Source organism: Rhopalosiphum maidis, chromosome 1 (genome assembly GCF_003676215.2).
Source record: "Rhopalosiphum maidis isolate BTI-1 chromosome 1, ASM367621v3, whole genome shotgun sequence".
Taxonomy (NCBI): domain Eukaryota; kingdom Metazoa; phylum Arthropoda; class Insecta; order Hemiptera; family Aphididae; genus Rhopalosiphum; species Rhopalosiphum maidis.
This window is the reverse complement of record NC_040877.1, coordinates 58,198,785-58,317,707: the sequence shown is the minus strand read 5'-3', so window position 1 is coordinate 58,317,707 and position 118,923 is coordinate 58,198,785. Positions and strand designations below refer to the sequence as shown.

Sequence of the window (118,923 nt, the reverse complement as noted above, 5' to 3'; positions counted from 1 at the left end):
ATAAAATATCCTTAGAAACATTGGTAAATACCTATTAGATAGACCATTTCTGCTCAGTATCGTTTATTGAATGCAATCCTTTATTATTAAATTAAAATTTAATATTTATTACATTGACCTACTTAATGTCTCAATGACGAGGTAGGTACATTCAACACATATACACTGTACAGAGCAACATTTGCTGTTTTTATTTTAAAATTTACAAGGCATATTTTCTGACCCTTTCTAAAAGAATTAAAAAATAATAATAATATTATCCAAATAACATTATTAGATAGCCAATAGTTGAATAGTCAATACATTCAATGCTCAGCTCAGATTCTAAAATTCTAAATGTATTATAAACAAACAACTTCATTATATCCATGTGTAAAAAATGCATTACCTGGATCCAATTACTCTCATTCTCATTTAGCCTAGTTTGGTCTTTATTACTAGTTCCCGATAAATAAAAATATGTTTATTAAATTACCATTGGACGTCTCCCTATATAAACAACATAATATAGGATTATTTTGATTATTAGCTTCTACTTTCTTGGCTACGTGTATTGTAAATAGTTTATGCGTAGTATACCTACATAGAGGTTGAATTGAAAAAAAACAAGTTATGGGAGACTGATGTAATAATTTATTTACAAAAAGTTAGTGAATTAGAATAAATGTGGCCAATGACCGCGTATTCATAATTCGCGTCTCTGTGGTCACTCCGCAATTCAAATACTGATTTGTTGGCTTCCAAAATACATGTAGGTACCTATTTTAACGCGTTGCAACGTTTAGATTGTGTGACATTTATGATTTATATCATAAGATTTTTGTAATCGAATCACTCTGTGTGTATATTACAGCAATTATATTATAATAATATGATATTGCATGGTCTGTTGGAGCGGGAACTAAACGTATAATTCACTGGACCGTTAATGCTTGTTGGTGTATACTGTATACCTATACATATTAGGTACCTGTATTATGTTATAAAGTGTGAGGACGTTATAATAAAAAATAAGAATCAACAAATAAAAACTGTTTGTGAAATCGTTCGGTGGTTAAAACAATCTTAATCAAAAAATATTGTATCAAATCGCTGCATATACTAAAACGAGTTTTAAGTAGCTGTAACGTGCATACTACAAGATTCAGAGTGGTCGTTTTTTTTTTAGCTTATAGTAACTCATTAAATTAACGACAATGCACGATTATACATTCGCATACTATATCTAATGGAATTTTCATTGCGTATTTGCGTAAACAAATATTCTATAGAGTATAAACTAGGTATGATTATTTGTAATTTTTAAGTCTCAGATAGTAGGTACCTTTATAGTATCTGACCATCAAATAATATTCTAAGTACATTATAAGTTATAAGCTTTTTAATATCGTTTCATACTTATATGTACGTATACCCATAATTTTTTTGCAAGACAACAGGTAGGAGCATTATGGAGTTGTTGAGACTCGGAGAGGATGTGTAGCCGAGTAGGCATATATTTAATTATAATATACTTATATATGTTATACATGATACATTTTCGTAGCGTTTAATATAGGACATAGGTATGTTAGGTATATATATATTAAACAGGTGGGTCTATTGTGAATGTTATTTTGTCAATTGTCAGTTTATATATTATAAACAATACATATAATATAATGTAGGGCGTAGGTATGATTGTATAGGATTCGATGTGTATTAAATTATGACTTTGCTGAAATAAACATATTTTTAAAGATAATTTAAAAACAGAAAAATGCATGTGACTAACCGTCCACGACCTCTTAAGCTATGTAGGTACCTATCTAAATAAAATATTATGTTATTGTATAGGCAAATTGGCTTGACTCAATTTATACGCCCAACAGGTTTTTTTATTTTAAGATGTGCGCTATTAAATTTACTTCGTGCATATAATTTTATACCACGATTGTATAGAATATAGATAATATATATATAGATATTTCCATCATAAAACACAACGTTTCAGTGAAACTTGGGAAATGCGTGAACTCGCTTTCTCCGTAATAATACCTATAACTATTATAAAATACGATATGTTAAGAGTACCATTTCACGGGTGTATCTTTTATATGTTGCTCGAAATATTCTACTCGTTTGTGAACTGTGAAAATAAATTAAACTATGAAAAGCATTGAAATACATATCTGTCATATCTATAAAAAATTAAACTATAGTACTCTAACAAAATCCGACTATATTTAACTGTATGCGCTAACCTCAAAACTTAGTTTTCTAATTCAAAATTGAATAAGTCATCCGCTTAACGTTTCAGTGGCTTTCCCAGATATCTACCTAAGGTTTGATGGAAAAACTATAATAGCAAATAACATAAGAATTATTATAATTTAGATATATTAAAAAATACATGTTTTGTAGTAAGTAGGTATTCTATTTATGATTATTAATTTTATTTTATTTGTGATTTTTACAAAAGTTATAACTTACGCTCAACTAATTGCAATTCTTAAACTTATCTTAGGTAGATACTTATACTAATTATACTAACCGTAAGGGTGGGCTAGTGGGTATTATTTATTAACAGTTAATATCGTTAGCGGTGTTGATGCTATAATACGCATTACGCAACAGTTTTTTTGTATGAAATGGTTTACAAAAGTAAGTTCTGCTAATCATATACGATATACTATACATTTATATTTATATTTATGTTTATACAAGAATACAATAATTTTTGGATGAACATTCTCTCTCATACATAGTTTATAGGTACATAATAAGGTACATTAATACTTAGGTATACTTATTTCTAATAAAAGAAAAAATGTCGTTTGATACTGAACGGATTTTTTCTATGTTTTATCTTAAAAAAGTGTCGTTTTTTGAAAAATATTGGGTAGGTAGACAATATATAGGTAATATTTAAAAATATCAGATATCTCGATTTTCATAATATTTCAACATACGGCACTTTTTTTGGGCAAAACAGCGTATTCACATGACGATGAACAGAGTATGATATGAAATAATATATAAGCATTTTCCTTACCTATAAAATCTTAACATGCCTATAGATTACTGGGTATCTCACAGGGTCACGAGGATGTTTTTTGTTTATATAGTAACTCAGTGGCCCAGTTGCGTGCTCAGCTTTTTTGAAAGGGGGAATACATTTTAGACTATTCCCAGACCACATTATAACAAAAAATAATATATACTCTTGCGTTTTAGTTAATTATAATAATAGGTCATTAATCGTGTGAAAACTGTAAGAATAATTTGTATATTATTACTTAATATTTATTAGTAATATCATGGCGTAAATCACTCAGTGATGGCAGTAAATATATGCTTTCATATATTTTCCTGTTATAGATCAACTTAACTAAAATAAACAATTAAAAATTACATAGAAAAAAGTATAAAAACATGAATTTTTATTTTAATAATAAATTATGAGAAGTAAATATACAAAAATAACTCAAAGCGGGGATATGATACCCCTCCCACCATGAACACACTTCTGAAGCAAATTTAGGATAATGTAAAGTTTAAATACGTCCATTCAACATTTTTTACAAGTGAATCTTCACGGAACATTGTAGGACGTAGGTATACCATTTTGGCACTTTATACTTGGTCATGTATTTGCGTACGTAAATATTATACCTATACAATAGACGAATTGTATAAAAAACTTTAATCATTTTATGGTTTATTTAAATTTAATGAGTCATTAAATCATGTTTAAAAGGGACCATATAATATAACTGGCTAGTCCATATCTTTTTTTAAATTTTGCTACTAGACAGTAGACAAACATCTTTTAAGGGTTGTAACTAGTAAACATAAACTTTCTTTTGTCTATTTGTCATTTGCTAATGCACACAAAAATAGGGACTGGCTATTGATTAATTATATGTTTAGCGATTTTCATTGGAATCTGGTACTTATTGTGACTTTTAGTACATAGTACTTACATGTTATATGACACCTAGGTTGACTTGGGGGCTTTGATTCGACCGTACGAATAAAAATGCAAATTAAATAACTTAATTGATTAAGTGGACTAGTCGGTGTTTACAGAATAATATAAATTAAAAGGCGCGTAAAAAAAATGTTATTGTTTTTTTTTTTAAACCCTGTGCCTCAGTAGTGGTGGTGGTGGCGCCGGTCGTCGCAACGAAGCAGCGATGGCTGTATCCGTCCTCTTGCGGCGTTGGTCTGTACCCTTTTGTGTCCCTTCCGACGGCGTGTGGCGTTTCAGTGACGGTGGCTGCTGCTCACTCTGTCTCTCATTGTGGTAGTGCTGACGATCGCCGTCTTCTTGGCGATGATTATGATGATGTTGGTGTTCGTGATAACCGTGGTTGACGTACTTGACCTTGGGCCGCGGGCCGAATACCATGTTGCGGATGGTCATGAAAATGGCTGCGTTCAGGGCCATGTTGTTGATCATTAGCGCTGACATGACCATCATTTTGAGGTTGGCCAGAACTATCGGCGTGAAGCCCAGTGCGATCAGCTGCGGTATCAGCATGTACGGGTTCAACATCATCTTCTTGAAGTGTCCACGACCTTCGGCCGGCACGGCGGTCTTTGTTGTCTGCAGTGCGGCTACGTTGTCGTGCGCGACTGGAACGGACTCAGCCACGGCCACGGCGATGAGCATAAGCGCGAACCCAAGAACGGACGCCAACGAACCCGCGACCGACCGCGAAGCGTTCATCGTATGCGTTGCGGCTACCTAAAAGACACTGACCAGCGGCGACGGAGGCGGCAGTGGCGATTGTGGCAGCGACGTCGACGGCGTTTTTGACCGCGATACTATAGCGTTATAATAGCGTGTCGATTCGTCCGGACGCCGCGAGCTGTGGCCGGTTTTCGCGAGCATCGGTTACCGGGTTGTAGAGAGGAGGCGCGGTGCATTCCATGCGCACAGCCCGTCGCCGATTGACCCACAAAACCGTTGACCGGCATACCGCCGCCGCCTTCGTCGTCGTCATGATAATGAGGGCACACCGCAACATATGACGACGGCTAGCGTATGATTATATTAACATTATTTTCGACCCGTGTTGATGACTGGACCGGTTTAAAAAATAATCTTTTCGACTATTTGTTGACGCTTCCTCGGATACGCATGAAAATGTTGTCGCATATCGTAGTGCCTACCAACTGATACTAAATAATAAATAATATAATAAAGTCTAAAAGTCTTATGTTTACTATATTTTTAGCATCTATAACTAACCACTGTATTGTTTATGACAATTTATTTGCATCTTCTTTTTTTCCAGATAAGGTAATATTGGCACAATTTGGATTAAATGTATTAAATTTAAGTTCATAGTTATATATAGATCATAATTCATAAGTTGTAAAAATCGATGATTCTATTATAAATTTGGGGGTGCTAATATGAAATATAAGGATGCTCCAAGCACCTCCCCCCAAATGTACGCTTTAATATCTTTAACTAAGATAAAATATCATTCTTTTGAATGAGCAAAACACTACAGAATAAAATAGTGTTGATAATCTTCAATATTTTCAAAATATTATTGTGCTAACTGTACATACATCGATTACGCCGTAACATTTTTTTAGTAAAGAAAAAGGTGCATCAATTCCGCTAATTTGAAGTTTTAAAAGCTTATGTAACTAAAAGTGGAGCTAAGTATTATTTTTATACCAAACTAATGTACTAAATACTAATTAATCGAACCAGTATGTATTAAAAGATTATGAAGCAAAAAATAAATAATCGTTTACACTAAATTAGTTTGGTATCATTATGAAAATTAATATTTTATAAGTAATAATTCAAATAACAATTCAACATTAGAACAATAATAATAATAATAATAATAAAAATAAGTAGGCAAGTTGGTACCGATCTACTATATAGGTAGTAGGTACATTAGCTATATTTAGGTGTCGAGTAGAATTCGTTATTGAATAAATTACTATAATGGATTTTGTTAAATTTGAGTACATTGATATATATCCTATTGAATACAATGAAAAACGATTCTGAACGAATACCGTCTAAATGTTCGTAATCATGGTTACAAAACAATTTTAATAATAATATTGAATTTACGTGAAAATTCTTGCTTTTATTTTATTGTTTGTTTTTTCAATTATAAGTATAGTACTGTAAATTTTTAATTTTGACATTTTTAAAGTATGAATTAGATCTACTTTGTTATCTAAAACCATCCTTAAAGTGAAAATTGAAATATTTTATCGACTACTTATCGACCTTATCAAGTACACAGACACACAAAAAAATACAAATTATTATAAAATCAATCAATTTATCGATTAGCTCAGAATCTGGAAAAAAAATTATAAAAAGTTGAAAAAAATGGACTTGTTTTATTATTTATATTTCATAATATTATAATGATTATTACATTTTAATTTTAATATTTAGATAATTCTTACATGCGATGTCCTGACTCATGATATACATTATTTTGTAGATAGATAATTAGGATTGGCCAATAGGTATATGGCTCCACTCGGAGCTCCACTCGTCAACCTCTATTCGCAACTCTTAAACTCTTTACAGAAATTTGTTTAATTTTATTTTTAATTGCTATAACATTTAATAACAATTATATTCACTGAAATAAAAATGGCAAACCCAATTAGGTTAAAAATAAAAAGTCATCGTTTTTTTGTAGTTTTTCCTAACACGGCTACATTTATAGATAAAAGTTAATAAACTGATGAGAAAATCGAAAATTACCTTTTAAACACGATAAAAAAATAAATAAAAAACAACATTGAGTTGGTTAATATGCAAACTTGTTTCGTCCATAATCTAAATCAGCAAAATTAATCATAATTGATGAGTAATGGTAATTTTTTCCGCTGATTGAACATTATTTGGAATAGTAAATAAGAATTTTGTCGTGTTTTAAAAATTATATATTGTTATATACTTTTATAACCATTTACCTATTAATTATTTTATTGAATCTAAAATTTTCATTATGAAGTATTTAAATACTAAATACCTATAATGTAGATAAATAATTTTAATTAATATCTATATTAATTAACAATATTGTTGTAATCATGATTAATATTATCTGTAAAATTGTCTTTATTTTTCAAATCATTTAATTAGTGTTAATATATATATATCTCAGTTCATACCAGGATAGGTAATAGGAACTTTATGAAATCAATACAGCTATACATTTATTAATTAGTTGCAGTGCCCATAATTATTAATTATTATAATTACTATTACTATTTTTTCCTTAATTGTAATTTTTAAATTTATCTAAATTGTATTCTTAGAAATAGATCATTAGATCATATACATACTTGAGTTGATTGGTTTGGTTTAGATAAATGTTCAAATCTACTTAAAGTAATAATTAAAATACAAAATTATACATCATAATTAGCTTATTAACTCTACTGTAGTACAAGTAAAAATATTACTAAGGAATTGTTTAAATAATTAATGTTCCTTGGTCCTCTTAAAGTGTGGGTTATGTGATTTTTAGTTTTTAGTATGTAGTATGATGACAATTTATTATAAAAATGAGTCATTAAGTGTATGAAAATAAGTATTAATTAATACATTATACAAAATATTTATCAAGCACAAGATGTGGGGAGGGGCGATATTTTCTCCCCAAACTATATAATGGAGAAATTTCTTTTTAACCTCCTGGCTTCTAGATTACGATTATGCACTTAACTTCTAAGTATAATTTATTATATATTACCCTAAACTTTTTAATATTTTTTTAGCATGCAATATTATTCATATTATGTTATGACTAATGAATATTTTATTTTATTTTTATTTTTAATAATACTAATGAATTCTTTGTATTATATAGAGATAAAATAAATAGCACTATATTGGTGCACAATAATAATAATTATAGTATGAGCTCAGTGGTGGTCAAACAATGGGAGGGATAATGAAGGAGAATAGAAAAGACCCCCATGAACTTTTTTTAAATATTTATTTATAAATGTATATTATGATATATGCATGTATGCATAGTGTTTCCCAGCCTGGGGTAGAGGCGTGGAAACATTGCTGGGGAGGCGCAAGCAATCATTACGAAATATAATTTTATTTATTAAATTATTTTTATTTTACCATGTAGGGAAAAAATCAAAAATGAATAAAAAAGGTGATCATTTTTTGTAATTTATAAGAGGGGGCACGAGACTTTTTAAAATCTAGAAATGAGGTGTAGGATAGAAGAGGTTGGGAACCACTGGTATATAATATTTATCATTTTTTTTACTATATTATATTCTAATACACTGTGTAATGTGTATGGTTTATTATTATCTATTTTTTATCGACTCATGTAGTCATGTCTCATATCTATAAGAACTAGACTATTATTATTATTTATTATTGGTATTTAGTTGTGTATTAAATATACGGGAATTACCCCGTTCGATGATCGAGAATGTTCAATACTACAATATCATCAATGACCTGTGACAACTCATGTGGATCCTCTTAATACGTTTATAATTTCGTAAATAAAGTTTGTATTTACCATAATTTAAAAAATGGATATTAGGTATAACTATAAGTTATATTTTTAATGATAAATAGAGCATTTTAAAAAAATCAGCCATATCTATGACAAAATCATTTTACCACCGCTCACTGACTTGGCTTAGGATAGCTGCAGGGAAATTAACAGGATGGCTGATTAACATGGAATCACTTATTTATTGGTGATAGATTTTATGTGAACACTATTATGTATTCTATAATTTTAATACATAAGTTAGAAATTATAATGTATTGCCAGTTGCTACATATATACATAACCACATTTAATAAATGGAAATACCACAGAAAACAAAAAAAAAACCAAAAGATAAAAAAACCATGAAAATAAAAACCAAAATTTTATATTTTGTTATATTATGTTATATTTCATAAGAAATAAGTTTTAATTTTTTAATCAAAAATTTAGATCATCAATTTAACTACCCAGGTGTTAGATTTGTTGAATACTTTCGTAACCAAATTTGTAAATTTTGAATAATTAAAAAATGTATACATTTTTTTTGTATTTAAAAATGTATAAAAAGTAGCTTAACTTTGTTGTACTATGTTTTGGAAGTAGTATTTCTGTTTTGAGAAAATTTAGGTAACATCCTAACATCATTCAATTAACCTCTTATATTTTATATTTTAGTACCTATATATGACCTAGTATGTGTATAAGTATATAACCATAAAAGTACTATAGAGGCATAGAGCTACCATAAAGATAAAAAAACGTATTACGACATCTACGTTATATTCATTACAAATTTTGAGTTATTTAGACTGTTAAGATAATACAGGCACACGTGCATAATTTTATTGTAATTATTATACCTAGTGGGGCTAGTATCAGTCACGTATACAGGGGTGGTGGGAGGGGGTTAACCTCCCCTCCGAAATTGTTTTCTTGTATATGTGCCTGGCTAGTTATTACATAGTTTATTTAGTTGTTAACAGTGTAGTATAACATTTGAAATCGAACAAGTGTTATTGAAAGGTCATATTTAAAGTGGTTTAAACTTTTAATTTGTCATTTACAAGTTTTTCAAATTTATTTTGTGTTTAATTATGGAAATAATTATCTCTAATAAAGGAAAAGACAAAGTAATGTAGGCCTTTAAAGCCATATGTTCGTTATGAAACACGCGGGAAAAAATATTCGACTGATCAAATTTATATTATTATTACTTTTACTTTATTCGACTGATAAAATTATGAATTTTACATTTTTTTAAAACTTATAACTTATTCTGATTTTTTGTCAACTTTTAAAATATAGCAAAATATAAAAATTTGGTTTTTATTTTCGTGGTTTTTTTCTTTGGATTTTTTTTTTGTTTTATTTTTCCGTCTACCCTAAAATTATGCAGTAGTTTGATAGTAGGTAACTCGTTACTTAGGTATATCTATTTTAATCATAATATTCAATATTCATAATCAATTTAAGAATTTTTGAATAATTTCTACAATTATTTAAAACATTGAGAATTTTACATTATGACAATATGTAAATATCCCTCCCTACCTGGTTGCAAACGAGTTGTGTCCCAAAAATTGAATGTCCCGCAGTTTTTTTTTTGGGTTACACGAATTGTTGAATTTGACTATTAAAAAATTAAAAGTATGTTATATATTATAATATTTTACACGAAAAATGAAAAAGTTCGTATAAAAAGTCGTATTATTATAGTTAAAACAGATTTCTCGATTTAAATTTATAAAAACTTTTTATTTTGATTAACGAAATGACATATTTTATTCTTGTGAAAAATATCGATTTGAATTTATTAACATACAACTTGTGTATAACTTTATAAAACATTTGGGAATCAATTCGTGTATCTCTCTTTTATCAGCGGGACACAACTCGTGTATGAGAAATTTCGTTAAGACACAACTAGTTAACTGCGCCCTACCTATATATACAGACTTAAAGGCGATAATTAATTTTATTGATCTAATATGTTGATCAATAATTACATATATTTCATGTAATTTATGAATTTATTTTTATGATAACATAATATGACTGATGACTGTAACATTTGTTAAAGACTTATGAAAACTAAAAATTGCACTATATATTTTTTAAGAATATTGTCCGATGGCGTGAAAAATTGATTAGGTACCTAGTTATTTAATGGTTCAATAAAATTTAATTGACCAATTATGAATCATTAGAATAAGTTTAAGGACCATTAGCTATTGGTTCATTATTTATATTAAATGCTTAGTGGTTGTACATGCGACTCGGTAGGTATCTGGCTATACTATAGATTTATGGCAGGGAAATTAATCGATGGTTTGTACGTGCCACGATATAATACTAACTTAAAATGACAGAGTAATGTAATCTGCGTTACTGCCGTTACTCAACTATTTTAAGGTATCTATATTTTTCTGGGACGCTCGCTGTATTATATATGCAGGTATACTGTATCCGTATACGAAAACAACGTATGATACAAGTTTATTCGATCAATTGTAATTAAACGCCGGCGGGCTAAAATGAAGGTCGATTTGTTTAATGCGAGAAATCAGTTCATTTTTTAATGGAGTTTAAATATGTCATGACTCATGAGGATCTGGTATAGATAAATACAGCCTAAATACACCTATATGTATATTAACCGTATATTGCAGGTGTCTCAATTTCTTAAAATCCATTACAACATTTACTGCACAACGATCATAGGATATAAAGTATCTTATAGTAAATATATATTAGAGGTATAATTATTTTTTTTTCGTAGTTAAAAATCACAGTTCTTTTATTATAAATAGGACTAGACTTGATACGCATATCAACATATATTTTGATAGGTATTTCTTTCTGGAATTCTAGTAAAGTTTTGGTTAGTAATCATAGTAATTAATAGTTTCTATATTTTATTTTATTCTGTAACGTATTGTGTCATTGGCATAATAGTATATATAAATCAAATATATCTAAACAATTTGAAATAATAAAAATAACATTAATTTGTGATTTTAGAATAAGAATAAAAGTAATTCCCAAATGCCAAGTTAAATTACATAGTAAATAATAGACACTCACATCTAATATCACGTTGTCATGATTAAAATGTCTGTAAATGTTGAAACCAGGCATGTACACAAGGGGGTGTTTTGGGTGTTCAAACTTAGGTTAAAATACTACTATAAAATACTAGGTGAATATTTAGGTTTTTGTATGGTTATTTACTTATTCAATTTCAATGTTAATTTTGTTGTATCAATGTTTGTATTTAAAAAAAGCATTTTAAGTATACCTAATTTTCATAAATTTTTTTTATATATTTATTAAAAAAAGTTCTTCTTTCCAATAATTGATTTTCAAAAACACTCCCCAAAACTTTTCTGCGTACGTCCCTGGTTGAAACATACTACTGTATATAACCGTAGATTATTTAAATAAGAAAATTTGATGGTAAATATTGTTGTTTCATGTAATTGATTTTATTAATAAATAAAAAATAATAATACCTTATATGTACGTTAAGTATTTATGTATTAAAATTTTTCTTTCAAATGCATTTAAATTGTATATTTTTTCATATTTTAAACAAATTTAATACATACTAATATTGTGTATAAAATATAAGTTTTTATAATTTTATTTTCTTCTTTTATATTTTTTCGTTTTTAACCATTTACTATAGTTGTATGATGTAATGACTATTATGACGTATACACGTCATATTAACTTACTATGCACATACTTATCTATTCTAATAGTTTATATATTTCCTGTCTCTAATGATAATGAATGTTAATAATTAATTAGATCATTTTTTAAACTTCTTTTTACATTCTAATTTGTATGGATATATAAATGTAATGTTTATACTGTTCAGTGCCGTTACTAGGAATAGTTATAAAGAATATGAAAGTTGTTACAAAATATAGATCATATAAATATTCAATATTGTATTAGTTTTATTTTCTTAATATGTAATTCCAATAACCAGCATATACAAATCTATATTTTGCTGTTTTTATCGTGACATTAAAATATATAATTTTTTTAACGAAGTATAAAAATAAAAATATGCTTATATACATTCACATGACATGGTTTTCAAGGAAAAATATAATATATCTTTTTTCATTAAAATGTAGCATTTACAATCTGTACATGAAAATACACAATAAAGAAATGTTAGCAAGAAAAACTAATTATAAAAAATATGACTGAAAATTAAGAGCAGGAAAGCTATTTACCAAAAGTACTTTTATTAGAAGTTTTCAACTAGATAGAAGATTAGATATTAATCTTATCAAAATATAAGATTGCTACACAAACATATTTTGAGACGTCGTGGTAATAATAGCAATAATTGTAATTATAGAGCAAATGAACGATTGGGCTTATTATTATAACGATGAAAGGATTTCGATGAGCGTATCACACGTTATTGAAAGTTAAATGTAACGCGTGTGGGTGTTTTATGAAACACACAATATATAATAGTTATGTTTATATAGTAAGGAGTTATGTATTACTTATGTAGTTATGTTTATTTAAATTGCCAATAACGTATTAATGTGTCATTCATTAATTTGGCATTTATATATTATGATATTATGATTATACATTTATAACTATAATATACAATTCTATAAAATCATTATAGAAATTATGGCTTTATGGCTATATGTGACAATAGTTATCGATATTAAGATTTTTCTCGTTTTAACCTAAAATTGTACCGCGTAGTTCTTTTACTCAATGCGTTATTTCAGAATTTAGAATGGAATAATAACAAATTGTCTAATACCCATCTGTAATCTAAGTTTATCACATGGTATAGGTAATCTTAAATTTAAAAGGGAGAAAGTAGTTTACCTAACCCTGCTGTTGTAGTAGCTGATTTCAACTCAAAGTCTCACAAATGGGGTAACTCAGAGGAAGACGGAAATTTTAAAGCGCTAGGCAATCTCTCAGTTTATTTTGGAGTGATAGTGTGGAACTTTGGCAACAAGTTAACGTTTGTATGGAGGACGTTAGCTTCACGTTAACCTTACGTTTGTGTCACAATCCGCACCAAGTCAGGTAGATGGCTGGTCATTTATAAAGGAGAAATCTATGAACTTCCATAAACATATAGTGTACAGTCGCGGTATGTCGGTATGCCTCGAATCCGGCCTCATCAGGGGCGGATTCAAAACTAATAGGCGTACAAGAAACTTGACCAATCGAAGCTTATCGAGGCACTCAAGCACAGATCGTACCTAATAGTGACATCAGCGAAAGAAGAATACCTATAAACTGTAAGCTGGTTGATAGTGGTGTGCGACGTCAGCATGTCTAAGGATACATGCAGCGAAAATGTTTGTCACACGCCATAGTGAAGTGAGAAAATTGAAAATGTGCAAGAGGAAAAAAATTGGAGAAATAAACTCCATGTAGAAAGAAGGCTTTTATAGTAGAGAACGGAAGACTCTGTTTAGAGGCATCCTCGCAGTCAAGGAGGAAACGTGTAAGAAAATTTGTGATCTGATGGACAGCGATTTATGGGGACTCCCGTATAAAATCGTAGTAAAAAACTCAAACAAAAAAAGACAATCCCGGTAATCGATCTGCCGGAACCACTAGATGGCATTGTTAACGCGCTATTCTCGTCTAGTCCTAAAGCGGCAAGACCATCCACTGTAAGGACTTGGAGCGTGCTTGGTTCTTACCTAATGAAGTGGCAGCTACAACGAGATGATAGCCAAGCGACAAGGTATCAGGGCCAGACAGCATCCCCAACGAAGTATTGAAGGCGGTGGTCAAGCTACACCCGAATCGCTTCGTCTCGATGTACAATGACTACATCCGTAGCTCATTCTATTTACAAGAATGGAAACTGCACGTTTCATACTTTTGTACAAGCTGGAAAGGGTGCGGGACAAACCATCAGCCTATAGTTACTTTATGCATGCTAAACTTAATCGGAAAACTATTTGAAAAGCAGCTTATTACAGACAAGCTCTGAGATCACCTCTTATCCTCCGGGAATGTCGCAGAAAACCAATACGGCGTCAAGGCTGGGAAATCGATGTTGGAAGCGATATTAAGAGCAAGGCCACTAATACGGGCGTATTTAATTTACGCCAAAAACAACCCAAAGAAAATAAATATTTATGTAATTTGCACCACATTTGAACATTTATTTGGTAATTTGCGTCATTTTTAAATAACTAAACAATTTTTTTTACAAAATAACATATTATTGTATTTTTAATTATTGATCAATCAAGTTAATTTTAATAGTTATACATTTCTTGAAAATTATTTAAAATAGTATTAAATATAAGTACCTATAATTCCTGTAGTTAAAAAAACATATAAAAATCAGTCATATTACTCATATTATAACTATAAATAAATGTATATAAAAATAATATAACTAAAAAAATATTTTTATTGATTAATATATTGATTAATCCAATTCATTTTAATAGTTATATATTTCTAGGAAAATTATTAAAAGTAATTAAAAAATGTATAATTCCAATATATAAAATTCAGTCATATTATAGTTATAATTGTATAAATAAATGTATATAAGCAGTATACATAAATTCTAACAATTGAAGTAAAAGCGCAGATTACATATTCTATTTCATTTTCTGTCGTGGTGCAAATTAGTGAAATTAATTTTTAGATACATGTTATATTTTTTTATTTTGACGCAAATTACAAACGTACTTAAATTTGCCTATTGATGGCGCAAATTACAGGTAATAAAATTGGCGCAAAATACCATTTCCCAATAATACATAAGGTAAATGGTCGTAGCCAAGCGTAGTATGGTTGTTACTTGTCGAGGGCATGCTGACCCTCGATGTCAAGAATAAATTACCCGAAAGGCTAAGGAGTGTTCGCTTATTTGCAGAAATTATTTTACATGCTTTTTAATATTATAATAGGTGTGTCTATGGTGGCAGCCTAGGGTGTGTGAGCAGCCAGTCAACCGAATTTTAACTTTTTAAGTTATATCGCCTACAACTTTTATTTAAAAAAAGATGTCCTATGTGATAATTTAAAATGTTGGTAACTAGATTGATCTAAAGTTAGGTGGTGTAGTCCAAGACTGTAGATGAACAATTTTTTAGAGTTCAATTTAAAGATGCTGAAAATACCGCACATACTGTATAGATAATAGTATGTTTTAAACTTCAAATTATTAAAATACATTTCATACAGTATATTATTAAAAGAAAAAATACTTTGGGCCCTCTAGCGTCTGAACCAGGGTGACATCGGATCCTCTGATCACTATTGGTTATGCCACTGTTGATATGTACGAGTATACGAGTATCTACTTCATTATTTACAAATAAATTATACAATGTATGACAGTCGTTTATGAACTAGCCAACTATTAAAGATTATACATATTTACATATACTTAATTCGGTTATTTTTATCAAATATACAGGAAAATGTAGGTATAAGTTTATAAAAAATAACTTTAATTTTGTTGTTTCTATTTGTTTCTTATTTATACTAGAATCAAATTTTTTGTTTCTGTGTAGTCCATTTATAATCTGAGAGTTACCGAAATGTGGTGCCAAAAGTAAAAAACATATCTCCTTGATTATAGCCAAAGTGAAACTTTTTTGTATGTAACATCAGTTATCGTTTAAGAAAAATTTGAAAAAAGCTAATAATTTTCGAAATAATAAACGTTTATAAAGAAATAATCTTTCTACGCAATTAGTTATTATTTTTAATAAAATCCACAATAATAATTTATACAATGATCAAATAAAAATGATATACGTTTATAATACAATTATTTTAACTAATTATAATAAATCAATTCCTCGAAATGTATGAACACTATGCAAATGTTTTTCTTTAAATTCATTCCACATCTTATAATTCAATTGTATTCGTTTTTTTCGTCTCTATGTCTTGGTTTTATTCACTTGTATTAATTTAAAATTTTTAATAAAACTCGTTATTGGGCTTATTAGAAGGTGAGATAAATAAAATTGAGAATTAAAGTGTTATTAAATGATTTAATACAATTTATAGTACGATATAATTCAGATGGAAATTTAGCTTAAATCGATGCTAGAAATATACATCTTTCCATGACATATTATAATTATTAAATAAGTAATTAGAAAATTCGGAAAAATATGCCTAGTATTTACATGCTTTTCTTTTATAACACCCTTGAACGTTCATAAACTAAACTATCTACTGTTTTCGACTCATGGTTATGAATGTTTTTAATTTCGGTTATCTTTGTTTTTAAATCGTCAGTTTTGATATATTATGCAATATGCGTTACATATTACAATTTTTTTTCAAGTGATTTAAAAATAAAAATAAAATAACTTTTTTTTTTTACTAAAATTACATAGTTATATTAAGTTATATTATTACTTAGGAGTACTCACTAGAATACACGCTTACGAAACTGACACAAAAATTACATAGAATTTTCTTTATTGATTGGTATTTTACAATATTGACTAACACAAGTAATGTCAGTAATAATAAGTTATTATTTTGGATTTTATAGCTACAATAAACAGTAATATTTCAGTTTTCCGTTTATTTTCAGTTGGGCGCATATTATGGGCTACGATAAATGATTTCCGGCGCAAATGAGTTGAACCATTTATATATAGTTTTAAATACCTGTATAAGTATAAGTTTTTTGAAAATGACACAATTGTGAAAGTGCTTTCTTAAATAGGTACCTTGTTTTATCTACAAAACAAGAATATTTAAGGTATATGTATATCAAATATACATGTTAATGAATTTATAATAAAATGTATTTTGATAAATTTTAATTATCATAATACGAATAAATATTTTTATTTATTTTTATTAAATAGTTAATAAAACCTATAAGTAAATATATTATGCGTAATTATCATGGTATAATATTTGTGATGCATTTTGTTGTATACGTTCTTATTATTTTCAAAACAATATGATGAAAATTAACATTTAAAGTTTTAATTCAGTATTAATTCAATAATAATTCATAATACAAAGTTGGTACATAATTTTTTTAGATCCTATTGCATGAATATCTATGAAAAAAAAACTGAACAGTGAGTAATTTAAAAATATATTTTACTCATTAATTTATTATAATATAACCTTTTCTATTTAAAATACTATGTATTTAAATTGTACATAAAATCTATCAGTCTGCCAATAATAGTGTTTGATATACGGTTGGTAATCCTTTTATTTAAATTTAAAGCATGACTTCAAAATATACAAAGGTCATTAACGATTAGCCCTATTATTTCAATAACATGGTGATTATAGTTTTATAGGTATGCACGTAACTACAATTCTTTATATCTAATTTATTAATTTAAATCTGTTATTTAGTATTGATATGAACAATATAAGGTATATATTATAAGTAGTATAATATATTTCATAATTATATTTATTTAATATTTTGTTTTTTTTTATTTCATTGTTACAAATTACAGCTAGGTTGCTTAATGTTGATGGTGTATTTAATAAAAAAGAAGATAAAATGTTCTCTGCTATTATAGGTATACGGCAATAATAAGTTTACTACGAATATTAACTTACGCATACGTAGTAATGGCTGCCGCTTTTCTGAAATGAAAATGAAAAAATTAAAAATTCTCCAAAATTAATTCCCGAAAATAGCACTATGGTTTATGCAAATTGTATAACTGCGTAATGGCACGATATTGCCTTACCTATCAACATGGATAATTAATCAATACCAAATTTTTCTCAATAACTTAATTAAAATCAAAGGAGCTTTTCATCATAAAATCGACGAAAAAATCTAAACCACATTAACCTAAAGACATCTTTTGAATAACAAAGTACCCTCCCGCGTTAGTTTTATAAATTCACGCTTGCGAATGAATCTTTATAGCGTATACAGTTATAGTCTTATAGATATACGTATATAGCAGGGTTGGCGAACTTAAGGCACACGAAACAAAATGATACGTTTGTTAAATTTCAATGATAAGCAAAAATATTGAAATAATTAAAAATTATGCTATTTATAACATTTTGGTTATAAGAAATTCAAAGAAACAAATTGTAATACACATTTAAAAAATTACAATTACAAAAAATGTGTACATACATAATAAAATTATATAGTAAATCTGTAACTTTATTTTTATTTTTAGAAAATATAATTTCCTTTGGACACGTGAAAAAATTCAAACCTTGATTGGAAAAATTTGACACGACCCAAAAAAGCTTGATCACCTCTCACATATACACGACAGTCGGTATTACAGTCATAGTGACATAGTATTTAGGCTTTTTCCATCCTTGGTTCACATTTTCTAGCACCAATTCTCATGTTTTTTTTTCTAGATGTCGATAAAAAATAATTTGTAGAGAAAACATTTTTTGAAATGTTATACAAGATTCCAAATAAGTGGTTCCTATATCTGTATAAAATTATTAAAATTCACAGGCATACTTTTATTTTAAATGCATTCGAAGTTTAAATTTCTACAAAATTCATCAAAATCACAAAAGTTACAAACAAGAATTTTGTAGTAAATATACATTAAATCTTAAATTTTAAATTTTAATAGCTTATGTTTTATAATTTAATACAATGTTCCTAATAAATATTTCATATTGAAATTAAAAATTTTAAAAATATAGAAACACAACTATTTTTTTCTTTTTAGATATTTGTATTTTAGACTTTTTAAATTGGAAAACAGAAATTTTTATGCTAATTGGCAAAATTGATTAATTTCTTTATTTATTATTCAAAAATAAACTGCATAAAAAATTAGAAATTTTTACTAAATATTTATTTTTATTTTATATAGTGTAATTTTCAATATTTTTTCTCTTTTTGAACTATTTATTGACAATTAAAATTTGTTTTTAGTTTTTATTTTTTAATTACTAATAAAGCTGGATTGAATACAAGATTCGTTATAAATTATAATTTTGTTATAGAAACAAAAAAAAATTGAGCGTAAATCTATAAAAAAGAAAGTTAAAGGTAGTAGTATTTTAACGAATTAGTTAAACATTCACAAGGTTTTTAATATTCATACCTTAAAAATTTAATACAAGGCTCTGTAACCAATTTATATTTAAAAAAAAATTCTATTGAAAAGTCAAATTAAAGTTTTATGAACGTTTGAATTTTAAATTTTTACGACAACGCATATTCGTCTGTAAAATAACGACTTTTGTTATTTTATTGTAATTCACGAAGGAATAACCGTAAATGCTTGAAATTTTCATTAAATGTTATATTATAATTTTATATACATGTTAAAATGTTCAAAATATTTTAATTAATTTTTTGATATTTTTTTAGTTTTTTTTCTATAAATATCAATATAAATATTTTCGATTTGAACATTTATACGCAATTCCATATAACTATGTATAATATAAGTCTATGTATTATATTTCCACTACAACGATTATTATCAGATAATATAGTTATATATTTTATATATATATATATATTATAGCCAAGGAAATAATAAGGAAATCATCGGCTGAGAAAATCGTAAAAATTAAGTAAACACTAAAGTAAAACTTTATAAAAGGTAATATTATATCAAAATGCTTATGATTTTATGACAGCCGATGAATAATAAAAAATAGATTTGATATTGAAAATTTTAAAGGATTTTGCATTATGATTTACAAACGGTTTCAAAATATATTTTAACATACATTTTATTTTTTTATAGTTAATTTTTCTAAGTTTAATAACGATAATTACAGGCGTGTAGCGTAAAGGTACAAACTACAAAGCACAGATTTTTAGTGTTGGAAATGTTGGAATATATATAATAGATATAGAGTTTACAATATTATTTTTAACACTTTATACTCTCTGTATAATATGTTATAATATAATAATATATTGTTATTTAATAATATTATGTTTGATTCTTATATATTTTTTCATTATCCATTTATTTTTTTTTTTAAAAATGTAGCAGTTTATCTTTAACCAAATGATTCATAGTGTTTAGTAATTATATATATTGTATAGTAAGTATATAGCTTAATTTATTGACCTTCAACCGGATTCTTTCTCCAATCACTTATTAAAAATTGATAGTTTTTGCGATATAATTTAAATATAGTAATCAAATTAACAATGAACCGCATAATTATTTGAACTTAATGCATGTAGAGAAAAATAGAAATGATTCTACTCGTTATAAAATGTGTTTCCATGACTATTATAAAAGTACTTTATTAAACAAATAACTAATTAGGTAATAAAAAAATAATAATATATGAATTGTCAATGGAAAGCGAAACTAGTTTTTCCTTGTTAAAGTAGTATTCTATGTAGGTATATATGGTGAACAGACGTACTTTTTTCATAGTACTTATCTTGACACATTGTCCTAGTACCTTTAACGATAGTGTTAAGTGTGCAATTAAAATTGCAATTAGTATAAAAACTCTAGATGTGCAATAAAAAAGGATTTCAAAAAATTTGCATTTTAAAGATAGGCTCTCGTAGAGATTTGGTTTTCAGCAAATGGAAATCGAATATTTTTTGTTTTTATACGGATTACCATTGGTTAAATAAAATAAAATTATTATTACACGATAATTGGAAATCATTTTTGACCCATATTTGATATATAGTCAAAATAATCCAAAGAACTGTGTTAAAAATCTGTGCAGATATTATGCTAACAATTTTATTTTATTTTTTAATTTAAAAATGACTGACTATGTATGGATAAAACTGTGGTAGGTATTATAGAGTAACAGAAAAAGTATTTATAGATACATATATGATATAATATATATATAATACTTGGAAAGCTAAATAATGTATTATAACTCATAAGTTTGTGACAAATTATTTACTCGTCTCTCGTCTACAACAACAAATACGCAATTATGTTATCTCATATACATTGAGTAAAATATTTACGATGATTAAACTTTCACATTATTAATTGTAAATTAGTGCAGGTAAGCATTTAGGTTCCTACACGCTACACACCTTGTACAGCGTGCAATTACGTATATTATATGGATAATAACTTAATAATTAGAATATTTGTTATATTTTAAATTTTAATACATTACACCGATATAATAGAGTCTTGTTGTATCTCAAAATGACGTCCTAAAGCGGAAATGCACCGCAATTCAATAATAAAACGAAGGACGTTTGGACGTCGTGGCAATTCAATGCCGGTTCATTCCTACGATCGAAATTATATAATATATAATGTTTAAAGTAGACTTAACAGAAAATTTGAATAAAACACGAACACTATTGTAATAATATGACGTATAGGTAGTCAAATTTTAATTTTGTCGATGTCATCTTTACGTAGACTTCACACAATCAAGAAACTCACGGTAAGTATAATAAACATACCTATTATCATCGTGATGGCAGGTTATAATAATAATATAATGGTGATTTATAAAGTCATATTTGGTCATGGGCATACGGCAAATTGGGTTCCGGAGCAGTTGTCGTCGTATCGGTGTGTCGCACGCGCATAATATGATGTAATGCCAATGCACATAATATGATCGGCAGGTGGCGCGGAGGATTGCTGCTGCCCTGCGTATGCTCTTACACGCGCGCGCGATCCCACGTATAAGGGTTGGGTAGCAGTCGTGGGAGGGGGAGGGGTGCGTCGCGGCGCCCGTAACGAGAGTGCTCGGCATTATCGACCTGTACGCCATCTGATTTGCCGCCGAGTCGTTTCCGACTAAACGCAGTCCGCCGCGCTCATTCACGTTTGCCACGATCCCGTGCTTGAAAAACACATACAAATACTAACTTACACATACACACACACACACACGCATACACTCACACACTCACACACTCACACACACTTACGCTCTCACTCACACACACACACACACACACGCGTGCACGCACGTCGGAAGTAATATTATATTATCATAAATATATACTTTGACCGAACGCCGTTATTATCACGTCGCCGTCGTTGTCGTTGAGAACGCCACCGCGGATCGATAGGAGTGTCGATATTTCGGGTGAATTTATTGTCGTCGCATCTTTCGCCCTTCGGTCCACCGTTGCGCATTGTATGTGCGGACGATCCAATGTCGCATTCACCGTGACCATCGCCGACAAGGCGTTCGGATTCTGGCAGGACGGTAGCGAAATCGAGAACAACGACGGCGTCGTTGACGGCGACAGCAGCTTCGGGGGTGGCGGAGGTGGTGGCGGTGGCGACAACAAAAACGACGACGACGACGGCGACGGTGACAGTGACAGAAGCTACGGCGACTGTTGATCGATTTGACGAATACGAAATCATGAATAACGCAAAGTCGAAGGCCGATTGACGACCACCGCCGGTAAGTCATGAAACAGAAGAAGAAGAAAGATGAACCGCCGCGGCCATCGTCTGTCACAGACGAACAACAACAGCAATGTAATGGTACAGGTGAGCCGAGACCTAAGAAATCGGCACTTAAACGCACAGCGACTAGCGGTGGCTCTAAGGCAGCCAAGTCCAGCAAGCATAAGCGGCACGTGCAGTTCAACGAAAGCTTGAACGTATTCTTTGAGTCGGACTACGTGATCGTCATCCGGGACGATGACTGCGAGTTCGACGAGGAGGACTTTGACTTTTGGTCACAGCAGCCATGCAGCTGTGGTGACGAATCGTGTTTTCAGCCGTGGCTTGACGATGACGATGGTCGGGGCATACCACCACTCGACCCGTACGAAGAACAGCCAGCCACGCTCAGTCCACCTGATGGATACAAGGACGGCTGTCCCAGACACGTACCACCGCCGTCTCTGGACCACTTGAAATATGGTAACTACAATAATCAATAGTCATTGACCGCGGGGCTAAAGTTGTTTTCATTATAACTAACAGCTATAGAACACTTAATAATATATATTTTATGCATACAATATTGTCCTTTATAAATTAAAAAAAGCTTAAAATGCATTTATTTATTTGCACCATACAATGAGATTTGCTACAGATTAATTAAATACGAATTTGAACTTGAGTATTATTTTTTATGATTACATAGTCAATAGTAAGTATGGAAGGTGTGGAATTTGATAAGTTTAAGCATTTAGTATTATTATAGATATTTATAATATACTTGTACTTACATAAAATATATACAGATAATATTTTTGTGATTATAATGATCATTTAAAATGGTACTGAAGTTATACATATAATGTATTAAAAAATATCTTAAAAATATCACTGTCAGTTTAGGTTTAACATATAATCATGATTTTTGAATCCTTGTTAGAATAAATCAAGACCGTTTATCATATATCCAATACTATCAAACATTTAAACTTCACACGCTATGCCAAAATATCGTTTTTTATATATGTATCTACTAAAGTAATAAATTACTTATACATCCAACAAAATACGAATCATTATGATTATTAATATTCAAATGTACTATAGTTATTATGACCCTATTTAAAACAAAGGTTATAATATATTAGTATCAAATGATTATTTTTTAGATATTTTCTCTTCGATTATTGGAAAATAAACTAAATTCTGAAGACCATTGCTTCAATTTTGTTTTCATTACGAAATAGGTATATTTGAAATCGAAATATTGTTTATGAAATCAAATTTACAATGACATGCATTTTATTAAAATATTTAGTGCCTCAATTTGGTTATTTTAATTTCACCAATATTATTACTACAAATAATACCAAAATAATTAATTAATTATTAATAATAATAATAATAATAATTTATTGTTGCGAAAAATTAATTTTTTAATTTCATTATTCATTTTGATCGACTGTTTTATTTAATTCATTCTCAATTTACATTTTATATTAAATTATTTTAAACAAAAACTTTTTATGTCATAAATTTTAACTATTGAATAGATTTAGATGTTTTTTTTATATGTTTTATTTTCTAAAACCAGTGAATTTAATAACGTCTAAAATTTGTGTTTGATATGTGAAATAGAATTTATCTATGAAAACATGTTTTTTAAATAGTATTAAAATAAGAAAATGTATTAAAAGTTATTAATTCAAATGAATTTGCATTTAAAAACATATATAATATTATTATGTAAATATATATCAAAGATATATTAAGTTTTCCAATTTCAGTCAGGAGATTCAACGTAATTATTTGAATTTTACTCAGATTATAATTTTTAAACATATTTGAATGGTTTGTCAGAATTATACAAAAAAAAAATTAATGCATTTTTTTACCGAAGTTTCTAAAAATACAAGATTTTTTCTGAATTTTTAACTAAAATATTTTTTTTTAAATAATTAATTTAAAATATTACTTGAAAGATCCAAAGTTAACTTAACAAAAAATAAAAACTGTTTTAAAAATTATTATTTGTGTAAAATTCAATCCATATATGTTGAAACTCGTTTAGGTCTATGCGATTAATTACATTTCACCAAGAAATATTTTCGATATTTTGTGATAGTTTATGTGAGTACGTAACGCTTACATAACTCGTTATCAGAATACTAAATAAATTTCATAATAAATTCAAATATGTTTTAAAATTATTATCGGAGAACAACTCAAGTTAATTGTTAATACATTATTAAAACTCGCGTGTAGTTCCATTATTTCCCTAACAACGGTATGGTGACAGTAGTATAGAAAAATGTAGTGTAATGCGTAAAACATCATGTTAATATTATGTAGATATTAGTTATTAATTTATAGATACTCACGGTAAAAACTTCAAGAAATACGTATAATTTATGTTTATATTTTGGATCATAAAGATTCAACATTAAACATTATCTCTAACACACTTATCTCACCAAGCAACATTAAATTTAAATGGTCCCATTATTAAATTAATTAACCACAGCGATAGCGATAATTGAATAAAGCGTTTGATAAAAAAATCCAATATACACACTTTGAATTTACTATTACAACTGTATGAAAAAGAAAAACTATAGAATATTAATAAACCTATTTGATTTAAAAATACCTACAAATATAGACATTGCATAACCCTATAATTAATACGTTTGCAACCTTGAACAAGAATTGAAGTGATAAAATGATTATAATATATTAATATAATATAATATAGGTTTACAAATACTTACCATACATTTTTATATTAAAATAAATCTTTAGACTGCTTAAGTAAAATATTGAAAACGATACGTAAAAATGTAAAATGCATAAATTGGTAGTAATCTTTACAATTGTTTGTATCTAATAAAATTTTTTTTATTTTGATAGATTATAATATACAAAAAATATATATTTTTTTAATAATTTTAAAACTATGGGATATATTATTATATACGAATACCTATATACTGTGATTATTATAGCCTATAGATTATAACATTATAAATTATTATTTTCTTTATTTCAAAACAGAATAGATAACATTATGATACATTACTGAAAACACTAAAAATTAAATCGTACAAAACAAATAATTAATATCAAAATAATATTGTAGCAGATGATGATTTAGCTACAAGATATGGTTCGGATGTGATGGACAGTTCTAGCGATACGCATATCGCTACACCATATAATTCTAATGTCAACGCCACGTCTTATTTCGAGGATAATCAAAAAAATCGTCATGAACTTTCTTCCTTACCTCGGTCATGTAGTAAGTATAATTTATATTATTCTGTGTATCGTAAACCCTAAACATAAATCCGACTTTATGTGAAATATCATATTACCTATATTATTCAAAATTACTCATACCAATATAATATTACTCACATAAAACATATTATACAAAATCCAATATAAAAACTAGGTACCATAATAAATCCATAATACTAGTTAAAATACAACTAAGAAGAAAAAAATATAACTTTTAATAACTTAATAATAAGAGTGAGTAAATCCAGTTCAAATTAATTCTTAATACACAGATAAGTGATTAAGTATTTTAATAATATAATTTATAATTTTATTCACTATTAACTCTGTACAATAAAAATAATATATGTATTATGTATAATGTACCTACTTTATATTTTATATATTGAAGTTATATTACCCTACCATTTAGAAATCGGTGTAGGGTTTCACTAGTGATTGGGTCCAAAATTAGAGAAAAAGAACCTTTGGTTTATGGATATCGAATATTAGTGGACCTCAGGTCCCCAGGTAAATAGAAGCTTACATTTTTTGAGTATAAATTCAATTTTTTCTCGAAAATTTTTTTAAAATTTCTTTTATAATAATATAATTATAGTAGTCAATAGTAGCTCATACTATTATATTCGGTATAAATAAATATAAACGATTCTACGAATTATAATATTTAACTATGAATAATCAACCAACGTTACAGGTATCTACAGAATAGCATTATAATTTAATTTGGTTTTCTAGGCAATGGTTTTGTTTTTATTCGTAGTTTTATTTATTGATATTTGTTCTATTAAATAGATAAGATAATATAATATATTATGATATATATAATACACTAGGTATCCAAATATGTTTTTATATATTTATTATTTATAATTGTAAGGAAGTCGATGATGACGTTGATTGTAACATTATTATTATTATTATTATAAGCTTTAAGTAATATAATATAAGTAAGGAATATAATTTAGGTACCCAATAAATGTTGTTTTTAATGATAACACATGTCATGTATTATGGTCACTAGCCAATATCAAACATATTTTATTTTATTTACGTGAATTATACATAAAACAATTCACACTTCTTGTACCTAAACTTCGAATATACACGTTTATACGTGGGATAAGGTATACAATGGTAGGTATATATATGGTAGGTATGGTAGGTAGGTACTCAATATTTTAAGATATGGATTTTATTTTGTTATAAATATAATATTTATATTTTTGTTACCTACTTTTTTACTTAAATGTTTCAAGTTTATTTAAGTAGTAGGTATAATAATTTTTACTAAAATTTATTCATTTAAAGATTACCAATATTTTGATTACAGTTGTAATTAAGATTATCTTTATTCGTGATTCACTATAGTAATATAATGCTGTACTTTTTTAAATCTGATTTACCGTTGTTAATAATTAAATTAAGGAAATATTTAATTTAAAAAATTTAATTTCTTTATACTATCGATACTGGACACTGGTAATTGTTTTTATTTATACAATTATGCCCTTCAAAAGGATCAAAAAGTAAATAATTATGTAATACGCCTTATTATTATACCTCTCCAAATAAAATTATTATTTTTTGAGATTTGAAATGGTTATACATTACATTTTACTGAGGAAATAAAATTCAAAGGTCTATGATATTTAAGTCTAGATTTATCTGATATTGAACATAGCATATTATGATAATGATAGTGTATAGATATATGTTTATTATATTATGTTTTAAAATCTTAAATCGATTTTTTATGTTATTTGCAGAAGACGAACAAAAGCAGCAGCAACAACAGCCACCGACAAACGCATCTGCCCTTCAGCTGTCGAAAACTAACACAGTCTGTGATACAAATTCAAGTACAGGTCAGCAACCACGGTGCATCGTTGAAACAATAACCATGACGACAGTTACCGAGAGGCAGATCGTGCAAGAAACCGGGCCCATGGATGTTACCGGCGTTGATGGCGCCTGCAAAACCGAAGATGCAAAAGTCGTTACCGGTGCCACTGCTGTTACCCCGGATGAGGGGTATGTAATGATTAAATGTGGTAACAATACTGTGCTGTACAACAACCGAAACCCAAATTCCGCAGTACGGCAGTTGTTTCCGTCCACAAAGTTCGTGTGCCCACCAACTCGAATAAAGGAGACAGACGACGCGAGATTGTTGAACAAATATCTAATCACGGAAGAGTCACTCAGAGCGTTTGATAGTCGGTCAATGAACGGTGGCTTAAGTGGCGGAGGATTCAAAAGCGAACCGCACAGCGACGACGATGACGATGATACGTCGAACAGTCTCATTAGGCGAACCATAGAACGGAGTACTTTAAGGCGGAATACCACGAAAAAAAAGAACGTCGGTGACTCCAAAGAAATATCTTTGATCGAGAAGATCAGGCGGCTGACGTGTGATAGCGATGATGATGCCGATGACTCGGCCAAGAAAGTACCGGGTCCCATGCAAGAACAGGGGACCGCTTACACTGTATTAGTGCAGTGTGATTCGGTGACGCCGTCAGCAGCAGCCGTCGCTACTCCGGCGTACAAGAAACTCACAGAATTATTGAGCAGTGGTAGTGGTGGTGGCGGCCGGTATGATCAACCCCTGCTACCATCAGCCATTCAATCGACGACTGATAGTGATCCGACTGGAAAAGCTGACGGAGTAGACCTGTGCGATGGTCACTCGGCTGTCAGTAGCAGAGCGGCTGTCCGGTCAGCAACTGGTGGCAAACCTTTCCTGTCTACGTTAGCGACTGCTTGCGTCACAGGCAACGTGCATCCGGTCCCCGGTGGATCGGTAGCAGGAGGCGCATCGCAACCATCGCATTGTCCGCAACCGGATGTGGTGGCCGGCACTCAAGCTCCCAGCTCGCACAGACAAGAAGAGCTTGTGGCGTTCGTGCAACAGGACTCAGGCCGTCTGGAGAAGATCCGCAAGCGGTATATGCCACTCACTACCACCGCGACCGCAACAGAGGACGAGGATGATGAGAACGACGATTACGGATTCAACCGGCGTCCGGAAGTGCATGGCATCCGGTCCGGGTTCTCTGCGCAGATCACCATCAAGAACAACCCGCAACCACCGCAACGTCCACGGTCTTATTATGGTGACCCAGCTCTTCAGACGCCGCCACTCGATGTTCAACCTGACTTTGTGCCCAGGTATCCAGCAACTGCAGTAGCGGCTGTCCGTTCTCGGATCCAGGGTGATACACGGGCCCCTCCACCATACCCGGCCGCGTCGCAACGATCTATCATTAGAGTGACTCATGGCCAACAACAGCAGACCATCCGAGTGCCATACCAGACGGTCGGACCGGTTCAGGTGCACCTGTTGACTACAGCAGCCGCGGCTGCGTCCACCACTACCGCCAATGTTATCGGTCACCCACCGCAGCCACAGGTTCAAATCCGACACCCCCCTAATGAGTATATCGTTCAACACGGCCATGCCAGAATACATCATGGCCAACAATTTGTTATCGCCCGTGGCACTCAGACGGCTGCGATATCGACCACTCGGTACTACCAGTTACCACCGCCTCCACCGCCCAACATTCAGCAGCAGCAGCAACAGTTACCACAACCGCAGTTACCACCACATGCTTTCCAACCATCTGACGAACATCCGGCGACACAATTCAAACAAACATCTCCCACCAGAGGAGTTGCAACTAGCGGTAGACTACACATGCAACAGCAGCAACAACAACAAGAGTATGTCGAACATAATTTACCTTCATCGGTGGTCTCGCAGACTTCTAAAAACCCAATGCTTTTTTATGGTATGAATGTCTGATTGGTGTCTTGAGTGGTTGTGTATAACGCTTGCATGTAGTACATAATATATTATATTATATAAATATGTATGTATGTATGTATGTATATATATATATATATATTATGTAGTATATATTATATACCTAACATTTTTAACGATTCTTAAATAAGTTTTGTTATAAGTTTATAACATAGGTATATTTAAAAATTCGTTTTCGATGCATTAATATTGCAGATGTCGCTGAGAGTCGACAAATTTTACCATAAAACAAAAAATTGAATGTTGATATAATTCATGAATCATGAGTATTATGTGATTATAAATTATATAAGTACCAACCTATTGTACAAGTCTTCCTACAATATGCAGACGATAACGCAATGATAACATCAAATTATCAAAATATAGATTCAAATCCATTGTCAAAATATTATTGTTTCAGTGAAATCACACGTAGGTATCCAATTGTTATATTGTTATGAATAAAAACTTTATGATTAAGTTCCAATAATAAAATATATATTATATACGTACGCTTATTGTCAGCATTTATCGAATTAAGTATAATGGTTTCAAAAAAAAAACTCAATACATATTTTATTTTTATTGTATAAAATACTGAAAAATGCACTTTCGAATAAATTACATGAAATAAAGTTTACTCCTTAAAACAAGAAAATATAGTATAAATAATAAAATATTAAAGCAAAGGGTGATTTTCGTGACTACAATTTAAATAAATAAAAAAGGAAATTTTATCTGTTTTAATTTGTGTTGAAAACATCACCATTAACAAAAATATAAATATTATAATATCAAAGCACTTAATTTAACAATAAGTATATTAATATAACTCTATACAATCATAGGCCACAGGTCTTTTACAATATTTATTTACCTACTCTTTTTTTTTTATATAGTTAATAAGTTTCAAATTGTAATAATGTATAAAATATAATTAATATAAAGTAATTCAATAACAGACTGTGACGAAAATTAAGGGTTGTGAAATTGTATTTAAAATACGACTATACCAATAGAAAACATGATAATATTAATCATATCGAAGACATAACACTAATAAACAAATCCGCATCAAAAATAAAAAAATAATTTTTAAATGATTTAAAATAAAAATACTAAACATTAGAGAATCATTAAAAACCATTTATTATGCTATTTGGTTTGATATGATTTAATATTGTAAATAGTAATCAAAACATTTAACAAAATAATAAAGAGTATAAAATATATTTATTGTTTAAGCTATTAATTTTACATTTCAATTTTCTTCAGACAGAAAAATATTCACAAATTATAAAAAAAATATATTTATAGAGGTATTGATGTATATGTGGTACCTATTAAATATTTAATTATGCTTGACAAAGTTGTATGCAATATTATACTGTTATGTTATTTTTAAGATTATAACATAAAATATTTATAATTTTGTTTTAAGAAATAAAAATTGCTTGACTCCAAAAATAAAACAATAAAAAATCTAAAAAAATTTGTTTGCTTTTAGTACTTTTATTACTTAAAACAATATGTATATTAACAAAACATAAAATGTGTATCAAAACTACATCGTAATTTAAAGCCAATTATAAAGCCATAATCATTTGAATAATAATCGTGATCGAATACTTTCATGTTTTAATTAATAATTTTTTATATACATAGGTATATATTTAAGTATGCATATATTATCTATCAAATTTAATAGGTATCATGATGAGTTTCATAAGTATTATGGTCTATGGAAATCATTATTTTTTTTTTTAATTTAATACAATAGTAAAACTACATATTGTAACATTTGATTATAATAAAATAAAAAATTTACTTATACGCCAATAATTAGAAAAAATGTTTACAATTTTTAGATTTTTAATAAATTCGATCACCCCACTAATTTACCGAATTTTCATCTCAATATCTCATAATCTATAGAACATTGAAATTTCATTAAAACTATACACAAATTTAAACTTATATAATGCAAATTTATTTATTTTTATTTAAATGTAATATATATAATATTTACATATATATACCTATATTATGTATGTACTATTATGATTGGTGCCAAAGCGATGTTAAACTTAAAAATTATTAAATTATGTATTAAAAACGTATATAAAATAAAATATTTTGTTGTTTAAAATCAATTTAAATGGTAGGCTGTTTATTATAATTATGTTAAACTATAGTACGAAATACTAGACCGTCGTTAATAATGAAAACTTAGGCCTAAAGTGGAATTAATTTAAAATTATATTGTTTGTGAATTTTTATTATAATTATTTTTATTTTAAGAAAATATAATGTTGTTGTTGAAATAAATGTGTATAAATGATTAGTTTGTGTTAACTTATTTTAAATAGTATATATTAAAATATGGAAATATTTGAATTCATCGACCTTACAACTTAATCCATTTTAGTTTTCAACGACAAGTAAACAAATATTGTTTGAAATTATGAGTTGCACTGAGGTTAAATTTTCACTTATATAACCTATAGGTTACACTTGTGACTGTTTAGTGGTTACATAGTACTGAACTACAGACATATATACGTGACTATAGTTATTTACAATATTTGCATATTAGAGTATCAACATCGCCTTTTTGTATAGACGAATAATATAATATAATAATATTATATTATAATTGTCCTTGTTATTATATTATATATTTAATATTTATGTATTATTTATTATGTATGTGTAGATAAATTAACTAAAAACCATGTACTACATGAAAAATATTAAATTAAAATTCTGTGAGGATCTTCTCAATTCCCTTTACTACACTCATTAACTACAAAACAGTAAAATTAAATTAACCAAAGACTATTTTTATACAGTCACTACAATCTACACTCTACAGTGTATTAAAAGTTGGTACGTATAGTATAGCTATATACAATAAATAATAATTATGATTACTATACAATATCATATGATTATTCTTATGGAGACCGTTCATTTATTATAATATCAGTGGAATGTCTGATCATCAGTGCCCACTTGCAACAGCAGTGATCAATTCGGATTTTGTAAACAACATTAAGTGTTTGGTCTTTAAAATAATATTGCAATATGTCTAATATATAACAATAAAAACAACCAATCAAATGTTCGCTATTTTAATTTTTACAGAGTAGGTATGTGTTCTTAGTATTTTTTAGTATTCTATTAAACGGATCGTGGACATTTGACCTTTCAATTTTTTTAATAATCAAACATTTGACCCCTCAAAATAAATTCATTAGATTGTCTTATATTTGAATAATAATTATGATTACTAATATTACATTAAGAACTATAATATTTGAAGATGAGGATATCTTAACTTTCCAAATACACAACAACGAGTGGGTTATTTCAATTAAAAAATAAAATTAAAATAAATTAAGATTTTTACTTTTTAGTTACGTTTTTGGGAAATTATACTAATAAATAATAATATTTTTAATACAAATTTAGAAAACAAAATATATTTTATAACAAATTTCTGTGCAAAATATGTCAACAAGTATTTTAATACACATTTCATTTATCTTACTATGCGTATCTTGTTACTATAATACCTACCTAATAATTAATAAATAAATATTTATCGTTTAGTTTACGTATTTTTTCAATTATATTATTAACTTTTACTTTGTAAATAGTAACTTTTATATCCAAGATGTCAACTTTATGTTAAGTTGTGCACAATATTTGAAAAAAAGGCATATCAAGTTATCGTAAATTTAGAAAAACTAACAAAGCACAAATCTGATTTTTTAGATTAATTGAAAATAATAATATGGAAAAATTGTGATTTATAACATTTAATTAAATAATTGCGGCAAACGTAAAATTATTGGATACATTATACATTTTATATATTTTTCCATCATGTAGTTTATGTTTAATCCATTATTGCTTTCTATATGTTAGATAAGAAATAAACTAAGAAAGGATTGTTTGGTTGAATTTACTTGTACATAGAATCTCCACAAATAGCATGGTAAACTCAATTACCTACAAGTAGTTTAATGTTTATGTATATAACATGAATTTTCGAGAGAACACAGAAAAGCTCTATTATAAACGTATAAAAAATTAGTGACTGTAGAACTTTGATCAAATACTACGTTGCTCATCAGATAAAATGTATTAGGTAGTAAAAGGCTTCAATCGGATAATTATAGAGATTCGAATAATTCAACTATATACAATAAATTGACAATCGGCCGACACTTATATTTTTATGTTTAATCGAATTTTTAAACAAAGAAAAGTAGACAGATTCAAAGTGGTCGGAAAATAGATTTGCATTTACCAAAATCCCAGAACTTGGTGGGTGCTCCATAAGACTTACAATGAATGTAAGATTTGCTAATGGCTTGTTTCGACGGATAAATTTACAAAATAAACAAAAGTTGTCTGAAAAAGTTTTCTTGGATTGAATGATGTAATTCCGATGGCAATGCTTATATAATTTATTGCCATTTTTGTAGTTTCACTAGGGTTTTGTTAGAAACTGTACTTTGGTATGAAAATGACGTTACTCACGAGAAGACCACGAAAATGTACAGCATCCCCCTTATAAATTTCTAAAAATTATGTGTATGAATATTGAATAACATAGTGACTGATCATTGATATACCAACGTCTGATGAGTAATCTTTAATTTGACGATATTTTTGAGGGACTTGATCTAAGAGGTGATCTGGAAAAACGTTCTTAACTCGTTTCGCAAATATGCCTGCATGATGATGATGAACGTCTAGTATATTAGTATATCACTAAATAGTTTATAATATATGCGCACTTACGAACGGCTACACAACAATGATTTTACCAAAAATCATCGTAAATTAAACAATGTACACAATGATGAACGGCGGTAGGTTATCAAAAAGCATATAATGAATGAATGACTCAACTATATATTTTATGAATTAAAATCAACATAGTGTTAACTTTTACAATTGCTTGCGCCTTACATAAAGAAACTCAGGGATAATAATAAAACAACCCAATAAGGATTATTTCCTATCTATTCTTATAGTCTTATGCTTTATTGTTTGAAACTTCACATGTAAGAACACATGCTTGGAACCTCACATTCTGCGAAGGCCTCTGTTCACTATAGTTAAATAACTATAAAAAGAGAAACACCGCTTTGATAGAAACGATAATTCTCCTCCCAAATGATCAGTTGTTACCTAACAAAAACAATTTATAAGTTTTTGTCATTTCGACAGATTTCTTAAAATATTTATAAAAAAAAACTGTGACTGTTGTATTTTTGATACTTTTTAAATTATATTTGCTGTAAGAATAACTTTTAAAGATTCTTACATTAAATTATCAAACTTTAAACAAAATGTTATCAATCTGTTTCGAAAAAAAGCTAAAAATTGTCTAATATTTCAATCGTCTATAATTAATATAATAGATAAAGATATTAATGAGTAAAATAAATATATTTAAAAGTTAAATATTTTCTAAATTATATTATTGACGTATGGAAAAAGTTAATATGAAAATTTCATCTTTACAAATAAAGTAACTTCAGTTATTTCTTTTTTAACTAGAGATAATTTTACCACACACTCCCCAAAATAGGTGCCAACTAGATTAAGACTGCTAGAAACGTGTTACAAAGTATTAAACATTAAAGCATTTTTATTATTCCAAAATGTGATGACAGAAAAAAAATTTAAAAAAAAACATATAAAAAAAATTATTATTCTAAATCTAAAACTAACTCATTCATTGTTCTATTCAGGATCTAGAATTGGGCCAAGTTTACATATCACTTGTCGACTACCTCTACCTGAAAAAATGTCTGTATAATAATTATTATATTATTTAAAACCACCTCCTAAAAGTCATCTACCTATGGTAGCTACTATTAATATTATATAATATTGTTGCGGTTGATAAAATTACATATGATGTTGATTGCAACTATAGTACCTACCTATAATATATATATTCTACTATAATAATGTATAATTACAGCTTAAATGGTAATAAATAAATAATAAAGCAAAAATACATATTTATAATATTATATATTTATGTGTATGTGTGTTTGTTCTAAACTTATAAGATATATTATTGGTACCTACCTAGGTACATGGTATTTTATTATTTATTAATTATATTATTACTTAACGCTTATACGTGGATTGTGGATAAATACAGTAGCCAGCATCAGTTTGCCGCGGGCCTATTATATTATAGGTACGTAAAATATTTAAATATAATATCGAGGAGGTTATTCGATGAGATTATTACTATTATATACAATCGAGGAGAGGCGGTCGTTGGTGCGTTGGTGCGCGTGAATGTCGCCGCGGACCGGCCGCAGAGCTGCTGCAGCTAAGCGCGTGCCGCGCGCGCGGCTGGTGGGAGAAATTTAGCTCTCTTCCCTTCGGCCCGACTGTATATATTACATATTTTTTCAACTTGGCGGCAGTTTTCAAGAAATTTAGTAGTGTACCATCGCCACCTACAATAATTATCTTTTTCTTTCGGTTTTGTCGATCCTGACGAGCAGTCGTGCAAATACTTACGCCGTCTCGAAGGTCTAATGCAACCGTGCTGCACAGTATTCCGAACCAGTCCGTCAGCAACGTACTCGCATCACAACAACTTCAACAGCACCACCACCATCACCACCAACAACAACAATAACAACAAACATTGACGGTTACAACAATAATACAACACATATTACGTCTGTGCTTTTTTATGATATAATATTCACATTGACGGAGGTGACTTGTTCGAACGTAAAATAGACAGATTGCGGTCGTCGAAGTTTAATTTGACTTGACGTGACTTCACAATAATATTATTATAAGACCGGGCCGCGAAGACTTACGCAGACGGACGAGACCGCAAAATGTTGTACGATCCGCCAAAGACGACCTTGTACGTTTGCACCGTACTCCTGCACACTGCCGGTACGTAATAACAATAATAATATGATATTATAATATAATCTTATGCTATTATATATTATAATTACGACAATAACAATATTTCGTACGTCGCATTCCGTAATATTATATTATGTTTATACACTACATGTATTATGTGAATGATAATAATATTATACATAGACCATACAAATCTTACACACAATAAAAATATTTGAAAATATGATCTATAGATAATTTATATTATTGATACATGCATAAAATTCTGAGCCCTAAATTTTCAATACTATATTTTAATGCAATGCGGGTGTTCGACGTGATGCGTGTGATTCGACGGTGGCTTACCTATTTACAATATTCTTTTAGATTGCGATGAGTAAAACAAAATCTCAATAAATGTTCTGTATTATAGATTGATGACCTAAAATCTATTTTTTCGATTATGTCATCTACAATATAATCAATGTAGTAAATCATGAGTAGAAAAATTTTATTAAAACCTTATTACTTTAATCTTGTTACTAAAAATAATAAATACAACTGTACTTATCTATTTGTGTTTACTTTAAACCATTAATAACCATGGAGTATAAGGTACCGTAGACATTACAAAATTTGTATTCATTAAATAAATTACTAAAATATAAAAACAATTAACGTCTAGGGGTAATACATATTTTTGATCAACTCTCTTAAATAAGTCACAGTTGGACGTTTGACATTATTTTATTCTGTGCTATTACTATACTGTCTATACTATTATTGATACAGACTTGCAATTTAATTTATCATTATTATAAAATTGTAATTGAGTGTTAATATTAATTTTTTTAGTATAATTATTTCTTTCGAGAACCGGTTTTCACACAGTTTCGTTTTTTCTATTCGCCTGTAATCATTTAGTTTATAATATCAAATATATAATAGATTCTGTATTACCACCTGCATAATACCTTTATGATATTGAAATATATATACAGGTATGATGTGTGAATTATTAATGCGTAGGTATCAATAAATGTTCTGTTATAGGTGTCGTTTCGGTATTTTTATTTCTAATTAATAATGTATTTTTAATAAATAAATATATTATAATATGATGTAACGTGCCTAGAAGTTTGCGTCATAAATCATAATACAATAAATAATATATAATATACGTTGGCGACAACGATAGTGCATATAGACCTACAAAATATAACGCGTGTTGTCGCTCCGTGTATCCGTCCGCTGATGCATTAATGCAGTACTTATTTCAGTAATATCTCAAGAGAGTTTAAATAATACAAGTTAAGGATGATAGATGCTATTGATGTACCAATATACTAGTCACTAGAGTTAAACTCTTTGACAACGTGTGTCTGCTAAAATTCCTTATAACTGATTTAAATTGTTAAAATTAATATTTTGTAGTACAAACCTAAAATAATACGCAAGTGTTTTTATATTTACTTGCTTTATTTATTATTAACGTATTTGATATGCTATCCCTATAAAATTTGCTGTATGGGAGGGGATGCATACGACAGCATTATTATGTACTCTTCTTATTGGATACACCAGTAATAGTATAATATATTATAAGTACTAGTATTATAATATAATAATAATCGATAGTAAAACGTACATTTAAACGATTAACAACAGTATAATATACATACAGGGTGATTATTTTATCGGAGAACATTTATAATTTTAAGAACTGTTATAAAATGTTTTTTGAAAATATTTTGAATTCGTTACAAAATATCATTTTTTTTCCTAATAATTTTTCATTTTAACTTTTAAAGTTGTTACTTTTTTTAATGGAATTAAACAATTTTTAATTTCATATTCTTAAGCAGAATATTTTATTAAGAATTCTGATATGTAAAAATTTAATTTAAAATACATTTTTCAGTGAGCTGTAAGATAATAGTCATTACAAAATGTTAATTTAAATATAATAAATATTATTTTATTTTTTTTTGTTAATTACCTACTATATTATTAAATCGGTTTTCAATATCATAATTACTAATTACTAATTTATTAATATATAAAGAGTAATTCTTTTAATAATAAACACTTACTATTTCGAATAGTGTTTTTATTTTTGAAAATATTGTGTATAACTATTTTAATTTATAAGTACTTATTTAAAATTTAAATTGATGAACTGACTTTCTGCATCCCATATACTGTACTTTGCAAAATGTTTTATTATTTTGTTAATAAAAAATGTAAATAATTACTGTACTTCAAAATTCTTAGAAATATATCCTGCTTCTGTGTATGAAATAAAAATGTAAGTTTACATAAAAAAAGTAAAATATATAAAAATGATAACAATAAAAAATATTAAAAATATAAATTTTTCAAAAATTTTATTGCAGTTTTATAATTACTCAAAATTATGTAAAATTAAATTTTAAAAAACCATTAATACTTTTCGATATGATGAGTTTTTGTTGTTTTAAAAAATCACCCAGTATATTAATATAATGTAGAAGTATATCTTTGTTGATCGGTCAAAAATTGACTGACCTTTTTTTGACCGTTTGGTTTTTACCCGGTCATTGAGATTATCAATATTTTCTTATTTATATACAATATATAAATTATTTATGTATAATAGGATTTGATCTTATTTTTACTACACAATTGTGTTTTAAATTATAGTCAAAAAATTATTTTTCAAGTTTCAACAGCTCATTTGTATATTAGGTTTAAAATTTAAAAAAATACATTATCAAGTTTAGTGAACACGTAATCTAAATTAATTGTTTACATTTAATAAGAATATATAACCTAATCAGTTATCTACATACGTTTACCTTCATATAATATTATATGCATTTACACCATTTATTTTACCTGTACCTAAAAATAAATAATTTTTATAATTGTAAAACTATTTTGCCGCAGTTTCATTTCGACGAATTTATTTTTCAAGTAACTTAATATAACTTATAAGTTATAAATTAACAAATTACTTCCTAATTAATTATATTATTATGTATAGTTGTATACGCCATTGTAAGCTACCTCGTATAGTTATAAACTCATAAATAAAAACTCGATAATTGCATACTAAAAAAAATATTAAAAATAATCATATAAAATAAATAATACAAAAAAGTTTTTTAAACTAGTTAAAATTATTTGTTATATTTAATTAAATAACTACCATTATCCAAATAATCAATCCATTTCATCTGTAGAGGATCACTGTCACTCTATACTTAAGACAATAAATTCTTTGTTTGAGCTTAATTTATTTATTATAAATTATTTTAGCTTGTTTTTCATACTGGAAAATTTTTGTGTCATCCTCAGTTTTTAGAATTCAGAAAGTATAGAACTAAGATCGTTTCAAATAATAAATATTTCACTGTATCAATTTTTACTTTATAAATCACAAATACATAACCATGTTTTAAAACAAAAGTAATTTTAGAATTATGCGGCGAAAAAGTACGACCTTTTAAGCCATACCTAAGTGTCCTAAATAGTTAAACGAATACGTTTATAGATTTATATAAGAACTTTCAATACAATTTAGTATATTCTAAGTGAAGATAAAAACTATAAATGCATTAGATAACAATAAAAAATATTTTGTTTTTAATTTGTTTGTCTTATAACTTTATAAGTATACTCGTTTACATAATAAAAGTTTAAACCATATTTGATTAAACCATATACATTTTTAAATTCTGAACACTCCGATGAATGTATTGATTTTACAATGATGCGTTTTTTTTTATTTTTGTGTCTATCGTCACGTTTTAGAGTAGTAATAGTGCTTTGATTTTTGACTTCAGCCACTCTTTAAAAAGAAAAATGAATCTAATTGGTACTTGGGGGGGGGGGCAACAAATTCCAGTAGTTTTCAAAAGCGTCAGGAAAAACCCTGAAAAAATAACGGGAAAATGGGAATTTTTACGCATAACCAATTTTCGACAAAATCGATTTTTTTAATTTCTCTGTACTTAACTCAAAAACGAATTATTTTAAATATTTGAAATTTTCACAAAATGTTTATAATGGTGTTATATATTTACGATTAAATTTTCAAAATATTTAGAATTTTTTTAAACTATTCATAGATCATTAAAATTTTTGATTTTTCTAAATTTTTTTCCTGGAAATGCCGATAAAAAAAATGGCACATCAAAAAATCTTTGAAATTTAATATAAGGTTTATTATAAGTTGTTTTTATTGTAGTAAAAAAAAATCAAAAATCGTTGTCACAATTTTTGTTTATAAGCATTAAAAGTTCAAATGTTTACGAAATATGTCAAAACCACGAAAATTTGTAAGGAATTTTGAAGTTGAAAATTCATAAAATTGATGTAATTTATATCTAAGGTTTAAAGCCCAACACAAGATTCTCCGTAACTTTTTCTTCAAATAACTAAAAAAAAAAACTCCGGCGTTAATATAAAAATAATGTTATGAGCGTATGAAATTAATTTTTTTACGAAATATAGTAAAATAATGATATATTATAATTTAAATATAGGTTATCACTAATCATATAATATATCTTACTAATTATCCTAGACTAACAAATCATCTCCGTTCAGAATCGTTTTTCGTATACAATGATACCTGTCGGTTGTCATTACATTCAAATTTAACACGTCCATTATAGTGACCTACTATTAATCTCTACTATACAGCAGAACGATACCCACTTGCCCACCTTTTTTTAAATAAATATTTTTGAAACAAGGTGCACTCTAACATAGTAATTTATTGATAAATTATAAAATATTTTTTTTTTTTAACTAGATACTTAATATTATAGTTAATATTTAGTTTTTATATACTATAACACGCCATGAGTTACCTTAAAGTAATATGAACTAACATTATTGGTTTATAATATATATCACATATGGTCAAAAATCGACAAATTTAGAAATTATATTTATTTGAAAGAAAATGAGTATAATTATTTTCATACTAAAAATTATAAAAAAAATTCAACTTAATATACTTTTATACAATATACTTACTAAAGTCTCTATTAGTCTAATTTGTTTATAAACAAATACAGATATTATAAAATATTGTTTATCTGTCTCTTTAATTTTCATTTTGAACTGGGTAAAGTTTGATGTACTTATACGGAGTAATCTAATAGCAGTAGTTAATGATTTAGAATTCGTAGTTTTAGGGTTAAAGAGTAGAAGATTTATTAAATTAATTATCTATACATTAAATAATAATAATAATAATTGATATTATGTTCTTACTCAGTATTATTTTTTTCAATACTATGCTGGTGTATTTTTTATCATTAGTAATTTTATACTAAATTGTTTTCTCCCTCTTTAATAAATCAAAACATATTATTTATTTTTTTTTGTGTTTCAGTTTTAATTGATTATACATGCAATAATCAGCATAATTAAACTTATCTTACGCAAATAAACTAATTTATATCAAATTAAATACAATATACGTATAATCACGATTTGATAAGTTGTTTAAGTTCAATTACCTTATTATGTACCTAATTTCAAAATTATATATCTAAAGATCGTTGTCCCAAGAATGATTTAATCGTTTATATTTTAGATACCAATTTTGTTTTACTAAATATGTTTTAGATTCTGAACGGAGTGATGAATGTATTGATTTTACAATGATGTGTTTTTAATTATTTTTTTTTTTTTTTGTGTCTGTCATCATATTTTAGAGTAGTAATAATGCTTTGATTTTTTACTTAAGTACTCTTTGAAAAATAAAATGAATCTAGTTGGTACTTTGAAAGGTCAAAAACTTTCCAGTAGATTTCAAAAGCGTCAGGAAAACCCATAAAAAGTAACAGAAAAACGGGAATTTTTACGCATAACCATTTTTGTCAAAATCGATTTTTTTATTTTTCTGTACTTAACTCAAAAACAAATCATTATAAATACTTGAAATTTTCATCAATTGTTTATCTCATTGTTACCTATTTACGATTAAATTTTCAAATTATTTTTACTTTTTTTAAGCTATTTATAGGTAATTGAAATTTAGGATTTTTCTAAGTTTCTTTTTTTAAATGCTTGATAAAAAAAAAAATTGGCATTTCAAAAAATCTTTAAAATTTAATACAAGGTTAATATAAGTTTTATTTATCATAGTAAAAAAAAAAAATCAAAAATTGCCACAATTTTTGTTGATAAGCATTAAAAGTTCAAATAATTACGAAATAATATGTCAAAATCGCGAAAATTTGCAAAGAATTTTAAAGTTGAAAATTCATAACATTTTTGTGATTAGTACCTAAGGTACTAAAAAAACCCAATACAAGGTTCTCCATAACTTTTTTTTCAAATAGCTGGAAAAAAAATTCTAGTGTTAATATAGAAAAAATTGTATGAGACTATGAAATTTAATTTTTTTCGAAATTGCATATAATAACGATATATTACAATTTAAACATTACGTAGGTAATAATTTAATATATCCTACTAATTATCTTAGACTGACACATCATCTCCGTTTAGAATCGTTTTTCGTATATAATGATAACTGCAGTCATTGTATTCAAATTTAACACGTTCATTATAATGACCTACTATTAATCTCTACTATATACAGCAGAGAGATACTCACTTGCTCACTTTTTTATTCATTAAGTCATAAGTTACATAAATTATTTACACTAATACATTTTTGTGTTTATTATTATTATTATTATTATCTATTTTTCAATTCTAGCACTGGTTTTCTGGCTATATTTCTATGACTATATCTATAAAAATTAAACAGTAATTAATATATTTTAAACGTATAATATTGTATATTGCGAGAAATGTTGTTACTTTTAAATATAATAAATAAATAAATAATATATTTTTTTAACACTGTACTTTTTTATTATTATTATATATTATATATTAGCTATTACTATTTGCAGCAGTTAAGTGTAAAATGGTTCAATCTCCAACTTTGAAGGTGATTTCTGGTAGCTGGATCTAAAATAAAAAAAATATCATTACTTTTCAAAAATCAATTGTTTATAAAACAATAGTAGTTTTAAACTTTTAATAAACAGTAAACAATTAAATATTAGATCAATCAAATATTGTTTACGTTATCACAAGTTCACCTACATACTTATAATAAAGTGTTTTTATACGATAAAGATAATTAATAATAATTGATCAATTGATAAAAACAATTATATTATTTTTAGGATGATTTTAATACATTTTTAAAGGTCATGTTCTAATCATTTTAGCAATACATAGTATATATTAGTATCAATAAATTTTATGTATATTTGCATACCTACAAAAATTATTGTAGGTACCTATATAGTTCACTATAGATGTTGTAGATTCAAGGTTACTTGTTAATTATTATAGCTATTAATAATTCAAAATATATTTATATAATAGTGTGTTATATATACTTATGTTAGTGTAGTATAAACATATCAGTTTACCGACTAACTGGAAATTCCTTTCCTCTTTCAGCTGTATAGATTCTTGCATAAAATGTCCAAATTTCAGACTTTTACCGATTGATTTAACAAAATTCTAGCTTAATATACAAAATAATGTGAATTATGACAAATCTCTGACCATTCTACCTGAATCTTTTACAAACAAAATGATGTTAATTAATAATAAATTGTATAATCGAACTCTTTACGTTAATTTATAGCAGTGTATCCCAACTTGGGAGGAGCATCCCTTCCCATGGGGACGTGTATACATTGCTGGGAAAGCGCAAGCTTTCATCACAAAGTAACATTTGTATTTATTTAATTATATATTATATATATTCAATATAGTCATTTATAGAAAAGGGCGCAAGACATTTATTATATAGCTTATTGCTTATATAATTTATATGTTATCATAATGATCATTAACATGTATAATATGTAAATCCAACTTACTATTTTATTTTCTTAGTGGCACCGATGTATGAGTCGTACGTGTATTATAGTTTTACAATAACGTGTATTAAAAAAAAAATTGATTTGAGTCCATTTTGATATTTTGATAAAATATTGATTTAAGTTCAATATCGAGGTCGTTTCTGATCAAATATTCTAACTAATTGATATCTTAAATGGTCAAAAGTAAAAACTGATTAGACAAAATCAATATTATTTTTTATGTAATTCAAAAAGTATATAGGTATGAACTTGAATTTGTATTTTAACTATATACATTGTTATTTTAAAGACTAGCTAGGCATGTCATTTTCAAAATATGTTTGCTCATTTCCTAATATTTATAAAAATTTAACATTTTCTACTTTATTTAATTTTTTTAAGATTTATATTTATATTTTTGTGTTAAAGCGTAAAAATTAAAAAAAGGTTTTTTTACAAATTGTTTTTATAACTATTTAAAATTTTTCCATATAGCCACGGCCCACTAAAATAAATAGCAACAATATTTTTGTTATTATTGTTGAAATTTAGTATTTTGGTATTTTGATTAAATTCGTAAAATTACCAAAAATTTGCAAATCATTTTGCACTTAACAATTTATAAAAGGTAATAAATAAAAGGTTCCTCATAAGTACATCATATACTAGATTCAAGAAATTTAAAATATTTTTATAAACGCAATTTTATTTATAGATATTTGAAATAAATTATACATTTAAAAAATGGATAACGACGTGAATTATTTTATTACAATTAAAAAGAAATTATCCATGGAAGCTTAAAACTTTGGGCAACACCCGTTACCCATTTGTGTACATTTATTTTTTTTTACGATTCTATTGTGCACGCAAATGTACAACGCGTTTGCGCACATAAATTACTTGTGTTATTAATAACCCAAAACGTAGAATTTGTTTGCGTACATAGTACATACTATACCAAAACGTCCAAAACTAAAAAAAAATATACAAAGATAATTATTGTATTTAAATGTTTTATAAGATTATTTTCAAGTATTGTCTTTCTCACTTTTACAGGCAACTCATTATCAATTTTTTAACTAAAATAGGTACGCATAAAGAAAAATATCTTAATTTAAAATGTAACCGAATTATCACTGCCAAAAATTGTTGCTTGATTATAATCGATTCAATTAAGTAATACGTGTATTTTATCGAAACGTTTAAAATAAATTATATTATTATCTAGCATTAAATACAGTAATTTATAATTTATTCTAAATTGTAAATGAGATTTAATAGTTATATTTCTGTACGCAAACGAATTATCAGTTTACAGATATGAAATTATGAACTGTAAAATGAATGCGTGAACGAGTATCTCTGGAAACTTTTACGTAAGTTCGTAGATATAGGTATTTTGAATTTTATATTATATTTTACGCAATGGCATTATCAAAATATGTAGATTAATTTCAAGAAATTACCTATTTATAAGTCCATAGACTTTTTTACACAATTTTATGGTAAGATGGTATTGACTTAAAAGTTATCAATTTATCATAATTATTATTATATGGTTTAAATATACGAATATACCTATATTATACGAACTGTTTTCGAGCACTTCATTGTCCGTAAAAAACACATTCATCTGCTGCTTGATGCTATAACGTTAAATGCTTTGAAACTGCTAACAACTAAATTATTTACCATCTAAGAATTATTATTTTATTTTACTATTACATATTATGAAATTAGAAATCATATAATTTATTATAAAAATATGTATTTTCAGAAAATAAAATTATATTGTTTTTTTTTTTAACATTGTTATAATAATACTATACAGTTTTATTAACAATTTAATTTACAAATATTATATTATATTATAAATGTTAATAAATAATAATAAATGTATAGTAGTAGTATCATATATTTTTTTTTTTTAATTATACCTATCACTAATTTTATTAATTTTGGGTCTAAAATACAAGTAGATAGATCAAAATTACTTGAAAAAAAAAATTAATTATTTCGAAAATGATATTCAAAATAGGGGTTGTCATTAAGAACAATGAAGTTATATCGCTCATGCGCAAAATATACGAGTTAAAAAAATTGTAAGTCATAGGAATTTATGATCCATTAGTCTAGTTTAATATCCCGCAAACAGACTTGAAAAATAATTACAAGGTAATGAGTGATAAATTGTACCGGGTTTCTACGATTACATGGTATATAGATTACTTATCATGACTAAATATTAATAGTATAATAAACTTAATATTTTTGATAAAAATTAAATTAACCTGTAAAATAAATTATAAATTTAAAAATAGTAATATCAGAAAACAAATAGTGAAATCTACTTAGTGTTATAGACTTACGGTTTCTGTTCAGAATCTTTTTTTTTAATATATTACAATAAATTATTGAATTTAAATTTAACATATCTATTTTATCTCGATGCATATATAGCTGAGCGGTACCCACTTGCCATAGTAGTATGTATAAAAATTTAAAATACATCTATACATCATTATATATTAATAATAATAGTTGTTAAATAACACTAAGAATTATAATACCTTCCTTCACACTATACATAACACAAAATTTTTTTATTATAGTTAGGTTAAATTAATGAATTATAGATAAATAACAAAATTACTAATTATTCTCTACTTTACAGAATATTTTTTCAAATAATAACTATCGTAATTTTACATCACTTATTGTGCACTCCTTTTTTCTATATTTTTCTTTTAACAAAATAAAAATAAGACTGTTTCATGTAAAAGAATTAAATTTGCGGTGAGTTTAATAAAACCAGAGATTTCAAATCAATCTAATGAAATTGAAATTGTTCAAATCATCTAGAATATTCAAAAAAAAGTTTTATTATCAAAATCTATTTGTTAATGATTATTTTGTTAGGTACCTACATTATAAAAATTAAAGTAGTCTGTATTATTTTATGTTTAAGCTTTAAAGAATTGTATTAAAATTTAAAAGTGTAATGACTGATAAGAATTTGCTTGTGATAAAACTAATAAATCACAAAATTTACAAATTATTTTTTTCGATAAAAATTTGTAAATTGTTCAATTTTTATAACCAAGGGTTAAAATGTATAATAGAGTTCAAAATAAATATCATGAATTCATTCTGAAACCTATAAATCTTTTATAAACATTTTAGTATAATTGTTTTATAGACATTTGGAAAAAACTAGATTTTTAAACAAAGAATAACAGTTAATTATATCTTATTGTAGGTAATTCAAAAATATTGTTTGTGTGAAATAAAAACTTTTATACAAATATTATTATAATTTGAGTACACAATATAGTTTTCCAAAAATTTAAATCAATTTTAAGCTATTACTTATTTATATTACGAGACTTTTTTTATCAAAGATTTCTACAACAGTGAGATAACACAGAGTTACGAAGTAATTACACTAATATTAATACAATTATGAATAACAAACAGGTTATATAGTTATTTACAAATTAAGAAAAATTAAGAAATCAATTAGCAGGCTTAAAGGCATATAAAAAATAAAAGATATAATAGTACAGGTTATGACTTAAACTTTATTCATAAGTTTTAAGAATTTATTTCATAATTGATTTTTTAAACTTTTTACCATTTTTTAAAGCATCCATTTTTATATTTAAAGGTAAGAAATTATAGAATCTAGAATGTAGGCCCAAGAAAATTCAAGAATCCCTGACTAAGACTTTAGTTTTTACAAAAACATTTTAGGCTTCATACGCTTTCTGTTCTCTTCCTTCTTTTCACAATTTGTGTATGTTAAACCCAATTATCTAAGTATTTTACTATCCACATAATTGATACTTTTATCAACTGCAGAAGTATTACTGAGAGAACATTAAAAATTGTAAAATTGAGATTATATGAGCCTTCTAAGTTCTAATACTCGTTAGAATTTATTAAAACCAATCATTACTTACAACATTTTTGTAATGTAACTTTAAATAGGTATGTAAATTTACTGAATAGATAGGTACAGAATTTGATAAATTACACCTATGGACTAAAGTAATTTTGTTTTTTTAGGTACAAAAAACAAAAACTTTATTTTGCGAAAACAACATACATAGTGTATTTGTTATTTGAAGCTTGAAATATTTTATTTTGAAATAATGAAAACGTGAAATAGGTTTTGATTTTTTTTTAATACAAACATTGATGATAATTATTTATTAATTAATAATATTATAGTCAAAAGTTGTAGCTTTAATCATTGACATTAATATATGGAATAAGTATCGTGGTCGACAATATTCGAAAAATTTCTGTATTAGGGTCTTGTTTTCGTCTATGTGTAGTGAAACGTATTTTTTTAAAGGAAATAGGAATGGTTTATACCTAGTCGTTGACGATACAATGATGCAACTATAGTTCTATAATTGTGACTAAATACAAGTTATAAATATATGTTTAGGTTTATATAATAATTTTATTAAAATATTAAATAAAATAAAATATAATATTTCATGAAGTTTTCAAACACTAGCCACACACAACCCATATTTAAGGGGTTTAATATATGCAATTTTAATGAAACTTTTTTAGAATAATTACTATTTTGAAATATTGATTCAAAATATTTTAAAATTTTTCCTATGTCAGTACCAACAATAATTGATAGTTTTTGCGTAATAATTAGATTATATAGAAAACGGGTTAGTGCCGGACAAACTTACATTATTTAATACTTATTATTTACCGTAGATTTACCCTATGTCTACACAACTAAAAAGAAAAGAACTATATTATAAAGAACATACGTACACTACGCCCGACAACTTGAAGCTCAGTAATCGCCTGAAGTATTTGCTCAAACATTAGCAGAACCAATTTTAACCACTAATGCATGCGAGTCTTTTCATTTTCACTTTATTAATTCTAACTTTTATACAATTCGTTCAAATATTCATGTTCATAGAAAAGTTAAAAGAAATTCAAACAGAAACATATATCAAACTAAATAGCATAAATAAACCCTTAAAATACCAAAAATTAAAATTCCAAAACAAAAAAAAAAAAAAAACGAGAAAAGTTACAAAATTTAATTAATAAATATAATAGTAGTCATTGGTCAAGTTCCAATTTATGAATATGTATCAATAATATGCTATTATTTGTAATTATTTTACTTTTAATATTATATATTTTTTTAAATTCTTAATTTAATTTTAATTTTAATTATTCATATTACATGGCTGTAACAAATTAAGCATATATTAAAGATAATTTTGCAAAAACATAGCCATTGATTTTTTAAATTTTATCCTGGTACAGTTTACATGTCACCTTTTTACACTTGATAAAAATTCGGGTGTAATTTACATGAGTGATTTTCTGTTTACCTGTATTTTGGGTGCAGTTTACAATCGTCGATTATAAACTGTCTCATACCGTTTAAACTTTTTATTATCAATGCCTAATAACTACCAATAAATAAATGAATTTGATTGACTTTAAGCTATTATCTTCATGTATACCGTATGATAAAATTTGCTAAGGTTACTGTAATCTATGTCTCCGTAAGTTTATCTTGAGGCAAAACTATTTTCATGGATAAATGACAAGTGGTGTTGCGTTCTATTAAGACCATAAAGATGTTTATTTTTCTTGACACAAATTATTATATTTTATATTTATAAATATAGAACGGATTTAAACTCTCTAAAAAACAAAAAAACTATGATTTAATGCACTCATAACAGTCATAACAGAATCTCTTTAAATTATTTTTAACATTGAAAAAATTTGTTTAATTATTTATATTTTTATTCTTAGGTATTAATTAATCGTATCATTTTCATAATTTTCTTATTACTCTGAAAATTATTTTCAAAATAACACTATATAATCAAGTGCTGCTTATTCTTTTATTGAATTTTATCAATTCCTTTACAAAAATGATTTAAAAACTTAAAAAATAGATTAAAAATGTAAAATCAAAAATTTAAGTTTCATTTTTTAATTCCTTGTTGTATGAAATGAACTTTGTGCTTGGAAAGCAATGTTTTCAAACATTTAGAAAAAATGGAATTTGCATTTAAATCTGTTCCCTATTTATAAACTATTAACTTTATACTATAAGGTATTAAGCATTGCCTCAGTTATTTTTGATTATGTATACAATTGCATGACTAAATAATTTTTAATATTTTTGTTTTTTATAAAAACTGAATTTTAATACAAAAAATTAATTTTTTTTAGGTATAATTATTTGTACAACGGTTCAACCAGATATTAACCCTACACCTCCACTAGAATTTCCATCAGATGGATTACATGTAAGGATCATACAAGCACCTGAACCCTATAATTTAACTAAGCCACCAATGTTTTATTTTGGAAATGAAACAATAACGGATGGACCAATCAACAAACTTCAAGAAGCAATTGAAAGCAAACTTAATGATGGAATATTAAAACCGTCTTCACTACCTATCAATGTCATTGCTAAGATATCAGAAAATTATACTGAAAATTATATTGAAAATAAATATTACAATAATCACATTGATAGCTGGACATCAATAGCATTAACATTAATTGTTCTTATAGTTCTAGCAGTCATGGTTCTGGCATGTTCTGCACTATGTTTGAAAAGGGTACAAAAGTGAGTATCATAATGTATTAGAGGATATAAATAAATAAACGAGTATAAGAACATTTATAACTCATCTTTTTGATATGTTTATATATCTTAACATTTATTTTTACTACATAACTAGAAAGTAATTATTTTAAGTAAGTTTTATTTCAAATATTTGTCTTTATTAATAGATAAATTAAGTAATTCAAAGACTAAATCATAAATACTTGTCCATGACTAATACTTTTTTTTATTGAATTTTTATTAAAAAAAAAAAAAAATTAGTAGTTGAATAATGGACAGAAAATATAGGAATAAATAAAACTCCATTAATACAAATGCAGGAAATGGTAAATGATTGGATAAATAAGAATTAAATATATTATAATTTGTTATATTATGAAATCAATCAGAGTTGAACTTTATCATTTTAACATCAAATAATTTATGATTTACAAGGTTTGAAAAGGAAAATTGCAGACATAATTTATTTATGTAATGAAAATAGTTTTAACTAAAAAAAAAAAAATAATAATAAGATAATGACTAATAAGTTTCAACTATTTATTTTTCAGCTTGAAGATATCAAAACGACAACTGCTGATAGAAGATTGTGACGATTCTGTAATGAAAGATTTAATACACATTCAGCGTGTATAAATGATTTGCCATAAATAAATAAATATACATCAATAAATGCAAATATGTATTCTATTTAACTGAATGAAAACATAAGACTAAACTAAAACAATTAACAAACATTTTTATAAATGTATTCAATGATTTCAAACTAGCAATAATGATTTATTTTTTCTTAATTATCAATGGTCCAACATTGTCCTTTTGTTCAACATTGTACTTATTATGAGCACCATCACATAAAGGAAATTTAGAACTTCTCCAACAACGACAGAATGCTGTACTTTCACCTAACTCTTCAATGTCAAAACCATCAACCACTTTTGGAGATTCTTTTTTAATTGATGGGTTAACAGGCTAAAAAAAAAATGAATTAATAAAAACAAAAAAATAATTTGAAAATATAATATTTACGTGTCTTGGTTTGACAACTCTGTATGAAAGGTAACATATCCCACCAATCGTAGCATAAAACGGAATTAATCTCACTATATCTTTACCTATAAAATACAATTATTTTAGGTAAAATTAATCAAAATATGTTATTAATTACATATATATTAAATCTGTTGAGAATAATTTAAGAGTACTGAACAGTAAATTATAAAATTTAAGTTCTGTTTTGGGTTTTATAAATTTAATAAATTGTAAGTGGTTATATTTTAATTTATAAGAACATATTACAATATACTTATCATAATAAAATAATTAGTTAACATAATATCAAATAAAGTTTTTGAATTTATCCGTAGGAATAATCAGAGAATTGGTAAAAGTATTAAATAGAAATAAGATCAATTAGAATAACAATCTTGTTTAAAAATAAAATAAGCAAATAGTTTCATCATAATATGTAATAATAAATTTCACGATTAAAAATAATTATTAGATTGCAAAGATTTCGAGTACTCAAGTATTTTATTTCTACATGTGGGTATAAAAAATATATTTCTATTGCTTCATTTATAGTTTGTATTTAATTCACGTAAGTTAATCATAGGGCCAAATAACAAGTTAAAACATTTATTGCAATAACAATAATTCTATTCATTGTAAATATTATTATTATTATAATATTAAATAATCAGCTTTTAAGACTGTTAATAATCATTAATCAATATCTGCACATCAAACATGAATCGTTAATTAAATCATTATATCATACTTACCACCTAATTTGAAAATACCAAAAAATGAATTTGGCAATGGTAAATTGGCTAGATAATTAGCTAAATGAACTTTCACTAAGTTGCTACTGAATTCCATTTTATTGAAATGTCGACACTTAAATAGTTTTAAAATTTAATGTGACAAAAATATTACAAAAACCAATGCGAGGTAATGTTTAAAAGCATTAGACAATTGAAGATTTTATTTTAAAAACGATAGATGTCCTGATTTGTAAGTACCTATTAATCACATCAGTATACACTAAATGGTGCACTTGAGAAATTAATTTACCTTTCAAATTCCAATTTTCCAAATACTGAATGTTGAATGTTCTGATAATAAAAAAGTAAAATAATAATTTATTGGTTAAGAATAATGTAATATATTTTTACTTCAGTGTGGCAATGTGAACATTTATTTTTGTGTCTACATAAATGATAATATAACAATTTAAAATCCAGAATCGTGAAACAGTAAATACTAAATAGGTAGTTTACTGTAGTAATGCGAATAATTATTTTAATAATTTAATATTTAATACAATTCTTTATTTTAAATGTATTGATTTTAAGTTTTAACAATAGAAATGAAACTTACTATTATAATAGTTGATTAAAATTAAAAATATTCTACTAAGCCACAACTATGACAAATTTCTGGATTATTTTTTGGTTGGCTACACTGAGATTTTATCTTTTTTGTCAACTTTCAGCTGATTTGTCATCAACTCAAGATGTACCACGAAAGAAGTTTACTTGCTATACTGCTATAGTGTACAGTACTGACTACTCACTATATAGTGACAAAGTGCAATAAAGAAAATTGATATTTGTATTTTTTTTTGTTATTATATTTTTTAGAAACAATCGTTTAAAATTATATATCAAACTGTTTTGTCTATTATCGTTTGTAAATCGCGTGACCATCCGATATTATTGTTGATTATGATTAATAATTATATACCGTGCATTTGAAATAGGTATATTTGAATTTGTTGAGTACAACGAAATAAATAATAGCAATGATGTAGTTATGTAATTATCTATAACAAGTTTAGAGCTTTGCCAAGTCGGAGTTTTTTTTTTACGGATTGACAAATTTGCTGTTACCATGGGGACAATAGCTACCGAAGAGTTTGATCTCATGAAGGATTCAAAATATCGAATGTAAGTAGGCTGCTTATCTATAGTTAACTAACTGTATTATAAGATAGGTGTTGATTTATTTTTATTATATTTAATCTGGAGTGTCAATTGTATGAGTCATTAATGAGTTTTACAAATGTGTACCTTCCTTAATTTGTTAGGTGTACACCGAGTCATTTAAAGTTTTTAGTAATTGATATTATAAAGCTAACAATTATTACTGCAATATTTAGAATTAACTGAAATTTGAAACATTTGTTCTTAGACTGTATAATTGTTTAATATATAGTGGTCCACAAATTAAATACAGACTAGGGTATAATTCCTGTCACTTGTAATAATATTATTTTCAATATATCTTTTTATTAAACCTATTTATTTTCTGTTTTAATTACTTAAAACTTATAAATGTAAGCAAAGTATTTAATACCTATTTATAATTTCATATAGGACAAGGTATACAAGGTTATTAACTTGAATTAACTTAAAAATATAATAATGCAATTTGAGTAGATGTGTTGCCAAATTTTTATGATGTTAGTTGTGAAAAAATATTACTTATCAAGTATATTTTTTTAATGTAAATCCTTATAGCTATGTTTTGATGGATAATAGTTATAAAAATTGTTATATTTATATTTTTAGTTGTGTATTGTTTCTATGCATTTTTGCAGTAATTACCTTGTTAATTGTGATCTTCCTATAGTTTATACAAACAATTTTTTGTAATTAGTAAGGTATTAGGGACTAATAAATATTAAATTATACCATTTATCTAGTTTTTATGATAGATAATATTTTTGTTAAAGTTTTGATTGTATTTTTTTGTATTATTTATATAGCTGCCTACATATTGCATTTGTATATTATGTTATGTACTAATTTATTAAAAATTAGATAATCCAAATTATTCTATAGTTCATATTTAAGTATGGTTTTATTTTTATAAGTAATAATTACAAAATCTAATTAAGTTATGAGGCATTGTTCTGTTATATTATATCTACTAATTATTAGATTATTAAAAATAAAAATATTTGTCATCCAAATACATATAGTAAAATTAATAATTAATTTGTAGGTGGTCATAACGTATAAAATTAATTATTATTCAAATGGGTTATTATATTTGAAATTTAAATCAATTATGCATCAAAAAGATCCTTTTTTACAAAATTTAATATTGGTGCAACCAATAAAAAACTCAAATATATAGTTTTTATATAAATAATGGAATTTAAGAGTTGAAAAGCTAAGTATCAATACTTACATTTTTACAGTATGATGTTTCTACATAATCATCGATTATAATTTTTCAATTGCAATGTCATATTGGAACCATTTGAACAAATTCTAGAGTTGCGAATGATTCCATGATCGTAGATGAATTGTATTCTAGACTAAATATCAATTATTATAAATGTTAAACTAATAAAATTCATTGCTCACATTTTATAGCTTATATTTATGTTTGTACTGAACTGTGCAATCAATCAAAGAACTTTAACATTTATTTCTAAAATACAAACCTAACAAAATAAGATGTATAGATTAATATAAATCTATACTACAGGAAGAGCTGGATTAACATATGTGCAATAGGAGATTATGCTTCAAGGCAGAATATTTTATATATTCATATTTCATAAAGTATTACATATAAAATATATATTGTTTTAGTAACTCATTATTGATAGAAGGTACTAAATATTTATTACTCTAGTCTCTAGTGCAACTTTGATATATATTTAATCCCGTCCTGACTACAATTATATATAAAAATTTAATATTTTAGAACGGGTAATATAATAAAACAGTATTAATTAAAATTATTTTACTAAAAAAAATTTAACTAGGTAATTTTTGACATAATACAACAAAAAATTAACACCTATCTAACTAGATTTTATTTTTTATTTTAAATTTTTTGCTAAATAACATAACTTAATGAATACTTATATTTATTAAGACAATATTAAAACAAATAGTACTTAGTTCTTATTAATTATGATAATTAGTTATCTAATTAATTAGATACATTAAAAATATCTTCTTGTTTTCTTTATACATTTTATATGACATTATTGTGTACATTATTTATGTATGTCTATTATATATTGGTAGTATCTAATGTTATATATTTTCTGAATTAAATATACTTCAGTACAACATAATTACATGAATTATATATTATTTTATTTTATGAATATATTATAATATACAATTTATGTAAGTAAGTTGGAGGGTAATTTTAATATAGGTATCTGATTAATTAGATACCTATTTATAATTACTAGGTTTATGTAATTATAATATAATATATAGAATAGGAACCTACTAAAAAATCATTTAAAAGATAAAACTTGTGTAACTGAAATTTTTTTATTTACTAAAGGTATTAACATTGAATTAATTTTAATAAATTATAACTAAATTTTAAATTTTTTAAATTATAAAACTTTTATAATATAATGTGGACTATATTTAAAATTAATTTGATTTTTCAATGATGTTTATTTATATTTTTTTATGCCATCACTTATCATCTTTTTGAGTATTAAAATGGTTAGATTTTTAACTCAAAAAGTGTTTTATTGTAGCAAATTGGATCTATTTAGTTCATTTTATTATTATTATTTTTTTGAGGGGGTTGAAAGTAAAAAATTCACAATACTTTATTTTTAAATGAAATATTTTAGGAAAATCTAATTTAACCAAATATATTAATAGTAATAAAGGAAATTACTTTAAAAGTGGTATAAATATATCATAAAATATACTTTGTAATAAAGGCTGGAATATTATCATTGCTTAGAATTGTTTTTTTAATTCAATGAATTATCATTTAACATATACATTACAATGATTTACTCAATGACAAGGTACACTTGACACCTACTGTACAGCAGAATGTTTACCAACTTTCCTCCTTTTCATGATTATTTGTTGTATAAATATAGAATATTATGAGGAAAATGATGCAAATATTTATAAATTTAATATTACATTTTGTATAATATGCATATTTTTATGTTTAATATGGTTATTTGTTTTGAAATACAGGTAACATTAAAAGAGTGATGCACTTTTTAATGCTATATTAGTGGTATTCCTACAATCCTGTTTTATACATTATTTGAAATAATCTCAAATCATATATTAAATAATTCTCGGTAGTCAAATTATTTATTTACCTATAATAGTATGCTTTTAATATAATCATTTTAAACTATATTATATATGTTAATGATTCGGTTAATATTTAACCAACTGGCTTTTCATCCATTTTTAATAAGTATAGATTATATCCTATAGGTTTAGTGGCAAAACAAGTTTCAAACTTTAGTATAAATCAAAATTATCTGTAACAACTATTATCTATTATCTATTTAGAAATATAGTACTAATTTTTAATTTTGATTTATATTACAGATAAAAAAAAACTGTTCTGTTTGCATGTTTTTCAGTAAAATTGATTTACAAATAAACCAAATTATAAATTTGTTTCATAATCTCACTCATTTAAATATGCTATTTTTGTTTATTATATTTTTGCATATTTTAATAATTTTCTTATTAAAGTGTATATTTTGCAGATTTTTATCTAATGTCATCTATTTAATATTATCATGTATCATGCAGTTATAATACATTTTGACACTAATATGGTTTATTTCAACATTATATTAAGATTAAATTAAATTATTTTTAATTATTATTAAAGAAGTGTATACAAAATGAAACTTATAGAAACATAAAATATCTATACAATTTAATAAGTATTAACCTCTATATTTCTAATGTTTTTTTTAATTTTTAAGTATGTATTTTGTAACTTTTTAAAGTTTTTAATTTATTGTATAATCTTTATTTCTTTGCTCTTATACTCATTGTAACTGTTATTATGTAATATATATTGTTTATTTTTCTAATAAATGTTAAAAATAAAAGAAAGTTTAACTTATTTATCTTTGATATTAGAATAATTAAGATCATATTTAAGACAAACATAATATAATATGTTTTAAATTTTGGTAGTTACATTTTTAGGTTTTGAAATCCTATATTTTTTTATGAATAATTTGGTTGTGTAGATAAATTATTTGCTCTATTTTTTTTTTATCTTAATGTACATTGATTCATGTTTTCAAATTGTTTGTTTGATGTTTTTTGTATATATTTTAATAAGTTCTAAAAAAAAAAAAATGATTTTTCACTTTAATATTAAAAATAACAATGCTTTATAGATTCTTCTGAATATATTATATTTTTTTAACAATTATGTAATTTTATGAATGATCAATTTTCTTACGATCAGCAAAAATATTTTAAATCAATATTTTTGTAAACATGATATAGAAATAATTCAGCCTTGAATCTTTTTTTTCTATATAATTGCTGAATGAATGTTGTCAATCTAATTGAATAGCCCTATAATATTGTTATTCATAGTTTTTCACTTTGTATTATTAGTATTATTATGTTTAGAATAATATTTCAGTAAAACTGTTTAAGTGTTGTTGTCTATATACAACACCAATTCCAAGGCTGAACTAATAATTATTTTCATTATTGCAATTGTTCTTAAACTGAAACTAATAACATTAATAAAATAGTTTATAATTTGAGTATAATATTTAATGATCTTTAATATACCTACTCATTTAAATATATTTATTTTTATTTTTCAGGTATGTTAATGCTGTTGATAAAGCACTGAAGAGTTTTGAATACACTAGTGAATGGGCAGATTTAATATCAGCCTTAGGAAAATTAAATAAGGTAAAAAAATATTATTTGATAATTACTGAACATATCTTATTATTTTGTTATGTATCTATATTATAATAATATTAATATTGATCATTAGGGCCCAAAATTTGATGACCTAAAAATAATTAAAACAATGCATTCAAAAAAAAAAAAATGTTAAAATGACTTAAACATAAAAAATTACCACAAAAATACCAAAAATGACTTTATAATGATTTAACATTTTTAAAGATTTACTTTTTATACAATTCATTTATCATAAATTGTCATTATTATTAATTGAATATTAACATGTGTTAACCGGGCCTAAAACAGTATCTGCATACAGTAAATTAAATAATCGTAGATTGTAACAACAGATGATAAGATAATGAAGTCAATAATCGACAAGCTAATGGAAACTGAATGTGTTACAATAAAATATAATTTTCAACAAGAAAAATGCAAATATTTGTAGAAAAAAAGTTTAACAAAGAAATAAATGCACCAAAATTACCAAAAAAATGACCATTTAAAGCATAAAATTCCCTACAAATGTAAAATAAAAATTGTACCATTAAATTCTATACTTCACGAATCTAATTTATATAAAGACGAACCGTGAGCATTAGAAAAAAAGATGCAAATGCATCAAGTTCTAAGCTCTCTTGAATAGTATTGATCATATTACAGTGAAACCTCTCACACCAGACACTCTGTTCGGTTAGGTGAAGTGTCCACTATTTGGAGGTGTCCTGTATTTAGAGAGAAATATAAAATTTAAATTAAAATTAAAAAATTTATTTAGTTATTTATACATATACATATATACATAATATATTTAATTTATTTTTATTTTAATTATTTTTATGTATTTTTAAAAATGCAAAGGTAAAAATACAAAAAAAAAAATTGATAATATACAAATTAAAACTATTTATATTCATTATAATTTGAATAACTAGTGTTTTTTCAAAGGTATTTAATGACTAAACATTTTGTTTTGATAAAAAATTCCAAAAAATAAAAATAAATAAATTACAATTTAATACTATAGTTAAAAAAGAGTAAATTTAATTAATTTACTGTAATTTATAAATGAATTTAAAAATGTATGGTTTTTTTTATCTATGCTCTCAACTTACAAGTTGAAAACATTTTGAACATAGTAAAGCAGTTATCTTAAGAAAAGCAGTAGGGATTTCAAAAAACAAAATTACTATTGATAAATTTATTCATAGGTTAATTAGTTAGGGTACTTTAGACAAGTTACTATTAATGAAATTATGTGCCTTCTGTACTACTGAAGTCCTACTGGAATTACTATACTCACATTCATATTTATTACTATTTAGATAAGTTTATTTATTATAATATTAACTGTTATTTGATTTAGAAAAATGTTTTAATTTAAAAACTTAGTTCTCATGTTAAATAAAAATCTAATTCAGGTTAATTTATGTAAATATTTTTAAAATTGAATTATCATTAATTATTCAAATATTTTCATTAGTTTTAAAGGATATTAAGGAAGTTAAGGTAGTGAATTATATTAATTTGTAAAAGGAAAGGGAAGGGGTATGTATAAGTACAATTTCTATGATAATTTGTATGTGTATATATATATATAGTGACCGAACTAAATCATTTTAATAATAAATTAATTCAACAAGATTCTTTTTTTCTTTCAATAGTTTATTCGAGGCCATTAGACCCACTTTGCTTCTACTATGCTTTGCCTCTCTATCCAACGCTAACTATTTTCTATCTCTGATTCCTAAGAGTTTCAGATCTTCTCTGTCTCAATGTGCCACGCTGTGTTGGTTGTCCTTTTGGCACTTTTTGATCTGGATTCCACATTGTGACCTTGTTTACTAATCTATGCTACATTTTTCATACATGTTCTATCCAGCTAAGTCTGATTCTACAGATAACCTACTTTATCGGTTTCATTAAACAATTAATTTTGTGTATGCCTTTCATCCATAATCATTGTTTTCGGTATTCTTTTAGAGTAGAAAATGTCATTAGTTTCTTTTTATCTACCTCTGTTGACGCCCACGCTTCACGTGCATATAACAGGGTGACCAGACGTCCCATTTAAAACGGGATTGTCCCTTTTTTGATCATTGTGTCCTGTTATCCCAACAAACTTTGAACGGCACGCTTTTTATCCCGTTTTAATTCCGTTTTTACATATTATTACATTATATTTTTAAAATAAATCGATTTATGAAACAAATCTAAAATAGTTTAGTTTAGCTTAATTAATATAAAGAAAACTTTCCTAATTATTTAAAAAAATTGTATTAGTTTTTAAATGCAACATTGTGTTAATTATAATAATAAAAAAATAAATATTCCTAAACATTTTTGAATACTTTTATTATTTAGGTTAGATTTATTAACTCAAAATGGTAAAGTAACAACAATAATTTTTTTAAGTGGGGGGGAGTGTAACAACTGTCCCGTTTTTTATTTTTTTTTTAAATGGTCACCCTAATATAATAACACTATATGCCTGACCTGGGCTTTGTATATCCTAATTTTTGTTCTATATGATGGTAGTTTTAACCTGAACAGTGGTACCAGTGTTAAATAGAACTTATTTCCAGCTATTATTCTACGATTGATTTCTTCATCGCTATTTGCTCTTTCATAAATTAAGTTTAATATAACAATATTAATGTTCTATTTAATTTTTAACCCAAATACAAATTACTGATAACTGTTTAGAGCTTTTATACATAATAATCATGAATATAAATTAGTTATATTTAAATTATAAAATAAATATTATAATACTTTTCTATCTACTGATAACAATTTTTAATTATCAGCATATTTCAAATGATTCTATTTAGAGTATATTTTTCATAATTGTCCACTCTTACATATATTTTTAATTATCAAGAAATAGAAAAATATAACATTTTATTATTATACCTCAATAGAGTGAATGGGTTTTTTAATTTTTAATATATTACATATTGGAATTTTTTCAATGTTAATACTCTATATAAATTATAAAAAATAATTCAGCGACCAATTTTTACACAGATACGTGGCTTAAGTACACAACAGACGTATAGTTAACTTGGTGCGGATAATAAACAAATGTTGCCTTACCCTGCTGGGTTGTCTTTTTAAATTGAATAGAGTATAGAGAAATAACTGTGTATTTAAATTTGAATAAAAAAACACATTTGTATGTATTTAAAAAATATAAATCTTTAATTTATATCTATAATACATGTTTTAAAATAGACACACATGTATCTAATATATTACTTAGTATTTAAATGATTAATTATAAAACTAATATCCACTGAGTCTATTTGTTACAGTTTTTATTATGATGGTGATTGTTGACTACTCATGTTGTTGATTTTATCAAAGTATTACATATCAGTATTTTTACTTATGCTCTTAAAGTTAGGATTTTTAAAATTAAATACATTTTTCACTATTACTTATTTTTGTTTTATATAGCTATTTTACTAGTATTTTTATGGTTAAGTTTTGTACTATTATTATAGTATTAATATTTGAACATAACATTAAATTTATTATGCAGTAATATTATATTATATTGCTCAGTACTTTATTGATAATACTTGATTATATTCATTTAGAATACTCATAAATAATATTATTAATTAGCATATTCATAAACTAGAATTTTCCTTACTTTTTTATTATTTTAGTTATAAAACAATATATTTTTATTCTCATTTCATACTTATATTAAATTTAGTTAAATTTTGTTTATTATTTAGTAGTCTAATCCCAATTAATAACATGTTATATATATAATATTCAACTTTTTATATCACTCATATATTTTATACTTGGTAAAAAGAACTCCTGCCAAAGCTAATCATACTTACTAACCCCTGATTTGATGTAGATATTTTTAGATATTGCATTTGGTGCCACGCCTAACCAGAAATCAATAATAATATTATTTATTTAACAGAATTAGGCTATAGCTATGTGTTATTTTATTGACTGTTAACATTAAAATAGTAAACCAGTGTTACAACATATGTTTTGAACTTTTGGATAAATATTTACTTTTTACAAATAATAAAATAATATTTTTATTTTATTAGTTATTTCTAAAAGGACCTTATAGTCATAATAAAGTTAAAAGGTCATTATTAAAAGTATAATTTTTCAAGCTATAAAAAAATCAGTTAAATAAATTAAATAGATATATTTATGCCAAAAAATTTGAAATGCCATTTTTATTATTTTTTTTTTTATTAAGCTTTGGTAACTATGACCATTAACTGTGGGATTTTTTGTTACGTTAGTGTACATTACAGTAGGTTTCCAAAATATGTGTTAATGTATATATGACATAGTTTTGTTTCTTAGAACCCAAATAGTCATCAATCTGATAGCTATAGCTAACAACTCCGGATTCTATTTGAATGAAAAACTATGAGTCCATGACTGTGGTCAAATTTTACTCCATACCATGATCTTTTTTTATAGATAAACAACATAATATGTGCATATATATTTAATAATTATGAATTATGTATGTTCTATATTTTATTATTATACAGGTGCTACTAAGTTATACAAGATATCCAGTAATACCACGTGGTATAAAAATCAGTAAACGTCTAGCACAATGTATGCACCATGCCCTTCCTTCTGGAGTCCATTTAAAAGCTCTTGAAACATATGATATTATATTCAAGTGCATGGGAACTAATCGTTTAAGCCAAGACCTCTTTATTTATAGTGCAGGTTTGTTAAAAAAAAAAAAAAACACTGAATAAATGTATAAATAATTAAGTTATAGGTATACAATTACATTTCTACAATTTTATAATATTTGAATATAATAATTTATAATACAAATTTTCTTTAGGTTTATTTCCTGTCATGGGTTATGCTGCAATGAATGTTAGACCCGATCTTTTAAATATTTATGAAAATCATTTTGTACCCTTAGGAGAGAGATTAATACCAGGATTAAATGGTTTTCTAAGTGGAGTATTACTTGGCTTGGAAGAAGGTTCTGATTTTTTTGACAGGTAAACCTAATAATTAAAATCAAATATTAAAATATATAACTTAACAATGCATTTTATTCTAGGACAAATCGTTTATTAGACAATGTATGTGCTGGTGTTGGTGCTCCAATATTTTTTAGTCACCTATGGGAATGCTTAGCTAATAATTTAGCAGTTCGACTTCCTGCCATTTTGTACATACTGTCTCGATTTGATCGAAAATTATTAATAGAAAATCAGAGTCACATAATGGGTACTAACGTTGATACAATGGTTACTGCTATATGTGCGTGTGTACAAGATTCTATGGTTTTGGTTCAAAGAAGTGGTTTAGATTTATTACAAGTTGGATTCCCAATGCATAGTACACAACTATCTAAAAGCGATATGATTCGTCTTATAACAGCATCTTTAGTAACTATACTCCGTAGAGACATGTCATTAAATAGGTATTATATTTTGATACATTTATAATTTAGAATCTATAAAAATAGATTATAGCTTATATTTAATTCATTTTTAGGCGTTTGTATGCTTGGCTGCTTGGTAATGAAGTTAATTTAACTTTATTGAGTTCAGACCACCCTTTAGTAAAATTAAGAAAAGCAAGAGAATTAACTACAGTAAAATATTTTGAATTATATTCCAGAGACTTACTTGTACAGGTATTATTTTTTAAAATAGTTTTACTCATCATTTTAAATTAACAATTATTAATGATTTTGTTTAAGGCTATAAAAATTAAACTTCATGAAGCAACTGGTTGTAAGCCGCATGACTTGCGCCCATATAGACTTCTTGTATCTTTATTAGATAAAACTGAAATTGGTCCTGTAATTCTAGATGATATTTTGTATGAAGTTTTTAGACTTCTTTATTTATGTTGTCAAAAAGACAACAAAATTGATAAATCATCTGAATTAATAAAATCAGCAAATTTATTATTCAGTTCCTTGGAACCTAAATATTTATGGGAATATACAGGTATTATGTTTTCTAATGCGTGTCAGTCACTAACCAGAGTAGATTCATGTGAAGAAGCATCAAATATTGTTAAATCCGTCGGCAGTGGTGATTTAAGCCTTATTGAAATATGCTCTTTGACAGATTTTCTTTTGGATGCTATATCATTTGAAACTTTTACTGAAACTCCTAGTGAACATTTACTTGAATTATTCATCCATATTGCAAGTACATTAACAGATAATTGTGATATGTTAACTTCAGATCAAGCAAGCACATCATTAATGTTGTTCTTAAAAATACTGTCTAAAGTTCAACCAACATTAATACCACAGACAGATTTAGGATACAGTTCATTGGATCAAACTACAGACCTGCCAAAAAAAGCCACTGAGCCCGGAAAAATTGTCCAATTAAATGTGGATACACCTAAAATAAGTGGTATAAAAAGAGCTCAGTCTCCAAAACTCAGAACTATATCTGACACGTCAAGTGTTCAATCTGATTCAACAATTATAGCAGATAACCCGTCAATTGATTTACATTCAGATACAACTAGTGGAGTATTTGATGGAGATTCTTTGAATTCAGCTATTTTGATGCAAAATTGTAACCAGAAAGAACAATATAGTATTTATAAATCTTGTATTAAACAGTATGAAAAGTTTTTTGTAACCTTTGTTTATGGTGTACGAGCAAACATTGGTGAAACCAAAGGATTATCAGTTTTGATGGATGCCTTAAAAGTAAAATCGCCACAAGCAACTGCTGAGGATCGAGCAAGAAATTTAGAAGAACTTTTAAAAACTGTGCTTAATTCACAAAAACAAACATTTGATGAAAATTATGAATATGAAGGTACTGATGAAATATCTCCTTTGACCATCCTCAACAATAAACGTAGTGCTGGACTTGAATGGACAAAACCAGTTATGTTAGCTTGTAGAGTATTAGTAGACATATCAACATTTCAAGCAATTCCATTATCTGACTCAATGGCATCATTAGTATCTTCAATTGATATAAAAGACTTAAATAATGATGTTCTACCAGAATGGTTGAAATTAATTATTGTATGTTGTTGTTGGTTGGGAAATACTGCTCCTTCTCTACAACTTGTGACTATTGGAACTTTAGTGGATATAGTTGCACTCTGCCGAAGTTCACAATTGCATTGTAAATCTAATGAATCAAGGAATGGTGTTGTGTCACTAGTCCTCTTACCACTATTGAAACCTTTTCAATTATATTATATTGAATACCACACAAATGTTTTTCACGTGAGTTTTTTTAAATTTTTTATTTTAAAGAACTTATTATAATGATTTATTATATTTTTTTTTAGGTTATCGCACATTGGCTTTGGTTTCATTTGGCTAATCCATTATATCAAGTACGCTGTGTTGAACTACTTTATTTATTGCAGAGCTCTTTACATTCAAGTGATATTGTAGAAAACTGTATTGGTATGTAGAATTTGTTTAAATTATAAAATTATCTATATTTATAATTTATTTTCATTAATATTATAATATTATAGGAGAAGAATTAACATCAAGAAAAGCATCTGAATTTCATAAGTTAAATGCATTTAGAAAATTTTCACTCTTATGGCATGTAGGCCGAGAACTTGCCGCTAATTCTCAAAATGTTGGAGACATGTTTTACAAGTAAGCCACTAATATAATATTATTATTATTATTTCTATATTTCAATTATTTATAGATAAATACTTTATGCGTTAATTTAGTTTCTAATAGATCAAATTTTTAATTTAGTAAATATATTTATAATACTTTAGAAATCGTTTATTGCTACAAGTTAAAACATTGAATTTTAAACAAAATATTATGTTGATAATTTTCAAAAGGCTAATTCATATCTGTATATTTTAAATTATCTGATTCAGTTATTAATTAGTTTTTATTATTCATAGGTCTATGTTGAAAACATTAGATAATTTAGAACTTGGAGAAAGAAATGCAATAAAAGTAGAAGCGGAAGGATGGCTTCTACACTCTTTATTAAGAGGTGATATTGGCAGATTAATAGATCCTCTTATACTGTTACTTCTTGATCCATGTACATCAAGATTAAGTGTTCTCCATGCCAAAGTTAGTCCAACACAAAATAATGATTTACATGATTATTCTGAAACGTCTTTAAATGATCCATCTGCCAAAATTTATGCTATTAGTTCAGTTGATGGAAATGTAATGTATCATGTAGCAGACAAGTGTAAACAAGCACCAAAAATTGCTCCTAGCCGCAGTAAACGTGTGTTTGCTATTACAACATTAGCGGAACAGGATTCTTCAAATCTTTTTAGCCGTTATGTTACTGTAAAAAAATGCCAAATGATGACTCGATATGAACCATCATTAGCAGAAATGTCTGAATCTCATCATAAAAATATGTCTTTGCTTCAAAATATTTCTGTTTTTGTCAATCCATTTTCTGTTGATCCAAATATTACTAATAATAATGAATTTGATGAAGATTATTCTGAAGAAAAGAAAGAAAGTTCTCAATACTCCATGGATATGTTGAATAAAATTAAACGATTTAAATCAAATGTACAAAACACAGTACGTCGTTCACCTAAGAGAAAACCAGAAAGTAAACATATTCAAAAATCTGTACAAAGAACTGGATCTTATTCATCCCTTGATTCTATAAAAACTAATCCAGTTATGAATTCTACTACAATGATGTCTTCAATTGATTTATTACACCTATCATCCATATCAGATACAATATTTGCTCGAGTTACTGACGGCGAAACATACCGTAACAATATACGAACATCTGCTTCTGCAACTGATATGAATGGCCATTTTACAGAAAACGAGACAGATTTAGTTCGAAGCTATTCATTTTGTGGAAATGAACAAATCAAAATTGATACAGATGAGTCAACACCTGCTGATGAATATTTTGATCCTTCGAAGTCTGAAGAAACGTCTGTTGTACGAGAAGTTCTTAATAGTGTATTAGATGCCGTGGTAGATGAAACAGTTGTGCCTTTGAATGATGAAGAAGATGATGATGATTTAACTGAAGTATCTGAATCAATTAAAGAAGACGTTTCTATGGCTCCACCTGAGTATAATATTGATGGTAATGTAAGAAATATACATTCCCATCTACTGTTATATTGTGGAGTATATGATGTCCAACGTACATTGTATGCTTTCTGTACATTAACAAACATGTTAAAAACGAATGCCCGTGCTCTTTTATGCGCTGCCGCTACTACTTCTGTTCCTGTAAAATCTCAAATACTAAAATTACTTTCTAGACATAGAAAATCAATGTTCGGTAGAGGATTTCATGGAGAAATTGATATGACTGGAATTCCTTATAATCGAGGCAGTAGCATGTATTTAGAATTACTTATATCCATATGTCTTTATTATATACGAAGCTACTATCCTAATTTAGGACAATCTAAAATTACACAAGAAGATATTGCTGGTAATCGTCAAGTACAAATGTCCAGTGTAGAACTGTTGAGTCTTATCTGTTGGGAATTGAGTGGTATTGTGAGAGATAGTGGACGAGGTTTAGCATGTTATTTAGCTGAATTACTCGCAAGATGCAAAGCACAAAAAGTTGCATTACACTGTTTGTTAAGTAGTGTACTTGAAAATTCTGGTCCTGAATGTAAAGCTACCAGTTTCACTGCAGAAATATTGTCATTTAATAATCATGATCCAACAGATCAAGGATCTGTTGAAGGTAGAATGAATCGTGAGTCTGAAGCATTCCAAGCTCTATTATTAAGACTATTGTTATCACTTATCATATTAGAACATGAAGTTGATAATAGTCGTCATCGTGGTAACAATGTGATGAATGATTCCTATGCAGATTTAGCTGCTGATAATGTAGAAGGCACTGACGTACGTTACTTATCTGGCAGACCAATTCCGTTGCAACCAATGTTTGTTACTGCCTTAGTTGCAGCCTTACATCCATCTGCTCGAATGAGACATTCCCATATTAACTGGACATCACTGGTCACATCTTCATTGCCATATCTAGGACCTGCTTTGGTAAATGTTGTCTCTGTGACTGTACGACAACTATGTGCAAATATTGAAACCTTAGCAGAAGTGTATGCTGATAACACCAAAAATGTTAATTTGAGGTAATCATTTTTTTTTTTGTAAATTGACTAGTTCCTTTTTTTATTCTCAATTATATAACTAATAACTGGAATTGTACTTCAGGTTACCAGCAGATTATGCAATAACACAATTGGAAGCTCTTACTGTCTTATGTCATTTTTGCCTCCTTGATACTGGTCAACCATTTAACCATCCTTTAGATCATAATTCTATGACAAATTCAAATACTCCAGCTCAGTTATTTAATAATCTTGTTCATGTCTTTATTCCATCTCCTCTTTTAGCTGTGAGTAATACATCATTATATTTTTTTATTTAGTATTTAATATTATCAAATAAATTAATAAATATTGTTTTCATTTTTGCTTTTCTTAAAGCTCCAAGATCAATCATCTAATGATGAAACTGAACCACAGTTAGGAGCAAGGAGATCTTTATTAGCAATTTTGCCAAGGATTGTAGCAAGTGTTTCATTATTGTGGAAAGCACTTTGTACTGGAAAACAAAGGTAAATATCACCGTGCTTTTTACCTACTATTTGTGCTAACTTTAGTAGTATTCTTATTTATTTGTTATATAATACCTAATTTCATTCATTACAGTGAAAATAATGTTGCTGGATGTCCAAGGTTAGTTAAAGGGCAACTGTTAGATTTATTAAGTCCTATAGCAGAATACCATGGCAATAGTTTTCTAACAGCATTTTCAATTGTATGGAAAGAGAGACGATCACGTGCATCTGTATTATCATCAACTGTAAGACCATACATTTATTTAGAAAAAAATTATATAATTCATTTAGTTTTACCATTTTTATTCATTGTTATCAAAATAATATTATTGTACCTATATTTAAGTTCAACGATTACCTAATCATTTGACACTAGTCTATGTTGTGATTAAGTGATTAATATTCAAGCAAAACATAAAAACTATGATATAATATATTTTTTTTTTTAGATTGTCCCCGAAGCTACAGAAATGCAACAAGTTTTAGTACAATTATTGAGTTCAATAAAGTCCATGCCATTAGATTCATTAATACAAACTATTCATCAAGTTGTCAAACAACCATCATTAAGTCAAGTAATCACAATTTTAAGTAACTTATATATAAATGTCATTAATATTTGTATAATATTTTTAGGCTGGCCAACAAGATACTCAAATTAGTATTGAAGTGAGTGTACTGGAATTATTTGTTCATTATGTACAACTTGCTCCAGGTCATTACTTAGCAGAAACGTGGCAATCACTTCTTGGATTACTTAAAGAAGGAATAACATTGTCACCTCCTTCACAATTTATGTTATTATCTGTGTTAAGCCAATTTGTGCATAGAGCTCCTGCTCCATTAGCTGATCGCAAAGACCAAAAAGATCTCCAAGATATTACTGCTAAGGTAAATTGAAAAAGTACAGTTAAATTTTAAACTGTTTGAAGCGTACTTATCAAAATTATATAATTTTAGCATTAGTGATACATATAAGTCGATCAATTTTTTTTAAATAATTTAAAATTCTTTGAATGCTATGATAAAATTGAATCATACAATATGAGAATGCTATGTATATTAATATATTTTAATGAAACCCATTGTAAAAAATGTAATTCATGATAAAATTTCTTCCTTAATCATTGTTTAAGATGGTTGAAAGTTGTTCTCAAATAGCTGGAGCTTGTTTAGAACAGAGTTCATGGTTAAGAAGAAATGTTTCTGTAAGAGAAGATGAATTATCTGCAGCAAATTCTATTACTGAAAAAGATATAGAAAAAGGTAAAATTAATAATATATTTCATAGGTTTTTTTCTTTATACATTTATAACTAAATTATTTTAAAGTTTTCAATTGTACAATTAAATATTATAAAATGTTTTTCAGTTGGAAGTGGCAGTGGAAGTAATGCTCAATACAGTATACCAGCCCAAAATGTGTTAGCCCAACTTCTTGCACCCTTGTTAGACATAACATTTGGTAATCAAGAAAAAGAAAGAGTATGTACAATACTCACAATGATAATGTATAATGTAACTCCTTATTTAAAAAACCATACGTAAGTGTTTGTTAGCTAATTAAATTATTATAATAATTATTAAAACAATATTTAATGTTTTTAATTTGTATTTTGTTTATAAAAATGTAGTAATAAAAATATGCCAAGTTTTCATGCGTGCTCTCAAATTTTGGCCAGCATTAGTACATATCAATATACACGAAAGGCTTGGAAGAAAGATGCAATGGAACTTTTACTTGATCCAACACTATTCCAAATGGAAGATCGCAGTATTCAGTATTGGAAAATTATAATCGATAATTTAATGTCCCAAGACACAACTACATTTAGAGATTTTATGGGTATATTTTTATTTTTCATGTTAAATTAATAGTTATTATTTATTTTTCATATGTATTTATATATCTAGGTCGAATCAATATGAACCAAGCAAACACCTTAAATTTATTTTCAAATAGAGAACAAGAATGTGAACAGAGGGCCCAATTATTAAAAAGACTTGCGTTTGTTTTGTTATGTAGTGAGAAAGACCAGTTTCATAAACATGTTCCTGAAATTCAAGGTTAAATTTAAAAAAAAATGCTTCTATTTCAAAGATTTTTTTTAAAATTATTTTTTTTATTTATTAAATAGAAAGATTAGTTGACACTCTTCGTATGCCTCAATCAGGACCCGGTATTCACGCTCAAGTGTTTCTATGCTTTAGGGTTTTACTCTTACGTATGTCTGGTCACCACATAACTTCTATGTGGCCAATAATAGTTAGTGAAATGGTTCAAGTTATGATTCATATCGAACATAATTTAAGTACAGATTCAGAAGAGTTCAGGTATGTAATAATATCATTAATATTAAGTATTATTTGATGGTAAAAACTGTAATCTTTATTTTTCCAACTAAAAAAATATATTGTTTTCTGGGGTGTGTGGCTGATCTTCCATTTTTGGCTTATGGCAGGCGAAATACCAGGTATGTTTTATGTATGCTTATTGCCAGTTTGTTATGCGCTTTTAACATTTTTGTATATTAACATAGTTCTAATAATTATTTTGAAATCTATTACCAAGGTTAAGTCAATGTCGCTGCTTGAAGGTGTCTTGGGTTAAAACTTTAACTGATATTCTTCTTTATTTCTCATTTTTAGTAAAAGTATTGAAAATAAAATAAAAACTAATAATGCTAATGATTAAAAAAAAATTAATCAGTGTTTCTTTTTTTCCATTCTTCCAAAATATTTCCAATTCTTTATTTCCTTACTCATTATTATAGTAGTGAAGAAATTAATATGGCTGATACCACTCTTAAATCAAATTCATCTTCAAGGCGAAGAAAAAAATGGAATCATCGAAACAAGTATAGCTTGCAACCTGAGAAACAGAGTTCATCAAATTCTAGAAAATCTACTGTCATTGCCAACCATACAATTGAAAAGTAAGTTCTAATAGTGAACAAAACATCAATTGGGGAAAAAGAACACTTTTTAGTTTTTATGTGCATACTCTGCAACAATATCTATAGGTTATATTTGTAAAAAAAAAAAAACTCATATGAAATTATTTTTATTAATTGCCTTTAACAATATATAATATTGACTTGACCTTGATCAATAATTTTAGTTTGGTGTGTGGAAGTATGCAATTTTTTTAGCTATATTAATTGCCTGTAGAATTATTTAATATGTTTGAATTTATTTTAAAATAATTAGAATATAAACCAAAAGATTTTAATACTAAATTTTAGAATGGTTTGTAGGTTAGAAATTATACCTTATAATTTAATATTTAATAATTTTATTTAGTAATTACTAATTAGTATTTACTATATTTACACATATTAATCATATTAGTGGTAATGTTCATAGTTTTGTATTTTATAAATGTACATTATAACACTTGATTTGAATTTATCTTCAATAAACAAATTTATATTTTTAATTATGAAATAAATATATGTAATAAATAAAAATAGATTTAAAAAAGCTATTAAACTTAATGGATGGTTTTTAATTTTATTAATTTGCCAATGGATGAATGAATCATTTTTAAACTTTAATTTAACTAAACCAGTAGATTCTAACCTTTTATAAGTATGACCCTAAAATGTTTACTTTATACTAACCTATGTTTGACTTTTTATGACCTTTAAAAAAATCATAATTGCAACTATAATTTTTATTTAATAACATTAAATTAAAGTATAAAATAAAAAATAAAAATAATAGAAATTACATATATGAGTATATTAATTATTTATAATGAATTTTATTATAAATCTTTTTTAATTATTAAATTATTTTTTTTCAATGTTCATGAAAAGTTATTGAAATTGATAAATAAATTTGAAAAATTTAAATTATGCACTTGCAAGCCACTATAAAAACTGTGACCTGTGATTAGAAACTTCTGAACCAAATAATAGAAATCCATAAAAGTCCAATGAATTAATTCTTTAAAAACAATAATCTATTTGTTTCCTTGATATTGCTATTAATTGTATTTATCATTTATATTTATAAAAATCTTAAACAAATTTGAATATTTGATACATAAATTTTAATTAAAATTTAATTAAATCAAAAAGTATTACAAAATACTTAATAAAAAATAAAATATTAAATATAATTAGGTAATAAGTTAATTTTAAGTATAACTATTTTCAAAAGAGAAAGTGTGTATATGTATATTAAAATTTTAAAATTATTTAACTAGCTAATGAGTAATATTATATGAATTTATGCTTTTGGTTATAGCAGTTAGCATAATGCATGATTAAAACTATTTCATACAGCTTAATTGGTTTTTGTTGATCGAAAGTAGAAGCATGAATATAAATATTACTAATTAGTTATTAAAGTTCATTATACTTAAGTTCATACATTATACATACTATGTTATATTTATTTATACATATATTATTTAAGCATGCAAAACATATTTTGGGATGAGAACGATATCTCTCCTAGATTTAATTGATACACTTAATATGACCCGAAATTAAATTTTAGTTTTATTATAAGTATAAATTTTGGATACCTATTAATAAATTTATTAAGTATCAAGAATTGTTTTAATTTGTAGAAATTGTTATTGTTTAAATTTTTAAAATAAACCCAAATTATTAGAATTTAATTATTAAAAACTAAAATTTTCATTTTAGCTTTTATAATTTGTGTAAAAATTTTAGTCTTAGTTTAAAATGTTTGTATGTATAAATTTAACAATAATACTGACGTCTTAATGGTGTATTTATTTATTTTTAACTAAAAAAATTATAAGCTTTTAATTTTAATTTTTTATTTATTCATAGAACAGTCTAATAATTTAATATATTCTTTAATTATAAATAAATAAAATAATGATAAATAATGAAGTTCAGAATCTAAAATCACTGTTCTAACTTAATTTAATGTATATAATGCTTAAAATATACTGTTCATATCTATTAACATTTAATATACTTTATTTAACATATTCACAACATGTCATACATTTGAGTATGTAGTACAAATTTGATGATTGGATAATAATAAACTGATAAGGGTGTTTCAATATATGTTTGTCAATAACAGTAATTAAAAAATATATTGCTTAACAAATTTGTTTATTTCTAAACTTTATTTTAGCAGAAAATTAAAACTGTTGTTTTCTAGTTTTTAAAGAATTTATAAAATATGAAATACTAATAATGGCTAATTTTCAAAGAAAAAAATTATTGATAATCATTAATTAAAAAAATATAATTATTTAAAGTATTCAACCAGTAGTATAAGTTTTAAAATTGTTATAGAAGTAGTAGGTGTATATTCAAGTGGTAGATTTATATTTAATTAATTAATATATTTACATTATTAAACATGTAAATACTTATTCAGTTGGAAATGTTTTTAAAGAATTTTGAGTTTTAATTAGATTGAACTTGTAAACTAAAATTAATAATAAAAAAAAGTGTATATTTTAAAATCATTAATTTAAATACTATGATTTGTGAATTTCAGTTCACATATACGACTGCTTTCGGGACTTGATTGGACATGGGTGGTTAACAGCAACAACGGTCTTCATGCCAGCACTAATCCACAATGGTTGCAACTTCAACTAGCCGCTGTTAAACTTCTAAGTGTTGCCATTCAACTTCCTGCCGATATTCTACCTCAATTTCAAATGTAAATATAATTCATGATTACATTGATTACAAATTATGTGCCTAATATAAAAACATGATTTTTTTAGGTACAAGTGGGCTTTTGTTGGACGACCTGAACTATCTCAAAACGAACAGAACCCAGTAGAATTTGTTCCTCATGTTTTAAGGATAGCAAAGATTATGGATTCAAAAGTAATTTTATTTTATAGTTATTTTATTATAAGATAACACGGATATAGATATTTAATAATTATATTAAATTATATTTTTTAGTATGGGAGTCCAATAGAAACATACCCAGATACCTTGTTGCCAACTGGTTCAACAGCTCGCTCATTGCAAGACCTTCATCCTTTTTTTTCTGCTCTAAGCTCTGGCGAGCCACACCCATCCCTAGACAGTTCCATTAGTCAACTAGAGCAAGAGCTTGAGTTGGATTTCCTAGAGCCGATACCGTCCAGATAGGCTGATATTAGTCCGCCTGAATTCACCGTACCTACGACAAGCTGTGATGTTGTACATGTATATAAAATTAAATTATAAAAAATTAATATTGTTATTTTTGCAATGATCGTTTTAATGTGAAAAAATATTATTATTATTATTATTATTATTATTGTGGTTTTCCTGATTGTTAAAGTTTTTCCTTTTTTTTTTATTTAAGTTGGTGATACGATCATTCCGTTCTAATTAGTAAGAGAACACACATTTTAAACTGCAAACCTCCTAACATTGTAATTTTCTTTTTACAACTACTTAAGTATATTTATTGTAGCAAAAAAAAAACCACTTGCTTTAAGCACATAAAACATTAACTTATTAAATTATATGTTACCTGTTATTGTTGTTAAGTTTGTCGTATTGTAGGACCTCGAGAAATATTGTATGTATAATGATGCAATATGATATTATTAAGTTGGTATGAATAATTAATATTTTAATTTGATATTATTCAATAGTCTTATTCTTCATAAATAGGCTTAAATATTTTATTTGTCATGTACATTGTAAAAGTAATTTTATTAATTAACTAAAAATCCATGGATGTATTCCTTAAGACACCTTAGGTATTATGACATTATTCAGTTAAATTTCACTTTGAAAATTGTAAAATGGTGATTTTCTAGTACAATTTCATCCATCGTTTTCTTTTTCCTATCTTAGAAAAATTGATGATTTTTTTATAGTATTAAAACAATTGACACATTAAAAAGTATATAAATATTTTTTTTTATTTTTGTTTGTTTTATGTTTTAAATGTTCCAATTATTATTCCTTTATAATAAATTTTATATTAAGACGATTTTACACGTGTATAAATTCGTTCATGAAAACCGTTTCACGCGGAAAGAATCGTAAAGGGCTATAGCATAACTATATAAGAAACAACATTTTCACCATATAATAAAAAGAACATGGGCTGTGCAACATCGTTTTTAATGTTCGATATTACTTCTATAAAAAAAATTCTTATTGTTTTGAAAATCATTATTTTTATGTTTTTCAAACAATTTTTAGTAGTGATATCGAAAAAATTAAAACAATTTTGCACAATCAACGTTCTCTTTTTTTGTAGTGTGAAAATTTCGTTTCTTGTAATAACTGTAGCCTTCATGGTTCTTTCCTGCGTGAAACAGTTTTTAAGTTAGAATTTCAATTTTTTACTGAGTGTGCTGCTGCCTTACGGTTGTAACGACAGCGAATACAATTTCCCCACCACGAAAAACTGAAATTATATTAGCCCGTATTGGCCGTATTTATGTCTCGCTGCGCGCTATAAATTATCGGCATTCAGCCTGCTCGTTATAATTACAGGAACAATTTAATTTTGGTGATTACCTACTATCTACTAAATATATGTTATTACCAACGAAAGGATCTTCTTGTATCAAAACTCATCTTTCATTTTTGATGTTCATAGTTCATATGCCTGGTGGCTGGTTTAATATTTTCATATTCATGGCTTTTAATTGCATATTATATACCTAATTTAAAATCGTCATTAAATAATGCCATCATATAGCTTAAATTACCTAGTGGCTAGTTCACACGTATTATTAATGCAAAGTTATCGAATATCTTAATCGTTCGTGGAGGTAGATCAAATATAAAGAATATACTAAATGACTGTTGTGCAAATACAAGAAAAAATGTGATGACATGGTGAAAATGTTGTATCGAGATCCGTTTTCATCGCCCAATTGGCTGTCGTAGAAATTATCGAATAGTAATATTGGATTTGTAGTTGAAAACCGTTTGAGAATAGTGTTTTTTTTTATAATCTTCGAAACTTGAGTTCTATACGACCAATTTCGATACCTTTGAGAATACTACCAAATGCTGAAATGCCAATATAATATTATAGTTTTATAATTTAAAATATAAATAAATGCAAAAAGAGACTAGTGGATTTCATAAAACGCCGCTGGACTATAAAATAAAATGTGTTTATTATTGTATTTCCTGACTGCTGCGACCCGTCGGAGCCTCGCGAATAGTAGGTACCTATATTACATAAACATTATTTATTTTATCATACAAACATGACTCAGAAATTTCATAAATTATTGTGAAAACTAATTTTGAGTTATTTTTATATGATTTTAATATTGTATTGTTGATTATTATAAAATGTTTATTGTTGGTACTTATATATTGTTTAATAACTTACGAGATAATTTTATAAATCTTAAATTATTGGAATTAATAATAATAGGTACTAGCTGAGACTAAAAGACACAAAACTGTATAGTTTAGTACTACAATACGACGTAAAGGAAAGTGAAATCCCCAAGAAAAATGGGAATGTGGTTAAATTTTAAGGAGATAATGGAAATGTAAGTTTTTAAAATAGTTGTTTAGAATTGTCCCCCTTTAAGAAAACGTAATTTAATTATTTTATTTGTATTATAATATGAGTTGTTGATAAAAATATGATAATGGTTGAAGGTAAATTATGTCGACAATACATATTGTACATAAAAAGAGTGTTTTCATAAAAATTATTGTTAATAATTGCCAGAACGCCAGTCAAAATAATTCAATAAGTAAGTAGTGTGTTTTAGGGACAAAATAGGGTTTACATGTTTAGAGCAAAATGGGCACGTGATATTTAAATGATGATGATGTTTGTTTTTATTCTGATGAGCTATACCTACTCGAAGTCTACTGATGGATGGATTAAAAGAACAATATGTAAGAGATGGGTTCATAGTCTGTGCATTGTGCTGATGTTTATGAAGAAGATGACTACATTTGTCAGTGGCGGCTCATGCATATGTGCGATGGTGCGGTCGCACTCCCTACAGAAATTAACAATTTATAGTACAAATATATTTACAAAATAAATAGGTACATATTTTAGTTAGTACATAGTATATTATACATTAACAAATTAACAATTAAATATATTTTTAATTATTATTAAAATTATTTTCATAATTTATTAGAATATCGTTACGAACTCGCGATGTTATTATACGGGTATATAGATAGCTATATATAGGCCTATGCAACGCTGCAGCTTGTGCGACATTTTGAATCACACATAAAAATACCGGTTTCCCGTATAAACTATAGGTATAATATTAATATATTAATATACGAATAATAACAATATTATCGCGGCTATAGAAGCTTATGATGTGCAGTAAATTTTGTCGCTCAAATCGGATGGCAACGACGCGCGATGCGTTTAATTTTGTTTTATTATTTTATCATTTTAATTTTTTGTGTGATGTATTATAGTTCTTAAATTTTTCATCGCACTCCTGTACTAAACTACTACGAGCCGCCACTGATATTTGTAAGTGGATTTTATTCATAATTTTTTCTATAAATATTACCTACTCATAAGACATTATTATTTCTTTATATTATTCGTGAAATTATTTGTAAATATGAAATAAGAAAACTTAGACTAGGTAATAAAATAAATAATAATTCGAAAACTTTGTGTTTTTTTCAGATTTTTATTCATTTTATAAAGAGTACCCTATTTTTGCCCCATATATACATAAATGGGGAAAAATGAGCATTTTAAGTTTTTTGTTTTTACTAAATCAAAAAATATTTTATTTTTATTTACTGATAGCAGCATTTTATAGCCGCTGGTATTCACAGCAAAATAACTGATGCTCCACCGATAACGCATGAGGTCGACGTACGAACGACTGGTTTAAAGGTATGTGATGGCGCAATACAAATTACACACCAAGACGAAAGGTAAATTGTTGGGTGGTTTTACGTTTTATGCACGAAAACGATATATGGTTTTGAGTATACAAATACACTCGTCACCTAATTAACACTAACTAATTTTTAATCATCTATATCGTTTATTTTTTCAATATTTATAAAACTTTAAGACGATTATTATAATCTTAAAACAAAAAAAAAATATTATTATTACCTAAAACCTAATATTCTTTTTCAAAAGACTTTAAACTAAAAATATTTATTCAGCTATATATTATTAGGTGTATTTATTATATTCTCGGCTAACGATATATATACTTACACCGAGTGTCCGAGTGTCAACTGTCAAGTCAAAACAGCTGCAGATAGTATTTGTTGAAACAGTTCGGTTAGACATTTTATTATGTTGCTATACGCATATATGTAGTCAAATTGTCTATATGATGCGCTAGAGAAGCCGAGTATAATGCGATACACATAATAACGATAATTTATTATTATTATATTTATTTAAATATTTGATCATTATAGCTTTAAATACAGCTATTATTAGATATAGATGGTTACTATACAATATCAATTATTTTATTAATCATTCATTATCATGGCTACCTGTTGAAGGTTTAAAAAAAAAACTAATTTTGTATCTTTTTAAGAAAGTAGGGTGTTTGTTAGACTTGTGTAGCATATTGGCAGTATTTGAGAATACTCGTTACCACTCCTGGAAATCTTAGAAAAAAGCGTGTTTTTACTAATTAAAAAAATTGAAAAATGTATGTAATGTACGCGTTAATAACAATAATTAATGGAACAATTTGGTATTTTCAATATTGCATTCACGCGCAGTGTACTATAGTGTGTATAAATAAACGAAATCATGTACACATTTCAAAATATATAATGAAAAAAATGTCGTTTTAAAGATAGAACAAAAATACTATATAGTTTCGTAGGCACACTTCACCGGCAATTGCCGAATTCCGTCTCGGGTTGCTGAAAATGACCGAATTCCGTCCCGGCTACTAGATGGTCATCATGATCATCTATATCAGTAATAGTCAGTATAATGCAAAAGAATAATGTAATTTTCTTATCGTGTTTTATTACGTCTAGCCTATATCATAGTTAATAGTAGTAGTAGTAGTAGGGCTTATAGCTTTATCGCCTAATAGGCATTCTAAAAATAGCTTAATAATAGATATTCCGCGTTATGAAATCGTATTAAATCGTTTTAATATCGAAACTATATATAATGAGACGTCAGTTATTCTTCAGCAATTCACGAGATTGCATCGATTGTTATTTTCTCGTTATTTTTTACGTTTTTGTTCGTCCGTTCTTTTATTTATTGCAATATGGCTGGTATTGCATATGAAACAATGGATGAAACATTTTCATTTTCGGTTAGCTGATATATTTAGCTAGATTCTAGTAAAAAAAAAATAATTTAAATAATAATTACACATAAGGCTGTTTTGTCGGATTTTACATTTTTAAACATGCTAGTCCTGAGTTTGGAGAAAATGTGAAGGAAAATGTTACTGCCACCTATATCATAGTTACTAACAGGTAGTAGGATGGAATTCGGATATAGTTGCTCCACCTCCGGGACGGAATTAGGTTATTTTACATTTTTAATTCATATTCTGAAACAGAATTGTTTTTTCGGAGTATTTCAATACATACAAATCGAAAGTCGGGAAAATAATTCTAGATATAAATTATTTTAATATTTATTATATATTTTATACATATAATTAGTTTTTTTCAGGGAATGAATATCGAATGTCGTAAGAACTTAAAAAAAAAATTCATAAAAATTATTGGATTTTTGGTATAATATTTTCTAATATATTGGTTGAAATACTTAAAAAACCATGCATTTAATTGTCAAATCTTAGGTGTAAAAACAAACATTTTTATGAATTTTTAACTATATACTATAATAATTTATTAGTAACTTTTATGAATTTTGTTAAAATTCTTACTTTAAAATTTAAAGTGTATAAAAAAATATTGTTCATACAAATTTTCGATATTTTTTAACTAAGAAATTGGCAATTTATGGGGTGCTTTGACGCTTTGTTGTACTACATTTTCAAAAATTTTTAATCGATATTTTAAAAAAAAAAAACTTAAAATAATTGAAAACTTATGTATATAAATAGCTGAAAAATATTCGAAATATTTGAGAATTTTACTCTAAATAAAAAATGTCAAAATAATAATATAACATTTTGTGAAACTTTAGTGGGTAAAAAATTGGAATTTCCTGAAAATTTCCCGTTTTTAATAATTTTTAACATAACATTATAATCATTATTAAATCAATGCATTTATTGCTCTGCTCAGAATCTAAATCATAAATTTTGTATTGCAATGTATTTCTACAATTACATAAAAAAGTATGTTTTACAGTTAATATCTAATAAATGAACAATTAATATTTAATATTCATTGAATAACAGTTTGATTTCAATGATCAGCTTTGACAATGAAGGAGATTATAATACGAAGTTTTATTTACTGATAATTTATTATATATGAAAGAGTTAGTTGAATATTTTAAGATTTTGAAAAATATAATTATTACCTATTTAGAAATATTAACGCAAATACGAGGGTACATGGACTAAAACAATTACACGAATACATGGATATTTAATTAGGTATCACGAACTTAAATATACACGTTAAATAGAGATCTCTCTTTACCAAAGGTCAGTGGGGTTTATTCACGATGTTCAAGGTAAGGGTGAGAAATAAAGCTACCCCTACCCACCCCAAAGCATTTTTATAATATATAGTATATAACTATGATATAAAATATACATACGGATTATAGGTATAGTAATGTTTATATACTTATTTATAATAATAACACACTTTAATATTAATGTATTAAAAAAAGACATAAATAATGTACCATAAATATATTGACTTGATTCATTAATTATTTTATAATAATTATAATAAAAGCATACATACCTATATTATTGAATTTAACTTTAACATATAATTTACACTTTACTGTGACCCACTTTATAACTACTAGTGTTTGCTACTATTATACAGCACTACAGCAGTGGTACCCACTTATACACCTTTTTTCGATTACCAATAGAATGCTAATTTATGAGTTAATTAATTAGTTTAGTTTTTTTATGTTTTTATTAATTGTCGCTTGCTTGTGGTTGTGGGTTATTGAGTTTCGACGTGTTAATAGGTATAATATTATTCATATTTTGTAAGCACTGGTGTGCTGTAAATGTTGATGGATTTTAAGACACACGGGGTCGTAAACCCGGTAGTTGTGACTACTGACTAATATCGAAATAAATTAGTGGCGAGCAGGCAACTAGGAAAGCTACATAATGTTAAATTACTTAAAATTCAAATGTTCAATATGCATATTATAACATAATATTATAATAATCCATAGAGTGAGTAATAATAATAATAATCACATTAAAATGATAAATATTAAAAATATATAAACAGCTGTATAATGTATACTGTATAGGACTTTAGGCTAATACACGGTCCTAAAATAAACGTCTTGATAAAATACCCGTGGAGTATAAATGTCCGAAGCGACAGTAGACCGTCACAGTTTAAACTGTTAATCCAAAGAGGTTTGTTATTTCAATAATCGTTGCTAGTCACCGTCCACCGATGACTCTGTGACACATTGGAACCCCTTCTCCTACTTCCACGCCCTATCAATGTTTTAATCACTTTATTTTGCACGTCAAGTCATCGTTTATATTTTTATTTTGCTCATAGTCCATAGGTTTTATTTATCATTAATTTAGTTTAGTTCTATTGTGTATACATAATATAAATTATCTGTTTTTCTACTTCGACACTTCGTTAGGAACTTTGCTGGTAACGTCGCAGTGTCTTCACTTTTCGTAGGCACAGACGCACAGCGAGCATCGAATTGCAGCCAACAATAGTTGTTACGACATCAAAAACTATTTACCAATGAACGACACTAAGTTGTGACACTGATTTACTGTACATATTACTATAATTGAAGGTATGTAAACCTTATTTATTGTAATTAAAAACCTTTGCTCGTTGTCTTATTGGTTGTTTTAAAGGAAGTTTTAATTTGCATAGATCTTAAGTGTTACATAGTGTTTGCATTAAATAGGTACTATATAACTTATAAATAGTTTAATATTACGTTTTCTGAAATTCATATTACTGTTTTTGTAATTACGTAAAATCAAAAACAATTTTTAATGACGTCATTAAAATTTTAGAACTTAAATTGTATAAGTCTTGCATGTCTACCTAAAACAATGATTGTAAACAATTATTTCAAGTAAAATTTCTTGTAGAAATTTAAACTAAATAAAATACACCAAGTGAAATTAATTAAAAACAAAAATTATGGATATCTCTCGAAGACTATAGATTAATATAGTGTATACAATTATTAACTACAGATTTATATGCATAACTTCTTGGCTTAATTGCCTTTGGAGTATGCTATTATTATTGGTATCAATTTTAGGACAATGGAAAATCATAATCATAACTTTTAAAACCAATAATGTATATGTATTATAAAATATTTTTAAACTTTTAAATGCTTTCAAAACAAATGTTAGTAATACCTTCACAAGATTTTCAAAACGTATCAAATAAATAAACAAATATTTTACCTTGTAAATATGATTTGAATATAAAATATAAATCTTTTATTCAAATATCAATTTTTTATGGGTATTCAAATCAACAAATTTTAAGTTTTAAAAACAATTTTCCAAATTAATTTTTATTAATTTAAAATTAAAACTTTTGTATTATAATATTATGTATTTTATTTTCTAAAAGATATATTACAATGAATAAGTATGTTAATACATAACTTGTGGAACTAATAAATTTAAAAATAAATAACTAATCTTAAATTGTTAATATGCTCTGATTTTTATGAAATATTAAAATCAGAACACAATAGCAGTTATATATTGTTAGGTTATCATACATTTTGAATTAGTGTTAAATTGCATTGCATTTATGAAATGATCAGTGAAATTTCCAATATATAATCATTGATAATTCAAATATTACCATCAATAAAATAATACTAAATAAGCCATAAGTTATTGTGTCTTACGCCTTTATACAAAACATTTAAGTATGTAACATTAATTAATGAGTTATGAATTTCATCAAAAATGAATTGAAATAATTTAATGAATGGTGATAATTATTATATAGAGAAATTTTACTGTATAACTATAATTTTTTTCAGAATTTTAATACTAGTATTACCTAGTAAGTTTTATATTCTAAAATTATCAAAAATATAATAGTTAGATTTAAAGTATAAAATTTGAATTTATAATTAAGCATTGTTTTAGTTAAGCAGGTGATACTATAATCAATAATTCAAAGATACATTATGATATAAAACATGTATGTTATTAGATGTCATCACCGATGATTAAAATTTATATATATATTTTATTTATCATAATCATTGATAACGTTGTAGTTATACCTTTAATTCATTTTTATAGTTATTTATAGAAATTACCATTCAATTTACCCCTCTTTTTCTTGATGTCTCAGAGTTAATAATAGTGTTTAGGTAGCTCATATCTAATATAAAAAAATGTCTACTGTTACTATCTCAATTCAATTTTGGAGGAATTTCAGTATTATTACCTATTACACATTTTGAAATTAAAAATATTTTTCATCTCTTACATACTTTATAATTGTTTAATCTGAAGTATCTAATTATTTAGATTTACAAGTATCTCATTTATATTTTACAATAAGTTATCTACCTCTAGAGCATAATATATTAGTATTTACTATTTTCTATGCTAACCTTCTTAATGATTATAATAGTATACTTGTCCTTGGCGGTATGAACACAAAATGCTGTGATAAAATCATGAATATTTTTTATTTATTTCTTATATTAACTCTTTAATAGGTTGTATTACAATAATCAAAATGGGTCTTTGAAGGTTTTTAAATAATAGCTAATAATGTATGCTTATTAATTTTTCTTGGTATACCTAACTATTTATTTGTCAAAATTATAGATTAAAAACTTAATTCGTAGATTTTTATGTTTAGATACTTTTCTTTTCATTATAATTAGTTTATACATTATTAAGTCATTATTTTTTTATTTAATTTATTATTTTTAAATATGTTATTGAAAATTATTTGTTGATAAAAATAAATATAATACATTTTTTTATAGTATTTTCTTATTACGTACATAATATAGTATTATATGTGTGCAAATTTAAAATTGGTTATTTTAATATATCTTATCTTATGTATGTTACAGATTATTTCATCAAAAAATGTTTCTTTGGGATTGGGTTACTGGCGTCCTGGGATATTTAGGTGAGTAATATTGCATTAATTATCATTAATTGTTTGTTATATGATATTGATTAGATAATGAAAATATTTTGGTATTTTTAATTGATTCAAATATACTTTATAATTCAATTGTTCATTCATTATTTATTATATAATATATTATCCAATCAAACTCATATCATTGATAAAATGAATACAAAATAAATAATTTTAATTATGTGTGGTATGTATACATATTATTATGTTTACATTCACTTATTTAAATTAAGTTTAATGAATTATAATATTATAATTTCATAGGGTTGTGGAAAAAATCAGGAAAACTACTATTCCTTGGTCTAGATAATGCGGGAAAAACTACTCTATTACATATGTTGAAAGATGATCGTTTGGCGCAACACACTCCTACATTGCATCCAAGTAAGCACATTGAACGCTTGTAAAAATATAAATGTTTTATATTTTTGTACATTAATAATTTATTTTATAGCATCTGAGGAATTGTCTGTTGGGAACATAAAATTCACAACATTTGATTTGGGTGGCCATTCACAAGCCAGAAAAGTATGGAAAGATTATTTCCCTGCTGTAGATGCAATTGTTTTTTTGGTAGACGCTTGTGACAAATCTAGAATTATGGAAAGTAAAAATGAATTGGATTCATTATTGCTTGATGAATCTTTATCTAACTGCCCCGTACTCGTTCTTGGTAACAAAATTGATAGACCAGGTGCATTAAATGAAACAGAATTAAGAAATTATTTTGCATTGAACCAAACAACTGGAAAAGTATGTAAACTATGATATTATATATTATATAAACCTATTAATATTTTTGTAACTTTATTATTATGTATAAACATAATAATAATAAAATAATAAATAATTAATTTAAAATTAATGAGAATTCAACTAATATATATATTTAATATAAATTAAATTACCTTAATTTTACAAGTCTAATTATTAACTATAAAATATTATTAATTTTTGTAAATGTTCATGTGTTACATGGGAGTCATAATTTAAATATCTCATCAAAAACTTAATGATATAAACATTTTGACAAAACATTATTTATCAAGTTAGACCAGTGGTTTTCAACTTTTTTAACAATGCACCACACTTCATCTCTTAAAAAATTTTCATGGCACATCATTCCATATAATATGTGAACCATATTTTATATATTTACCTATATATACATATAAATACATACTTATAAAACTATTAATAGATTTTTTGCGGCACACCGGTTGAAAACCACTGAGTTAGAAATAGAATAATATAGTAAAAGATGTTTTCACTCAATATCCACATAGTGTTAATTGAGGAGATTTATTTACTATGTATGAAATAATTTATTATAATCTGTTGTGATTTAATTCTATATTAACTAATATTGATTTATTCTTTTTAGGCTAAAGTACCCAGATCAGATCTTCCTGGTCGTCCTTTAGAAGTATTCATGTGTTCTGTATTGAAACGCCATGGTTATGGAGAAGGGTTCAGATGGCTGGCACAATATATTGATTAATGTTTATAATATATGTGTTAAAAAAAATATATATTTTAATTTTTAAATTCATTCTTTTTTTTACTGTTCTCTCTACCAGTAAGGTGTATAATTTAATATAACTTGGCTAAACTTCCAATTAAATAATTTTGTATAAACAAAATTTCCGTTTTTATGTTGATAATTTTACTGAAGTAACACTTTTATTGTCTTGTACCACATATTATTTTTTATTTAGGTGTGCAGTAATGAAACAAATAAAATTTAATTGTATTTAATTGCTTTTTGTTATTGTTTTTATTAAATAGACAAAATAAAGAGAAAAAAAATTTATGTGACTAGAAAACATTTTGTGTAAAAAAAAATTGACAATTGAGTAATAAATTATATTTTATTTATGAGCTTGATCCAATAAGTCACATAATGCTGATATGTAACTTTGAGCCATTTGTAGCGTCTCATATTTTGATAATTTATGTTCATCTTCTATGGAAGTTGGTATAGCCTCTCGGAGTCTATCAAATGCTTCATTCAAGCCGTTCATGCGTCGACGTTCTCTTGCATTAGCTGCTAAACGTCTTTTTCTTGCTATTGTTGGCGATATGCATTCTTTAGTGTTAGGCTTTGTTGGTATGTAGTCATTTGAATGTCTAATATAAATAAAATACAATGAATTTGTGCAGACAAAACCGTAAACCAAGTTGATTACTATGCAATATGTAGGAATAGTTAATATGTAGTTATAAATTATAATGCCTACCTATTTTTTTTTAATTTCATAAACTACATCACATCTAAAAAACTATTGAAGACATAAGACGCAATTTTTGTTTATAAACGTTTGAAGTTCAGTTTCTGACTAAATTTTCAAATTATTTCATAGTTTAAAATGCATTCAATTTTAATATCGAAGAGACGAAGAATTGAAAATGTAATACACAAGGTTTAGTTTCCTAAATTTCTTTTAAAGCAATTTAAAAATAAATATTTATAATTTTTTTTTACTTATCTTTGAAATTCATATTGTAACGAATTTGATAGAAAAAAAAAATAATAATTTTTATAGTTTTTAGATTAGAATTCAAAAAATATGTTAATATTAATAGAGCTTGAAATTTGTGCCATCATTACGTATATTTGACTATTATTATTTTCTGTATGATTTAAAAGTTTAAGATAAATATAATAGGTAAATAAATCATACAACTCATCTCCGATTTTTTTGTAGAAAATTGATTCAATCTATAGGCATTACTGATATTAGGTACCTGCCTATTACTATTGGCCATTGGAAAAATGAATACATTATTGTAAAAATATTTTTAGGTTTAATTATCATCATTGAATAAATTATAGATATGTAGGTATATGTTGATTTTAATTTAATGTAATCAATTAGCATTATTCAATGAGTTTAATATCATACAGATTTACTCTAGGAGTCAGTACATAGGTAACAAAACGCATATTGATTGTATTTTTATATGTACCTTATAACTATAATAAGAATTAAGTAATAAAAGTATCCAACTGAGAAGATAATATATAGTATAATGTATGCTTAGGGCTAGCACGAGATTGATAAATGGGTGGGGTATAGGTCCCAATAGGACCGTACTAGAAAAAAAAAAGTATGCAAGTTTAACCAGGAAGAAACAAGTTATAGGGAAATCAAGTCCCAGGAAAAGATAAATTATATATTTTTAATTATCTTTATTACAATCAAAACAAATAATAGATATATTTTAATTATGCCAATTATGGTATTAATTTTATAAATTATTAATTAAAAATCAATCTTTATTATTGTAGCTAAAATCAAAATTAATTTCGCGTACCTGACTACATTCCAGTTGATATTATCATACACTCGATATAGTGTATAGATACAAGTATTGAAATATAATATAATAATAGTATAATTAGTATTAATATACATTATAATAATCGAAGGTAGGAACCGAACCTACCTATGCTATTTTTTTTTCCAGGGGACTCAATTTACTACTTTAAAAATGTATACAAATTATCGTGGACCCAATTTACCAAGTTTCGAACAGTGATGGTTCCCAGTCCATGAGGCACGCTTCCCATAGGAGACCCAAGTATCAAAGGAGACACGAGGTAAATATTGAAATAATTGTTTACTATAACATACGTACGTCTAATAAAAAATGTTGTTTCATTTATTTATGGGAGGCACGATTATATTTTTTTTTATTTTTGTTGAACGGTATTTATTATTAGAAGACAGAAGTTACATAAATAAATGTATATTATGATATAACATTTATATTTATTTTATAATAAAAAATAGGTCACAGATTTTAATTTGATATGTATAGGTGAGCAGGTAGTTTCAATATTAAACCTTATTGGATAAAATATTTTTAATGCAACTATTTACCATGGTTAAGTTCCTATCTACTTTCTAGTTACTATATACTGAATATAGTAGTACCTACTATACCAATGTAATATGCCTAAAACTCAGAGCCGGCCTTAGGGCGGAAAGAAGCCTGGAACAAATCGTAGTTTTTTTTTCACCGAAAAATTATCGTATACAATAATGTATAATTTCATAAATGCGACGCCCAAAATGTCATACCTACCAAAACGCGAGCTGCGAGGCCTTGCTGGCCCCTGCCTAAAACCGGTACTGCTAAGACTTACACGCTATAAAATATATTCACTAAAGTGTAAGCGATTCTATTATAATTTATGATTACTATACAGTCTATACAGTAGTATACACCATACAAAATCGTACGTAAATAAAGACATGGGTTTAGGTTATGGTTAGGTATCTACCTGAAATAGGAACGATTCCATCGGTCACTGCGCTGGGACGATGACAGTGGCTGCAGCAACTGCAGATGACCGGTGAACGTGCATTCGTCGTCTAGCGGCGGTAGTCGGGTCGATGGCGGTGGCGGACTACTGCAGCTCGCAGTCGCGTCCCAGTAGCCGTGGTCCGCGGAGTCGTCTAAGAACGCGCGCTGCCCGTGATTGAACCCCTCGGACGACGAACCGTCCGACGAGTGTTGCCACTGCCAGTACGCGCCGTGTCGTGACGGTGATTCACGGTTTCCGTTGAAATTTCCCGGACTGCCAAAACCGTGTACGTAGTCGACGGCCCCTGTAGCGAGATGCTTCTGGTTCGTGTCGAATGACTGGTGCTGGTGCTGCTGGTGCTGGTGATGACGATACTGAACCATATCCATCGTCGACCAGGTTATTCGACCACTATTGCTGTATACCTATTATAATTTATTATTTAATGGACAGTTGTATATAGTATTGTCCTGCTGGACGACATGATTTTGATTATAGTTACATAGAAATATATAAATAGTCAAGCAGTGACGGATTTTATTTTCGACTTCGAATTATTTTCTTAAATGTCGGTTGTTACTTATTTCAATACTAATACTAATCACTTTTATAGTCACCTTTTATAATGTTATAATGGTTTCTGTTCAAACTGTGCGTTACGTAAATAATTATAAAAGCGAATTCTACAGCTAAACCATTTCTAAAGGAATTTATATTATGCGATCCACTCAACTCAGTGTATTAAATCAAATACTTAAAATGTTGATAAAATAGAATATTTAAACAAAAAATAACGTTTTTATTAAACGGTTTTAGTCAGCTAGGTGTTGTACCTAGCTAATTAAAAAAATATTAATCGTTAATTTATGTGTAGATTTCTGCTTCTTCGTATTTATAAATACATTGACATTTTTGAACTAGTTTAATTTTTTTTTTGGTCCACGTTTGATAATATGCTTAATTCTAGATATTCAGTATTGCAAATGTAATAAAAAGTTCTTTACCAATTGTTCTTACAGCAATTTTAAAATGTCAGAAATAAATTAAGGAACTATCGTATCTATATAAAACTGATGTTAGATAGATAGATATAATTAAATCTTGACGATCCTAAAGTGCTTATAGGCAATAAACTATAGGCTATGATTATAATTTATAATAGTCACATTTTTATAAACTATATTGACATAGTTATAGGCACGAATATAGACATAATATAGTAATATACGTATACGTAGGCACTATTATTGGGTTCCTAAACTTCTAGTTATAGTGTAATTAGTGTATAGTTAATAATTGTGTATACGAATTAAATCTATTCAAGAACATATTATAAGATATATCTACTGGCTACTATAAGTAGGTCCTACATAATACTGTAATAAAGAAATATAAATTATTGAACAATTTTGAACGAAATACGTAAATTTTACCGGTTACCACGTTATAAATTCTATTGGTGGGCACTTTGCTAACTGAAAAAAAATGTTAACTCATGCCATATTTAATTTTTATTTATTTTTACTAATTAAAAATATTTAAATAATGATCAATAATAATATTAGTTAAAATTAAATAGAAAAATTTAATTGATGTTTAAAATAACTTAAGATTTTAGGATAATTAGATACAGATTTGACACGCAAATTGTATCACACGGACACATGGTAATATGTTTTACTTTGAATGATAAGATTATGGCCTTAAAATATTTTTGTAGTGTTTTTTAATAGGAATTTCTGAGGTTGTTAGGTTTGTTAATACTATTTAATTTCTGGAAATAATGTTTTTTCTGTGATATCTATGTCTACTATATTACTACCTATATAATATGCAAATTGTGTATAATTCGAGTCTATATCACGACATGTCATTTATCATCCGGTGGGCGGTGATTTGTCGTTTAGGTAAGACAGTCGACCGTTGTTGCCAGCAAAGTTGTTCCCAAACCCCAGTTCAAAAGTCTGGACCAAGTTCCTTGGGTAGCTATGCTAAGATGATTGAAAGTTTACCATCGGTAAAGTTTATATTTTTATTCCATCTAAAAAAATACCAGTAAAATATACAACGAAAAGAATGTTATAGTTTTCCATTTTCATATCTTATTAGTAATAATGGGTTCTATAGACTATAAGGTTATACAGTATATTATATTATAGTACTTACTGCCTACTAATAATATTTGATAACTTCCACAATAATAGATTCAATATTCATTATTGAGATAAAAAAATTTGTTTATCAAACAGGAAAGAATATTATATGTAATATGTTTTCTTCTGATAATCTATTTTTATATTTTAAATTAAAGTTTGAATTATTACAAATTATAATAGGTACCTATACTTGATTGGGTTAGGATCAAAGAGTATTGTCGAAAAAACACAGATAATGCTTTTATCGTTTACTCTATAAAAATTCAAATTTAAAATAACAAAACTAATTAGGTATAGGTACTAATGTAAATATCCTATCAGTTTTTGCTGAACATAAATTTTCTAGGAGGAAAATGTTTTAACTCTTATTGCTATATTGTTTGTTTTGCGTGGAAATATTGTTGTCACTGAAAATGATCGGTATAACGTTCTCTTAATATAGATATAGGTACTCTTAGTCTTATATAATATTATAATATTTAATAATCAATGACTTAATAAGGCTTTAATCATAAATTGAAGAATATTGTTAAGCAATTTAATAAACGTACTGCTTACAGATTACTGGCTTACTAACAATATTAATAAATAAGAATATACAATAGGTACTTATGATAATTTATCACAATTCTCACAAAGCCTATTAACTTCTTATACCGAGTTATACATATTGATATGGAATATTATGTAGGTAAAGTAAATATATATTAATATAGTATATACAAAGATTTTACGGATTTCTTTTCATATACCTATTTAAATTTTGTATAATATGTATACTAATCCTATACGGCTATACATATATATATATATGAATAAATATATAAAATAATTTTTTATTAAAAATATTTAATAATATTTATAAACACACGATTTGAAAAAATGAATATTTAAATATTTTAATTGAATATTAATTTATCATAACTTATAATATCTTATAAATTAGATTCTAAATCATTTAAATTAAATTCTACATAATGCCGAATGATTCACCAAATGCTTCATTTTTTTCTTCAACAATATAGTTATTCTAAAACTAATTTTGTAATTTTTAAATATACTCTAACTTTAAGAACATTTTTTTAAAATTATTGTGATTTTCTTGTACTACTTAAGAAGTATCCTACGGAAATGCAAACTTCTGTATTCTGATTTTCATATTAGAAACCATCTATCTATTATGTATTTTTTTTAGTACTAAATAGTAACTTAATATTACATATATTTTATATATTTTTTAAACCGTTTTTAAGGAGAGTTATTCTTAGTATAAACATTTTAATAACTGAGAATCTACTCGTTCGAATTTTGAATTAGCTACATCAAAATAATCGAATTTTATTGCACTTTAGTACCTTACTATAATCTATATACATATTCTCGAAGTTTGGGACATGTAATTTTGTATTTCAATAAGTACTTGATATTCCACACATAAACCGGCACCAAACTTAACCACGGAAAAAGTAATCTGCATAATGTAAATTTCCATTAATGATTAGTAGATTGGAATTACAGTCATTAAAATAAAAAAAATAAAAAAATAATAAGCAATAAAAAAAATATAAAATAAAGAGAATAGTAATCAAAAATTAAAAAATAAAAAAAATCCAATAATTAAGGACTCGTTGATTTCAAATTTAATGGAAAAATATTCGAATATTATGATGTACAAGACTACTAGATTAGATACTACGGTGTATTGTACCTCGGGCAACAAAAATCACAATATATATTTTTACCTGTTGATAGGCGTAGGCTGTGTTTTACTCGTATGTTACAATCTAAGCCGGCGATATATATTTATTATGTATGCAAGTATAATAATCACGACAGTAGCACATATTATAATATGTACGATAAATGATTTAATAACTGTGAAAAAACACGCGGGCGAAACGCGATCATAGACGACACCAACGGCACTATATGTATTATTATTGCTATTGTTATTATTATCGGGCACTTAAGCAGACGGCACGGCAGTTGACGGCACGAGCCCCGAACACTCATTGACGCGGAAGCGCGTGCCGGCAGACGGCATATGGTCATCCTTCGCGTGTGTATAGGTAACGATGATGATAATAATAATTGTATCGTAATAGATAGATCTTCTATCTTTTACAATGTGCGCACGGTCATTATATATTATTCGTTATACGATTCTATTCGCTTGTTTCGTTTCATTTTTTCCTCCCCACCACATCGGCGGACCAACGCCTGCAATTATCCGTTGCACGCGCGACTTGCTGCCTGACTCCATCATCCCCCGGAACAATAATTTTCAACAGTCTTAATATAATAACGTGAATATACGTAATTGTAATACTAATACATATATAGCTATATAGGTATATCGTATATAACGTATATATAATATGTATATAAGTTGCAATAAACTTATAATAATATATACACGTATTTTCCTCGAGTACTCACCAAGACTCTATTGATGGCCAGCAATCTTATTTAAAATCATAACTTGTTGAGTATTTTAATAATTAATTTAAAAAGTAGCTGCGTATCCACTTTTATACGCTGTATAAATTTAAATCTAAGACTATATTATGATTTGGTGAGTTCGATTTTTTATTTTTCATATTTTATTACTAAGCATTTTTTAATCTTTTATTTGCGCTTACGAACATACGTATAAATACAATTAAAAGTGAAATTATTAATAAATTAACAGACTATATTGAAACTTTCATACTAATCCTTGTGTAATTTAATTGAAGTTCAAAAAATCATTGTATAATTACAAAAAATAAACAAATTAAAGCATATAAACTACCTATTACGTTATTACGTATTTTATTCATTTTATCAATTTTTTTACTTAAATTAACTTATTAAAAATCAACACATTTTCTAATACTAACATAATAGTAATGTACTTAGAACATATCACAAATCAACAAATCGGGAAATTTTTTTATTTTTTATTTTTTTCACCTTTCTATTGGCAAGAATGTAATACCATACATTTGTTGGTTTACCTATGTCTAATTTTTCTTTCTAGTGAATACGAGTATGTATATGTGCGTGCCAAATGTAATAATTTATAATTGAATATGTCAATCAAAATTACGTGATCTTTTTAATCAAGAATCAAAATGTGGTATTACAACTTATATTATTATTATATTCTTCCAAAGTATATGTGTAAAAATTGACTTTTATCATACAATACGCTGTATGCTCTTCTCGTATAATCGTATCGGGAGACAGAAGAGGAGGGACAAAGTTATCATTTGGGATATTGTCTGATCCATCATCTCTATGACTATGGCAGCCATCAAGGCATATACTGTTATGCAAGTGCCCACGCCGCAGCGAAAATCGCTAATGTTTAAATATTAAAACTGAAATAAGAAATATTGTTATTTTTTATTGCAATAAGTGCACTCTACAATTTAAATGCTACTGTATAGCGGTGTTACGGCTATAGATAATAGTATAATAGTTATGACTTATAATAGATTATAATATATATTATATCTATATAGCCGTAATCAATATGCTACTACATATATTCTGCTCAATACTAAATTCATGTGACCAACTATGAACTAGCCAAACCATTTTTATTATTTATTTATCATTCAAATATTATATGTTTGGCCATAATTATAGATATGTTATTTATAATTTACATAAAAGCTTGTTGTATTTGAACATAGGATAAATTGTATCCAGTTTGTTCACGCTAAGAGATACCACTAAATATTTTTTTATTTGGTATTTTCTCAAATTATAAAAACAAATAAGTATTTATTTATGTCTTATCTGTCTATAAACAGCTATTTAACATTATTGGAGGTAATATTTTAATTTTCGAATACAATTTGAACATAGTTGAAATTTCGTCAAAAACAGATTATTTGTAAACATTAAATTTCAACGTTAAATTTAATTTACAAATTTTGTAATTAGTAAAAAGTTGTTTTTAAAAAAATAATCTCCCCATCTTACTACAGATGGGCAAAATCGCAAAACGTTCACGCACTTATGTTGTATAAATAAAAAATAATAATATGAATAGAAAATTGTTATATAATTTCGAAAAAATAATTATTTGTTTACACCATAGTATAAGCTTGTAAAATCCATGCTGATTAGTTAGGTCACACAAAATGATAATCATTATATTATAGTATGCGATACGAAATATGGTTAATGGTAGGTATCACATACGTAAGGTGGTTCATAACAAGGGGTTTTCACTACCACAATATTGTACCTAAATATTTTTTACTTATACATAATGAGTGATGACTTCATTTTTAAATCATATTGATTGTGACGTTATACGTTTATACATAGTCCTTTGACTTTTTCCCATTTACGTGCACGTATTATAATCGTCATTTGTGGACTACTGTAATTATAGCAACGCGCAGCTGCTACACACTACACACTACACAGCAAGACTATACGCCGGACTGCCGGAGTGATGGAGTCTGTCGCTTTCGGATAGCTGCAAATTGTTTGAAGCAAATGTTAAGTATTGAATCAGCATATTATATATTTGTATCATATCAGGTATCGTATACGTTCAGAATGTTTACTATATATTATTTTATAGGGCGTCATGCTTATTAAATTATTATTTATTCGTTTCATCATTCATTATAATATATAATTTTACAATTTTAAGTATTTTTTGGTATAATATATTATAATAAGTATATTATACATACGATGAATGCATTCAATATGTTGAAAGTTGAATAATTATAATTTCCAATTTGTATAATATAGTTATTTACGTATATAAATTATTATTTATTGTCATGTATTTATTTAAGTTTAAAATTTAAAGTAGAATGCTTATAGATATCTACCTACATATTTATTATTACACACACATAAAGCTCATAAATGCTCATAAATATTATATAATTTAAAGCAATTTTTTGTATTATATTAGGTATACTTATACTGAATATTCGAAGTCACTTATATAGTTATATTGTACCGTGATTAATACGTTATATACGAGAAAAGTGCCAAAATATGTATAATATACCTACCTTTCTATGGTTATTTAACTGTATAATTATTATTTTTTCGTATTCGTTCGGGGTTTGTTCTCGTGAACGAAGGTTTAAGCATATTATACAATATAAGTATGGGTATCTGCTTGTCTTCCTAAATAGGTATAAAGTATTATATAATAATTAATGTTATATACCCTTACCACAACATTCTAATTAGAAGATGATTGTTTGAAAATTACAAAAACGTCTTTATTAATAAAGAATGATATGTTATTATATAATATTTATATAACGAAAGTCGTGAACATATTTCGAATACCAATAACAAAAACACTCATATACGACGAGTAAATTAATATATATAAAATATTGTTTTATTATTCTAGTTTAATTATTAGTTTATTACATATGTTCTGGAAAATTATGTAGAATTTTAATGGCCTTAATATCATGTGAATATTTACAATCCACTATCTATATTATGTTACAGTTTAACGTATCGATATATATATATATTATATAAAATGCATAGTAGGTACCTATATATTTTACGCATAAATACAAATTATATTATTAGTTATTACACCCATAATACAGCTAACGCCTAACGGGTTAATGTCAAATATGAAATTATAAAATATAATTGCAGTGTGCGCGTAGAGCATATATATTATTATTAAATTAAATGGGTATAATAATTTTAAAGAACCGTAAGTCCCAATTTATTTGGTTCCAAATAAGTCGAACCGTAATCAATGCGATAATTTTAATTATACTGTTTAAGACAATAATAACCATGTATTGGCATTTTTTATTGACAGAATGACAGTAAACGATGATATACTCATAATTTAATTTTTCAATAGAGTAAAATTAATTCACGAACGTATAATATACTTATGTTATACCTATATATGTATATATTTATTTATTAAATATAGATGTAGATTGTACGAACAGAAAATTATTAATGTATACCTATAGTTAATATAGCTTATCATCTGTATGCAGCAATAATTTAATAATAATTTAAGCTTTACCATTTACCTCTTAAATTTCTGATACATAAATGTATAATACTGTAATGTATATACCGTCAATTTTTTAGTCATATGATTATTAAGTATGTATAAATGTTTCAACTACCAACTCTATAGCACTAATGGACTATTACACTAATCTTATTTTAAGTATTAAAATACAAGTACTAAGTATAGATAATACTATTACTACTTGTAATTTATAATAAAATGCATCAACAGATACAGAATTAATATAGGTACTTATTGAGAACTGAAATTTTTATACCCGCTCGCCCAAAAATGTAATGTCTTCAAATATTAATAAAACATTAGAAATAGTGCAATATTTTAGTTTTAAAAATATTTATGAAATCAAAATATAATATGTATATAACCTATATTATGCAATTTATTGTAAAACGAATTCTCTTCGACATCCATGGTTTGCATCTAGTTATAGTCTATTCAAAATGAGATCAGTAAGGGCGGCGAACAGTTCCCACCAAGTCAACCACCTACTGATTTACCGGCCATGTCCCGCAGAATAAGACCACGCCCATACACAAAACTAGGCCGTCCGCACTGATCTCATTTTGAATAGACTATAACAAGATTTTTAATATTATTATAATATTGTGTATATTGATATTCAAATGTTTATAAGTATATTAATTAATATAATGGCTTTATTATTTTTTTCCCTTAAAAATCATAGATAGGTAAATATTGTTTCTACCATAATTATCTTTATTATAAAACATATGCATTTATATATAAACTGTATATTGTATGTAGATAATTAGTACATAAAATAACCTGAAATACTCGTTCACCATTTCACCAATTTGGTTTAATATTAAAATGTTATTTACAAAAAGAAAAAAATTGTGGGCAACATAATTTACAATAAGTTAAAATTGATAACTTCAAAATGATTTATAAATAATAATATATACCTACTGTAAGATATGTCTGTGTATGCTATTTATTATAGTTTAAGTAATTATAAATCATTAGTTTAGCCTATAATGGTTATTTGCATATATATGTATAATGTATTATCTTATAATAATGTCGTAAGGAAGATATACAAGTACTGATGTATTCAAATCAAACATAAAACAATGTAGGAGAATATAACTAGGTACCTATAATAAATTGACGATAGTTATAATTATTAATCTATTTTGCTTCGCAGTCGTGATAGTGTTGTGAAACACCCGTGGACGAATGGGATAAGTCATCTTGTACATCCATTTTAGATATCTATTAGATTAAATATCCTAAATAGTATTTTTGAGTTCAAATTATCTAATTCTGAGCATGATCTGCAGAACGACAATGTATTGGTTTTACAAAGATGAGTATTATTTTTTGTAAGTTATTGCCTTGGGGTAGTTCACATACTTCAATTTTCAACTTGAGTGGTGATTTATGGTAGCAAATTGGATCTAGTTGATACTTTAAAGGTCAAAAGAAAAACATGTCCAGTACGTTCCTTAATAATTAAAAAAAAAACAATTATGGAAACTAATATATTTTACACTAAACTAATTTATTTTGATAAAATATATAAAAAATTTGAGATATAATATTAGTGATATAGGCCGATAGACCATCTCCACTTAGAATCGTTCTTCGTGTGCCTAAAATGATATATCATTGAATTTAAATTTAACACACTTATTACAGTGATCCGCTCGACACCTTATGTACACCAAAGCGATACCCACTCGCCCACCTTTTTCCTCACATGCAACAGAACAAAATTAAGAATGTTTCATATAAGGATTACATTTGCAGTGAGTTTAATGAAACCCAAAATTTAGGATCAATTTGGTTAGTTTAAAATCTTTTAAACGATCTAGAATGAACAAAAAAAAAGTTTCATCGTACAAATCTATTGATGATTATTTTATAGGTGCATTCTAATTATTAGAATAGCCTGTATTATTTTATGTTTAAAGCACTATATTAAGAGTATGGCGAGGATTTGACTGCGATGAAACTTTTCTTACTAAAACTGTTGTTTTCCTTTTACTTGCGAAAAACAACGTACAAGTTTCCGTGTATACAAATTGGCGTTCATACGTTTTTACGACAACACATGACTAAATGTTTAACCTAAACCTTGCGAGCTGTCATAGAAAATTCTGCTTTAATGAGAGCCAGCCGAGCCAGGTTGATCTTTGTTCAATTTTAATGCAATTATGCAATTCTTAGAATGTACAGTACTGTTCACACATTTTCCACAGTAATTATATTATATTATTTTTAATCAATAATGCAATTACATAACTCACGGCAATACAACGAAACTAAACTTATTTTCAAAATCGATTTTTTTATATTACTTTATAAAAACATGTGTTCCGAGTATTTTATGTTTTTTGGAATAACTGAATAATATCAATATTTCAGGTTTTCGTAAATTTTTCAAAATATTAAACATAATTCAAAATTCATTTATCGAAAAAATTCTAACAACGAAAGCCGTAAAGTTTTTTTTGAGAAAAATTCACAATTATTATCAATTATTGCTTAGTATTAGTTTATAGTATCATAATATGATTATAATGTTACACAATATGCAATAATTTGATTACGAATTATTTACGATTGCTGCGTGCCTAAGCGGCTATAGCATGTCACTGTAGTTCATTAATTATTATATACTTGCTATACTTATAACATTATTAATTATACTTCTAATAATTATTGGGGTTACGTGACTGTTTAAACATATTGCTACTTCTTAATTTTCCTTTAAGTTTGTATAGTGTATACCTACTTTATATTATTATTATACTCGAGTTTTTACATAAATATAACAATACAAGTATTATATCTAATATCTATGTAGATAACCATGACACAATAGATTACCTATACAATAGTTCGTAGCTCATATTTCCAAGCGAAAACATAATTTTAATTTTAAGGAGCCAATGCATAGTGCCCTAACAATGTCTTATCGACTCCAGACTTTTTTTAAATATAGTAACTTTTTAATTATTAATTGTAACTGAGTATTAACATCAAACAAATAGTATAGTAGTTTGGTATTCCTATTGTAATTGTAATTGTGATATACATAATATATTATAATGTATAATACTGTTTTGGACAAATAATAATTATCGTGTGTCATGTCATTAAATTCGTTGGTGCTTCGCTTGATCTGTCATATAGATAAGACGAAACTGTCTCTAATTTTTATTTTTATGGCGGGAACACGCGTCCGTTTTATTTATATATGTTTAATTCATGTGCTTAATTATGATAATATCGGTGCGGCGGGGGCGGCAGCTGCATAAATAGACGTGCGCCACGCGTGTGCCCTCAAGGAAGAAACCGGTTCGACCGACGCATTCGTATTTTGCGGTATAAATTAATTCTTTTAACCGAAATGTTTCGAGGATCCTGTAACGATAAAAAATAAAAACACGACCTAGTACCTAGAAGACCCGGTGGAAACTAACGATCGCATATTTATTGCATTTTTTTTAGCTCGCTGCATAGGTGGTATTTATTAATTATAATAAACATGATATTATATTATAGACTATAGTTATAACTTATAGGGACATAGGGTTGTATAGCTGCAAATTCTTGAACAAAATTTAATACAAAATGTATCATCTACTCCTTTGGTATATTTAAAAATTTATTTTTACAACCTTATGGGATAATTAAGAAATAATTTCTAAAGTACTTAAAAAATGTTAGACATATTTACTTTTTAAGCCTAACTCCAATGATAATTTTTGTAAAAAACTTATAGCCCATAGGTATAATATAATATAATATATATATATATGTTTAAGCTATAGTTATTGCTATAAAATAACATAAAAATAAAAAGATCCATTTCTTTAACAAATCTTCGCATCAAATCTGTTAAAAATAAAAAATGTTGAAAAATTTTTCACACGGTATTCAATTTTAACTGTTAATATAATCACACATGCACACGTTTTAATAGTAATAATTACTAATAAGTACTAATAAAATAATAACACAAAAAACACAACAATACACTTCTTATCCTTTACCTACTTAAAATTGAGCTAAGCGAAACTCGTTCTCGATTACCATGGTTTCTGACTTTTTGTAAATATCTCATTCCTTGACCAGTATTTTCAAAATTAAAATCTAACATTTAGTTAATTAATTTCATAATTCTTATTTTTTATTCACGTAGCTGTTTTGTCTATCCACACACATACATATATATATATATATATATATATATATATATATATATATTTATATACTGTGTAGTACATTATATTACATAGGTAAACATAATTTTGTATCATTATTTAATTGAATATCTTCAACGAGCTCATAACCTACCTATTTAATTTTCAACATATCGTCTGCCGACTGTCTACACTCTACATCGATGACCTATTATATTAATACGAGTATAAATATTATTGTTCGCATGATCCAGTCATAAATATAGTTAGGCGTAACATATAGGTATAGTACAAACACACATATATATAGTATATACATATAATATAGGGGCGTATACAGTATGTATACTTAATGCGCGAATAGTTGACTTGTTATTTATGTGGTATTATTATTATTTGTACGCACGAGTGGATTCAGAAAGGGATGTAACGTTATAATTGCCATATGGCCAGACGAAATATATAGGTATGTATGTATATATATATATATGTGTGTAACGGTAATAGGTATACATGCTTATTAAATATTAATACATTAACCACCATACAGTTCATCTCTTTATAGAAGTACCTATATATTTTACAAAAAAGTGATACAATCATTGAATCATCCAATTATATCGTTACGTTTATTGGACTGGTTATAATATCCAATTTCAACACGTCATCGTCCAACTGGCACAGTGAAATCAATTATTAATCGAACTCAAAAAACTGTAAAATATGTCTACACTCTACCCCTTGACACATTATATAGTATATATTCATTCTAAAATAATATAGAATGTAGCTCTAAATAGGTATTATAAATTATTTATAATAATCCAAAGTACGTAACCCGCGTACCCAAGAATATTGTTTAATCGCAGTAAAATAATAGCACAAAAAATGTCACAATACTTTATTATAATAAAAAGTTTTTGCTTTAGAGACCCCTTTAAAGCTTAAAGTATCAACTAAATCCAATTTAATACCAGAAACGTATCAAAAATGAAGGTTGAAACGTTTTAAATAGTGCAAAAAATGCATAAAACATAAAGAGTAAAGAGACAACAATAAAAAATAACAAAATTATAAAACCAATACATACCACTCCGATCAAAATCTGAAACTGAAAGCCAACATGAAATAGAACTTATAGAGCAAATACATTTATGGGATTTTAATAAAATATTATACAATTTTTTGAATGATTCGATGAGTGTTATAATATTAATAATTAATGTGATTAATTATTATAATAATTTATAATGGTTATAATAAAAAAAATTGTAATATTTTTACATACAAAACTATAAAATAAAAATGTATACAGCAGTTCTATCTAGTGGCCCAAGGTATCGACAGTCGCGATCAACTCTATATTATGCAATAAAAAAAAAGGTTAGATAATAATATATAATAGTTATTCGTGAACAGATTGAAAAATCAAGTATACGGCGGTAGATGACGCTGCTATTTTTTTTTTTTTTGCTTATTGTTGTCAATAGCTGATCACGGACTAAAATTATTATCAAGAATTTGGAAAGGCTGGAAAATTGATACCATATTGATACCACGAGGTAAGATTAAAATCAAGTTATAAAGCAGAAAACTTTAAGCTCGTATCCAAATCGTACAGTATATTATTTAGTAATCCAGCCCGCATAGGAGACAGCCAGACAGAACAGGTATGATTTTGCCCATGTCTTCCCTTATAACATTACTCAGCTAAGAATACATGGCATGTCAAGCATTTATAAAAATTAACTATTGTAAAATTAAAATCTAGATTAAAATTTAATATTCTATTTTCATATTAATCTAGATATTTATTTAGCTAGTAATCTAATATTTATCCAGATATTATTTTTGCTATTTGAACTCAGTAACACTGTCGATATACCTATATTCCGTTTGAAATGTTTAATATCGTAGAACAATACTTCGATTAAACATTTAACACCGTTTAATAGTTTTAAGTTGCAACATAAAAATATTTTACAAATAAAAAATACTTATATATTTAATATAAATACGAAACAAGAACATTTTAGTTTTGAATATTAAAGTTTAAAATAATACAATATAATGTAATAAAACTTAACGTTAAATTTTAAAAATGCACATTATTTAGCTGCATAATGTTGAATAAATCTTGCAGATGGATCTTTAACTTTAGTCCACATGGGCATCCAAAAGTAAGGCATGAATTTAGAAGATAATCCTTCATAATGTTTTTCGAACATGTCCCTAAAAATCAGACATTTAAAAAGTTTAACTTGTATACAAATACTGAGTACATCATGTGTAATGCGCATTGACTCCTAATCTTAGTTAAATTGTTTTTATCATATATTAAATGTAGTAGTCCTAAAAAAAAATAATTGAATTTTTACACGGGTAATGTAAAAAAATTTAATTTTCATAACAATGTGTCAATGTCAAACGTATATAATTCGGCTTGGTAAAAGAAAATAAACGTTGCACATTGAAGGAATTACTATCATTATGTAAAATATTAAAATTTGCATTAAATACACGATAAGAATATTTTATTTATATTTTAAATAGTTCAATATTATATACTGTGTAAACGGAGTACCTATAATCTACTCGTATGTTCATACCTGTAGTACAGCGATTCTTTTGAATTCGGAGGGCAATGTTGATATTTTACTGCTGCTAATTTTAAATCTTCGTCCGAGTATTTTGGCTCGATCCATTCTTGGATAATATTGAACAATGATTTTTTGACAGTTGTAACTCCATCACTGTAATCATAGTATAAGCTTATTAATTATTTTAAATGGAATTAAAAAAATTTTTTTCCCATACAATTACTGTAATATTTGATGACTTTTTATAAAATTAAAAATCGTTTATGTATAAGATACTGAGTAATGAGTATATATTTTTTTAGATTAAATCAATATTCAGGGTACCAAAATTAAATATAATTTTTATTATTAAATACTATTCAGAGGTCTCCTATTAATATTGTATATACGCTTAGGAAATATCATGTCGATTAATTTTACTCTTCTAAATTGTGAAAAAATTATAAATAAAAATGTGGAAAATTCAATCTTTGTATAGGTACTCGTAGATTTATTTCACGTCTATTTTCAGAATTATATCACATAACTAGATTAATTAAAAGATTAGAATTGAAACATCAAACATGTCTTAATTCCTATGATATACCTTCGTGTATCTGACAAAGACAAAAAATCACTACTTTAAAACTCTAATTAAAAGATTATTAATTATTTGTTATAACATATTTTCTAAAATCTATCATATTTTCACACATTGTTTAAACATTGACAGTCAACGGATACTGATTAGTGATTACATAATAACTATAAGTAGTATCATACTAATATTATGATATATCTATATCAAGGTACCTTATAGGTAACTATTGTACCGTAATCTACATGAATTTTAAATGAACACTGTAAAACTGTTTAAAAAAAACTCAATAACTTGATGCCCGTAACTGGACGTGACTTATAGACTGTAACACGAACACCACCTATATAACTAAATCATCGATATAAAATAATATATCTATGGCATTTATACATATATAGTATATATATATAGGTATGATATAAGTTGTGAATTCAAAGAAATGGCGGATAGATAACCACTCCCTCTTAGTCATTAGGTTTTGGTTTTTATATATTTATAATTGTATTGGTATATACTCGTAATACAATTTTCAAATTATCATTAATTAAAATACAGAACTAATATATGATGTTACTAAAAATAAATCAAGGCGATTAATGTTGAGGAAATCCCTTCGTTTCAAATATTATTGAGAATTTTATTTAAACAATTTAATCACCCCCTTTGCTAAGTCAAGCTTTAGATACGTCACTGATGCCTACAATTCCGGTTTACATGATGGTGATGGTACTTCTTCGTTTCGTTTTCAAAATACAGAGTAGACGATAGTAGTCTGTTAGTTTGTAGGATATATGTATACACTATAAAAGTTATAGATATTTGGAAATAATTAAATGCAATTTTTCGACATTTTAGTGAAAAATGTACTGTTTACTGTTACTCCTATCTTAGATTTTATTTTTATGTAATACTATTCGAAATTGATATCGGTGCTACCTTTCATTCATAATTTTTATTTCTTATTTATATTTACCACTAACTGTAAGTCTGTTTACTAGATACATAACGAGATACGCATTTATTTTACATGAAAAAACGTATACTTACTACATAAAAAGTAGGTAATAAGTAATAAGTTACTATTATTATAATTTATAGACTTAAAGTTAAGTAATAATACTAATATTATACCTGAACGCTTCTTTGTGCCTCCACAATACTTCGTTTGGCAAAAGACCTGTTCCGTCAAACGCCGAGCGAAGAAGGTGTTTTTCGATTTGGTTTTGTGGTTGTCTCATCGTCTTGGGGAGGCTCAAGAAATACTGAGTAAAACGCAAGTCTAGGAAAGGCACCCTCAACTCGAGTCTGGAAATTTCAATTGGCAGATGGAGTCAATTACGTATTTAATCGTTATTATTATTTTTTTAATAAATATTTAACGTTATAAAGGTAAGTGTTTATAATAAGGAATATTAAGTATCTGTATAGAAGATATTACAAACCCGTGTGCGGCCGTTGTTCTGTCAGCGCGCAAACCATCGTACATGAATATATCACCCAGCAACCTAAGACTCTCGTTGTGCGCGTGGTCTGGTGTGGGTGCGTCCCTGAAGTAAATGTAACCTTGTGCCACCTCATCAGCACCTTCACCACTGCACAAGACCACTGTATCCGTATTTTGGCTTATGTACTGTGACACCAGGTACATTCCTATAAAAATAAATTTAAGCATATCACAATGTTATGTATATTAAGTTTTATCAGGTTAGCTATAAGTAGGTGCGACGTGTGAGCTATATTGATACAATAGTTGATGATTTTTTATTATTACCACACGATGCTCTTATTGTCGTGATGTCTGCAGTTTCCAATGTGTGTATCACTTTATCGAGTACGCTCAGCACATCTTCGGCGGTAAAGAGCACCTCGTGGTGTTCCGAACCTATGTGTTTAGCCACTTGTCTTGCCGCCAATATATCCGGACTGTCCGCCATCCCGACCGAAAATGTCTATTTGCAACAAAATATTGAGTAGGTTCTTTTGTTATAATAACAATTTTTTTATTTACCTGAATTGGGTACGGGAGGCCTTTTTCTTTTGACAGCTTAACCAATATAGCAGCTATTAAACTAGAATCTAACCCTCCAGACAATAAACAACCAATACGACGATTCGACATCATTCTCTTTTCAACAGCTTGAGTTAATAAATTACGAATATTAGCATGGATATTTTCTTTAGCCAAGCCTATAATATAATTTTATATTATTATTGTATCACAATAGTCAACAAAAAGTAAAAAAATATTTGTTTAACGTGCCTTCTTCCAACGGTACTGGTGGCAAAATAGGTTCCTCGATTTTAAAAAAACGATTCAATGAAACTAACTCCAGTTTTCCGCCAGACAAAATGTTATACTCAGCCATGTGACCTGGGGGGAAAGGCTTCATTTCCCATTCGGTCAGTCCAAGTTCATCAATCAAACATGTCAAACCTGCGAATAAATATCAAATTTGTATTATGTTATCATATTAAATTCTATAATTATACTTAAAAAGTAATCGAATTTTATTAACAAATCAATTAATAGACCAATCGCGTAAATAATACTTTAAAAATTAAAAATAATAAATAAATATTATGAAAAATGATCAAATGTCGAGAAACGGAAGTAGAGTTGTAATTACTAATTTTAAGAATATTTACAATATTTGTCATCATCTGAAATGTACTTTGTGAAACTTTTTTTAACTAGGATTCAATGATTAGCAAAGATTAGAGATTTAGACATTCTAATAGTTTAATAATAAACACTATATATCAATTAATAACATATCACCTTGTTTCTTATATAATAAACTAATAACCACCAATATATGCGTAAGTATTATATAATTATTTTTACTATTGTATAATGTACAAATTGTACAATATAAATAAAAGAAAAGTGAAAAGTAATTTAAAAAAAAAAATTTAAAAATTATTTTTTTTAAATTTAATTTATTTTGTTTTGTAAAACATTTTCTATTTTTATTTATCATAAATATTTAGTTTTTTAGTAGTTTGTTTATACTTAAAAAGTTTATTGATATAACATTTCTAAATTTAATTTAAGTAAAATTATAGTTTATTAATTATTAATATTTAACCATAGTAAACTATTATAATTGGTTAATTATTAATTACAATTTTAAAAGATAGAATAAAATATAAATTAATAGAAAAATGGGTTAGATAATATGATTTATTGACCTTTAAGTGTTATAGGTTAGACTTATAAGTAGTATTATACATATAGCGATTTCACACAAAATAATTAATTTTCAAGAATGATTTTTAATAACCATGTGTCTCATTAAAAGAACGATTGATAAAGTTAACATTATAACTTAATGTAGGTAGCTGTATTACTTTACAACGGAATTATATTAGTTTTTGTTCCACATAAAAAAAGTGATGAAATAATGATCTTGATATCATTAGATTGAAAATCATAACTAATAACCGATATTACTAATTGTACCTACAACTATATTTTTAAAATTTTAAATAAGTATAAATTACATTTGGATACTAGTTCAATAATTTTATTCTCGAGTCTTTTTAACAACTGTAAAGAGTTAGCCTTAAATATTATAATAATCAGTAATTTATATCATTAAATTTACATACATATTTGTTGTTTTTCATATTTATTTATATTGTACATTTATATTTATAAGTGTTTAAATGTATAGAATAACTAAAATAAAATTTTAAAATTTAGTTAAATTAATTTTGAGTACGTGATATTTTTTATAGTTTATAAATTTGGCCACTACTATAAAAATTGTTCTTTAAAAAAATATTAATTGGAAATCTTTCTTTATACATACTGCAATACAACATTATGAATAAAATGATCCTTATATTATGTAGTATAGTAAAATAAAAAAAAGTGCAGGATATTTTAACAAATTATATATTAAATCAATGACGATTACCTTTTGCTTCAGAAGATATTCCCAAAATACCATTGCTGGATGACAGATAAAATAATGGCCTCACTCCATATGGATCTCTTGCAACGAATACTTTTTTCTTTAGCGAATCAATTAAACAAAACGCATACTCGGCATCTAATTGTTTCAATGTTTCTTCAATACCAAAACTTCCATATAGTTGTAGTACACTCTCTACATCACATTGAGTTTCATAATTGAAACCGTGTTTTTCTCCAAGCTATTGAAATAATCGTACAAAATAAATTTAAATTAAATGAATTATTTATATGATAAAACCAAAAACAAAATAGAAGTTGAAATGAATAAATAATAAATAAATAATACATTTTAGCAATGAATGCTAAAACAAGCATTAGAAACAACATTAATTATCATATTAAGTTATTTATTAGGCATACATTTTTAAAATATCGAAAATTTGTCACAAGTGTTTCTTCTAATATTGTTGTTGTCTAGCTATTTATTTTTACTACCTTAAAGATTTTTTTAATTATTGACCATTATTAACTTAGACAGTTTTATAATATATTTATATAAATAATTTAACTTAATATTAGCTTGAACTTTGTTGTGGTTAGAATAAAATTAAAACGATGATAAACGATAAAAGAAATATGGTTAAACAGTCAAATAAATGTATATTAGGTGTGCCTAATATACATTTAACGATAATTTTAATATTTTTCAATTTACTAAAATTTATTTTTAAATTAAATAATATGTAATCAAAAAAACGTATTAACCACTTTAACTTACTAAAAAATATAAATAATAAAATCAATGCTCGTAGTATACATTTTTAAATTAAAAATTAAATATATTAATAAATGTTAATAAAATAATTTAAACTTAAATTTTGAATGCCTAGGTATATTTTAATTTTTTATGTCTTCTAAATTATTAAATTATTTGTTGCTATTTATTTACTTGTTTCCAATTGAAAATTTCTCCGTTGCAAATCATTGATACAAATGGAAATTTGTGCAATTTCATTGGTTGCATTCCGTAAAGGCTATCAATAATTGCTAGACGATGAAATCCAAGACAGACATTCTGAACAAATATATTTCGTTAATTTTCAATAGAATATTATTATAAAATTAAAATTTTTTTTCTATTATTACTTTCACTTTTAAATCATATTCCAATCTCCATGCGTCTGGGCCTCTATGTTGAATCTTTGAAAACGTCTTGTCATATTTAGAAATTGAATGCACATCGATACCAAAAAGTGCCCAAATTCCACACATAATTACACCCTTAATAAATATTACACCGGAAAAATTTTATTTTTATTTGTTTTTACTCTTACGAATGTTCTCTGCCAACAGAAACTGAGTGACTGCCGGATTGTCTTATATTTAGTCTACTCGCGCTCAGTCAGCGATAGATGTGTACAAAATCATGTGGCATTGACATTGAACACTTCTCTGAATAAAACGCTCACTCTTTTTTTAATTGGCACTTTTATTTTACAACAATTTAGTTATCAAACATTTTTTTTTATTTATTAACATAAAAATCCATCAATATAATATTATGTAAATAATATGGTAATTATATAGGTACAGATAATATATTATGTTATTAATATTTAAATAACACTTTTTTTTTATTCTTATTATCATAGTAGTTTTTTTTTTATAAAATTTACTATAAATAACAAGCATTTAATAAATTTTAGTTATAATAAACATAATTTAATATAATAATATAATATATAATGTTTAATAAACATAATTTAATACAACATAAAGCCTATTCATTTTTATTACTCTGTGTATAAAAAAACAAATTTTATGGCCTCCCAAATAATACTTAATATGCAAAATAGATATGTTATCTTGACTACTGCATAGTACGTGTAAATAATTTCTTGATGTTGACATTTAGTAAATGATACAAACAACTAAGATGACTGTAATGCTTACCATTAAATGTATACAATATTAAAATATTCAACAATACATTAGTTATTTTTAAATTTTCGAACTTGAATTAATAAAATAATTCAATGTGTAGGTACTAGGTACTAATATGTAATATTATATTAATATAAACATATTTATAATAATATGTAGATACCTATTTAGTATACATCCTTAATATTGAAATAAAATAATAATTGATTAGAAAATACAGTCGATGTTGTTTTAATTTGGATGGTCTTTTTATAAATAATATTGATTGATTTTATAATAAATGTATTTTACAATATAAAAATATTTTTAGGCTTCATTTGGTGCAATAAGAATTTATATACTTTAAAAGATATCTTAGTTTCGAGAAACCATGCTCGAGGCTTATACAATAATACTATTTGAGTGATGGATTGAGTGAAAAGTTTTTGAGTGATTGAAAATGTTAGCTAGATAAAGTTAATTTATAAATTGTACTTTCTTTAGAAATTGAAAACTCAAATTGCACAATTGCACCACTATAAATGTAATATGGATGTTCGTGAAATTAGTATTTCAACATTTTCCGATCGATTCAAAAAAAATTATTTTGTAAATTAATAAGAAAAAAGTGCAATATGGTTTAAAATTTTGAGAATTTTATTTTTTATTTTATTTCAAATATTATTGCACATTTTGAGACCATTAATGAGGGACTGCGTGTACTTTGAAGTGAGAGCAACATTTAGAAGAAATGATTTTAGTTATAACTATTTGCAATTTAATTGCAAAATATTGGCACATTTGTTTAATCAATGATCTGCCAACTTCACGGACATGTAGTGTGAAGATAATATTAAGAATACATTTGATGAAATGAATAATAATTTCGAAAAATTTATTATAACAATATTTATATATTATATTTTAGATTTAGGGGTGGGTTTTAAATCCTTCATATTGATTTATTTACTGTGTTCTATCCTTTTATTCGGTATAACAATATTAATTTAGTAGAGACCTATATAGCACCGGCTATGTTACTGTTCTTAAGTACTAATATAAAAACATATATTTGATTGTTGATTTAACTATGTTAGCACTAAAATACTAAATAGTTATGTATGAAACAAATATTTAAAATAATTAATAAGATAATTACTTATGATTTATTATTGTTAAATTATTTTTATAACATTTTGTTTTGTTTATACTAATTTTTGTAATTAAATTTGCCTTATACATAGTAATTTTAAGTAAATATTAAAAACCTAACTAGTGTATTCTGCCTAGGTACCTAGTGTACCTACTATGATTATTTTTCAATAAGTTACCAAAAATAACCCAAATAATAAACAAAATAGTGTATACTGTAATACTGTATTACTGTATAGAATATCATTTTAAATGACAAAAGTTCGTTTTACTTAAATATATACAGATGATTGAGTGATTGTTATATTACTTATATTAGTACGCCGTACAATTTATAATTGATATATAATATATATCATTATATATTTAATATATATATATTTGTGTAATTTATAAAAATATTTATATATACGAAAATTATACTTCAAAACTACATTATTTTCTATAATTTTATACTTACCGGATAGAAAAAGCAAACCACGTTAATTTATCGACTATAGCAAAAATGTAATGAGCACAAGCGGTCGAACATTCTATAGTCACGATGAGGCACAGTTAGTGTACTATAATATAGTAATCATGAATTACGCTCAATGAATTTAGGGTAGAACATATTTACTTAACAAATGGAAAAACAAGTCCCTCCCCTACACCATGTACTAACTATGAAACAACGTTCATAGTAATATATATTGTCATTTGTCACAGTGTATACAAACTACAAACAAAAATGAGTCATCAATAAAAAGGAATCCAATCATTCATCTAATATCCACATTCCTATAATTATATACCTACAACATTGAAAAAGCAATATATTTTTTACTTCACTCGAGACCACAGAAATCCTTGACTGAGCTCTGATATATACGCAGTGGACACTTCCAGACTTGTAAAAACATAGTATAGTATTTACAGTTGTTTTTTGATTTATCTATAAATAGTATAAAGGACAAAATTTTTAATTTGATTTTTAAATATAAACCTCAATTTTTAAAAAAACTTAGTTGGATCAGAATAATTCTTCAATTTTATGTAATATTTATAAGTATATAATTCATTAATAATCAATAATCAACATAATTTTTATAATGATATAAAATATTATAATTCAAAGTTTCCATTAAAACTGTATAATATTTTGCAAACTAATTCTATTACAATAATTTAAAAACAGAAAAAAAAATGTATAAGTAAATCAAAGATAAATCAAGAAAGTGTTACTAATGGATGTCTGCTTAATCAACCCTGTCATGTCAACTCCTATCCATAGCATACAAGCTTTTTTTGTATCTTCTTATGCATAGATTAATTATTTCAAATAAAAATATTAAAAAAATAAATAAATAAATAATTTATTTAAAAACCAGTTATAATAATTGACAGTAAAATGAATAAATATTAGAACCTTATAGTATAATAGTCAAAAAGATATGTTATTACTTATTATGCTGTATCAAATTTGAATAAATTAATATGTATTTCTGAATTATAAAATATAACGATATTATTTCATATATTTAAAATGAATATTAATAGTATGTATATATTCTTATTAGGAAATATATTTAGTTGTTTGGGCATTTTGACAAAATAAACATAAGAAATAAGAAATTCAAAGAATTTCAGGCATTTGGTAGCGTTACGAGCCTTACTGAAATGTCGACAAATCATTGCCGTATAAGTACTTACAATTTAAGATTAAACGTCACTTAGATTTCAATCATTCACCATGTGAGATCTGATTTCAAAACCAAAACGTACACCAGGACCGACTAAGTAATTTCTTATATATTTTCTTGATATCTAAACATTTGAAATAACACACATATCTGCATGTATGTAATAATGTAAAGTGTGTTTATGTGTTATATCATATATTATGTACGTTAAATTGTATAATCCCCGTAGATTAGGACACTATGTTTTTAAATTCAATAATATACATTAAGGTTAAAATATCTTGAGTTTCATAAAACTTGTTTTTAATTCAAAATTTATTGTGAATGCCCACTTGTATGAAACTCCTATTGGTGTTATCGGTATATTAATAAATTAGTATAGGTATGTTGTGAAAAAAGCTTGTACCCATAGTAATATCGAAAATACAAGTCATTAATATATCACCCAAGTTAATGTAAAATGTACTGTAGGTACATATTTATTGTTGATTTTTTCTTTTCGGGTGTCATATTATAATTATATACTACTTTAATTTGTTCGAAAATCAAATAGTATACCATCATTTTACTGTCATTTCTTTTTATTTATAAAAAGTTTATATTTTGTTAAATTACAAATAATTTATAGTAATATTATGTAAAATATACATACTTTAGTGTACTTATTCAGTAGCAATAAAATATCTATTTATTTAAAATCCAAACACTGAAATACCACTTATTAACGTTCAGACAAAACTGCTAGACTTAGAAAATCAAAATTTGAATAGTCTAGTTTCTTTAGTGCTCTAGATGTACAATAAGAAGAGAATTAAAAAAACATCACATTTTAAAAACAAGGTCACACAGAAATTTTTTGTTTAAGCAAACGGAAATCGAATATTTTCTTTTGTTTAAATATTTATGTTAGCCATTGGTTATAAAAAATATTATAGTTAAATTATATTTTATCTTATAGTTATTAATATTGATCTTAGATGTATTATCGGCAACTATAAAGCCATCCACATAAAGTAGAAATCCACAATTTTAGACCAGTTTTCATAAAATTAAGCTACATTTTATTTTTTATTTTTACTTTTCGATCCATTGTTATTAAATATAGTTACGAAAACTTACTTCCTTACTTACTTACGAAAAAGTAAAAACTATCATTTTTTTTATTTATAATTATATTGTTGCCATTAATTACAAGAAATAAAATAGTTTTAATGAAAGATATGATTATATATCAGTATTTTATATTTTGGTTAAAATGATCAAAATAACATGTAGTACTACAAATTTGTGCTGTTTACATATAACGAAGTTTAAGAAGAGATAAATCCACGAGTATTTAATTTTTTATTAGCAACTTTGTACATGATCAGCTAATATATTTATATATATTATGTAAATTTTAAAAACACAGTTATTGAAAAAAATATAATAAATATCACAAATCTATACGTAACTGAAAAAAAAGTAAAAATATTTTTATTTAAATTTATTTAAATTTTACCACCTAGAAAATAATAATATAAACATTTGATGAAAATTTAAAGTATCTAAGGTTATTTGTTTATAAATAATTACAACAAAATAAGAAAATCGATTTTGTTAAAAACTAGTTTTACATCAAAATTCGCGTTTTTCCTATTATTTTAAAACTACTGGAAATTTTTAAATTTTTTAAAATCAATGCGCTCTTCTTTCCGGCCCAGAATCTAAACGAAACCTATCGATAACAAATATCCATTACTACAATAGGTATAATAAATAGCTTGTTAATAAATATTGTAATGATCGGATAGATACCAAATAAAAGTCTATAGGCTAATCTATATGCTAACCTAACCTAACCTATAAGTATTAATTATCAACTAATATAATCATTTTGCTCTTCATAACACCATCACAATAATATGTTTTGATCTATTCAAACGGGATGGATTTTTGATTAATGAATAATGAGCCTAATAACCTATAAACATTTTTTGCCTACTATCAATAATAATTATTATTCGAATTCAATATAAAAATAACATAATATATTTTGATTATATCGAGTAGTGAGTTCTGACGTATTGAAAATGCACAACAAATATTATTCATGTATAATAAAATAGCGTAGATATCTATAACACATAATTTGTACAGGACAATTTTAAGATAAAAGTTATTTTGTTAACCTTATTTTGACTATAGATTATTTTGAACGTCAGAAATTATTAAATGTTTTCCAAAATATTTTTAAATATTACAGCTATACGTAGGTAAGAGGTAACTATTATACACTAGTACACTATTGTTATGATAATTTGTCTGAAGTATGAAGTAGGTACCTATTTGATATTTATAAAATAAATGATTTTGATACATTATCATATTATCGTGTGTACTGTGTATCATTTTCTTTAACTAAACACAACGAAACATTGACGTTTATTATTATTCAAAAATGTTACTAATATTATATACGAAAATATCGAGGTTATAATGTTTTATTTTTATCCGTGTCCTTATTATATTAACATTAGCATATTTCAATTGCGAAAATGATTAATTAGTCAATATTATTATATATAATTAATAACTATTATTATTTGTGACGTTTAGTTGAACTATCTATGTCTACTCCAATTAATGTTTTAATATATTTTAATGTTTATTAGATTAATACATGTATCTGATACCTATAGTCTAAACAGTAGGCCAGCGCCCAATTAGATTTTAAGAGTATTAATAGTATTATAATATTAGTTTTATTAGTATTGTAATATATTTATATGTATAGTAATTTAATTTATAAACCATATTATATAATACTTTACTAATTTATTATTTATATATATTTATTCTGAGCAGATCATTAAACATTTTTTTTTTTACAATGATTTTTATTGAAACAACTGCATGATTCCTCATCATGAATTTTGTTTAATAAGATTTAAAAAAAAAACATGATTAACGTTAAGTCACATTTTTATGAACGATTAAACTTTTAATTTTGACGAATTGAATATTCAAACACATATAATGATAATGATAGTGAGTAATGACATACAATAATGATTCATTGTTAATAAAAAAGCTTGGAAATTGAATACTAGACCCTACTTAAGTTTTTCTTATAGCAATTTAAAAATATTAAAAATACATGAGCACAATTTATTGTTTTATAGATATTTTTTAAGTTTAACATTAACTAAATATAAGATGTTTTAACAAAAAATAATGATTTCAGATGCTATTTTTTATTGTCTATAAACTTTAATATTTAAAAAATATTTAGATTATTTTTAAGCTAACTATTAACTTATTTACACCATTCTACAGTACCTAAGACTATATACTCTGCAGTATAAATCGATTTATACATTAATAATAAATAACAGCTAATGATATTACATGAAACATTATTTTAATACATAATAATATTAGTTATTATAATATTATAATGTGTATAATTTGTTTTGAAAAAAATAGTTTAACATATTTAATAAATTACTAATAACAATATAAATATATACTATAATAAAATGTCAATAATAATTTTTCATTTAACACATTCATTACAATGTAGTGCTCACTACTCAACAACTAAACATGGTGTAGTTACTAATTAATAATTATACCTAGACTTTTACTTATAATGCAAATAATAATATAGACAATAATATAGTATATTAGTTATTTTGGGCTAACCTAACCCTGTTGGCCCAAAAATGACCTTTTGCTTTTCTCCCAAGAATATTATAGCACTTTTTGACCTCATATTTTTATAAAGTACGACGAGCAAAAAATACAATATAAAACAGGAATGATTAGTCGGTATGATTTTATTAAATCAATTTTTTTTTATATAAAAAAAATCACAATAAATTATAAATTTAATAACTATAATTTGACGATTTACATTTTTTATATTAAATTTTTTTTTTTTGTATTTTTAATATTTTTAACTCGTATCTATACTCTTTTTTTATTCTTAACACCAGATTATAATAAACTAATAAATGATAAATACTTCCAAATGTACAAATGCATAATATATTTTTGGAAAGTGATAAAAGCCGATCAAAAACTGCAATAATATTCTTGGGCGAAAAGGTAAAGTAGTTTTAAAATGTTTGGGCGAAAAGAGTCCCGCCCGTCATTATCATTTATAATCTAGTAATATTGTTTATATGTTTATTACTTTTAGTATCAAATTAAAATTAAAATACTTTTTTGACCATCAAGGCTTCAAATACGTATTTTTTATGTACTTAGCAAACTATATTATATGCCGACTTATACAAATATGTCTACACCAGGCTATATATAATTTTAGAAAATATTTTTTT

At 26.1% G+C, this 118,923-nt stretch overlaps 8 protein-coding genes across 15 annotated transcripts; 4 read left to right on the top strand and 4 right to left on the bottom strand.

Moving 5' to 3' along the window:
- Positions 1–3,402: 3,402 nt before the first annotated feature.
- On the bottom strand, positions 3,403–4,815 carry LOC113561267. The gene has a single exon (XM_026967588.2). It carries the CDS (start codon positions 4,712–4,714, stop codon positions 4,121–4,123), a length of 594 nt encoding a protein of 197 aa, XP_026823389.1. The 5' UTR covers positions 4,715–4,815; the 3' UTR covers positions 3,403–4,120.
- Positions 4,816–22,253: 17,438 nt separating this feature from the next.
- On the top strand, positions 22,254–31,149 carry LOC113549657. The gene is made up of 3 exons (XM_026951054.1): positions 22,254–23,362; positions 26,022–26,180; positions 27,952–31,149. The coding sequence occupies exons 1-3, from the start codon at positions 22,903–22,905 to the stop codon at positions 29,994–29,996; spliced, it is 2,664 nt and encodes an 887-aa protein (XP_026806855.1). The 5' UTR covers positions 22,254–22,902; the 3' UTR covers positions 29,997–31,149.
- A 5,307-nt stretch (positions 31,150–36,456) lies between these two features.
- Positions 36,457–52,201, top strand: LOC113549389. The gene is made up of 3 exons (XM_026950667.1): positions 36,457–36,959; positions 51,059–51,464; positions 52,016–52,201. The coding sequence occupies exons 1-3, from the start codon at positions 36,899–36,901 to the stop codon at positions 52,098–52,100; spliced, it is 552 nt and encodes a 183-aa protein (XP_026806468.1). The 5' UTR covers positions 36,457–36,898; the 3' UTR covers positions 52,101–52,201.
- LOC113549390 (CDGSH iron-sulfur domain-containing protein 2 homolog A) lies at positions 52,134–53,590 on the bottom strand. The gene is made up of 3 exons (XM_026950668.1): positions 53,249–53,590; positions 52,494–52,579; positions 52,134–52,436 (listed from the first exon to the last, which is right to left on the bottom strand). The coding sequence occupies exons 1-3, from the start codon at positions 53,343–53,345 to the stop codon at positions 52,245–52,247; spliced, it is 375 nt and encodes a 124-aa protein (XP_026806469.1). The 5' UTR covers positions 53,346–53,590; the 3' UTR covers positions 52,134–52,244.
- A 436-nt stretch (positions 53,591–54,026) lies between these two features.
- On the top strand, positions 54,027–76,274 carry LOC113550125 (protein dopey-1 homolog). Of its 7 annotated transcripts, XM_026951784.1 has the most exons (26): positions 54,027–54,228; positions 54,307–54,415; positions 59,086–59,176; positions 63,724–63,910; positions 64,035–64,200; positions 64,263–64,628; positions 64,703–64,844; positions 64,911–66,422; positions 66,488–66,608; positions 66,683–66,812; positions 67,079–69,295; positions 69,378–69,561; positions 69,653–69,783; positions 69,878–70,031; positions 70,236–70,361; positions 70,423–70,677; positions 70,923–71,052; positions 71,158–71,329; positions 71,420–71,631; positions 71,700–71,852; positions 71,924–72,119; positions 72,248–72,259; positions 72,560–72,721; positions 75,285–75,452; positions 75,520–75,625; positions 75,707–75,898. In XM_026951784.1, exons 2-26 carry the CDS (start codon positions 54,360–54,362, stop codon positions 75,896–75,898), a joined length of 7,341 nt encoding a protein of 2,446 aa, XP_026807585.1. In that variant the 5' UTR covers positions 54,027–54,228; positions 54,307–54,359. The 7 variants fall into 7 exon arrangements, with proteins under 7 accessions (XP_026807585.1, XP_026807587.1, XP_026807589.1 ...); XM_026951786.1 differs by having other exon boundaries at positions 54,027–54,415; positions 72,563–72,721; positions 75,707–76,274; XM_026951785.1 differs by lacking the exon at positions 54,027–54,228 and having other exon boundaries at positions 54,360–54,415; positions 75,707–76,274.
- A 7,097-nt stretch (positions 76,275–83,371) lies between these two features.
- On the top strand, positions 83,372–87,583 carry LOC113556359 (GTP-binding protein SAR1b). Its single transcript, XM_026961248.1, has 5 exons — positions 83,372–83,672; positions 85,962–86,020; positions 86,300–86,419; positions 86,490–86,788; positions 87,420–87,583. Exons 2-5 carry the CDS (start codon positions 85,978–85,980, stop codon positions 87,534–87,536), a joined length of 579 nt encoding a protein of 192 aa, XP_026817049.1. The 5' UTR covers positions 83,372–83,672; positions 85,962–85,977; the 3' UTR covers positions 87,537–87,583.
- A 139-nt stretch (positions 87,584–87,722) lies between these two features.
- LOC113556348 lies at positions 87,723–94,502 on the bottom strand. 2 transcript variants are annotated; one of them, XM_026961235.1, is made up of 4 exons: positions 94,249–94,502; positions 92,173–92,391; positions 90,327–90,775; positions 87,723–88,165 (listed from the first exon to the last, which is right to left on the bottom strand). In XM_026961235.1, exons 3-4 carry the CDS (start codon positions 90,737–90,739, stop codon positions 87,907–87,909), a joined length of 672 nt encoding a protein of 223 aa, XP_026817036.1. In that variant the 5' UTR covers positions 90,740–90,775; positions 92,173–92,391; positions 94,249–94,502; the 3' UTR covers positions 87,723–87,906. The 2 variants fall into 2 exon arrangements, with proteins under 2 accessions (XP_026817036.1, XP_026817026.1); XM_026961225.1 differs by lacking the exon at positions 92,173–92,391.
- A 9,829-nt stretch (positions 94,503–104,331) lies between these two features.
- On the bottom strand, positions 104,332–111,265 carry LOC113555916 (asparagine synthetase [glutamine-hydrolyzing]). The gene is made up of 10 exons (XM_026960540.1): positions 110,985–111,265; positions 110,788–110,913; positions 109,840–110,077; positions 108,177–108,350; positions 107,925–108,103; positions 107,688–107,865; positions 107,359–107,566; positions 107,048–107,221; positions 105,346–105,489; positions 104,332–104,968 (listed from the first exon to the last, which is right to left on the bottom strand). Exons 1-10 carry the CDS (start codon positions 111,108–111,110, stop codon positions 104,845–104,847), a joined length of 1,671 nt encoding a protein of 556 aa, XP_026816341.1. The 5' UTR covers positions 111,111–111,265; the 3' UTR covers positions 104,332–104,844.
- Between the last annotated feature and the right edge of the window lie 7,658 nt (positions 111,266–118,923).

Excerpts from the sequence above, each read along its gene's own strand:
- LOC113561267 (XM_026967588.2), bottom strand. The coding sequence starts at position 4,714 with ATGAACGCTTCGCGGTCGGTCGCGGGTTCGTTGGCGTCCGTTCTTGGG.
- LOC113549657 (XM_026951054.1), top strand. The coding sequence starts at position 22,903 with ATGAAACAGAAGAAGAAGAAAGATGAACCGCCGCGGCCATCGTCTGTC. Across the intron at positions 23,363-26,021 it reads TCTGGACCACTTGAAATATG|CAGATGATGATTTAGCTACA; the intron begins GTAACTACAATA and ends ATAATATTGTAG. Across the intron at positions 26,181-27,951 it reads TTCCTTACCTCGGTCATGTA|AAGACGAACAAAAGCAGCAG; the intron begins GTAAGTATAATT and ends TGTTATTTGCAG.
- LOC113549389 (XM_026950667.1), top strand. The coding sequence starts at position 36,899 with ATGTTGTACGATCCGCCAAAGACGACCTTGTACGTTTGCACCGTACTC. Across the intron at positions 36,960-51,058 it reads CGTACTCCTGCACACTGCCG|GTATAATTATTTGTACAACG; the intron begins GTACGTAATAAC and ends AATTTTTTTTAG. Across the intron at positions 51,465-52,015 it reads TGTTTGAAAAGGGTACAAAA|CTTGAAGATATCAAAACGAC; the intron begins GTGAGTATCATA and ends TTTATTTTTCAG.
- LOC113549390 (XM_026950668.1), bottom strand. The coding sequence starts at position 53,345 with ATGGAATTCAGTAGCAACTTAGTGAAAGTTCATTTAGCTAATTATCTA. Across the intron at positions 52,580-53,248 it reads TGGTATTTTCAAATTAGGTG|GTAAAGATATAGTGAGATTA; the intron begins GTAAGTATGATA and ends TGTATTTTATAG. Across the intron at positions 52,437-52,493 it reads GAGTTGTCAAACCAAGACAC|CCTGTTAACCCATCAATTAA; the intron begins GTAAATATTATA and ends TTTTTTTTTTAG.
- LOC113550125 (XM_026951785.1), top strand. The coding sequence starts at position 54,360 with ATGGGGACAATAGCTACCGAAGAGTTTGATCTCATGAAGGATTCAAAA. Across the intron at positions 54,416-59,085 it reads AAGGATTCAAAATATCGAAT|GTATGTTAATGCTGTTGATA; the intron begins GTAAGTAGGCTG and ends TTTATTTTTCAG. Across the intron at positions 70,362-70,422 it reads AACAACCATCATTAAGTCAA|GCTGGCCAACAAGATACTCA; the intron begins GTAATCACAATT and ends TAATATTTTTAG.
- LOC113556359 (XM_026961248.1), top strand. The coding sequence starts at position 85,978 with ATGTTTCTTTGGGATTGGGTTACTGGCGTCCTGGGATATTTAG. Across the intron at positions 86,021-86,299 it reads TGGCGTCCTGGGATATTTAG|GGTTGTGGAAAAAATCAGGA; the intron begins GTGAGTAATATT and ends ATAATTTCATAG. Across the intron at positions 86,420-86,489 it reads CACTCCTACATTGCATCCAA|CATCTGAGGAATTGTCTGTT; the intron begins GTAAGCACATTG and ends TTTATTTTATAG.
- LOC113556348 (XM_026961235.1), bottom strand. The coding sequence starts at position 90,739 with ATGGATATGGTTCAGTATCGTCATCACCAGCACCAGCAGCACCAGCAC. Across the intron at positions 88,166-90,326 it reads TGGAATCGTTCCTATTTCAG|ACATTCAAATGACTACATAC; the intron begins GTAGATACCTAA and ends TATTTATATTAG.
- LOC113555916 (XM_026960540.1), bottom strand. The coding sequence starts at position 111,110 with ATGTGTGGAATTTGGGCACTTTTTGGTATCGATGTGCATTCAATTTCT. Across the intron at positions 108,351-109,839 it reads AATATCTTCTGAAGCAAAAG|GTTTGACATGTTTGATTGAT; the intron begins GTAATCGTCATT and ends ATTTATTCGCAG. Across the intron at positions 108,104-108,176 it reads ACCAGTACCGTTGGAAGAAG|GCTTGGCTAAAGAAAATATC; the intron begins GCACGTTAAACA and ends ATTATATTATAG.